This window comes from Aphidius gifuensis, linkage group LG2 (assembly GCF_014905175.1).
Source record: "Aphidius gifuensis isolate YNYX2018 linkage group LG2, ASM1490517v1, whole genome shotgun sequence".
Taxonomy (NCBI): domain Eukaryota; kingdom Metazoa; phylum Arthropoda; class Insecta; order Hymenoptera; family Braconidae; genus Aphidius; species Aphidius gifuensis.
In genome coordinates, this window is record NC_057789.1 from 20516659 (window position 1) to 20660837 (window position 144179).

General features: G+C 28.6%; 3 protein-coding genes across 7 annotated transcripts in view; 1 reads left to right on the forward strand and 2 right to left on the reverse strand.

The window, feature by feature from the left end:
* Positions 1–10013, reverse strand: part of LOC122849490 (cytosolic purine 5'-nucleotidase) — a 15308-nt gene extending 5295 nt beyond the window's left edge. Inside the window, exons 1-6 of the mRNA XM_044148201.1 lie at positions 9787–10013; positions 9270–9693; positions 9003–9159; positions 5097–5337; positions 4713–4950; positions 4514–4633 (exon numbers count right to left, since the gene is read on the reverse strand). Coding sequence (XP_044004136.1) covers positions 4514–4633; positions 4713–4950; positions 5097–5337; positions 9003–9159; positions 9270–9512 — 999 coding nt within the window. The 5' untranslated portion in view covers positions 9513–9693; positions 9787–10013. The remainder of the gene's footprint in view (positions 1–4513; positions 4634–4712; positions 4951–5096; positions 5338–9002; positions 9160–9269; positions 9694–9786) is intronic.
* A 4709-nt stretch (positions 10014–14722) lies between these two features.
* On the reverse strand, positions 14723–43876 carry LOC122849491 (probable serine/threonine-protein kinase kinX). Of its 3 annotated transcripts, XM_044148202.1 has the most exons (5): positions 43562–43876; positions 43370–43473; positions 42145–42325; positions 18362–18463; positions 14723–18252 (listed from the first exon to the last, which is right to left on the reverse strand). In XM_044148202.1, exon 5 carries the CDS (start codon positions 16765–16767, stop codon positions 15697–15699), a length of 1071 nt encoding a protein of 356 aa, XP_044004137.1. In that variant the 5' UTR covers positions 16768–18252; positions 18362–18463; positions 42145–42325; positions 43370–43473; positions 43562–43876; the 3' UTR covers positions 14723–15696. The 3 variants fall into 3 exon arrangements, 2 of the variants coding, with proteins under 2 accessions (XP_044004137.1, XP_044004138.1); XM_044148203.1 differs by lacking the exons at positions 42145–42325; positions 43370–43473; positions 43562–43876 and adding an exon at positions 18533–19544; XR_006373567.1 differs by lacking the exons at positions 14723–18252; positions 18362–18463; positions 42145–42325 and adding an exon at positions 23152–23510.
* Positions 43877–46617: 2741 nt separating this feature from the next.
* On the forward strand, positions 46618–105978 carry LOC122849489 (O-phosphoseryl-tRNA(Sec) selenium transferase). 3 transcript variants are annotated; one of them, XM_044148199.1, is made up of 6 exons: positions 46618–47066; positions 102813–103061; positions 103454–103727; positions 103834–104209; positions 104289–104785; positions 104851–105978. In XM_044148199.1, the coding sequence occupies exons 2-6, from the start codon at positions 102948–102950 to the stop codon at positions 105114–105116; spliced, it is 1527 nt and encodes a 508-aa protein (XP_044004134.1). In that variant the 5' UTR covers positions 46618–47066; positions 102813–102947; the 3' UTR covers positions 105117–105978. The 3 variants fall into 3 exon arrangements, with proteins under 3 accessions (XP_044004134.1, XP_044004133.1, XP_044004132.1); XM_044148198.1 differs by lacking the exon at positions 46618–47066 and adding an exon at positions 101715–102150; XM_044148197.1 differs by lacking the exon at positions 46618–47066 and adding an exon at positions 101715–102057.
* Positions 105979–144179: the final 38201 nt, after the last annotated feature.

A 144179-nucleotide genomic window follows, 5' to 3' on the forward strand; every position in this document is an offset into this window, starting at 1 on the left:
ATATCCCATTAACATTGAATTTTATTGTTTATTAAAAAAACGTTATTAACTATTGAGTATATACTGTCATGGGCACGAAAAACGAATTCCTCACGAAATTTCTTTGAAGAAAATGGTATTATATATGCGGAACATATTACTAGTATTGGTGTAATAATTGATTCAAGTGATAAGTATCATATGTTTGCCACTTGTATACAAACATCTCATCCATAAGAACCATGTCATGATATCGAAGGTCAATTTAAAAAAATTAATGGTGAAATATTATCAGTAATATGTTCATGCAAAGCTGATCTAAGAGAAAAATGTAAACATATCCTTGGTTTCCTTATTTACTGTTCTTTGTAAGTTTTATTTTTATAAATATGTATTATGTTTATACGAATGACAGGTTAAAGTGACAGGTTCACAACAACAATTTTTGTTCTCCTCATAAGTAGTTGGTAAATTACATGATGGGACAGCAATTTTCTAAAGAATGTGCATCGGTTCTGATGCATCGAGAGCTAATTATTTAAAACAAACAGAAACTTGTTACTTGTGATGTTGAAGTATTTAGAGTTTTGTTTACATATAGATAGGTATACTTACTCGTCGTATAATCATAGTAATTAAAATGAGGAGAGCATAACATTGCTTTTTTATTGACTGTTTTGATTTTTAATGCACGTTTTCAAGCATCACACCGATTTATTTTATTAATATCGCCGAAATAATTTTTTACTTTGACAGGTTGTTGTTTGTCTAACCTCGGAAATGCATGGAAACTCAGATCTTTATTTCTCCTGGAATTACTGTTGCACCCAGAAACGTAAAGTCTTGTTTTTTATTTTTTTAAATCAATTTTGCGGAAAATTTTGTACCAGACCTTTTAAACAATTTGTAAAAATATTATTTGTTCATTAATTTAGCATATATACTGTGTATACCACATATGAATGGGTGTATGAAATAGTTTCCAGAAATTTACCACCAGACGTGGTGAATTGTGCGTTTCCCAATATATTTAAACGATCTTGGCTGCGATTGGCTGGGACTGGTACAGTATTAGGCAAAAACTTAAAACTACAATATAGACTTTATTTGTTTCAATTATCACTACGCTGTGAACGAAACTTTCTATTCCGATTCTCGCGGAGGTACTCCCTTAAGTATTACTATTTTTTTTCAGGTTTAAGTTGACAGAGTTTCTATTTAGTTATTTCAAATCTGTCAAATAAATTGGCTAATGTCAAATTTGATCAGATTGTTTTCAAATGAAAAAAATCAGGTCTACCACAACAAAGGATCAAAATATTTCCGAACTCCGCCATTTTGAAGTTCTTTCCAGTTATCAAATACGCTTCGTTCGAGTCTAATACGAAATCTCTAGGTTCATTACCTCGTAAGTTATGACCATTTTTTTTTTTTCTGGTGACAAATCCAATACCCGTGTAAGAATCGCCAAGCATGGAAACACGGCCATACATTGACCGATTAATGGTGGCCCATGGTTGGCAGTCAAGCATCGGTCATTTATGGGATATACTTGGCAAACGACTGGTCCATTATTGTGCTGTCACGATTGGCAGCCTTGCATTGGCCAGTTCGCGGTAAATGCATGGCTGGCCAATAGTGATTACCATTCATCGCCCTGGCGGAAGACTTGATCGATTGAAATTGGCGCTCTTTCAATATCAGTCTGATCGCTGTTTAATAGCAAAAATAAAAGATAATTATAGCGCCTCTAATTTAAATATAAGTAAATGAATTATAAAAAAGTCCTTAAAATAAAATGAATTATACAATCCTAACGCGTTAAAAAATTCTAAAGTCGATTCTATTACGAGCAAATTGTTGATTTTTAATTCATTAAATAATTGTAATTGAATATCATTTATTTGAAAGAAAATATGTTAATAAATCAATTAATTAAATAGTAACAAGTTATTATTCGAAGAAAAAAATTAATATTTTTGTCAATTACAAAGTTCTTTATGTATCAGAAATAATTTTCGATTTCTATATTCAATCTCGCGGTCAATCGGATAACGCGCTTGCCTCCCGCCCCATAGGTTCTCGGTTCGATCCCCCGTCTTAGTTATTTAGTTTAGGAAAAAAAAAAAAAAAAATTCAATCACCTAGGAATTGATTGGAATATACAACAAAATAAATAAATAACTACGAAAAAAAAAAAAAATTTTCAGCATAATAGCGACTCATTTTTTTTTTACATAACAAAAATTTCGAGAAAAAAATTGTTTTTTTTTTTAAATTATGAATCATACATTCCGGGGTGTATGAAATAAATACAAATACAATTTAAGTTTAATTGTTTACATTCATGCATATTCTTTCTTGCATATAACTTGCATATAACTAATGAATATAAAAAATTAAATGTTATCGTATTATTTAGTTTTATCATTTTTTTTGACAAAAAAAAAATATTTCAACTGAGCCACACAAAAATAACAAGTAAACAAAAACACTATGTGACTTCGGATCTTATAGAGTGGGTATAAACTTATACCGACTCTAGGATCTTATTGCGACTAGCGCCGTCGCTGGCGATAATGTGTACTGACTTGCTCCATTCCGTGAGTTTCAGTAAAATTCGAGAGATTAACCTCTTGGTAGACCTGCCTGATCGTTTTAAATAAATGACGTTTTTTTTTTTACAAACAGCTACTGTTTAAATCCAAGACCATGTGGTATAACTTTAGAAGCTTATTCCTTGAAAAAATCTCTCTGCCGTTTGAAACGAGAAAGTCATAGAGTATAATAATCATAATAGTGCTTGTGTCAAGGAGTAGTGGAGTTTACGTTTAGAAGTTTTCTTCTTGACGTGAACCATCTATGACTCTACCTGAATATTATAAAAAAAATTAATATTCCAAACAAGAATTTTTTTTTTTCTTTAAACAAACCATTTTTGATTTAAAATAAATAATTTTTTTGTTATTATGAACCACTTTTTGCCAAGAAGTTTTCTTCTAAAATTAAGAACAATTCCATTCACTTTTAATCAAAAATTTTTCCAGTGCAGGTATTGTTTGTTTGGCTATAATTGAGACCAAGTAAAATTCAGCGGCTAAGTAAAAAATCAAGGAGTTCACACGGAGAAAAATTTTCACTCAATATTACTATGGTGCCACATTACCATAGAACCATATTTTGATTATTAAAAAATTTACTGTCATTTCAACGAAAAAAACACAATTGTAGTCTTGAAAAATTAAAATGTACCATAGCGATTTTGTCATGTTTTTTTTTTGCTATTCCCCGATGAAAAAATTACAACGCATAAAGAAATTTTTACAGAAACCAAATTTAAAATTTAAAATAATCCAGTCTAAAAATTACATTGCACCATAGCAAAAAATATTTTTTTTTTTTTACGCAGGTGGGACGCTTTGCGTCACCTACGTATTGAATTTGTCCGAGAAAAAAAAAAAAGTGTCGTAGCTCCTTAGCCAATAGACCTAGAGACTTCATATTATGATCAAAAGAAGCGTATTTTTAATACCTACAATTCGTATATTTTCGTTTTTTTTGAAAAAGTAATTATTAAAGCCGTAAATGCTAAAAATATCAAATTTGTCATTTTGTCTTTTTTTTAAAAAAATTAATAACTCTTAAACTATCCATCCGATTAACTTTCACCGACTAATTTAAAGTTTCATTTTATTTTTATCTACAATTTGCCGCAAATATGAACGCGGTATCGTAAAAATGGACAAAGATATTGATGATTAATTACAAAATTTTATTTTCGGAGTCATGGAACTGATTAACATTGGAATCTGTCAAAATTATATTGAGGCAGATTAGTCGCGCGAAGTTAGCAGCCCTGCTCAGTAAAACGCACTCACACAGATGAACATATGTTTATAATAATATTCCGTAGTAAACAAAACGACATAACCGATGAGCAATATGACATTTATTTAAAAAAAAAAAAAAATGAACCAATTAATAATTGCACATGACCCACCGGAGAATTGAAAATTTTAATTTTCGTCACAAGTGATTTTTTGCTTTGTTTATTTCTAAAATTTTACTTTGTTGTTATGGACAAAATTAAAATGATCCTCTGAAAATTTACAATGTACCATAGTAATTTTAATAACTTTCTTGGATTTCCTGTAGGTGTCACTAACAAATACAAAGCAACATATTTAAAATTACAATGGGCCATAGCAAAATTGATGAAGGACTCAGAATTGTCAACTGCCCCCACTTTTTAGTCGACTGCGCAGGCGTGACTTTGCTTATTTTCAACTTGTTAATGTAAAACAAATAATATTTCAATTACGCATACGTTGTTGTGGCGCAGCGGATAACTCGTACGATTTGTATATCGATGATATGGGGTTCAAATCCCGGGGTTTAAATATTTTTTTACAATATATTTTTACGAGCGTTTATAAACAAAATAAATTTTGCGTTTGCCAAACCAGTGGTATAACGTTTTAATATGTGATTCAAATTTCCTTAAAGCTTGATAGTCATTGAATTATCAACTTACAATTACATCTAGAGTTAGTTCCTCTTCGTCATCGGTAAGTTTAAATGTACGAGATCGACTAATCATTGGTGTTTCCATGACAAAACGTTGTTCATGTGCGACTGTACTTTCATGTGGCATCTAAATATTAAGGAAATTGAAAAAAAAATTGTTAATATGATTGATTAGTCAATTGAAAAAGAAAAAAAATTGGACATACCAACATTGCAGGTGCTCTAAACATGTATGAGAATGGATAATAAATAAGATTGAGAAATGTTGCAGCGTATAGATCTGCATACCTCACAACTTGACTACTAAAAAAAGTCTGTCTACTACCACTCCTAAATAATGATCCCATCATACCGTATGCCAAGTCCATTTTATGTGTGACATCTCTTATTGATGCTCGAAGTTTTGAAATATCTGGTTTCTCTTTTGTACTACTGTCTAAATTTCTAAGAAAAAAAAAAAAAAATACAATTTATTAGAATATAATTTACAATATAATTATAAATTACTATAAATATTGTACATTATTCAAAAACAAATTTGTTATTGTGGTTGCTATAATTCATTATTGTTATTTTTTAATATTACTTACTTATACATTTCACCAAGCATAACATCTAGATTTTGAAGTTCAGCAAACAACTGACATTTATCAGTCCAAACATGAAGCTCTTGAACTAATTCAGGAACAATTAAAAATGTTCTCCATCCACGTATTTTTTTACTTTTTAATATATCACCAAAAATATGATCTCCAATGTATAATACATCTTTACCTTTTGCTCCAATCATTTCAGTAAAAACATCACAAGACCCTCCTGAATAAACTTCGCCTAAAAAGAAAAATATATTCCTATATTTTAACGAACATTAAGCATATTTATTTATTTTAATATTCTCAAACTTTCATTCTCATTAAGGTTGATTCTGGATAATTAAATTTCTATGCAAATTTTTTTTTTTTTAGGTTTATTTTTTAAATGAAATAGTTATTTTTTAAATGAAATAGTTATCTACACTGTCAATTTTTTTTCCTTCGGACTTTACGAGATAACGAGTGTCAAAGTTGGCAACTTTTATACACAGGGCAAGAAGACTAGAGACCAGGAGAGTTAACTACAGTGGTGGGGGTGAGACTGTAGGCGTCGGTATCCAGCTAGAGCTATTTGACCGTACAGAACAGAAATTCGGCTAATTGATCGGTCTTTTCCGGACTTTCCGAACTTGTAATAATATGTATTTCTGTGTTTACATTTTGAAGTGATGTATTAATATGTTATGGTACATTTTTTTAAAAAATGTTTTAAATATAAACATTGATGGTACATACTGAATATTTTGTATTCAAGAATTATAATTTTTTTGTAGTATTTAATTAACGTGTTACTCTAGTAAACTCGAGACCTCTGGCGGATGGCATATGAAAACATAATATTTTCTATGAGTGCGAAAAGGATAGAAAAAAGAAAAAAATATTGTTTCTGACTTCCACCCATGTATTTAGACAAAGACAAAAATTTATTTTTCTATTTTATGAACAAAATATTTTAGGTCAGAAAATTATTATTTAACTAAAAAATTCGTCTTTTTTTCCTCTACAGACTGATAGTTTTTGAGAATTCTCCAACTTTTAGTTTTATATGAAAGTTTAAGTTGAACCCAAAAAAAAGTAAAATCTCCCTATCTTACCGTGTTTAACCTCGAAAAAAATAGCAACTTTAATAGTTTATTATAAACCAACAAAGTTATTCAGGACAAAAAAAAAGTTATGAATAGATGTATTTCTTTGCATAGAATCGTTTTTTATCAATTACATTGGTCTCTAACTATTTTGACTTTACTAGAGTAATACCTTAATAAATAATTAACTAATCCGCGAGCGACCACGAGAGAAAAATTGTTGATTGAGATTGTCATTTATTGTTGAGTTATGTCGTATTACTTTGAGACACACTGCTACAAAATCCACACTGAAAAAAAAATTCCTCCGGAGAAGAAATTTTGTTCTTGAAAAAAAAAGCATTTGAAATATGAAAGAAAAGTTTTGGTTTAAACAAAAAAGTTCTTCTTTCAAAAAATAAAAATTTCTTAAATTGTATAAACGTTATCTTGGATCATGACTGAATGTTTATAATGTAAAAAAAAAATTTCTTGGGTTATGAAAAACTATATTTTGGTTCATGAACAAATGTTCCTCTTTGTAGAAGTACGCTTGTTGGATTATGGCAAATATGTTATGGTTCAAGACCACGCATTCCTCTTTCAAGAACTTCGCTTCTATTGGATTATGGAAGAAATATCATAGTCCAAGACCACGTGTTCCCCTTTGTAGAAGTACGCTTCTTGGATTATAAAAAAATTATTAAAAATTAAATTGAATTGTAGAGTAATGCGGGGAAAATAATAGAGTGGTGGGGAGTTTTGTATCTTTCTTTTCTCTATAGTTTTCTTTTTCTAATATAAACTCCAAGCTGACTGCCAAACTCCCCACCACTCTATTATTCTCGTGCCACTCTGTAATCCCCATACCGCTCAGCCGCCGCATTACTCTACAATTTAAATTTTATAATTTAATTTTTAATAATTTTTTTAACCACTTTAACAATTATTTTTTTGGCAGCCAAGTTTTTTTTATATTTAAAATACATTGAAAAAAAATAACTTAGCTCGGCTGCCATTTATAACGTGTTTTAAAATTCATGTTTTTTTCAATTTTCAAAAATTACTATCTCGGCCGGATGGTAATTGATAAGGCAGCCATTTTAAAATTAATTTAATACAATAAAATTAAAAGTACTTGATAAAAAATTATGTGCGGAAGAGTTGTTTAAATTATCAAATTTTTACCTGGCTTACCTGTGGACGGCAGGTCATTAAAACGGAAGCCAACAATGCAACGTGTTCTGGGTCTCGAGGACTACCATTGAACGTATTTTTGTAATATATGGTTCTGTTCAGGTTTTTTGCAACCTACTCACGGACTATTAAGGCCGTCTTGTTCCGAACTTAATCAAGAATACTCATTCTGAATAAGGTGCCTGATCTAAACTTGATCAAGAACTGATCAATCAATATATATATTTTGGAACTTGAATTTTTTTTTAACCCTGTCAAGATAGCATCAATAAAACTTTATTTCATCTTAAATAAGGCCGGCTTGATCCAAACCTGATCAAGACTTGATCGATAAATAAATTCATCTTGGAAAAATTGATTTATTATCACCTTGATTGTCGTATAAATTTCTTAATTATAATAAAAATTATAATTTTACTTTCTAGAATGAAAAAATATTTTTGCTCATCACAAAATTTATTTTATATTATTTTTATTATTACGATTTTTTTTTTTTAAACATTGATAAAATATTTTTTATTGAAAAAAAAGAGGTCAAACGTGGGGTAATAATGTCTCAAGACTGGTCTAAATCGTCGGTTTGATTCTCGATCAGCGTGTTAGAAAAAAAAAAAACTCTTCTCTATGACAACACACATACCGTCATGACATTAGTACTCGGACACCCCCTAGTAGTCGGACACCTGGCTGTTATTCAGTAATTATGCCGATAATTTTTTTTTTAAAATGCAAACAATTTTTTAAAATATTTCTACTTCTTATATTCTTCAATTTAAACAGGCGGTTTTTGTTTTATAAATAGTAAAAAAATTTTTTAAAAAATATTAGAGGTAGAGTAAAATCAAACGGCTATCAGAGAGCACTGTGAAAAGTCGTAGTCGAGTGATTGCTACTAATTAAATCATCAATTCATGCGTCAATCAAGTATAATTAATTTTAGTGTTTGATATTAATTTCTGTAAAAATGTTTGAATTTTCCGATTAGATAAAAAAAAATTTTAGATGAAATTTTTATAAATATAAATAACAAAGTCCGACTACTGGGGTCCTTTAATTTTATTTGGGACCAGTATCCGGACACTTATAACAACTAGTAAAACTGACGACATCACCAAACATGACCTAAATTTGTTTGACGTCGATGTTTTTTCCCTGTTCATAAGGTGCCTAACTTGTGCAACAACTGGTTCTCATATATTTTAGATGTCCGGATACTAGGGAAATTGAAAAATTTTTTAATTAATTAAATTTTCATTGAATTTATAATTTATATGAATTTTTTTTTTTAAATGAAAGATATTATTTTAAAGAATTTGAAAAAGATGATGAATTTTTTGATTCAGATTTGATCAAAAATGGATTTGAAATCAATGTTGCCTGATTGAGTCTTGATCTCAATTTCCACTCGGGTAGCGCCACAAAATTTTCGGGGCCTGGGGACAAAATAGACGTATACACCCTTCCAAACCTCGAAATATTGATACGTGTATGCCGCTTGGAATCAACCTTAACAGAATAGAACAAAAAAATTGAAAAAAAAACCACATGACTTATTTCGAAGACTAGAAGGTACTCTCATGAATAATAGATTGATAAAGCTTCGCGAATGATGCTTTAATATTCATGGTTGTTGAAAAATTACCCCTATGTAAAGGCCCTTTGTGTGTTCCAAGTTTCAAAGCACCACTTTTTGTATCCACTTGACGTAAAATAGTTCCCTCACCAAAAAATAACGGCTTATTTGCATCAACCACGATTGTATCAAAATAAGTTTTCCAATTTCTATGTGACTCATCAGGCTAAAATAGTTAAATTCTTTGATTTATAATAATATATAATTAATAATAATAATAATAATAATAATAATAATAATAATAATAATAATAAATTAATAAATTAATAAACTTACTCTGGCACCGTGAGAAAAATCGAACAAATATGTCATTATTTTATCAGTAAAAACATAATCACTGTTTGTTAATAAAAATACTTTAGCTCCACTTTCTCGTATTCTTGTTAAAAACATTGGTAATCTTTCGTCTTTTTTAACAAATTCATCTAAATTTTGTATAGTTCTAGTTTTCAAATCACCATGTATATGTACCCAATCAACAGCGTTACGAACATCTTGGAATATACTTTTAAAACTCATTGTTAGTTCACCTTCTTTAACACCAGTTTTTTCACGTGTATATTGAGGTGAGTTTGTAAAAAAATCAATAAGACATGCAATTAAATAAGTCTCAGGTAAATTAAATAATGTGTTTAATACGTAAACTCGTGATTCATCAAGTTGAAGAAATTTATTTGGATAAAGTTCGTATACTTGGGAACTGTAAATATAAATCGATTAATAAATTCATGTTACAATATACATTTAATTGAAGTGTTGTTCCTTAATTAAGACAAAACTAATAATGACTTACTGTTTGAGAAACTCAAAACCATGAACACAAACAAGTATATTTCCATAAGCATCAACTTTTAACAAATTTCCATAGAGTGTATCAAACCATAAACCCCTTACTGGAAAACTTGGATCATACTCAAATCCTCGAATTCTATCTTCATCATTATTGTATTGTGGACTAAAAGTATTAAATGTGATTAGTTGATATTTCGAATACAAATTTTTACAAATATTTTTATATAATTAAAACTAAAAATTATTATTATTATTTAGTTGAGATTTTATTAACCGATGACTTGGTTTTATTTTATTGATATTATGACTCATCAATTCCCAATTTTTATTGTTGTATCTCATGTTACACATTTTCAATGATTCAGCTATAGCCTTATAGAGCCATATTTATCTTTATATCCTATTATTCAGAAAATTAATCCAAAAAAAGACCTGGTAACGTTTGTTGGGGCATGTGGCCCGCGTTACCCGTTGAAAATTAAAAATTTTCAATACTCCGGCTAGGGCCATGATTATTTCAACTTATTGCTGAAATATAATTTAATAGTTTATTACCAATAACATTACTCGAATCAAGGCTTTTTTTTGGAGCCTTATAAACATTTTATTTCAACTCTATTATGACATTTTTTGGTCCGTTTTTTTGATTTTTTTTTCGGCGAGTCATAACTTTTGTTATAATCAAGATAGGGAATTTGTATTAGGCTCAAATTATGCGCCTTAAAAAAATCTAGTGACGGCATTGGGTTTTTTTTTTCTCTCAATAACAGTTTTCAAGCAAAAAAATTAAATATCCGAATTTTTTGTCAAATTTTGAAGTTTTTTTTTTTTTTCTCAAAAACTATTATAGATAGGGGAAAAAACCCATTATGCGGGCGATAGAGTTTTTTGAGACGCATAATATAAGCCTTATACGAAGTCTCTCTTTTGATTTCGCGTTGAGTTATTCATTGCGCCGTTTTTCAGTTTTTTTTCGGCGAGCCATAACTTTTGTTATAATCAAGATAGGGAGTTCGTATTAGGCTCAAATTATGCGCCTCAAAAAAATCTAGTGACGGCATCAGGGGTTTTTTCTCTCTCAATAACGGTTTTCGAAAAAAAAAATTAAATATCGGATTTTTTTTTTCAATTTTATAGTTTTTTTTTTGTTTCCCAAAAAACTATTATAAATGGAAAGGAATTTTGCAAAGCGGGCGATAGAGTTCTTCGAGACACATAAATTGAGTCTAATATGAAGTCTCTACTATGATTTTGCGTCGAGTTATTTATTGCGCTGTTTTTACAACTTGTAAAATTTTCACATAAAAACGTATGTACTATTTTAAGTTACATAAATAATAATTTAAGAATAATGAAATATAAAACGAAAAAGATTTACGAACAAAAAACCTCTGGTGATAAATACTCTCTGATGGATAGTTTAGACACCACAAATTTTTAAGTAAGAAAAAAAAATTTTTTCAAAATTTACATTTTAGTTTTTTGATTAAAAACTATTATCAATACAGGAAAGAACCTATTACGCGGGCGATAGAGTTTTTCAATGCGCTTCTTTTGAGCCTAGTTTTCTTTCTCTCATTTTTGAATTACTCCGTTAAATCTATTATATAAGACTTAAAATACAACCCGAGAAAAACGAGTTATATATATATGTCCAATTGTTGCCCGGAAAAGTGCCGGAAAATTCGATTATTTTATTTTTTTGGACATATGACCAGATAACTGTCAGCCATCATTATTTTCATATATTACACATGTTTTTCAACTAATTATACTCACTGGCAGACTTCCTGCAATGACATAACTCAACTTATGTCATTTTGATTGAATTTTTACGGGTTTGGTCAGTTTTTCTATGATAATTTTTTTTTTTGACTATTTACTCGTCATCCAATATTCATTTCATATTGTATACACTGAGAAAAAAAAACCACAAAAATTGTTGTGAGAGCACAACAAACTAGAGGCGAAATCTAGGGAAGCCCTGGAGTGCCACCTATGTGTGTGATTGTTTTTCACACAAAACCTCCAATATTCCGTGTGTTGTGCACGCGCACACCACAAACTTGATTAATTTTTCAATTTTGTGCGCGAATTTTACACAAATGTTATAAATGTACGTCACAGCGTCCATTTTTATTTTTATTTATTTTTATTCACATGTCATATTGTCTTGTCCTGACATGGCTTATTATGTCCTAAATAATTTTATGCATAGGTATTAATTAATAAATTATAATAATTAATGTATTAAACAAGTGTGTAAAAAAAAACAATCAATAGATCTATAAAACTCAAGTTGATTGAATTTAAACAAATACAAATAAAAAATACATTGTCGTTTTTGGAGGTTAGTTGATAATTTGATTATACAATAATTTATATTCATATCTTTAATTAAAACAACAGTTCCATTATTATTTAATTTCTTCTAGTCATTGACAGTAAAATTTTTTTTTTTCCAATTTTTTTTAGACATCAGCTACCTGGAGCTTTTTGAAGTGTCTTTGAGAGCAAATACACTTATATAATAAAATATTTTGTTATTCTTAAATAATAATATTGAACAAAAGGTGACTATTTATTTTTTTAAATAATAATTGATTAAAAACAATTAATTTATTTTATATTTTTTCATGACAGCAATTATACTAATAAAATTACGAGTACTACGATAATTATGAGACATATTGAAGCAATACATGAATTAAAATATTTTGTTGAACTCAAGGTTAAAAAAAAACGAGTAAGGCTATATTTGTTATTGAAAAATAATATGATTTTAATTAAATATATTTTATTATATTTAATGTATGTAAATAAATTAACTAATAGTTTTTTGTTATGATTACACCACCAGTTATGATTACTTGGACATATTGAGGTTGTTTTCAAGAATACCTTTTACATCAGATAATAAATTATATCATCAATATTTAGTAAGATGGCAGATTCATTATCATCAACATCTTCTAGTAGTGATACTGGTAATTTTTTAAATTATTTAATAACGAAATCTCAAATTAATTTGTATATTGCAATGTCATTAACATTTAATATAATATTGTTACAGATAGTGACACTCATGATGGTGAAAATAGAACTTGTTTACGAAACAAAATTATTCAAAAGTATTTCTTCAAGAGTTATAAATATCAAGAAATTATTGATATCTTATCTCAGAAGCATGCTATCAACTTATCTTTAAGACAACTGAAACGAATTTTAATAAATTTAAATTTAAAAAGACGAAATAAACCAGAATCATCACTGGAAGATATTTTTGCTGCTGTTTTAAATGTGCTGGATGGAGGTGGAGGTTGTTGTCTTGGATATAAATCTATGTGGCTGAGATTAAAATCTCAATATAAATTGAATGTGAAGAGAGGTACTGTATTGGAAATATTAAGAATAGTTGATCCTGAAGGAATTAAGTCAAGATCCATACATAGGCTTCGTCGTCGAGTCTATTCAGTACCAGGTCCTAATTTTATTTGGCATTTAGATGGATATGAAAAATTAAAACCATTTAAATTTCCAATACACGGATGTATAGATGGATATTCCAAAAAAATTATATGGCTTCGCGTAGCTTCATCTAACAATGATCCAAATGTAGTTGCTTATCATTATCTAAACATAGTCAAAAAGTTAGGTTTCATTCCACGAGTAATACGTTCAGACTGTGGTACTGAGAACGTAACAATTGAAGTGTTGCAAAAAGCATTACGATATGATCATGATGATAAATTAGCTGGTATAAAAAGTTATATCAAAGGAAAAAGTACATCTAATCAACGCATTGAAAGTTATTGGAGCCAAATGCGTCGATCAGGTGTTGACTACTGGATTTCTTTATTCAAAGATATGCGTGATTTATTTATTTTTAATGATGCTGACCCAATGCATGTACAGTGTATTCGGTATTGTTTTGGTCCTTTGATTGAACATGAATTTAGAATAATTCGTCGAGAGTGGAATAATCATCTTATTCGTCGTCAAAAAAACGTCATATCACCATCTGGAAGACCAAACCATATTTTTTATTGTTCATCAAAATATAATGTTCGTGATTTTAAAAAAAAAATTGATCCTGATGTCATTGAATCTCTGATAAAAGAAAATACATCACGACCTGTACTTGTTGATCCATATTTTAATGAATTGGTTCAATTACTTATTCCAGGTGTTAAACCACCTACATCAGTTAAAGAAGCTTTGAAACTTTATAAATTAATTTTAAAAAAGATTGATTCTATTAATTAAAGAAGTATTTGTTGTTAGGCTAATATTCAATTAAAAACAAAAAAATTATATAAATAAAATAAATAATTTAATTTGATAATTTTTTAGTAATTTAAAGTCTGCTTGAAAATAAAAATGGCTAACAGAAAAACAAATTCACCATATGGTTGTCTCAATTCAGCAATTGAAGAATCAATAAAAATATTAATAAAACCAAAAAAAAACATTGATATAAATTCAACAAGGCAATTAGTCAAGATAATGGTTGATGAAAATCCAAGAAAAATACTATATTCAAATGATTTTCTAACTAACATTTCAATAGTTGTTTGGGATTTTATAAATTTATCAAATCTTTTAAAATAAACTGATGGAAAAACCTATTTAAATATTTAATTGACTAGTATTTTTTTTAGCCATAGTGCTTTTTAATAATCAAACAATGAATACTGTAATTAATGTTTCTATTTTTTTAAAATTATATTAATACCTTTTTAAAAATTAAATCAATACTTTTTTTATAAACTGTATCGTCATTTTTTTACAAACAAAATGCTTTAGTACAAGAAAGTCATAATTACTGGAAAAATTATATTGTCTTTTAACAATTAAAAAAAAGAAGTAATAACATTTTAATAATTACAATGAAATAATTGTTTTTTTTTTTTTTTTTAAGTAAGTTATTTCCAGATTTAACTTATGACTGACAACTTTTTTTATTTATAATTATCATTTCAATGATTAGTATCAATTTTGAGATGAAAATTCTAATTTAATTATTGATAACAATAGACAATAATGGGTATGAAAAAAAAAATATACACAAAGCACTGATATTGAGTGTTTTTTTTAAATGAAACTGATGCTTTTTAAAGTAATAATTTTGAAGATGTTTACTTGAGTGGTATACTAGTTGACTTTTGCTTGATATTGCTACTGTATTGCTACTGGTTGGTGATGCTGATGCCACACACGTGCACACCACTTGGTTTTTATATTTTTAATAATACGTAACTGTGTAAGAGTCAATGTTTTAATTTTTTTTTTAAATTATATGAATACCTTTTTAAAAATTAAATCAATACTTTTTTTATAAACTGTATCATCATTTTTTTACAAACAAAATGCTTTATAGTACAAGAGAGTCATAATTACTGGAAAAATTATATTGTCTTTTAACAATTAAAAAAAAGAAGTAATAACATTTTAATAATTACTATGAAATAATTGTTTTTTTTTTTTTTTTAAGTAAGTTATATCCAGATTTAACTTATGACTGAACTGTAATTTTGTGAGTAGTACTTTTCTTGTTTTTTTTTTGTTTTACTATTATATTAAATTATTATACTAAATTATATTCAAAATATTTTGTTATTTCATACTGACTATTTCCCATATTATTGCACTTATTAGTTTAATAATTACTATGATAAATAATATCATATGATATTATTATCTTTGGTTTTTAAACATATGGAAATGTTCAAAACATATCATGTTTTAATAATATCAAAAATACTTCATTTTTCACTGACTATGTCATACTTTAAATTATTACTTTAAAACAATAGTATGACAATAATATTACACTTAAAAACAATATTTTTTTTTCAGACTTTTAAATAAAAAATAAAAAATAATAATATTGCAACAAAATTGAATTTGTTTATAACAAACTTTCTCTGATAGCAATTTCTCGAATTTTTTCCTTTGATTTCCACTCATTTTTTTTTAAATCAAAAAAATTATATAATAATTCACATTTTGGTCGTTCTCCAGGTTCATGAGAAAAATAACTAATTACTGTTTCACGAATTGCTTTTGGTACTTTTGTAGCGTGAATAGCAATATCTTGTTGATGCATTTCCTCAATTGCATCTAAATCATTGGGAAATAGAATTTTTTCATTGTAAATTTCCAATACTGTACAACCAAATGCCCAAATGTCAGAAGCAACTGTAGGTTTTTTCTGTCTATGAGTAATCATTTCTGGAGGCATGTATGCATATGTACCACCAAGAGTATTTCCAACAACTGAATAACCAGTTACAGTTTCAGCATATTGGTAAAGTTTGCTCATCCCAAAATCACATAATTTTACTGTCAGGTTTGATGTTATTAAAATATTACCTGGTTTGATATCACCATGTACTATTTGTACATCACCATGGTGGATATATGACAGAGCCTGAGACAGTTGAATTACAATATTGTCCTTATCTTTTTCATTTAAATTGTATAATTTTTTATACTTATCCTTAAAAAGAATCAACTCTAATGAATGTCCTTGTACTATCTCCATGACAATGTAAATAATACGTTGATGATAACAAAACCCAAGGGTTTGCACAATGTTTGGATGATAAACTAATTTTAGGACATCAATCTCTCGTTCGATCGTATTAACATTATGTTGCATAACACGAATTTTCTTTATTGCCACTGGTTGACCAATCCATTCTCCTGACCAGACTTGTGCACCAGAACCCAATTTTTTATTATCAAATAATAATTCATCATATTTTATATTTCGAAGACCATGAATAATTTGTTTTTGAGTGTTTAATAGACGTGGTAATGTTGAAATTCGAGATGAAAATTGATCTTTGTTTTTAAGAGTAATTTTACTTGGTGCATTTGATTCATTATTTTCTAATGATAAACAATTTAATGAATTGTTGACACATTGATTTATTTTTAATATGTTCTTTTTTTTTAATTGTGATTTATCAGCCATTATTACTTGATCTTTTGACTGAATTGTTCAGTTGTAAAGGTGTTAACAATTTATCCAAGTTATTATTAATATTTGATTGAATTGATACATTTGAAATATTTGGTAATATTTGGTCAACGAAATTTGATTTAACATTATTTGGAGAACATGAACAATCAAGTATACATTCCCACTCAGCAGGATTTTCATTTGAATCACAATAGATCCAAAACAACAATTTACCTTGATATATTATTTTATCATTTTTTTTCCAAATATATTGAAATATACATGATTCATCATTACAATAATATATTGACCCCAAACCAAAATCTCCAGCACATTTTCCAACAAGTAATGGTTCTTTATGAACACGTTGGTGTTTTTTTAAAACACCACTTTCGTGGTAGACAAATTCTTGCTTCTTACCATTTTCATCAACTGTCATACGATATAGATCAGATCCATTTTTCATTATTCTACTAATTGGAAAGCCTTCAAGACATGGATTAATATTTTTATACTCTAACTTTTCATATTTTTTAAGTACCTTAATTTGGTCAAATAAATCTTTTTTTAGATATTCCAAATTGTAAACATCTTTTTTATCATTCATCTGTAGAGCATATAAAATAACAAATGAATCAAATAATTTCAATGATAATGTAATCAGAGATGACTTTTCAGTAATGTAATTAACTGAATTATTTAAATTTATTGAAACTTGTTTTGATGATTCAGTTGGGAAACGATAATTCTTATTTAAATCTTGAAAATCACCAGCTTTGTTGATATTTTGAAAAAATTTTCTTTTGCTTGTTGATAAATCATCACAAGTAACAATTATTATTTTTACCCTAGATGGTTGAACTCCAGTTATATAAGTCCAGAAATCATCAAAATTTGGTATATCAGAAGGTACCCCAGTTGTACTATTTTCAATTATTACAGGTTTACTAAAATATGGTGCTGTTTTATCAGTACAATACAAGTTTTTTATCATCGATGTAATTTGAACGTAATTATACTTGGTATCAATATCCAAAAATAATATTTTATTACTGGCCATAGTACTGTCAACTCCCAATACAGATTCATGTATCCAGTCTGTCTTTATTTTTTTTGGATTTTTTTTTCTTTTTTTTACTGATGAATTTTTTTTATTTAATAAATCATCGACTGATGATACCTTGGAATTTTTATCTTCAAAGATTTTTACTAACGCTTTGGTACGATTTATTTGATTCACAGCTACAAAATCTATTTTTTCATGTATATTATATTCATGGTCTACATTTGAATTGATCATATATTGGTTATTTTCAAATAAGACAGCACATTCATTATTTTTTTTATCTTTGTATAGAACACCATTTGCGTTTGGAAAATAACAAACTAATGTTGAGTAATCCAAGTTTCCAGATGAATTCAGAGGAAGTAAAATCTTACGTTCCTTATGAGAAAAAGTTGCAAACAATCGTGAGTGATTTAACGAATATGCCATACCTATTAATAAATGAAACAAACTATTAGTTAATTTATTTATATACATTAAATATAATAAAATATATTTAATTAAAATCATATTATTTTTCAATAACAAATATAGCCTTACTTGTTTTTTTTTTAACCTTGAAATTCAACAAAATATTTTAATTCATGTTGCTTCAATATGTCTCACAATGTCCAAGTATTCGTAATTTTATTAGTATAATTGCTGTCATAAAAAAATATAAAATAAATTAATTGTTTTTAATCAATTATTATTTAAAAAAAAAATAGTCACCTTTTGTTCAATATTATTATTTAAGAATAACAAAATATTTTATTATATCAGTGTATTTGCTCTCAAAGACACTTCAAAAAGCTTCAGGTAGCTTTCAATGACTGGAAGAAATTAAATAATAATGGAACTGTTGTTTTAATTAAAGATATGAATATAAATTATTGTATAATCAAATTATCAACTAACCTCCAAAAACGACAATGTATTTTATTTGTATTTGTTTAAATTCAATCGACTTGAATTTTATATATCTATTGATTGTTTTATTCTACATGTAGTGTGCACACTTGTTTAATAAATTAATTATTATAATTTATTAATTAATACCTGTGCATAAAATTATTTAGGACATAATAAGCCATGTCAAGACAAGACAATATGACATGTGAATAAAAATAAATAAAAATAAAAATTGACGCTGTGACGTACATTTATAACATTTGTGTAAAATTCGCGCACAAAATTGAAAAATTAATCAAGTTTGTGGTGTGCGCGTGCACAACACACGAAATATTGGAGGTTTTGTGTGAAAAACAATCACACACATCGGTGGCACTCCAGGGCTTCCCTAGAAATCCTATCCTGTCGCTTTTTGTTGTGCTGCAACAAAAATTGTTCTATCGTTAAACAAAATTTGTTGTGCTACAACAAATTTTATTGTATCGTTGAACAAATTTTATTTAGCTGCACAACAATTATTACCATCCAATAATATTTGTTGTGTTGCTTAATAATATTTGTTCGGCTGCTCAATAAATATTGTCCAGTTTCAAGGCAAATATTACAGTGCTGCACAACAATTTGATTTTCGGGTGTTATCGGTAAGACTCGGTCTTGTTCGTGTGCCTCGGTATATCTACATGGCATTGTGTGGAATTTTCTAAGTCAGTCTAAGTTGAGATCAGCTTTGGTGTGACTGACGTTTTGAAAATAAATTAATTAATCCCAAGATGTCAAGTTTTAATAACATTTTAATCATTGAATTATAAACTAAAATATTTGTGAGCAACTAGATAAATAACCAAACTTGATATTTAATAAATCACATCAACAATAAAGTATGAAATTATATGAAAATGACAAACATAACCTGCATCTGTCATTTTAATGCAGAGATTTTTTATTTTAATCTTTAATAATTATGAATATGAAAAATAAATCAAAGCATTAATTTGAATTAATTTGTTCCTTAATTGTTTTCCTTTTTCTTTTTAATTATCATAATGAAAATTTATTTCGTCATTTTGAATAAAAAAAAAATTTAATATGGTTTTAGAATTTTTGTTATGTGGAATAATAAAAATTATTAAACTAAATACAAAAATTGTTGTATGTTCAACAGTTTTTGTTTGGAGCATAACAAATTTTGTTGTATGTCTATTAATTTTTGTTTGGAGCATGACAAATTTTGTTAAACAGCACTGTAATTATTACTCTGCCAGATGAACGAAAACTGTACTACCGGCAGAACTAATATTATAGAGTTTCAACTTCGCCTCTACTTTGTTGTGCGGCACGACAATTTTTGTCCTGTTTTTTCAACAATATTTGTCGTTTTTTTTTCTCCGTGTATAGATGTTAAAGAATATTTTACGCATAATGCCAGACTTCCTGTGATGAAATTAGTTAACTTTTTTTTTCACCCCTTTTAACCAAATACCACCCCTAAACTCGACCATTTACGTGTCAGCCCGAAGGTTTGCTTATAGTACCCACCGAGACAAGTCTTCTCACATAAATTTGACCTTCCTGCGATGACATGACTTTTTCCGTGATGGGGGCTTGGACTATTATCAATTCTTATATTCGTTGACAAAGTCATACTATCAAAGTATTGTTTGAAGAATTGCTTGATATACATATATGAAGGAGTATATAACTTTTTTTCGATATATACTCAGATATGAATATACAGACTGTCCCATTTTAATCGGATAATGGATTTTTCTTAAAATATATGGCTTGAATTGAAAAATGATTCAAGTAAAAGTTGTAGGGTATGGAAAAGGACAAAAAAAAAAAATAAAAAATATTGAAAAAATTCAAAATGGCGGAGTTTCAGGTATGAACATAGTTTTTTTAAATGGGTACTGTATTTTTTTTTTTGCACCAAAATGTTTCTTACATCAAAACTAACACTTTTTATTCGAAAAATTTTTCGATAAAATCACTGTTTTTTCGGCCCGATTTTATCTGTTGATGGATTTTCCTCAAAAAAAAATGGCTTTGATTTGAAAATGATATTTGGAAAAGTTGTAGCGTTTACGAAGACAAACACAAAAAAAAAAAAAATTTGGTAAAAAATTCAAAATGGCGGAGTGAGAAGCATGGATAAAAAAAATGGACTTAGCCAAAAAATTTTATTAAGAAAAAGTGTTAATCTTGATACGAAAAATTTTTTAGTAAAAAAAAATTGCACCTAACCTCAAAAAAAAAGATGTTCATACTTTAAACTCCGCCATTTCGAACTTTTTAAAATTTTTTTTTTTTTTTTTCGTGTTTGTCTTCCTCAACGCTACAACTTTTCTATATATCATTTTTCAATTTGAGCCATATTTTTTGAGGAAAATCCATCAACAGACAAAATTGGACCGAAAAAATAAGTAATTTTATCGAAAAACGTTTCAAGTAAAAAGTGTTAGTTTTGATGTAAGAAACATTTTGGTACAAAAAAAAAATATAGTACCCATTTAAAAAAACTCAGTTCATACCCAAAACTCCGCCATTTTGAATTTTTTGATTTTTTTCTTTCCAAGTCCCCCGCCAAACCCTACAACTTTTACTTGAATCATTTTTCAATTTGAGCTCTATTTTTCAAGAAAAATCCATTATCCAATTAAAATGGGACAGTCTGTATATTTACAATTTTTTATTTCGTACAATCAAGAGAAAGTTGTTTTTTTCTTATTCCTAGTTATGTTTGACTCACTCATTTGGTGCAAATAGATGGGGACTAATAAACTTGGGACCAGATACCGAAAATTCACCAACGCAATCGTCCTTAACTCTCATGTTATCTCAAAAACTTTCCAGACATATAAGTTCAACTATTAAAGTTCTAGGAATAATTTGTTATTCTAGTAATTCGTGGTTGTATTAAATAATCAATATAAAATCAATGAAAGATAAAAAATTATAAGATTTTTAATCTTGAATGAATAAAAACCAGTTTTCATCGATTCAAACATAAACATAATTATAATATTAATAACAAAACTGTATTGGCTGTTTAATTCGCAAATTTTCCACTTTTAGATACATAATCACTTATATACAAACATGTTTCGATGAGTAAATTAAAAAAAAATATTTAAAGGAAAAAAAAATAAAATAAAGAAAAGAAAGGTAATTAATGTATAAAAAAAAATTATAACAACTATTCAAATTGTTGAATAGATACGGTTATTAATCTTTTAAATTTCAAATAGCTAAAAATTTTGTCAATGTATAAGGTATTATGTTCAAAGGCCAACTGAATCCGCTTGGTTTCCCTAAGTGAATCTTCGTATATTCAATGAAAGGCTGAGTCCGTGGGTAGGCCGTTGCTAATGATTTTACAGGAAATTGTCGTTTACTTGTAGAACTAAAGAAGTAATTGATATGACATTGAATGTAGGTACAACTACACACATACCCGACACATCATCATAATCATCAATTTTAACATATATAGTCAGACTAGCTGATTCATCCGGCTTCGCTCGGGATTATGCTTACGATTTGAGAGTTATTGCTATCCGATGTTATCATTTTTTTTTTTAAACTAAAGACTGGCTAGCCGCAGTTAATAGTTTCATTCGAAACTTAATTATTACATTTTTTTTGTAAATTTTTTTAACGATGAAATTTTTCCTTCAAATTTTTTGATTGAAGTATGATATATGAATGATACTACTTGATTAACCCGGCTTTGGTCGAGATTATTTTTACAATTATTATTATTATTTTTCTAAGAAAAATTAAAAATTCGCTAGCTCCAAATGAGGTTTTTATTGCAAACTTAATAATTTGAACCAAATTTTCTTTTTCAATTTTTTAAATGAAATAATAAGGTATAGTGATAATAATTATCATTAAATAATTTCGCGCGGCAACTTTCATTATCATCCCGACTAGAAATCCTCCCAACATGGCATTGGGACCCAGTCCGGTTTTTGTTGGGCAAACGAAAATTGGGTAACTGCATTGGGTCCCAATTGGGTTGTCGTTGGGTTGCATTTTTTCAAAAAAATGCAAAAGTATCTCTTTAGGGATTTGGTAGGGTAACGTTGGGGAGCATTTTTCGAGAAATGCAAAAATATCTTTTTAGGGATTTAGTAGGGTAACGTTGGGGAGCATTTTTTATATTATGTAAGAAACTAGGAAAAAGAAAATATATCAAGAAATAAATCGCGAAGTAACAGAGAGTACACAGTAAAAAATGGAATGGATCTGAAAAAATGTTACAATTAGAAAAAATGTAAATTTGACATTCAAAAAAATGTCAATTTATTTTACACATAAAATTAACACTTAAAAAAATGTTAAATTTTGTATTTATTTTGTATCTAGTCATTAAAGACAGGATTAATAGAAAATCTAAATTGAAAATATCCAACAAATAAATTATTGCGTTCTTACTGACTGAATTTTACTATTGTGAACTTTAATAACATTTTCATTATAATACACAATTTATTTTTTATTGTTAACACATTTTATTTAAACCAAATATTTACCAAAACTTTCAAGTTTGTAACTTTATTTCGACCTATACATTTATGTTCATTTATTTGCGTGATGATTCCTAAATTAGTTGACTCAAAACTATTATTGTTAATTTTTTTTTCAATTGTTTTATTACGTTACAATACAGATAGATAAATCTAATTCAAATTTATATATGAGCAGGTCTACCAATTCTGAACGTCGGTCTGGGCCTCGACCCTTCAGATCTTCTTGAAACTTTGTAGGTCGATAATCCTCTTCAAAAGAGTATCTGAAATTTTTTTTCAGATTATTTCAATAATTATTTTCGAAGTTATGATATGGGTAATTCCATGATATTTACGAAATTTTTTTTTTTAATAAATTTTGTCGGACTTTTATTTGGAATTCAAAATTAGTTTAAGAATACCTTTTAATGTAAAATTTTTTCAACTTTCCAAAAAGAATACTAGTTTATTTCTGAAATCCGAAAAAGACTTAAAAATTTCAATTATAAGTCTAAAAAGCTGTTTTTATGGAATTGCCCATACTTTGATATTTTATGTTACAAGGGCAGTAGGAATAATGTGTGAATTTCTAAAGCGTGAGAGGGGTAGTGCGCTTTTTGGAAATTCACCACATTTATTACCACTGTTCCTAGTAACATAAAATATAGTTCGTTACATGTGCCCAATCTCTGAGTGGGCACTTGTAACGAAATATACTATTTTGAAATATCATTTTCGAGAAGCAAACCCGGAGTAAGATCTCTGTAAGAACGGCCAAGACCAATGAATATGTAGTAAATACAATGTAAAAATTATTTTTAATTTTTTTTTTTTTTCACATAATAATTTTTACATTGAATTTACTACATTTTCATCGATTCCAGACGTTCTTACAGAGATCCCACTTACATAAAAATCATTATGTAAAAAAAAAAAAATTAAAAAAAAATCTTTACATTGAAATTACTACATTTTCATTGATCCTGGCCGTTCTTACAGAGATCTCACTTCGGATTTTGCACTTTTTGTTAATATGATATATTTTAATTATTAATTTTTGTTGAAATAAGATTGTATTTTGTTGTTAAACTGTCTCAAGCTGTCACTTATATTTAGACAGAATGTATACAAAGCCATGGTTATGTTTAGTTATGTTCAGCATAATTAGTCGTCAGAGGGCTGCACCAGTTTATAAAAAAAAAAAAAAATATCACACCGTCATAATTATTAAACAAAAATTACACTTGATTTAACGCAAGTTAAAATATTATACGGAACGGAATCTACTTCAAAACAAAGGTCCCACGCGTCGATAATTAAGAGAGAGTATAATCAAGCAAAATTACGGAGTCAGTGGTTAAAATTTTGAAGAAAACGACCCGTTGTTTTCATTTTACGTAACGCGGACAATAATCAACTAGATCGAGAAGCAATCTAGCTGTTGAATAAATGAACACTGACTCTACAAATACGTAATTATAACACTTGATTCTAGATAACAATCTACTTAAAATTACACTTATAAAAACGCGAACAAACACTTAATATTAAATTTTAAATGTACTTACAATAACTGCTAAAAAACGACGTGGACCTTGACCTTGACTTGGCTTCTAATTATTTGGTACTAGGATTATTTTATTTGCCAATAAAATAATCAGTGTATATAAATATAAATATATATGCAAATATATTTATATTTTTATGTAAACGGATTGATGATGAATTGTGGTGCTTGTTATGCAACGGTGCACTCGCCTTACACAGACTCTAGGTTTATTGTATAGAAATCGTAATTTGATTATCCCGAGAAATATCTGTTTATTTAATATTTTTTATTATAAAAAATTATTGAGCCAAGCGTTCAATTGATTTAAAGAAAATTGATGAAGCTATTGACCAAGAGATTTATAATTATTTCAACTGAATTAAAAATATACTTAAAATCGATTTAATCAACTGAATATATAGCTGAAGGCTATATTTATTTAAAATAATTAAATTATTGAAATATTAAATAAATGAACTTATCGATGAACCGAGGATAAAAATTTTCTAAGTTTTAATTATTCAGAAAGTTAAAAATATTCTAAGTTTTAATTCAGAAAAAATAAATTTTTCTAAGTCTTTATTAGAAGAATAAAGTTTCGATGATTAAATAGAACCTAGTGAGAGCTGGAAGAGCTAGTTATAGTGCAGAGACTGCGGACCAAGTGATCTGGAAAATCTCGATCGATCTAGTTTGGGACTCAATCATCCCTTAGAATAAGTAAGGATCTTTCGGGGACCTTCGGTTTTCTCCTAGTCCATTTCCTATTTTCCTCAGTCTACTTACTTCTTATTGGTCAGCCTCGAAAGCGTAATCTTCGATCATTAATTAAAAATATTTCTAATTAAAATTTTATAACATGAGTGGTATCGAAAGAATCCTTGTAATTTTATGACTCTGTCGATATCACTCATTGTACTAATTCATCGTTTAAATCAATTATTAAAATTGGCGGTATTGCCGCTTGGCATCAGTGCCGGCTCAAAAAAACCGTTGAGGGAGAAAGGTCTCTGGCTCCCCTCAATGTATTACTCTTATATTGCGTAAGATGGAGCTTAGGGTATCAAAATATACCCTGAATATATAATAAAGATTAAAAGATTTAAAATAAAAATAAAAAAATTGGTGCGCCTACCGCAGGATATTACAGTAGAAAAATCTTCCAGTGAAAAAAATATCAATAGGTAGTTAGACAACATTTCTTCTGTACTTAGACAACAGTTCTGTTTTACCGGTAAAGTCTGTATGCTTTTGTATACAAAAAAAACACTATTATTATCATTTTAATTTTTGCTTATATAAAACATATGAGTTTTACCGGTGAAACAGAACAACGTGGGTTTTATTCCAAATCAAGAGGCACGGGAGTGCCTCGCGTCAAGTATGAGAAAAAAAAAGTGGGGGAAACGAGATTAACTACCTTGCCTATATATTATCGGCATAGAGCTAACCCTAACCCTCCAATTCCTTGGGAATTTATTTTAAAATATGATTGATCAGATAAAAATATTTTATCTTCTGATCATCCTATTAAATCAATATCAAACTAAAGCTGTCATATTTTCAAACACTGTTTTTGACTTGTTCATCTTTTTGTGATGCACAACTATTTAGTAAGTTTGAGTAACAAATATTAATAATAATAAAATGTCAGATAAAGTGAATAATATTGAAAACAATGATGCGCAAGACATCATTATCAACGAATTTCTCGATGGTATAATTGATATATCACATGTTAATTTTGATGATGACAATGAAAGATGGTTGCTGTCAGTTAGTGACAGAACATCATTATCAAGTGTCGAAGATCTTCAAGCTTGGTTAAAAAAAAATTCAAGAGTAAGTTCACTTAATGATTTGTCGAATGATACAACAAAAACAATTGATATGAGAACTTTTACGAGACCGAAAAAAATGGAAGAATGAGTTTGGAATTAATAATGGAAATAACATCACCAACAAGTAATAATGTTTGGAAATTAAATGATCAACAACAATCATCAATAAAAATAAATAATGAAAATGATAATAAAAATCAAAAAGACAAAGAACATGTGTCAGCAATGTTGAGACCATCAGTGTCAGGTACGTTATTAATATTATCGTCATTATCAAACGGTTAAGAAAGTCTTGTTGCATTTTTAAATATGTCAGAATCGAGTGGGCATAATTCTTTTATCAATTTAACACCCGATTTTGAGGATGCAACAATTATGAACACATCAAGACCATTTTTTTTTTTAGATACAACAGATATTGATAAAATGAATGAAAACGAAATTAACAATAATAAATTTACATCGGATTGAAATATTCACAATGTAACGATGACATTGGTGATTGTTTAGCAATGGCTGTTTCACAAATTTTAACTGAAACCATTAACTGGTACCAAAAAAATTCAAAAATTAAATATATTTTTAATGCATATAATTAAGTCTTAACTGTTGACAAAATTTTGAAACTGACCCCACCTTTTTTTCCCAATTTGAATTTCATATTTGTATATAATAAAAAATGGCTCGACTCCTCAGGTAATATCAATAATGTTAATAATAAAGATTTCATTCTAGTCAAATCCTTGATTGATACAGCAATGAATAATAAGGCTATCACTGAACCACTAGACAAGTATTCCTTCATGCGTGTTCGTAAAATTGGTGTTAAGCCCAGGCCCATTTTGATTCAATTTAATAACAACACAATTGCATTGCTGATATTCCAGGAGTTGAAAAAATTATTAAAGCAAAAGAAAGTAGTGATGGTATCAGCAATATTTGTTGCAAAGGATCGTACAGTCTATCAAAGAAAGTTGTATCACAAGACTAAGGAAGAGCTTCGTCAGAGTGTGGCCTAAGGGGAAGCCAACCTTTACATCAAGGAGAGAAATGGGTGCTTCCTGATTCATCAGGGTGCAAGTCAGATGCATTAAATATTAATTCATCATTATCATCAACATCTTTAAAGCTGAAATTAAATAAATTTTGAAAAAAACCAGAAACTTAGAAAAAATAACGAAGTTCCCCCGCCGGGAATCGAACCCGGGTCTTTTGCTTTCCGGGCAAACACCTTGACCACTAGACCACGAGGCTTCTTATTTTTTCTAAGTTTCATCAAGTTACCTCCGACGTCCTTCTATGCGTCAATTCATTTTTTTGAAAAAAACCAGAAACTTAGAAAAAATAACGAAGTTCCCCCGCCGGGAATCGAACCCGGGTCTTTTGCTTTCCGGGCAAACGCCTTGACCACTAGACCACGAGGCTTCTTATTTTTTCTAAGTTTCATCAAGTTACCTCCGACGCCCTTCTATGCGTCAATTCATTTTTTTGAAAAAAACCAGAAACTTAGAAAAAACAACGAAGTTCCCCCACCGGGAATCGAATCCGGATCTTTTGCTTTCCAGGCAAACGCCTTGACCACTAGACCACGAGGCTTCTTATTTTTTCTAAGTTTCATCAAGTTACCTCCGACGTCCTTCTATGCGTCAATTCATTTTTTTATCAGAATGCTACTAGCATTTTAGGTAAAGCCAAGCTGTTATCAATCAATATTGTTCCAATGAATTATGAGTTGTATGTTCTAACTGAAACGTGACTAAATGATAACAGGTTATCTGCTGAATTTTTTGATTTGGATTATTTTGATGTATATAGGGCTGATAAAAGAGACAAAATTAGGGTTGTAGGTGGTGGCTGTTTAGTTGCTGTGAAGAAAGATAAAAGTATGCAAGTTATTGAGCTTACAAACTACTTACAATTTCCATATGATAATATTGATTTGCTTACTATTAAAATTATTTATAAAGGTCTCATACTGAATCTGTTGGTTGTTTATATTCCTCCATGCTACAATACTAATTTTGTCTCATATAAAACTATTCTAAATACGTTATCAGATATATTACTAAATGTCACAGGTGATATACTTCTTGTGGGTGATTTCAATCTCCCTATGTTTCGTGAACATACTTTGGGTAATGTTATTGATAAATTTTCAAATATATTTGTTGAGTTTATCAGCTATGTAGGTTTGAATCAATTTAATAATGTAATTAATAGGAAAGGGAGGTTGTTGGATTTAGTTTTGTGTTCACAACACTGCGAGGTTGAATATGCTCATGAGGAGTTAGTTGATTCAACATTGTATCATCCACCATTAACTATTAATATTGGATGGTTGAGTAAAGGTGAAATTATTAATATCGATCATGACATTCGAAATATACCATGTGGTATAAATTATATTTTTAATAAGGATCTTTTTGATCAAGTAAAAGACTTATTGTCATTCACGAACTGGTCTAGCCTTTTACAATGTAATGATCCAAATCATATGATTGATTTATTTTTTAATATACTTAATGTACAACTTGGTAAAGTATTTAAGTCAAAAATTAATAGAATTAAATATAAATATCCAAAATGGGTTACAAAGGAGACTAAACAAATGAATTCAGTTAAAAATAATTATAGGAAAAAATATAAAAAAAGTAAATCAAATGATGATTACAAAGCTTTTAGATTTTAGTCGAATTTAGTAAAGAATAAAATAAGTTTGGATAAAGAAAATTATTTCAAAAGTTTGGAAGATAAAATTAAAACCAAATCTAAATTATTCTGGAGTTATATTAAAAAACAAAAAAGTACTCGAGTTTCACAGTGGGTAATCAAATCAAATGACGATTATATTTGTAATTTAGATACAGTTGCACAGTTGTTTGCAGATTATTTTTGCACAGTATATGACCCAGTTAATGCTCAAGATGTTAATTTTTAGAGATTTTCAAGATATTTAATAGTTCAGCTACAGGTATAAATTGTTTATTTAGTGTTGAACTTATTCTTAAGTCATTAAAATCACTTAGAAGTAAGGCAGCTACTGGTCAAGATGGTCCACCAGCAAGTTTGTTAAAGTATTGCAGTGATGAATTTGTTTACCCACTAAAAATAATTTTTGATTCTTGTTTAAAATGCAAAATTTATCCAGAATATTTAAAAATAGCATGTGTTACTCCAATATTTAAAGGTATAGGTAGTAAAAATGATGTACATAATTACAGGCCAATTACTATTCTTTCTTCATTGTCAAAGGTCTTTGAAAAATGTTTATATGAAATTATATTATCTTACTTTAAGCCATTTGTTGCTTCTCAACAGCATGGTTTCCTTGATCAAATGATTATTAAAGCAATGAGAGTTTTAGGGTGTATTATTAGGCAATGGGATAGCTTTCATGACATTTCAACATTAAAACTGCTGTATAATAGTCTTGTTTTACCAATTACAGATTATGGTGGGGTTATTTGGAATCCAAGCACGAAGCAGCTGGTTTATAAAGTTGAAAAAATCCAAAGAAAATTTATTAGGCAGTTTTTTTGGTTGAAGTGTCATGAGAGTTTTCCTCAAGGTACTGACAATGTTCTAATGTGTAAAAAATTGGGTATGATTTCTTTAGAGAAAAGGAGAGAGTTGATTACTGCCTCATTATGTCTAAACTTAATTAATGGAGTCACTGATTGTGCTGACTTGCTTAGTCTTTTGAACATTTATGTACCACAGTTAAAACAAGGGCGGGCATTGGCCCAGCCTTTTCATCCTCATCTAGCCAGTTCTAATTATTTAGTTAGTAAGCCATCGTATGCACTAATGTCAGCTGTTAACAGCTTATCAAAAATAAATAATGAAATTAATTTCTTAACATTGAATAGATCTGTAAGGTTAGCTGCTCTAATGAGTTTGTTTATTGATAAATAACTGATATTTTTACTATTATTATTGTTAGTTTATGTAATGCAACATTTTCATTTTTTTTTTTTTTATTTAAAAATTATTCTTTTATTTAAAATTATTCTTGCTTAGTATTTCGTTGATTTATAATAATTAGTTCAATTAATTTAAATGTTTGATTATCTAACTCTGTATATCAATTAAATGTAATAATAAAACCCTGTAATTTGGTTGTATTACCAGTTCGGTGAAATAAAGGATCACTATTATTATTATTATTATTATTATAATATATATTGAACCAGGTGGGGTCAAGTTTAAAATTTTGTTAACAGTTAAGACTTAATCATATGCATTAAAAATATATTTAATTCTTGACTTTTTTTGGTACCACATCTTTTTGTATTAAAAAAATAAAATAGCTAAACGATTTCGAATACTTGACGCTTCTTTTAGTAAAAAAACTAGGTTTTTTTTTTGTTATGATAAACAATTCAGTGGGCGAGCTATTGAAATCCCATTTCATATGCTGGTGAAGTTTGGAATTAAAGATGAGATTTCAATAGCTCGCGCGCTACATTAATTAGTTAGAGAACAAGTCAATTTTTGAAAAAAAAAACGTTCAAAATTTCAAGAAATGTTGTTCAAGTACCTTTTGATTGTACCTATTTTCTTCACTGGAAATTTTTCTACTATAAAATTTATTCAAATTTTTTTAATGATGAAGTTAAAAAAAATTAATAAACAAACTGTATCACTAAAAAATATAAAAATTGATAAATTATGATTGCTTCAGAGGGTTTTTTACATTATAATTAATAGTTACTCAAATTTTCAAAAGATTTTTTCAATAAATGAAAAAGTTAGACCAATATATGTTTGTAAGAATGAAAGATTTCGATGAAAAAAACATTTGTTTATTATTTTTTTTAAACAATAATAATGATTAAAAAAAAAAAAGTCTAATTAAAGATAATTTTTATTTTTTATTTTTAAGATATGTATATTTTTTTATTTTTATTTAAGGCACTTTCATAGCTAGATTTTGGGGGCGTGTCCTAAATAAAATCCTATGCTTTTTACATTGTAGATTTTGTCATACCAACCCCAAAAAACCGTGAATATTTTTTTGGCGTAAACCATTCATTTTTTTCATTATTTATCAATTTTATGCAATATATTTCAATAAAAATCAATTATATATTAATAAAAAAAATTATCTTATATTTATTCATTTCAATATTGCACACTAAAATTTTTGTTTGTTAGTATGCATCACTGATTTGCACTGATATCAAGTTTTCTATTTATATTTAACTAATATTAATATTCATTATTAATATTAATTTTATATAGTTAATAAAAACATTTTTGATAATATTTTTATTAACACTTGCATTTATGATGCTCCATTATTTTCTAATTGAGTTTCTTTTGTGCAAGTTTAAATTTTCCCGCTATTTCAATATTGCCCATGGCTCCTCATTAGAAAATCAATAAAATCTGTGTTTTTGATAGATAATTTTAATAATTACTCAAAAAGCAGTATTAAAACCCCATGTGAACCAAACATTAAAAATTTCCTTATTATTTTTACTATTATTAATTAGTTTTTGAAAGAAAGTGATTGTTAGAAATGTAATTTAGTTATGTTCAAAGAAATTTCAAACATAGCCTCCCATAAGAGCCCATGTATAACCCCTCTAAAAGTAGTCAACTTTTATAAATTATTAAAAAAAAAAAAGGTTTATAATAAAAAAACTAATTTTAAAAAACGATGCATTAATATTTCAACTATCTTCTGTATAAATTTTAAGAAATTCTGATCGTTGGGACGTAGCTATGAATGTACCTTAACAAATTTAAAAATTTATATCACCCCTCAGCCGTTGGACTTCTACGGTTTTTTGAACGCGAAGCGGGTTGTTGCATTTATACCCTCAATTGTTTATAATAAGTAGTTCCCAGTATGTTCTAATAAAAAAAAAGCCATGAAGGATTGCATTTAAAGATGCATGCTTCTTGAACAAATCTAATAAAATCATCAATTACTCCAGTCGAAAGGTGGTTGAGTATGCTCGCTTGTAAGAAAACTTTAGAAAAAAATCATGGGTATAGATGAGAGGGTGGGTAATCGATTGGGATAGGGTGAAAATCGCGAAAGAATTTTTAAAAGGGGGAAAAAAAATAAAAAGTTTTTCTATTTCGGGAAATAGATGACGTAGAAAAGGTCACACTCGGTCTCCGTTTTGTTTTGTCGTTCGTCGTACAAGTTTGCGGGCTCAAATAAAATAATAATAACTTAAATATGAAATAATATGAAATAAAATAAAGATATATTTTAATTTCGGGAATTTTTAATTTACAGAATATTTTATAATTTAAATAATATATTGTTTATAATTATATTAATTGTTACTGGAAGAATTTATAAATAATCAATAATTTAATAATAATATTAACAATAAAAACGGAAAAAATTTTTTTTTTTTTTTTTATTTTGGGTATAAACAATTAAATTATAAATAAATAAATAGATAAAATATTAAAAGGATAACATTCTTTTATTATTTTATGATTGCATCAAACAATTTTTGTATAAGTTATATTTTTTTGAATTTTTTAAATAATTATTTTTTTTATTTTTTCCGAGTTCGAGTCATCGTAGGGGAAAACAAAGAGGTTAAATCGCGAAATCGACCTGGATTTGGAATCTACATGAAAAACTGAATCGACAGCCTATCATGAATTCTTTTTAGTGTTCCGTAGGACACTTATGTTTTCGCTTTTCTGTGACTTTTTGTTATTTCGAGATAAAACGTGAAGTCCTGAATCGAATTGGCTTGTGAGATGCTCAATTTCTTTATTTTTTTTTGGCCAAAAGCAATCGTCATATTTATTTCTAATTTTGGGGCCGTATTAGATTTAATATGCCCATTTTTGGACATGGCCCAATTCCAAATATTGACCAATCAATTCCGGCAATGTTTTAATCGACGACGCTTTATCTGTAGACTCTACGATATTTTTTTCAAATTTTTCGGTCGTTTATTTTTTTTTTTATTCAACGATATGTAGTGTCACAAACTGTTTTTTTACAATATTTTTGTAAGCAGCAAGAAAAAAAAATAAAAAATCCTACGGAACACTTAGGGTGCACCTTGGGGAACTTGACTATCTTTTTTAAACAATTATTATTAATTGTTAATTAATTTTAATTGTTAATTTTTGAAATTTTTAAATAAATATTTTTTTTATTTTTCTTCGAGTTCCAGTCATCGTAGGGGGAAAAAAGAGGTAAATCGCGAAAATGACCTAGATCAAATGGTCTACATTAAAAAACGAATCGACAGCCTATCATGAAATTTTTTTAAACCATTTTTGTAAAAGTTATTAATTTTCAAATTTTTTAAATGATTATTTTTTTTATTTTTCCGAGTTCTAGCCGTCGTAGAGAAAAAAAGGGTTAAATCGCGAAAATGACCATGACTTTTTTTCCAAGTACTTTTAAAGCTCTAATATATCTTTAACTCTTCTATAAAACTCGAAAATGACCAACAATAAATTTTAGCCAATTTTTTTCTCTACAACTTTCCCAAAAACTATTTTTCAATAAAACCTTTATCCTACCCGCTATTCAAAATAAAAAAACCTGTTTATTTTTAAAAAAACTTCAAAAATTCTTACGCGATTTTTACCTTATCCCAATCGATTACCCACTCTCCCATCTATAACTATGATTTTTTTCTAAAGTCCTCTCACAAGTGAGCAAACTCAACCAACCATCGACTGGACTAAATATAATATAACCTCAAATGTTTCTTGTTTATATTTTATTTTACGTACATAATTTCACAAGGCACGTCAGGACGAAAAAATAATAAAAATGTACTGAATTTTTAATTATCATAATACTATCAACAGATATAATTGGTGTATGAAAAATATATATATATATATATGTGTGTCAAGTAAAAGCATGATGAACAATATTGCATCACATAGAGAGAGGAACCACAAAGGCTTCTGCCAGAGTTTTAAAAATTTTCAACTTTCAATATAGAATGAATCCGTGACTAACATTTTCAAATATATATCTTCAATGTTTAATGTTATATATAAAAATCTCGCGTTTTGTCGTGGTGTTTGTCCGTAAACTCCTCCGAAACCGCTCAACCGATTTCCTTCAAATTTTGCATGGATGTTCCTCAGGTCTGAGAATATGTAGCGAGATAGAATATTTGATGTCTCCCACCACACTGACATGTCATGACATGAGGTTGGTTGGCATGGCTGGTTCACTAATCCTCCCAGCCAGCATGTGTCGAACTACTGTTGCGCACACTACCAATAATTCTCTTGTATGTAATAAATTTGTTTTATGTTTCATTTTTTAATGGACCTCAAATGGAATAAATTAAATTATTAAGGAATCCACACCTCACAAATAGAAAGTTTTTTATTTTTCGACCCTCTAAATTATAAGAGATTTAATTTTAAAGTTCCACCTATACTACACTATTCCACCATACTACACCCGACGGTCGGTAACATCGAATCCGTTTTTCTCATAAGTTCATATGACTCAAACAGAAATTATTATTAATATTATTATTTTTATATTATTATTATTATAAAAAAATCGAGTAATTTATCCCAAGTTATAAGAAACTACAATGAAAATTCAGGAAAATTTTTAGAACGTTGAGGAAAATCAAAAAGGGTTAAAAATGGGTGTTTTTTTGTGAATATTGCGAAAACTAAAGAGTTTGGGAGAGAATAGTTTCAATAATAGTTATAGGGCAAAACATGGGTTTCAATTGAGTTGTCGGGGTTTTTTTGCGTATGTCAAAGGGGAAACCGCGATTGAAAATTTCGATAAAATTATCTTGGGTCGATTGGGGAAGGGGACGCGTATTCCCTTACTCCTCTTATTTGTAGCGCATCCGTGGCCAAAATTTTGAGAAATTTACATAAAATAATATTATAAAATAAAAGTAAATATTGCAATTGGGCTTTAATTATTTTATGAAAAATTTCGTTTATAACTGTATCGTTAATTTAAAATATTCTTCTAGAACATTTAGAGAAAATAAAAATGTTTCCCGTAAAAAATAATAAAAATTTTTTTTCCAGATAAATTATTTAATCGATAGCAGTTTTTAGTCTTAACCCTGGTGAAAATATTTCTCCGCGATTTCTCCTGAATTTCTCCGCAATTACTCCGAATTTCTCCGCATTTACTCAGAATTTCTCCGTGATTACTCCGAATTTCTCCCAAATTGACCCATGCGGAGAAATGAGTGGAGAAAGGTATCAAAATTTTTTTCCGAATTTTCTCCGAATCGACTTGGGTGGAGAAACGTTCGGAAGTATTTTTCCACGATGAGAATACGCGGAGAAATTTTCTACGAATTTTCTCCGAATCGATTTGGGCGGAGAAACGTTCGGAAATATTTTTCCGCGATAAGAGTACGCGGAGAAACGTGTGAAAAAAAAAAATTATCACAGAGAAATTCTTCCGAAATCAACGACGAGGAGAAATTTCCACTTATTTTCCCACATTCATCAATTTGATGAAACGATCACGGGAGTTTTGTAGACCGGTATACCTCAGGTATATCAACTTTTTTGAAAAAAAGTGTCTTCAAATTTTCATTTTTTTCAAAAAAAATAAACATCATTATGCTTTGCGTTATGTAACAATTAATAATTAGTCATTCTTTTTTTAAATAATTGAAAATTGAAAAAGTTGGAAAAAAATTGAACAAATAGTGGAGAAAGTTGGAGAAAGGGTGGAGAGATTCGTCCGCCATTTCTCCAACCGTGTGAAAAAATAATTTTACTGCTGAGAAATTTTTTCTAAAATCAACGAAGAGGAGAAATTTTTCTTTCGTTTCTCCGAATCAACTTGGGTAAGGGAACATTCGGAAATATTTCTCCGCGAAAAAAAAACACACGCGGAGAAACATGTGAAAAAAATAAATTTACCGCGGGGAAATTCTTCCGAAATCAACGACGAGGAGAAAATTTTTCCACTCCTCTCTCCGCATGGGTCAATTTGAGAGAAATTCGGAGTAATCGCGGAGAAATTCGGAAAAATTCGGAGAAATATTTTCACCAGGGAAAATATCAAAACATTCTATATTTTAGATAGAACCGAAGGAAATTATTAAACGAAAAATTGAAAGAAAGCATTTTTGCAATTAGAGCTACTATTTCTTACCACCAACGCGTCACGAAAAAATAAAAAATTTTTTTGTTCAGTATAATTTTTTTTTGGTTTTTTTTTAAATAAAATATTTAAACAAAAAATTTTCATATAGCATGCTATCGAGATTCGGATTCTTTATAGAAAATTTTGTTTATAACAATATCGATCATTAATTTAGCTTTTTACTTGATTGAATGTAAAGTATATATATTTTGAATACAATATATACATGGCAAAACAACGTTTGCCGGGTCAGCTAGTCTCTCCTATTATAAAAAGAAGAAAAGTAACGGCGGTTCTTTCTTCTGTGATTGGTTGTTTTGTTTCCCTATATTGATATCCTTTTTTTCTCTCTCTTTATTTTATTTAAGGTTGTTTTTAAATCGCATGACCGGGCGACGTTTTGGGTTCACAAGGGTACTTACAAACGTATGTTAAATAAAAAAATTATAGCACCCCTTCATGCCTAAAATCTTTTCACTTTACTGATGCGTCATAAGTAGTGTGAGTGTTGCCGGCTTATATTTACAAACACTAATACTACTCTAGCAATAAACATTCGGGGGAAGTTCCAAAACCGTACATTTCTTGTAAGAGAAGGATAGAAGAAGAGATGGAAGATTGAGCCAGAAGAGATAGAGAGAAGGATAGAGCTAGAAGAATAAAACCGAACGGCGGTATTGGAACGTATCCCAAATTTTCAATGTAATTCAGCCGGCTAAAACCCGTAAATTTAAAAAGTAATTAGCCAATATCTTTTAAACGGCACTGAGGAAATGGATAATTTTTTTTTCATTGATTTCGTATTTGTAAAGTGTACAAATCTGTAGAAAAAAATCAAAATTTAAATTAAGAGTTTTAAAAATACAAGCGCAAACGTACGTATTCTCCCTATGCTTGCGTGTTAAAGTTGTCAACTTTGACACTTATTATCTGGATTTTGACGCAGAGGAAAATTACGAAAAAATTCCACCAAATAGATAATTATTTCATTTAAACATTAAAAAAAAAATTCGAAAATTAAATTACGGGAATTTCATTTGAAAACAACCTTAATAAAATAAATTTATTATTCTGTTTCTTCGTCTTTTTTTTTAAAATTTTTTTTTTTTTTTTGTTAATTTTATAATATTGTGGTTAGCAACGGTTGCTGTGGGGTCAAACATTCTATCTCTGTTTTTTGAATAATAAAATAAACTTATTATCCTGTTTTTTTGTCTTTTTTTTAGGTGCATAAACTAACCATGCGTAAGTTCTAAAAAAATTTTCTAGGATACTTATTAGAAGCGTCTTAATTTGTACTATTTTGTACCGTAAATGTTTTAATTTGTATCTTAAAATTAAGGAGGTTATGCAGCTATCACTCTTTTTTTTTTTAAATATAATGAGAGTGTTCTGAAATTTTGTACACAGCTAGATCTTTTCATTCTGAGTACAACGGTATAATTATTTTCTTATGTTGATCGGTTGAATTTTTTGTAATTAATTATTGAAAATATTATTTAACATTGGCTCTTATGGAGATTTCAACAATTTTTTTCAGATAGAAAAAATGATGGAAAAGTCTTGAAAAAAATCACACATATACTAGAAACCAAGTTTTATTAATTGCGCGAAAAATGTTCATATGTTGATCGGTCAATTAATGAGAAATTAATTATAAACTTTACAAAAATTAGATGTGGCAACGTATGGCATGTTCAAACACACACACATACCCGCAGTCCCATATATTGTATACGGGGCGCAGGCGCTTTTCACTTTATTTTTTTACAGTGTAGCCAGATTTCAGTTTTGTCTGTGACGTCAGAAGCGCCCCGCAACACCCGCAATGAATTTGTGCATAACCTCCTTAAAGGTTGGAGAGAGGGTTAAAAATCTACTTTTTTTTATTTTTTCGATGAATTAGGGGGAAAAAAAAATTAATACAAACGAATAATAATTTGTACCTGAAAAATAACAACAAAAAAAAAAATTATTTAATCCAAAATGTTGATTGACAATTGCATATCTGCTTTAGTAATCAACATATTTTTATGTTTTTTTTTTCAAAAATAAAGAGTAAGTTGTGCTTTAATTTGTACCATTGAATTTATAATGAAAAAATAAATTATCTAAAAATATTTATTTTTGGAAGCAGTATAGAAACATTTTGGAGTAAATATTTTTTTTTTGTTGTTATTTTTCAGATACAAATTTCGGGCTTGGTGGTACAAATCAGTACGAATTTTTTTGTGTTTGTATTAATTTTTTTTCCTCCTAAGCCATCTAAAAAAAAAGTAGATTTTCAACCCTTTCTCCACTATTTAATTTTGAGATAAAAATTAAAACAATTACAGTACAAAATAGTACTAATTAAGACGCTTCTCATGAGTATCCTAGAAAATTTTTCTAGGACTTATGCAGGCTAGGTTCACGCACTTCTGTCTTTTCTCTTTTTTTTTTTTTTAAACCTAAAGAGGCAGAGAGACGCGCCGCAGGCGCGTCATGTTGACTTTATATAAAACAAGAGCGACCCCGCGCCTCCGGCGCGTAGTTGTATATATAATAATTCTTATTAATCACGTAAAGTATTTTTCTTATTTTTCATTTCCATGAATTACTATATTTGTTTCAAGTTATATAATTATCAATATTATAATTATCGTAATGAACAAAAATATCATTTGATCTAATGATAAACAATTATTAAATGTTTTAGTTGTGTCGTTGCTCAATCAAAGTATTAAAGTCATATTACAGCTTTTTATAAAGTCAATTGTATTAAAAAATGTAATTAGCAATCATACGTAGCAACCACACACTAACTTTTTCTATTTGTTTACTTATTTATATAAATATTTATACTTTATACAATATTTAAATATTAATTTACATAAATATAAATAAATATAACAATACTTTTTTTATCAAATTCGAATATATAGAACTTAATATAGAAAGCGGTAATATGACTTTTGATCTAGGAACGACACAACTCAAATAAATTAATTGCCGAAAATAAACAAACATAGCAACCATACAACAACACGTAGCAACGTGTTAATATGAGAGAGAAAATAATAAAATATTAGTTATAAACAAATGCTAAAAAATTTCGACCAATCACATCACGAATAAAAAGCGGTCAAGTGTACTTTTTATAATAGGATAATTCGAAAATAGTAGAATATATATTTTTTTTTCTTTTGTAGTAATGATAAAACGAATAGAATATTTAAAAATGTCGAAAAAATCAACTATCGATTAATGAACAGGGTTAACTTTTCTCTCTCATGTAAATAATCTAAATAATAAAAAAAATGGTAGAAACAATAAATCTCAGTCAACATTACAAAGTCAAATACATGTGTCAAAAATACATTTTCTTCATGACTTTCTGGTATCATATCTTGATTAATATACTCACAATAAGTGACGACTTCGAATATTTGACACTTTTTTTGTTAAAAAAATTGTTTTTTCTTGTTGTCACGATCTACTATTTATTGAAAGTCAATTGTTAGATAAACTGATTTTTTCTACCGAATAAATTTATCAATCCGACGATGATAGGAAAACTGAACGACAACAACATACAAATTAAAATTCGCTTTTATTATTTAAATTAAATATAGTATAATTATAGAGGAATTGTAACACTACTAATGTATGTAGTATCATCAAAGTAATAGATTTTTTTATAGGAATATAAAAATTATGAATTTGCAGATAACTGGGAAAATAAAATGAATAAATATTAAGAAAACGGTAAATTGCAAATGGATGAATCGAGTATACTTTCAACAAGAAACATTATTTTCCTTGATCGAGAAATGATATATTCTAAAAAAAAATGGTATTTTCAAAATATGTTCAATTTCTTTACTCGTGCGCAATCAACAAAGAATTAGTATTATTGTTTTATTTTAGAAATAATCTAAAGACTTCACAAAACTCTTGGAGAATAATTTGAAAATTCTTTAAAAAACCCGGGATAAAATTTTTGAGCCTTTTTGACCCTTTATGAGTCTTTATTTATCGATTTAGAGTATTTCACAGCCTTTCAGAGTGTTTCAGAGCCTTTATGAGTCTTTTTTTTAAATACTCGTCATATATTGAATCGTGGACGCGAGTATTTCAGAGCCTTTTTTTTGGGACTCACTTTTAGTTTCAACACTTAGAATTTTTTTGGCTTCAACGAGGACTTAAATTATTTTCGAGTTTAGGAACTTAGAATAATTTCTAATTTGTATTCAAACTTAGGTATTTTCTAGCTATTTAATAAACCAATTAATTACTACGGAAGTTTAATAAATAAATTTATTATTTAAAGACATACGTTTTTTTTTGTTTAATTTTCCATATTTAGGATAGAATCAAGTATCTTTACCACATTTCGAATAATAATAGGACAACCCGGTCAAACCTCGGCCAAAATTTTCTAAGTCTCATCAAATTTCCCAATGTCGATAATTATATTTCTTTTATTTCAAAATGTATCCAGTCTGTTATTATTTTAACTTTAACAAATAAATACAAAGAAACTATTTCGTATTTTATTAATTATATATATTAATTAATAAATATGCATATGATTATTGAGTGTATAATACAATATTGCAAAATAATTTTTTTTTGATGTTAATAATTTCGTTTGTGTCTCTCGCGACTGAACGTAAAATATTAAAGTAAAAAAATTAATTTTTGCATCGATGGTCCAGTGGTCGAGCGGGCTAAAGCGTTTCTTTATACATTTAGAATTGTGTTCATCCTTTCGAATCCTGGTAGTTACGCGCACGTTTTTCATTCAACCATTTAATATAAAATAAAAAAACAAAATTTCCCTAATATTTCAAAGCCTTTATTTTAAATACTCTGAAAGATGCGAAGTCAGACCCTTTATGAGTATTTAAAAAAAAGGCTCATATTTTTTTTCTTCGCATGCAGAGTATTTCAGAGCCTTTTTTTTAAAGACTCAACCACTGTGGGTCAGAGTATTTATGAGTCCCGCTAGTGGCACATAGAAAGGGTCAAATAAAGGCTCATCTTTATTTTAAAGACTCATAAAGGCTCCAAAAATTTTATCTCGGGAATTAATTCAAAAAAAAAATACGTTTGACCTTGAAATGCGGTGAAATTTTGCTGAGTCGTTGATCGACAAAGCAAAAGATTTCAATTAATAATATCTGGTTTACTGTATTTTATCAGTCGACAGAAAGATAAAATTAAAGCAATCAAAATGTTTGTCTCTACATATTCCCATTAAAATACTAAAAATGAATAAAAAGAAATCTGAAGAATAGAAGCGCTATCAATTAGCAGCTTATCTCCTCAAAATGTTTTGCCAAGTTGATAATAATAAAAAAAATACGGGTACGTAGACTATTAATAATATTTAATAAATTAATTGTATTATTTAAAAAGTTCTTTCAGTTTTTTTTTACCTGTGAGCAAGTTCACGTTTGTATTGTTTGTATAGCATTCCCGCTCCCTGTCCACCCTCCGTGTAATTAACAATATCATTTTCACCTTTTTCATTTCTTTCAGTTGCCCTACTTGTCTCAAGTAAACCATACATCATTTGGATTTTTTCATGCGTGGAAACATTATTCTGCACACAGCTTGCTGAATTTTAAATAAACCAAAATTAGATTTCTTAGCATGAATTTTATGATATAAAGAAAAATTAAAGAAAGAAAATATGTTGAAATTAAACTAAAAATAAAATTCCAAGAACAAAAAATATTAATAAATACACATCAAAAAAAAATTTTTTTTACATAATTGCAACAAATTTCATGTTTCAATGTAAAATTCAAGAACAAAATGTGAATAATAATAATAATAATAATAATAATATTTGAGTAATAAATTTAAAAAATTACCAGGTATAGTAATTACATCCTTATTTGCTCGACTCATATTTTCAGATTGTTTATAATATTTTTTCTATTAGTTCGTTTGTGTAAAAAAAAAACATTAAAAAACAATCAAATGGTTGAACTTATTGCGTGTTATAATTTTAAGAATGTTCACTTGATGAAAAATACTTCAGAACGTAAGTATTTTTGTGTATTCTACAAAGGCTTGAAGAAATAAGTGTTGTGTGACCGACTTGCTGGCACGCCAACACTGGAATGACGTGAGTCGTATTTCGTTGGCAGTATATACGTTCATTTTTTCGGCATAATATTATTTAAAATGTGAGTAACTTCTTTTTTCTGTTAAATCACGCAATGTAACACCAGCGATAAGAAAATGAACGTTCACAATATAGGAAAAGGTCATTCACGCAACATCATATTAATATTGCATAAACAGCGAAATTGAACATATTTATCACTGCATATTTTTTTCTTGAAAATTATTAAATAAATCGAACTCATGTTAAATAAAACTAAAAAATAAATTGTATGCGCATCTTATTATTAACTCAATAATTATTTTTGTCAAGTTATCCACTCACGATAAAATAATTTCGAACTCTAACTAATATTAGAAAATTAAATAAATTAATAAATTAATAACTGGTGGGAAATCGTAATAATTGAAAATAAGAGTATAAATTATGTTATTGTTATCACTACAACTTGGAAAAATATTCAACAAATAAATAATAAAGAAGAGACTATGATTTTTAACAAATACAAGAAAGAAGAAAATATTTACCTTTGACTTGCTTGACGATACCATTTTTTATGTCCAGAAGGATCTTCGTGATGTCTTGATGAATTTTCATCATGCGACCGACAATTCTCCAAATCCATAATCAGCTGTTGAGTAAAATTTAATGATAACAAATTGTAACATTCTTATTTATTTACTTTTATTCAGAATGATTATTAAGAAGCTATATATTACTGTTAATTAAAAATTATTGTTTTGAATATTATGTCAGTCATGTACTTATTTTAGTGAAGCCACATTTTTATTAAAAAATAAGATCATAGCTATTTGAATGTTGTACACGTTTTCTCAATTTAGATTTTAGAGTGAAGTACGATTCAGCGTCAATTTAAGGGACCGTTCATTATGGTGCCGGAGTGCAGTGTTGAGTAAGAATGGGCAGACGGTGAGTTTTCAGGTATTTAACAATTATCCATGAGAAAAAGGTAAGGAACGTATAAAACATAAAACAGGATAAAGCCTAAAATATATAATAAAACCAAGAAGACTAGAGACCTAGTATTACAGAATAAAACTGGATGGTGAACTCTCGCGTCGAAACTCGAAGGTGTCACCGTCAGTGATGGGTAATTGGACGATTTTTGGGGTATCATACAATCATACGTATGATACTACATAAAGTGTATGATATTTGAAAGTGCCCTCTTTTTCTGTGCATTTTTGCAAGTTAATCAAACTATCTTTTTCTGGCATTTCATGATGTTTCTTAAAATCTGTCAAAACCTTCCTTCCCCACATATCATGTCTACTATCTCGTTTTTTTTTATTATTATTTTTTAAGATTATTCAAATAAAATATACATAATCATTATTCTTTGGTTGTGACCAATAAATATTAATAAATTCGTGAGATTACATATTATATTGACATATTGCTTTTGGGCGCTAAATATGACGGATATATAGGCAAAATTCATATATGTATAACTATATATAAATATATACAATTGTATATGTCCATATATGTTTGTATACAACTATATATTATTGTATACAAGATTAATAAACTAAGCTATCAAGTTGCATGGTTGTATATGATTGTATATGGTTGTATATGGTTGTATACAAACCGTTTTTCCCGGGGTCAATAAAATAGTTCGAAAAGTAGATGTAGAGGCGCTTTCAATGTATGAACATTAGAGTGGGTATAAGCAGAGTGAAGCCACCGAGGTCCCATTAGTCCGACATTTTGTGCTCGCCGTACGGAGTGGGTATAAGAGGTTTTCGTCACTTCCGAGCTCACCGTATGGAGTGGGTATAAGGGGGTTCCGTCACTTCCGAGGTAAAAATCATCTATGGCTCCACTCTACTTATACCCACTCTAATGAACATAGAGTCCCAGGAAAAAATTGCGTAGATCTAAGTATATCAAATTAGATCTAACTGCTTTAGATATAATTAGATCCGCAAAGTGGCGCTAGATATACTAGATAGTCAGATCTAATTAGGTCTAATAATATATGCTTTATATAATTCGATCCCGCAGCATTTTTGATATGATTAGATCTGATTATATCTACTTAGATCTAATGAGATCTAGTTAGATCTCAATAGATCTAATTATATTAAGCATAAACCTGCCGAATTTTCGATATGATTAGATCTGATTATATCTACTTAGATCTAATGAGATCTAGTTACATATAATTAGATCTCAATAGATCTAATTACAATAAGCATATATAAGTATAGATCCTGCTACTTTCAGATCTAATTATATCTAATTTGATCTACGCGATTTTTTCCTGGTGTGGGTATAATCAGCTGATACCCACTCTAATGATACATGCAAGAAGACTAGAGACCAGGAGAGTAAACTTCGATGGTGGGGGTAGCTTTTGATAGGACCATATACGTCGGGATCCAGGTGGAGCCACTCTATTGTACCAGACAGAAATTTGGCTAATTGTTCAGTCGTTTCCGGGCTTTTCGAACATGGATACATGGCGTATGATAATGAAGATGTATGATATTGTATGATACAGTGTATGATACTGCTGTATGGTACGCTAGTATCATACCTACCCAACACTGCACCCACACCCGTATTCATAGGGAATTAGAATTTAGGGCTCTTTTCTTCCACTGGCGGCGCTTGTGAAGCTTTTGTATATAAAATCTATATAAAAAAAATTTTTTGACACTCTGTTTGTAAATGACTCCATTACGCACGAAGTCGTGCGTAAAAGTATCTCCTTTCGCACTATATTGGCGCAAAATGGCGTCTATACTACAAACCTCGTGTCAAAAAGTATTGTATATAACTCGTACGTGAAGAAGGTGATCCTCCACGACTTTGAAAGTGTCATACTTCGGCTCGTTCTCAACTCCTGGTGACTCGTATTGACACCTTCAAAATCATGCAAGAATCACCTACTTCACGTACTAGCTATATAATATACTATTACAAGCGCCATCAACGGCAAAAAAGCCCTAAATTGTAATGCCCTGTGAATACGGGTGCTGGTCAGAGAAAAACGAATTGGTAAGATATATATATATATATATATTAGGGTGGTCCAAAAAAAACGAATTTTTTTTTTTCGCGTTCTTCCACTAAAATTTATGTTTCCTATGAAAAGATGGGATTCTGTGAATTTTTTCAAAATTTTAAAATGATTTCTAGAGGTCGCGGTTGACGTTTCTCGAAGAAAAATTCTAAAAGAAATTGTTTTCTTTTTTTAACTCATTTAAATTTACAAAAAAAAAAAATTTTTCCCTTCGGAATGTTGAAGATCATGTATTGAAGTGAAATCAATTTCTGGCTTTTTTTTAAGGCAGTATGTAAATCCCAAAGTAGGACGACTCTTTGGGTTGCTTTGGGTGCAAAGGGGCACTCTAATAACCATAGTTCAAAAAAATAATGAGCACCCCCTAATGTCTAAAATTTTTATACTTGACTGCCGCGTCTTTAGAAGTATGAGTGTGGGCGGCCCGTATTTACACACACTAATCTACTTCAGCAGATTTTCAATGCTTCGCCCGGTACTTTTTGACTCCAAACTTTTGTCTTACATAATTGATAACTTTCAAAATCCGTGGTAGAAATCAATGATTTTTTTTTATTATTTTCGTAATTTAATGAAGTATGAGCTGTAGTAAAGGCGTGTGGCCACTAGCATAGTTTTTCCAACAAGTTCTATGCCATAGTCCATTTATTACCAGAAACATCTAGATTATTCCCAGTTATCACTGAAAAAGTCAGTTTTTTCTGGTAATAAATGGACTATGGCATAGAACTTGTTCGAAAAACTATGCTAGTGGCCACACGCCTTAAAATGAAGGTTTTCTGTGAGAGCGTTTTTTCAATAGAAGGGAAAACGTGACAATGCTTCCTATGCGTGTGTAAAAAGTGCTAATTGTTGTCAACTTTGACCCTAATTATCTCACTTAAATCGTGGTAGAAAATTACAAAAAAAATTTGATAAAATAGATCTTTATTTCAATTAAAAAATAAGCCTTCTTTGATCAAAATCTGTGAGAGTGAATTTTTTTTCAATATTTTGACATACCGCCTTAATAAAACATTTAAACGTAAAAAAGTTGAATATTATTATACAGACTGTCCCCTTTCAATCTGATAATGGATTTTTCTGGAAATATATGGCTTGAATCGAAAAATGATTCAAGTAAAAGACAGAACAAAAAAATAAAAAAATTAAAAATGGCGGAGTTTCAGGTATGAACATAGTTTTTTTGCATAGATACTATATTTTTTTTTCGTACCAAAAAGTTCGTTACATTAAAACTAACACTTTTTATTTAAAAGATTTTTCGGTAAAATCACTTTTTTTTCGGCCCGATTTTCTACACGTGAGATAGGTTTTTTTTTTCTATAGGGAACCATACAGCGATCTATCGCGATCAGGTCTTACACATACGTTGCCGTTGCAATAATAATATATCTCAATATTATTATTATTGTTATTATTTACAGCGATCCATTCGTGAACTCACACATACACATTTATGTGTGATGATAGTCTAACCATCGCATACACATTGCGTAGTGAGAATATAATAATAATTATTATATTAATAAGAGAGCCATATAGCGTGATCATTACCCTGGTGAAAAAAAACTGGCAGAATCTGGCAGTTGTTCCAAAAACCGGTCTAAATCTGTAAGAATCTGGCAGAATCTGCAAGAATCTGTAAGAATCTGACAGAATCTGTCAGTTGTTCCAAAAACCGGTCTAAATCTGTAAGAATCTGGCAGAATCTGCAAGAATCTGACAGAATCTGGCAGTTGTTCCAAAAACCGGTCTAAATATGTAAGAATCTGACAGAATCTGCCATAATCTGTAAGAATCTGCCATAATCTGCCAGAATCTGTCATAATCTGCCAGAATCTGCCATAATCTGTAAGAATCTGCCATAATCTGACAGAATCTGCCATAATCTGTAAGAATCTGCCATAATCTGCCAGAATCTGTCATAATCTGCCAGAATCTGCCATAATCTGTAAGAATCTGCCATAATCTGTCATAATCTGCCAGAATCTGTGTGAATCTGCCAGACTATTGTTACGAAAAAATTCTAAAAAAAAAAAAAAATTCTGGACGAATTATTGTGGTTATTACAAACATCACGGTAAGGTATCAAGAAACTTCAATCTCGAAGCGTTGCATTTTTTTTTTTAAACTTGAATATGTTTTTATAAATTTTTATAAGTATCATAATCTCAGTTCCTATATATGTGAATTAACTCTGACCTGAGCACATGTGAGAATCGTTGAATAACAACTAACGTAAAATAATGATAAATGAGCTATAAAAGAATAAATTATAACATACTAATAGTTCGATGACGACTTGATGTCTCCTAATCAGTTGTATTAATTCAAAAAAATCAATTCATTGAAAAAAAAAACAATATTTATCAATTGAACTGGCAGACTGTTTAATAGTCAAATATGTGGCTGACAGAATGACATGTGGCATGCTGTTGAAAGTCGAATATGTGGCTGGCAAAATCTGACAGAATCTGGCAGACTGTTGAAAGTCGAGTATTTGACTGGCAATACCTGACAGAATCTGGCAGACTGTTGAAAGCCGAATATTTGGCTGGCAGAATCTGCCAGATTTTTTCATTTTTTGTCGAATCTTGCAGAATCTGCCAGATTTTTTTCACCAAGGTAGTATTAGTCTGTCATTGGAAATTCGGACAGAGTTTCACCAGGACTTAACTTCTGATACCTAGAGAGCCTTTACGAGATATCCAAACGATGTCGAGAGAACCATGGTAGTTCTGCATGTAGTTCATAGCACTCACTGCAGTAGTGAACCATAGAGAGCCAGTCAAGAGAAGGTAGTGATCGGTTCGAGAGCCAGACAACAGGTTTAGCGTTTAAATGCAGTTGCATTACCGGATCAAAAGTCAAAGCATAACCACACTTGTCAAAAAATATATTTAATGTGAATATAAATAATGAAGAAATTAAATAATTACATAGTAATCAAGATAAAAAAGAATCATATGTTTTAATAATTGTTAGAGCTAGTGGATGAAAATGCTCATCGAGTTTTTATTTTGCTAGAGCTGGAGTTTAGTATTTGTAGTATCTTCATAGACAATTGGTGTTTACAATAAGTAATATTAAAAGTTTGAAAGTTGATGCTGCAGCCAGGTAAACTGTATACCAATCAAATTCAACAATCAATATTACCTATAATAATAAATTACATTAATATTTCAGACATAACGCAAGTGTCCAAATATAATACCATACAAAATTTAATCAAACAATAGGAATGGTATTGGACATCATTAAATACTATAATGTTGTCTTGGATGCAACAAACAATGTTCTACCAAGATTTTTATATGAATGCTTGCGCTTTTTCTGGGAAATTTTGATACTAGTAACATTAAATATGGAAGGACAATTGGATGTTTAGAAAAATGATGGACCATGTTACAGATTTATTTATTTAAAACAACCACCACTAGAAACTGTGACAAATTGTGGTGACGGTGGAGTACTTGGTGCAGGTACAAATAAAAAATCTACAATTAACATTGTTAATTAAAATGAACGTAATATTAATTTTATTTTATTTTACAATAACAGTTTTTGGAACAATTAGAGTACAGGTTCTACTCTAATACAGGCTCTAGAATCTTTGAAAATGATTTTAAATGTGCCACGAGTTTTATCAAAGAGATTGATTCTTTTTGATGGTACAAAATCAATATTTAAAAATATTTATATACATTCTAAAAATAATAACTGTCAATTGTATAGTTCAAATCCTACAATAACAAAAATACAAGACTGTAAATAATTTGGTGGGTGCAAAACAAACGATGAAGATCCAAATTCAAAACTCGATGATAATGATATAATAACAGTTAAAAAATATAATGAATTAATCGATTCATCTGTTAAATATATACTTATTCACATGGGGTCAGTTTAAGTACTTATTCATGATGACTTAAAATTTGGAGAGTACATAAGAGAAAGATGCAATCAACATTTTTGATATGAAATAATTATGGAATAAAAATCAACTGTAAAATAACACATGATTTTATACCAAAAATATTGGAGCTTGGTAATAAACCAAATGGTAAAAAATATTTTTTTTTAATTGAGCAGAATAACTTGCTCTGTTGCTGGAGCAAGAAATTATCAGTTTTGTATATTTTTTTATATTTCAGTATATCTAATATGTCGACAAGGAAATAATAAGTTTGACTAAACACAAGATTTCCATTGATATCAGTTGGTAAATTGGTATTACATAGAAATCTTATTATTTGGTTGATCTGAAATAAGTTGATTTTTATCTACCTCCTACAGTACCAGGCATTAGTCAAGTCCAGAAAAAATACTTCATGGACATTATTTACTCACATATTGTGATATAGATCGTCAACGTTTTGGAGCGAATCATCGTGAACTTTCTGTTAATAGTTCTCACTAAGTATTTTATTATTATCAAATATTTATTTCCGTAACTTGTGATGATAATGTGAATATATTTTTTTTTTTTAGGCAATGTCAGTGATAAATGATTTCTTGTGGCCAATAAATGTGTCAATTTTCTGTCACAATTTCTAAGTAATTGACAAATCATTGAAAAATGTAAGCAGTAAATGTAAAGCTTTACAGCATGTTGTAAAGCATATGCTTTATAATATTACTCTCAATTTTTCAAGATATTAAGTTTTATTGAGTGAGATATTTTTTAGCTTAAATAGTTAAAAAAGTTGATATTATATTTTAATTTTTACTAATGCATCAATTTTCATGTCAACGAGTCAATGTTTTTATAATCTTTAAATTGAAACGTTATAAATTTGAAATATTATAAATGTATTTATACGAAATTTTTATGACGTTAATATGTATTTAATGAAATATTTAATTGATAATTACATTAATGTTAGTCATAACATTATTATTGAATTGTTAACTTATTATATTTAAGAAAAAAAAATCAAACTCAAGTGTAAAAACAAGCAACTAGAATATTATATCTAAGGAAAGAGTAATAAAAATTAATATATTGTCTTGAATTTTCGATTAACAATAAATAAATACAATTAAACGAAAAGACCTGGTAACATTTGTTGGGGCGTGTTGCCCGCGTTACCCGTTGAAAATTAAAAATTTTCAATACTCCGGTTAAGGCCATGGTTATCTTAATTTTTCAGATATAATAGAATTATGGTTTTCAAATAATTTTATAGTTTATTGATAATAAAATTATTCAAAAATAAATTTTTATGTTTATTTTTTTTTTTTCTCAAAAAATATTGGCGATAGCAGAAAAAACCTACAATGCGGGCGATAGAGTTTTTTGAGACGCAAAATAAGAGCCGATTACGAAGTTTTTAATCCAATTCTACGTTGAATTATTTATTACCTAATTTTTTAAAATTGTTAAAAAATTGATTAAAAATGCTATAACTTTCAGGATACTGAAGATAGAAACATTGTATTAGGCTCAATTGAAAGTTATTACTGCTGGCGAATGTCTAAGGAATCGATGTGTTTTACCTGTTAATTTCTGAGCAATTAATGTAGCCAAAGAAATTAACAGGTCAGTCACATATTTTTTTCAGCCATTGGTCGTATATATATCTTTTATTATATATCTTTCATTTATCTTTTTTTTTTTCAAATTCCAAGGTTTTTATTTTCTGCTACAAAAACTATTGTTCAGAGTAGAAAATGTCCATGTTGCGGGCGATAGAGTTTGCAAAAACGCATTTTTTAAGCCTAAAACGAAGTCTCTAGCTTGATTTTTTTACGAGTTATTGATGGCACTATTTTGTCATTTTTTCGGACCGCCATATTTAAAGTTGTTATCAACATGGAGACTTCGTATTAGGCTTAAAAGAAGCATCATTAAAAGGTCTAGTGCTTTTTAAAAAATTTTTGTTCTATGATGCATACTTTTTAAGAAAAAAAAAAAAATGTCTTTTTTTTTTTTTAAATTTTAAGGTTTTTTTTTTTTGGTTCAAAAACTATTGGTCGGAGCAGAAAAAGTCCACGATGCGGGCGATAAAGTTTTCAAAAACGCATTTTTTAAGCCTAACAGGAAGTCTCTTTTTTGATTCTTTAACGAGTTATTGTTGACGCCGTTTTTCGTTTTTTGTCGGACCACCATATTTGGAGTTCTTATCATCATAGAGACTTTGTATTAGGCTCAAAAGTAGCTCCTTCGAAAGATCTAGTGCTTTTCAAAAAATGTTTGCTCTATGATGCATACTTTTTGAGAAAAAAAAAAAATGTCTTTTTTTTTTTTTTAATTTCAAGGTTTTTTTTTTTTGGTTCAAAAACTATTGCTTGTAGCAGAAAAAGTCCATGATGCGGGCGATAGAGTTTTTGTAGACGCATTATTTGAGCCTCAAACGAAGTCTCTATTTTGATTTTTTTACGAGTTATTGTTAGCGCCGTTTTTCGTTTTTTTTCGGACCACCATATTTGGAGTTATTATCATCATAGAGACTTTGTATTAGGCTCAAAAGTAGCTCCTTCGAAAGATCTAGTGCTTTTCAAAAAATTTCTGCTCTATGTTGCATACTTTTTGAGAAAAAAAAAAAAATGTCTTTTTTTTTTTTTTTTAATTTCAAGGTTTTTTTTTTTTGGTTCGAAAACTATCGCTCATGGCGGAAAAAGTCTATAATGCGGGATCTAGAGTTTTTGTAGACGCATTTTTTGAGCCTAAAACGAAGTTTCTATCTTGATTTTTTTTATAAGTTATTGCTGGCGCCATTTTTTGCACCATTAAAAAAATTTTTGTATAAACGTCTGTCTTTTTTTTATTTGAATGCTTATCCATTTTTAAGAAATAAAACATGATAGAGAAATATCTAAAGATCATATCAACCCTCGTAACTTATGCTCTCAGATTCATAGTTTAGATGGCATTTAATTTAGAACAAAGAACAAACATTTTCCAAAAATCGATTTTTCCATTTTTTTTTCTGAAACTTTTAGTCACAGGGAAAAATTTTATGATGGTTTTCGAAGAGTTTTTTGAGGCGCTTCTTTTGAGCTACGAACGAACTTTTTAAGTTCAGTTGTTCAAAAGTTATAGACTTTTTTTTTTTTTCGTTGATAAATCCAATACTGCGGCTGAGCCTATGGCTCCTAGCCTCCGTAAAAATAGAAAATATATCAAGTAAATATTATAAAATTTATTTTTGAAGGTAGAAGTCGATAATTTTACAATCGGTAAAGTCATTTTTCGTTTAAAATGTCGGTTGTAACTAGTTTTCACCAGGCACATAAACATTAAATTAAAAGTATCAATAACCAATTTTTAAACTATTCAATAGATAAAACAAAAAATTCTAAACATCCTAACAATAACTTTCGATTTTTTAGACCCCATTTTCAATTAGATATTCAATTTCAAAGTTAGAAAAATTGACATTTTGTCATGTTGGCGGTCCTGCCAAACCGAGCCCCCGGCTGCCAAATACCGGGGGCTTGATCGCATTGAGTGTCACCTCCCTGCAGACAAGTTGTGTCGTCTCGCGATGACGTTGAGTGCAGCCCCACGACACTCAATGTTAATTTTTTGGACAAAATTTGGAGGGACATACCTACATGTAGATCGGTGACATTATCAACTTTTTGCAGTTTTCACTTGAATGACCTCTCTGAGTAGTTTTATCAACTATATTTTTCCATAAATTCATGATGGTAATAAACTACTTTACCTTAAATGATAAAATTTGTAGAAAATTTAACAATTCATCTCTTTGAGTAAAGATAAAAACAATTATTAATAATTAAAAATGAAAATAGCCATGTAAAGCTGTAAATAAATTACAAAAAAATTGAAAACAATAATTTTTTATGAAAGATATATATTTTAATTAATTAATTTTATGATATCAAAGTATTGGCACATTTTTCACTATTGAAGAAGAAACATATTAAATGCTTATTAATATAATAATTTTGCTGAACTTTTTATTCTAAGTCCCAGTTGAAGTTTCAACACAATCAAATATATATCATTGACAAGTTTTATTGTATCAGTGTTTTTTTTTGCTGTAAAATTTTTCTGCTGTTTGATGCTGCTGCTGATGCTTCTATATTTGGACGATTTAGCAAAATACATTGACGTTCAATTAAAAGGAGTGCTAGACGTTGAAAGACATATTTTTTAATATCATATTTGTGTTCATAACATGTTAGCCAAGACATGTCAATGGCATTTTCTAATTCAATGCATGTATTCAAATGAATATTTTTCATTCTAATATTAAGTGCAATCTTGTTATTAAACATCTCTACTGCTAAACGAATCGCTTGTTTTAATTTATTTGATGGTTCTTCATAACCAGGCTCACCACAAACAAAATTATTTCTACATTGACAACACTTTAAATTAATAGTTCTCAAAATACCTCTTGCAAATTCTAATCCAATTAATGCATTGTCAGTGCTCACTATCTCAATTAATTCATCATCATCATCATATTCTGGTATATGAAAACATGGAGGTGATTTTGGTGATGTTGGTGATTCCAATTGATTTTTTTCTTTTTCTTCACTCATATAATAAATATCAATTTTTGATTATTATTATTTTTATATATTGCTATTAGTTTTCGCTGGTCAACTAGCATAGGTATTTTATTATTTTCACAGTTAGCTTCTGGAATATTTTCTGATGAATGGTTTGTAATTAATAGTGAACCAAGACCATCGATAAACCCAATACATGTTGGATGATCATTATCACCACCAGTTTGTCTTATTTGGCCAAACCAATTTTCAAGGCAATCTTGATTTAGACGTCTTAAATTTAGACTGTTAAAATTTCCATGATTATGTAAGTATGGCCATAGCTGTAAAAGAGCTTTTATCGTCCAAATATAGCTGTCAACAGAGTGTTCGTTACTTTTTTTATTGTCATGCCAATGAATAAATACTGTTGTTTTCAGCTTTTCAAGTAACTCATGCCAAACTTCCATGTGAGGTGAATTTTCATCAACTAAAATTTTTGATTTTTTATGTGTTTTATTTTTTAATTCATATGAAGACGGGCCATTCGTGTAATCTCCAAGACGATCAACAAATTCAACAATATCTGCTGTATCTTCAGATTCTTTTATATCAATTTCTTGAAATTTTTTTTGTTTTTTTAATTCAGCATGAAATTCTTTACTACGTAACTTGAGAGCAGTAGTTGCACTTAATAATTGTATAGCATATTTCACACGCATTTTATCACGTGATTTTGGAAACATCAGAATACTGGTACTTCTTTTTGATCCATTTCTTTCTAATAAAGATAAAAGTAGAATGATGTATTTATATTTTCCAGTAATATTATCAACTTTTACAATATTCCCTGGATATTCATATTTATGTTATCCATTTGAACATTCATTGAACCATTTTGTATAATTACCCAGCCAATTATTACGAAAACACTTTAGCATATGTGGTACATCAAACAATGTGAATATTTTCTGACCATTAAATAAAAAATAAGGGTGTTCTTCTGTATCATCATTTGAATATTCTTTTCTTAACAAACTTACAGCTGTCTTCTTAACACTAGCTGAATCACAAACAGTTGAAACTATTTTATATCCAGCTTTTGTTGCATGTTCCATTACTTTTAAAATTAATGTATGTAATTCAGCACCTGTTAATTTACCATTTGTAAAATAATAACCTATTGGAACTTTCCATGACTTATTTAATCCTTCAAGCATAAAAACAAGTGCTTTTGAAGCAGCTACATCTTCTTTAGGTTCACGTAAATCACCAGCGTAATCAACAAATCCAATTATTTTATCTTTACTTCTATTAAAAAAAAAACGTTGCTTAATAGACATTTCATCCCAACACAATTTACAAACTCGATCAATGTCTTCTAAACCATGTAATTTTTCAATTGATGCTTCAATAACAGAATGCAATACACCAGTTCCAAGATCAATAATAGCTGATATTCTTTCAATAGTACGTATGCTTGATAAACAATAATTGAATGTTGTTTTTATTTTTTTATATAATTTTGGTCCACATCGATACCAGGACAAATATCTTAATTTTTGTAAGATTGTCTATCTATAACCATGCTCTTTTGTCTTTGCATTAAATTGATCAGTTTGAATCCACTCATTTAATAAGGGTGTATTAATTTTAAGTTTTGGCTTTTTTAATTGATCTTTCAGTGTATTTATTTGGGATTTGTATAAATTTGATTTTTTTTGAAGATGTAAAATATGTTTTATGGCTTTTGATACTAGCTGACGCTTTGGATTTTGTAGAGAATACAATAAACCCTTGAGGTTTGATATTATATTTGATTGTGCTGGTTGTTTGTGAGATTTTTTTTTTACTATAAAAAAAAAGTAGAATAAAATATTAATTGTTGTTGAGTTTGAATTGGAAATTCAATATATAATTGTATTCAACAATACCTTTAGAAACTGGTGTTGAGTACGATAAAGATGAAGATGGTCCATCATTTGAATTGTCGGAATCCAGTAATAATACTGGTGAAATATCATCTGAAAGTATTGAAAGATCATTTATAGTTTATAAAAAAATATATCTGGAAAAAAAACACTAACATACGAAAAAAAAATTAATTTTTTTTATAGCAATATAAAAATTTGCTCACCAATATGGTGTGACGAGGGAACTAATCATGATCTTGATTACGGAAATTAATATTCATAATACAAATAATAATACTAATTTGAATTTTAGGTTTATGTACATAAATAAACCAGCTTATTTCTCTGTTTATCTCATTAACAGGGAAAATATGTTTTTTTAAACACAACATAACATGTAAGACTTATTACACGTATAAATTAATTTTTTTTTAAATTTATTTTAAAACGTCATTATTAATCAAATTTTATTGTTTTATTTTTCAAGATAAAAATAACTCACTTCAGAAAATATCAAAATAATATAATCTCATGCATCCATTGAACATCTATTGACCATCATTTATTTATTTGAATAATATTATTAACATTACAGAACAATTCAATTGTAGTATACTTATTACTAATGCTTCTTTACAAGAAATAATTTATATTTTCACTTTACGAGGGATTGCGTATATTAAAAAAAAAAAATTATCCATGAAAATCATAAAAAAATTCAAATAATTAAGTACTTATTTGTTTTTTTACAAAATGTTTTTTAGCAAAAAATAATGGTGGAACAATTTACTTAGACTTTTTTAATTTATATGAAAAAATAAAAAAATTGAACCACATAATATAAGAAAATAAAAAATTCCAGCAAGTACAAATTTAATTTTATTTAAAATTTATAAATTTTTAGTTGCTTCATTATTTTACCTTTTGTTCTTGATTTACTGCTAAATAAAGGATTTTGCATATTTTATTTATTACATCGTCAGCAGCTTTTGCATTTAACAAGCCAAGTTGTACAGCTGTGAACTCTCCAAACATATGATTGCGTATACTCATGTTTAATGAGCAATTTTCATAACAATCCATGTTGTGCATTGTTTTTTCAGCATACATGGCTGATAAAAAAAAAAGCTTATAATTTATATTGAACTTTAGTTTAAAGTACAGAAAATGAATGAATTTATAATCATGACATTGAATTTACGATAAAAAAATTAAAAATAACATCACGTACTTGTGCTATCTACATATAAAGATACCAAATGAAAATGTTATATGATGATGATGATAATCAGGTGATTATAGAAAAAAAAAACCAATTTAAAAAGTATAGAAAAAAAAAAAAAACTACCCAAATTTTTAAATAATATAAAATAAAAGTGCGTCAGAATTATTACCTAAAGTAAAAATGTGATGGATGAACCGAAACCAATTTATTTACGAAGTGATATGAATACGATGATCAGGACGTTTTAAATAAAAGCAACCAATTTAAAAAGTATAGAAAAAAACCGATGACAATTTTCTGACTGATAGAAATATATATTATTTGTGTATAATAAATGTGAAAGATTAAATACCTCGTTTTTCAATTGCTGATGCTGCTGATGATAATGATGATGATGTTGAAATATCCTGGGAAACAGACGAAGGTATATCAAGGCAACTTTGAGAACATGATACATCACTGAGGCAAGTATCCAATGAAGTATCTGGTACAATATGCATTTCATTATCAGAATTTTGTGAACACAAAAAGACTGATTGGTTATTAGCAGGTCCAACATTAGTTGCCATTAATGTTGGGCTTTGAAAATTTTCAATTTTAGGATTTTCATGTACTTCTACTTCTGCTTGGATTTCATAAACTGATAAATCAGAAATACTTGCAACTATATTTAATACAAAATAAATAATGTTAGTATTATTAAAATAAATAAAGCTTAATTAGCAACTAATTTTTTTTTTTTTTTTTAATGAATAATTATTTTAAAAAAACCATAAAAAATTAAAAATCTTACCATTTGAATGATTTTTCTCTTTTAAAATACTATCAGTTGATTGAAGCTGCTTTAATAAATCAATTGGTATTGGTTTCTCTGGAATTTTAAGTAATGGATACTCTCCTGGAGTCAAAGATTTTTTTATTTTTCCACGAAGTTGATGTTCTTTGAAATGACAATGACAAATACCAATATTTGAATGTATATTTTTTATATTCATTTTTACCAATTCGATGTTTCCAGTGAGACGGACAAATTCTAAAAAACTGGGTTAAAATAAATGAGTAAATAATTAATATCATATTTTAAATTAATAAATATACATCGTTTATTAGAAACGTACTCTTCTGTACTTTTATAAGGAATTGCAGATACACAACAATTTATGTGCTTTTTCATGGTTAAATTTGTCCTAAGTGGTGTTGGAGATTTGTTTTCTTGTCTACTTTTTCTCTCCATGTAGTGACCACAATTTAAAACACCACAACGTCTCCCCATAGTGAATACTAAAAAAAAAAATGACTTATATTAATTACTGGTTACGAGATGCACGGGTATTTAATTTTTTGATAATTATTATAGTTACAAAGGTAATTTTGAGATTATTTAGTAATGAATAATTTTATTTTTTATCTTTGTAGTTACTAATGTTGTATTTTGTTTAAAGAAAAAAAAAATATATATACGACATTGATAAAATTTAAATTAATTATTAATTGTTGAATTGATTTTTTTAAACAAATATATTTTTAATTTATTTAAAATAGTGTCGTTACAGCACATTCTAGTATTGCCAATGGTTTTGGAGATTTATAATCTAAAGCTGTGTACATACTATGATATTTTTTTTTCATAATATAAAATCAATTTAATGGTAGAATGTTGAATTATCAACATTAAATTATCAACTATGCTAACAATTAATTTCATGTATCACCGTTTGACCCAGCGAGATGATGCCTATATCGGTGATAATAATAATAATAATTATTATTAATTATATCAATTAATATTACATATATATCATAACAATTTTTTATATAACAAAATTTTATGCACAAAAAATAAATTGACAAAAAATAAAATAAAAAAAAATAGTCGTCGGAATGAATTTGAATGAGGAAACATTTACACCAGGAAAAAAAAATTATGAACGAGTACGTAGCTGCCTTGAAAATAATCTAAAACAAAAATTTGATGTTGTGTTATCATGGGATCCACCAGATAATATTTTAGCTATTTATATTTTTTTATTATCATTGGAAAAATTGAGTAATATTTATTTTTCTAAATGTTTTATTAGATGACAAGATTATTGAGTATCAAATGTCAAAAGTATATTTATTTTTTTTTTTATTTTTTACTTGACCATTTGACCTGGTTATTAAATCAAATTAATATAATATTTTGTCATGTTAAAATTTAGTTGAGTCATGAAAAAAAAAAAATAAATTGAAATGAAAATAATTATTTAAAATTTTTTTTCATTTTATTTTTATTCTTTTGAAATTTATTTCAAGTCAGAATAACAATATGAAAATTTATATATAGAAAATTTATATCTTCAAGATAAATCCGGGTTTTTTTTCGAATTAATTATTTAACTTCCTATTCACATTAGATACAGTTGATCAACGATATTTCTTCATTCTATCAGTGTAAAAAAATAAAAATAAAAAACTAATTCAAAAAGTGCATCAAAGTTTTATCTCGTGTTTTTCAACAAATGTCGTAATGACCGTATGTTCTTGTACCCAAGCTTTTCTCTCGTTCCGCAAATAATTTCATTTGATATATTGAACTTGTCGCTGTTTTTATAAATTTATTTTTTACTTTATTTTTTTATAAAATAGATTGCGTAGTCATGATGCTTTATACTAAAATACATTTTTTATTTGAAGAAAAGTTTTAACTAGCTGTTTTTTTTGCCTCTTGTCCATATGATAAAATTTCATACTGCAACTTGTGACATTTTAAAAAAAATTGCACAAAATAAAATGGAATAAAATAAACAAAAAAAATATATTAAGTACTCATCCGTGCAGACGACCTGTGCATAAATGACTTTTACAATATTCTCAACGACTCTTCTTATTATACTGTGATCTTTTTTCTTTTTTTTTTATTTAATAAATAAAAGTACGTAAGAAAAAAGAAAAAAATATTATTTTATTTACTGACTAATTTAAATTGCATATTACAATGAATTATAAATAATAAAAATAATTTATAATATTTAATTTGTCTTTTTAAAAACACAAGAAATATAATAGAAAAAAATTTATTTTACATAAAATAATAAAATGATGATAGTAAAAATTGAAACAATGGAAAATAGAACAATGTGATAATAAAAAAAAAACAATAGATATATAAAAGAGAATTTTAAATGACATTTTTATAGGTGATATATGATATAATTGAGAGAATTTAATAGTGACATATGATATATAAAGATCTTTAATTTAAAAATCTAATTTTCGACATTTTACTTTTAGAACAAATGGCTTTGACATTTTGTTCTATCTATAGTTAAATATATACTTTATAATGCATATGCAAGATAGTTTTGTTCCTTTTGTAAATTTACTTCTTGTTAGCTTTCATCTAAATCTAAAATGTCATTTACATTTTAAAGGTTGTAACACATGACGTTGGTTTTTCATATAGAATGATTTTTTATTTATTTATTTTTATTTTATTTAATTATACTTGGTAAATTATTTTTGCTTTTAGTTTTATTTTTGTTAATTAAAAAAAAACTCATACCTAAATTTTATTTTTTGCATATTAAGTAATTTCATATGGGTTATTATTTGCTGGGTTTAAAATTGTTTTCATTTTTTTTTTTTTAACGTGTGCGTTCAATTTCAGGGTACTTATAAATACCAGTATTGATTTAATTTAATATTTGCATATTTATCATTGAGCGTCGATGTTAATGATACTTTTCAATTGTCTCTGGTTTATTTGTTCTGGTTTTATTATTTACTTGTAATAAAGTAAATACAATAATATTATTTCTACAAAATTTATAACATTTTTTAATTATTTGCTTTAAACAATTAATTTTACTAATCGATTTATTTATAATTAGAAAATTAAATACAAAACAATATTGAAAATCTCTAGATTTATAAAGTTTTTATTTTTATCTTTTAAAATTGAATTTTTTTTTTTTTTCGTTATACGAGATGTAAAATTTTTAATCGAAATGTAAAGAAAATAAGATAAAAATAAATTGACGTCAATGAAATACGACAAGTAAGACACAAACAGTATAAAAAAAAAGTTGACAAAAAATAAAAGTGACTAGTTTTTTAATTTTAGAACGAAAAAAAAAAAAAAAAAGTGTTCAGTTTATTATGGATTTTCTGCACTTTGCTAAAAGGAAATAAGTTTTGAAAATATTCTTGTTAATGTTCACTTGAAATTTAATATAATCCAAGATTAAAAAAGAAAAAAAAAAAAAAAATGTTTTTGTCAACACAGTTCGTAAATACGTATTTTTGTTAATCTCTCTTCAATGTATGAATTTTGCATGTTTTTTAATTTTTAATTAAAAAAAATTAATGAAAAAAAAAAAAAAAGGAATTTGTTTACTTTGCTTAGTATACAAATTAAACTATATAATTGAATTTAAAATTATCACATTAATTATCTAAAAGTTGAGTAAATTTCTGCAAGGGTTAATTGGCTTTACATGTGCAAATTATAAAATATCAGTGACTATGAATAATGTGTCATCAATACAATAACCACAATTGAATAAATTATTTTAATTACATTCTCATGACCTCATTTCAATAATTCAAATTATAAAAATTACATTAATCATAAAAGAAGAAAAAAATATGAAAAAAATTGATTTAACAATTTTTTTTCAATATTATCACGAGTTTCTACGTAATCCTACTGTTTTTTTTTTCAAATTTTATCAGGATATAATATTCCCTTGATATACGAAAAAAGTTTAACTTCAAGTGAAAATTGCAAGATGGAAAGTTTCAACAAGATGAAAAATCTGCGAGCAAACTTAAAATCCAATGATTACATTCGTTGTATTTTTTTTTTATTTTATGATTCTATATTATCTAGATTAAAATAAAAATACAACATTAACTATATTGTTTTAAAATATACTATTACTATAAATAAACTTGAAATAAATTGAAAATTCGAAATAAAAATAAAAAATATATTCAACATGAAATTTTTCAAGTAAATATTAATTTTTTATGAAGGTTTGAATTAAGATTTTATCTGATTATTGAACCTGTTGCTTAATTGACATTTATAATATTGCAATAATCATTATAAATATCAAAAATTTATATAAGATTTACATGCTTATTATCTTGGTTCACATTTATCACAAGCATTTAAAAAAAACTAAATACATTTCTAAATTCACTTGAGATTTGTGTTGGGTAAATTTTGCATTTGTGAATATACAGACTCAGTTTGAAGCAAACATCCCTCGAGGAGGTGAATCTAGACAAGGGTCGAGTGTATAATATAAAGCTCATGAGACATGAGTAGTGTCCACCTTGTTTTACCTACAACTTTTTATCTTAAAAAATTTTTTCTTATTTTTATAAATTTTCTCAAAGTTTTTTCAAACATAATACATTAATTTTATATTTTTTTGCTCACACAAATAAATGATAACGAATTTTAAATTATATCAAAAGTTTATAACTAATACAAAAAAAAAAAGGATATATATTTTTCGATTTTAATGTAATAAATTTACTCTAATCAAATTATAATTAACTAAAAACTTTATAAATATATTATTAGTTAAAAGTACATATACTTTTTGTATTAATTTTTTTTTTTTTACTTTAGACATTAATGAAACTTGGGGGGGGGGGATAAATTTATACATCTCATGAATATAAATGAGTAAAATTTTGTTGGATGTAATATCGAGGTTAGTTATATTTGTGTTATGAACATGTTAAATAATGAAAATAACCAATAACCCATGAAGTGTATTTATTGCAAATAGAAACACTTTATCATATATATATATATTTATTGATATTAATTAGATTATTATGTTGTTATTTTGTGTACATTGTTGGTGGTAGTAACAAGACACAAAGTGAGATAAAACTTGATGATTATACTTGGACAGAATCTAAACTATTATCTCAGACAAGACTTTATTATATACAAAGGTTGTATACCACGAAACAAGTATACTTAGCAAAATTATTACAACGCCCAAAACTGTATATAAATTTGATCCTTTATTGTGTGAAAATTGACAATGAAAATACAAATTTCATTTAACATTTAATAGATAAATTGATAAAGTTTTTATTTATATTTGTTTATCAATTTTATATACATGGTAATTTTATTTTCATATATATTAACTATTTAAAATAATAATGTTATGAAATTTTCAATTTAAAAAAATATCTAAAGCTTGTATTTATTATCAAGTATTTTTTGAACAATCTAACGTATTAATTATTCAAAAAGTATTAATTTTTTTCATGCTGATAAGGTGACTTGTAGATTATTCATAAAAAAAAATGATTCTAAAATCACCTTGTCAATTCTGGGATTATAAAAATCAACTGTTTCAAATCAACATAAATATTTAATAAAATTAATTTCTATATTGAATTTTAAAATATCAAATTTAATTTAACACCCCGGAGAAATGTCACAGTCAATAATTTTTATATAGGATTAGGGAAGGTTAAATAACACAGGAAATAATAATTTATCACAAGAATTAATTAGTTTAAATTCACTCGAAAAATGTTATTTATTTAAAACGTAAAAGTTCAATTGATTTTATTTAATTTTTATCAGATGTAATTGATTTAATTTTAATTTTAATTTTAAATTTTTAATTTAGTTTCAATGATTTAAATAGACTGAAAGTTGTCGCAAGAGTGACGCTCCTTAAAATTAAAAATAAAATTATTCCATGGTGTACTTTAATTATTAGGTAGACAAAAAGTGAAAACACAAGTTGAACCAATCGGATAAACAATGGTTCCCATAAAAAGTATTGTGCATCATGATTAAAATTGTTTAAAATTATTTAATAAAAATAATTTAGCAACTCTGCAAAACGGCAGCGAATAGATCGTTGTGACTTAAAATTTAAATATTAAATCCCCAAAAAATTAAATCAATCCAAAAAAACTTTATTCATTGGCGATGAGCGAAAATTTGTCGATAATTAATTAAATTTATTGTTTTTTTTTGTTTATTGTTTAAAAAAGTATTGTTTTTATTTTTTATTTTATTTATTGAAAATTTATTGATTGTTTATATTTTTTTATTTCTAAGGTTTTTCAGCGATGTAGAATGAAATTTTTTATTATATTTTTTTTTGATATCATTTTTTTGTTTATATTTTGATTATTATTATTATTATTTTTTATTATTTTGATTTGAAATTGAATTAATGATTGGTCAATCAGCCGCCCACACGGAATTAATTAACCACCGACGCGTGCAGTAAAAAAAATCCCTTACAAATTACTAAACTAGAAATTTTATTATTATATTTTGTTTGTTTTTTTTTTTGTAATTTTTTGTAAATTTTTTTGTAAAATTTTATATTAATTTTTATTATTTTTTTTATATTTTTGTTTATTATTTTTTTATTAGAATATTTAAGCAACATTTTTTTTAAAATTTTTAAATTGATTGAAATATTATTTTTTTGGTAATTATTGAATATTCCCTTTTTTAATATATTAAAAGTTGTAATTTAAAACTCAAAGGAAAATTTAATTTTTTTGTTTTTGTTTTTACGAATTTTTTTATTATTTTTTTGTATTTTTTTTTGAAAATTTTTTAAAAATATTTTAGTAAAATTCTACTATTCGTTTTAGTAAATTTAATATTTTTTTGCAGTAAATTTATTTTTTTTATAGTAAAATGTAATGATGAAATCCAATTTAATTTAAATATTATCATTTTTCCCTCAAAAGTAAAAAAAAGTTTCATTTAATTTTCCCAACACTAAGTTCAATAATTAATTAATTTTTCCATAAAAAAAAATTATATTCTTTGAAAAATAAAAAATTAAAAAATGTAAAAGAGTTTAGAATAATTATAAAATAAAACTTATTTTATTCCTCTTCTTCGATGTATTCCACGATGTCCTTGAATTGTAATCTGTTACCTCTGCTTGCATTGTCTCTCCTCTCCGGCTTCCATCGTCGCAGCTTGCCTGATGAACTCCCCTCAATTTCTTTTCTGATGCATGTTGATGACTTGATATTGTTTTCTTCTTTCACTGCTCTCTTTTTAATTTACTGACCGCTACCATTAAGTTAGACGCAATATTGCGGCGTTGCCATTTATATCACAATAAAATCTTCCGGTCCCCATGAACTGCACTTTATTTATTTATTTTAGGATTTAGGAAGATAAGGATCAGGATTGTTACCCTTCTAAAATATTATTTTTTTTCTATATAAAAAATTTCAATATAAAATTTAAATTTATAAAATTAGCTTTCGATTTCAATTTATTTTACTTTAACCATAATTAAAAAATTTTATTATTCAAAACAAAATTTGATTTATCTTTTGGTTTTTCATTTTAGTATTTCCAAAAAAATATTTTGTTTATGTTCAATGTATTTATTTTCATGTATTATTTGTGTATTTGTTTTGTGTAAAAAAAAATATCAATTCGTATATATATGTATAAAATTTATTTTCAATTTTTTTAGGAATATTTTTCCCGATTATTAGTAATTTTTTTGTTTATAAAATTTTTTGGTAATTATTTTTTTTTTTTTTTTTTTTTTTTTCAGATTATTTTTTTTTTATCTATATTTTTTTTCGTGTATTAATTATTAGCAATTTTTCCTTCAACAAATTTTTACCAGGTTTATAATATTTTAGATTCGATATTAATCTCGCCCGATCCGGTCTACGTTCCCCCTTAAATTTTTCTACAATATTAATTTCTAATTTACCTTTGTCAAATACTTTATTTTTAAACTTCATCATATCCGACTTTAATTTTTCATCATATGTTTTCATTAGGTCATCTTGGGACTCATTCGTTTTAATATCTAATTTCTTCAGACTCATATTATTTTTCATTTTATTCTTTTTATTATTTTCATTAATTTTATTTAAATCAATTTCATTTAATACATCATCGGTTTTTCCATACGGTTTAATTATTACACTCTCAATATTATTATTATCTTCGCAATTTATTTTTTTATCATTAACTTCAAAATTATTTTTATCATTATAAGAACTTTTCTTATAAACGTAATCATTATTAACATTTTTCTCGATTTTATTCGCGTGTACGCATATATTTTTATTATTTTTGACAGTCACTTCGTCATTTATTTCATTATTACTTAAAATACTAGTTTCCTTATTCTTCAACTCAATATCTTCATTAAAATTATCATCAATAAAATCTTTGTCAATATCAGACTCATTATTATATTCATCATTTAAATCATCATTATTTTTATTATCACTTAAATTATTGAACAAAAATATTTCGTCATTATCGCGGAAAATCTTTGTTTGATTACGTTCATTATTAGTTTCTTCAATAAATTTAATTTTTTCGTTAACTTCTTTTGCAATAGTGATATTTATATTTCGCGTAGCAATATTTAAATCTTTATTTTCATTTATTTCAATTTTATTATTATTATTCGATGAGTCTTCCGATATAGATATTTCATCCATAAAATTTACCCTTTTTATTTAATTAATATTATCATTTTTATTTCCATTATTATCAAGTTTAGTATTAAATTTTACTTTTTCAGTTCGCACGATAGGTTCATAATTACTATCAACAGTATCTTTCGACGTTGATGGAATTGGATTAATTATATTATTATTATTTTCAAATTTATTTAATTTATTTTCAGTTTCAGTAATAGAATTATATATTTCATTTATGTCTGATTTTAAAATTAATTTGACTGTATTATTTGTTCTGATTGAGGTATTGGCCATTTTTGTTTTCCTCCCTCTAGGTCCACCGGCGTATCCCCGTTTTTTTGAGCTTGGCGTTCAAGACATTTTCTCTGAGCATTTTGTAATTTAAAACAATGATTCATATCATGATTTGGTCTTTGGCAAAAACCACAAACTAAATTATTATTTGTTTTATTATAATCTTTTTCATCTTGATTAATATCATATGACATAAAGCCATTATCATTATAAACATTTTTATTTAAATTTTTATTATTAATTGGATCATTTATTTGCGCATAAGAATTATGAGAATTATAAAAATCATAATTATTGTTGTAAGATTTTTGTAAATAATCATTTGTTGAATTTTCATATGAATTATAGTATGGCATATTATTAATATTATTATTATTGTTCTCGACTGGATTCGAACTAAAGATCTCGGGTGGATTTACATTTGAATTTTTTTGCGTATTTAAATCAATATTTTGACTTGAAACGATGGGTTCGTTTACTTCATAATTACTTAAATTGTTATTAAAATTATTATTATTATTTCTTGAAAAATTATTATGGTATCTTTGATTTGAAAAATTACACGAAAAATTATTATTTGATTCAACGACTACTTCCGACGGGTTCTCGATTTTATTTGTTTGCACGGTTTTAATTTCTTTTAATTTTCTAAACTTTAAACTGTCAATATATTCATTATAAATTTTTTTAGTAATATTCCACACTTTCAAAAAATCTGTAGTGTCTATATTTTTACATTTAACTCTCAAACATACCTCAGGCAATAACCCTTTAATAAATTGACGTATAGTTTTTTCCTCAATTTTAGATTTACTCATTGTTCCAAAACCATCATTATTACCCTCATTACAATCAATTAAATCATTATATAATTTTAGTACTCTACTTGCATACTCATCCACATTCTCATTGTCATTCATTAATACGATAGATAATTCATTCCAAACTGACTCGAAACTTTTTCCCGTGTACGTAACTGTACGGAGCAATATTTCTAGCTCATCAAGAGACGAAAATTCTGTGTTAGCAATTAGACTAATTTTAGGATCTGTAATTTTATTTTTAATAGAAAGCATAAAAGCTTGTGTCCATTGTGGATCTAGAAGTTTCAAAGCTGATCGACAACTATTAATAAATCCGCGAATAGAATTTGTTTTTCCGTCATAATTAGGAATTACGTCTAGAGCGTCTCGTAAGGAACATTTACCGACCGTACTTGTTTCAACTGGCTCTAATATTTTTACTGTTTGATTGTTATGATTTATTACAGAGTGTATTGGTCCATTTAATTGTGAATTTGGGCGTTCAATTTTTAAATTAGAATTTACACGATTATTATTAATAAAATCTGAAATAAAACTGTCTCCACTTTTTTGATTAAAATTTTCCGTAAATGAAATAAGACAGTCATTTTTAATTTGCAATTCTTTTTTCAAGGTCTCGTTCTCACGTTGCAGCTGATTAATTGTCTCACTCAAAACATTCTCTCTCTCACTTGACATATAAAAATTAAATGTTTCACGGTCATTCTCTAATCTCTCAAGTTGCTGACGACACTCATTCTTTTCCTGATTTACCTTCTCAAGGTTTTTATTTGCATGCATGACTCCCTCGCTCAAAGTATTATTTCTATCTCTTAAAATTTTTACTTCCTGGTTCAAACCATTCACTCTTCTTTTCTCACCACTTAAACGTTTTGTTGAATTTAAAATTTCATTTGACATTTGTTCATTATCAGTAATAACAAGATCAGCAGCGACTTTTATTTTATCAACCGTATTAACCATATTATCTCCCCATTCAGCATGTTGCTTTATTTTTTTAATAGTTTCTCTAATATTAGTATATTCAATTCCATCTGCATTTTTTTCTACATCAAATATTTCTAAAGTAGAAATTATTCCTAAAAATTCGCTAGCGCATGACCGTATTTCGGTAAGCAAAGTTCTTAAATTTTCCCCGTCAATTTTTCTCCCCCGCATTGCTTCAGCGTGTAGGTCTATTTCTTCGTAAATATGAGAGAAAGGCGATCCCGCCCCCGACCGATATGATGACATTTTCGCTAAGAATTATTTTCGACGGACAAAAGAAATGATAGAAAAAAAAATTTCAATGCAATAAAATATTTAAAAAAAATTAATGCATATAAAATTTAACGCAATTAAATATAAAATTCAAGTTTGTTTGTTCATGTAAAAAGTAAAAATATAAAAGATCCATATTTATATTGATAAAAAAAAATAGTGACTCCTGCGACGAAGTAAAAAAATTCAATAAAATTTATAGATATATATATGAATATTTTTATTTTCTTTATGTAAAAAAAAAATTATGTAAGTGTATAGTGTACCCCAAAATATTATATAGCATAAAAAAAAAATTTTAATCCGCACTGAGTTTAAAAATCTACGTTACACATTACAAATATCCCACTTCTGACACCAATTTTGTTACGTACCAAGTTGAAAAATTAAAATTTAACTATGAAATAACAAGAAAAAGAAAGAATATGTAAAATCAAAATTAAATAACCAAATAATCATAGAATAATGAAAATAAATCAACTTGGTATTTCACGTTAAAATTAAAAATCCTCTTATTTTGTTATTCCCTACAGGGTAACGGGTTAGAAGGGAATGTGTATGATTGTAGATGTACCTTGATGTAAGAATAATCCGAAACAATTGTTGAGAGCGTGTCAATCTGGATGGTCGCCTGTTGATGTTTGTAGTCTCGAATAATCCAAACGGTAAAATAAAAACACAGAACAACACAGAAACAATAGGATTAGGGAAGGTTAAATGTCACAGTCAGCGGATTTTATAAGTGGGGATTTAGAAGGTTAAATAACACAGGAAATAAAATTATTCACAAAAATTAATTATGCTACCATAGTTGAACCGAAAATGTTAATTGATAATAAAATTTGTTAGGTGACTGACTGAATTTATATTAAAAGAAAAAAATAAATTGTTTTATAAAAATGCAAAATTTGAATTTAATTCCATGTGAAAATAAAAATAAAAAAAGAAAAATTTTATTGCTTGTTCTGCATCTATTGAATTTATTAAATTATTATTTATTATTGATTATTAATTGAAAATATACCAAGACGTAACAACGTACTCATTAGTTTTTCTTCTTTTGTTCTTGCGTTACTAGAACAAAACTATTGTGCAAGAAATATTTTTTTATTTTTTTGTTTTATAAATTCAAACGAGTAAATGCGATGGGATAAAATGACTGACTGTCTTTGTACCATTGTAAATGCATTACGGTCTTGCATAACGATCTATATTTTCTTCACAAATAACATGAAAAAAAATTTTTATAAAAACATAAAAATAATTATAAGCCGTATGTAAAATTATTAAAAAAAAAAAAAAAAAAACAAATTAAAAATGATGTTATGTGTATTTTTCAAATTTAAATTCATAAAAAAAATTTGTAATTTTAATCGTTTTTCTTTTCTATCGTTAATTATCCCAATTTTTAAGATTTTTAATTTCAACAAAATTTATTGACAACTGTAATTACAATTTTTCATATGAAATTTTTTTTTTTTTAAATGATATTTTATGGTTCAATGAATAGGATAATTATATATATATTCTAAAAAATTTTTTTTATATTTTAATCTTGAAATTTTCATTCAAATATAAAATCTCATTTCTGAATATCATTTTTATTTTTCATTGTATTTCTTAAATCTTTTGTCAGGTTTTTTAAGAAAAACATATATATTTTCTTAAAAATTTTAATTGATAGTTTGACCTCATTTAGCCAAATGAATCATTAATTTTTTTAATTTGATTTTTTATCATCATCAAATGGTCTAATTGCATATTCTTTGTTATTCATGACTTTTCATTCATAACAATTGGAACTTTTAATAAGAATTTTCTTTACCTTTTTTTTTGTTTTATCGATTTATCAAAGAAAATGAAATGTCATAAAAATTGACATGAAACAGATATATCTTAAATAAATCCTTAAAAAATGTGATAATATTTTTAAAGTGACAAATTTAATGCACTCTAAAGCTTTTGAGCTAAACCATAAATTTTTTTCATTTTTAATAATAATGTTCTTCGTCATTTTGAAATTTCTGATTTGAAGATTTTCAGTAAGTTCATACTTGAAGTGAACTCGCTTTTATGTATATACCAAGTTCAAGTAAGTCTGGAGTTTTCCCATCATCAGACCTATTCTCTTCAAGCTCTTATGTTCATATACTCATCTTACATAAAATTTACTCATAACACGAAAAAAAGAAATCATGTAGCTATTTTTCATAAAACCGTAGGTATATATATATAATCTTGCTTGATTTTTTTTAATTTTATTTTCTTTTTTCAAAGAAAAATACAAGTTTTATTTACCAAGCCACCACATGATAACATCAAACTTAATTTCTTTTTCTATCGCATGCTTTATCTCAATTATTTAAATGGTTCAAATGGTTGAGTGCTAAGCTACTGAGGGCTCTCTTCTCCCACTCGCGCACTCTTCCATCTATCGTCCCGGACATGCGCAGCACGCTTTCCTAGCCCACAACACGAATAGGTATACAATCAGCACCCGTATTCACGGGGCAAAATTGTTCTCATTAGGGCTTTTTTTTCCGCTGATGGCGCTTGACAAAATTTTTTTTATATGGATTTCATATAGAAAAGCTTCACAAACGCCACCTCCGGAAAAAAAACGCCCTAATGAGAACATCCTCTGAATACGGGTGCCGCAGTCCAATTCACAGGGCATTACAATTTAGGGCTTTTTTCCTCTACTGGCGGCGCTTGTAGAGCTTTTGTATGTGAAATCTATATAAAAAAAATTTGACAAGCGCCATCACCGGCAAAAAAAAGCCCTAAATTGAAAAAAATTTGCCCTGTGAATTGGACCGCTGGCCCATAGCCTTCGGAGAGTTCGTCTTCTCGACGGATAGAGGGGAGACTTTTACCATGATGAGGTTTAAAGTATCAAGCCTGCTACGGGACCTCGAATATATACGAAACATGTGCCACACTGACACCACTCGTAGCAGACTTGACCCTCCACAGAGCTATAGCAGTGACACTTGGAATTATTAATAATCAACTCCCAATAGTTATTAACAATGCGCACAACAGCAAATAAATAATCAGAACTCATTATTCGTTAACAAGCTCTTTCTGTTGATTATTAATTTCAAGAACCAGCAAAATGATAAATTTCGTTACAATATATATAAGAAGATCTTCTCATTTTATCCCGAAAATTCACAGCATGAACATTCTTATGTTTTCATATCTCTAGATATATACTCATATTTGTGTATATATCAAGAGATATTTGGACATTACATCATATATCATGATATATATGGCTAATTCCACGTGTTATTCAAATATGAAAAATAGATTCGTCCAAAATTTTTTTAAATTATTTTTCAGCCAAAAATGAGTAATACGATTTTTTTTTTTATTCCAAAAATTTTGACTTGTGATTTTTATAGTTTTGAGTTTAGAAGATTTCTTAAGAAATATATCAGCTTTTGCATGCTTTTTACTAAAAAACTATTAACCTAATTGAAAAAATTATGGAGACAAAAAAGTTTAACTTTTATTTATAGTTTACAAAAAAAACTTTGAACAATTGAAATCGATTTTTTTCAAACTTGGCCCCATTTTTTTTTTTTTTTTTTTTATCAATAAATAATCCTAAAGATATAAGAAATTTTTGAGCAAATTATGGGTTTAGCATTTTCATAACTTTTTGAGATACGAATAAATAAAGAGTGAAAAACACGGTCCTGCGTGCCGCTCAATTATATATACTGTAACGAGATTTGGCAGATCTCAGCTCCCGAAAATAATTAGAGGTCTGGTCTGAGGGGTTTATCGACTAAGACGCTAAACCTATTGATACCACCGGTTTGTGAGTGGCCTCGGTAGTGACATCTATTTTCGCCTGAATGTTGATTTGGTAGACATCCGCCACGAGCGGTTAATCCGGATTCCTACCCTAGCTACGACAGATTCGTATCCCTTATTTCGACACTCCCACCGGAGAGTCGCATCGAGGTGTGTGCACAGATGATTGTATGGAGTGGGTCAAACGGGAGTGGGGATAGAGAGTCCATAAAACTGGTGATCGCTGGCATCTCACTGCCAGTCGTCGGCCGGCTTTCGGAGCTGGCTGATGGCACCGGGACTGAAGCCAGCTGACTTCTTGGTGGAGTTGGCTGGTGACTTGGTGATGTCGACATGCTCCTATGGAGGAGCTAGTTGATATCATTGGTGAAGCTGGCATGATTCCTTGGTAGGGTTAGCCGATTTAGACGATGACGTCGACTGGGTCCTAGGTTGGAACTAGTTGATGTCACTGATGAGTCCAACCAAGCTCCCGATGCGTGGTGCATGCTCCCGGGGGTGATTTACGATGTCCCTACGCTGTATAGGTAGGACGTTGTATATCACTCGCTCTCTCGCTCTAGTGTGGTTACTTATTGTCAGGGTAACCTATCATCGAGTAGTCAGATGCATAGAGTGGTCCGGCGTAAGACCAGCGTGGCTGCGGATGGACTTTGTCTTCGACTACTTGGTGCACTAGAATGAGTAGGCAATAGGGGGATATTTGGTAAAGCCTGTGAGATACAAATACCCTCGTTCTCGTATCGACTTAGGTTGTGCGAGTTATTTAAACCAAAGTTAATGTTCACGGCGAGATAAATATGGTAAATATCAGTAAATATGAAAGAAAAATCGCTGAATATAAAGAAAAATACGATATATATTGAAAAATATCGGTAAATATAAAGAAAAAATCGCTGAATATGAGGAAAACTCCGATAATTATGGGAAAATATAAGGTAAATATGTAGGAAAAATCACGATACATATGGGAAAAAATCAGTAAATATAAAGGAAAATGTAGAAAAAAATAGGAAAATATCAAAGAAAAATCAGTGAATATAGGAAAGAATAACGAATAATATAGGAACATATCAATTAAGTTCTCCCCCCCCCCTCCAGCCATAGTAGATTCCTGGAATAGTCCCTTAATTAATCTAAACACGATGAAATGGGAAAATATTGGGGAAACATCAGTAAATATTTAAATAAAGAATCTAAATCTTTTGGACCTTTAATTTTTTTTATTGATTCTGCCATTATTTCCTACTAATCTGTTAGCCTTTGAATTTGTAATGATTCCAATAATATTTGTCGCATTAATGTGAGAAGGGCATAAGTGCCAATTTTGAAAAATTTTTTTTATCAAAAGAAAAAGGGCGTCAGTGCAAATTTATTAATTTTTAAGTTGTTTATGTAATTTTGAGGATAAAAAAAAATAGGAAAAAGGGCGTAAAAACCTCTGATAAAGGATAAAGGGCGTATGTCCAAAGATTTACACCTTTTTTTAATAATGATAATAACAATAATAGTAATATCAATAATAATAATATTTATAATGATAATATCAATGATATTGATAATGGTAATAATAATAATATTATTATTATTATTCTTATTATTAATATCATATCGTCAGCTGGGCAAATGAATGAACGAACGCACACTCACACACATTCATTCCAAGCACATCACCTCTTCTTTAACTTACTCATATTCCCCTACTCACTCTAATAAATTATACTGGCACATGCTTGGTTGTACGCCCGAGCGATCGTACAGCCCGAGCAGTCATACACCCGAGCGTCACTCGGCCGACACACTTCCTTTTTCTACTACCCTGCAAAAAGAAGTTTTACTTAAAAAATTATTAAATATTAAATTGAATCGCGGAGCAATGCGGGGGCTGAGCGGTATGGGGATTACAGAAGGACGCGAAAATACTAAAGTGGTGAGGAGTTTGGCAGTCAGCTTGGAGTTTATATTAGAAAAGGAAAACTACATAGAGAAAAAAAGTCCAATATTGAATACAATTTAATTTAATATTTAATAATGTTTACAACCCCTTTAATGATTTTTTTTTTGATTGAGATTTTTTTTCAATATTTAAAATACATTAAAGAAAAATAACCTAGGTCGCCAATCAGTCTAGACGTACTTTATAATTGATGTTTTTTTCAATTTTCAAAAACTAATATCTCGGTTGGATAATAATTAATTTGATTGAGATTTTCGAATCAACTCAATATAATAAAATTCAAAGTATTTAACAAAACACAATCAATTCAGAGTTATTTAAATTATTAATTTTTTACCTGGCTTACCTGTGGACGGCAGACAAAAAAAATAATTCGAAATAGGTGCAACGTGTTCTGGATCTTAAGGACTACCATTTAAAAGGTAGGTTTGTTCAATTCGGTTTCGTGCACCTTTTTTGCCCCCGTCTTATGGACTATACTCCCTTAAGGGATTTGGACGATTTTTTAAAACGAAGAGTGAGACAACATTTTCCTTCTGTTTTTTTGTCTTTTTCGCACTCATAGAAATATTGTGTTTCTCAAAGTCATCTGCAAAAGGTCTCTAGTGATTTTTAAATAATTCCTTATATAAATCATTTTTTTCATACTTTAACTATTAATTGTAAAAAAACTAAGCTGCAAATCTTTTTCATTTTTTTTCCATATGTTTTGTTTTGTCTCATTTTATAACCCGATAGTTTTTTTTTCATGATGTCATATTGTCGATTGGAGATATTGGTATTTTAATGGATTTTTTTTTGACAAAAATCGCATTCTCCATAAGAGCCAATGTTAAAAGTTGTCAACTTTAAAAATCAATAAAAAAAAAACGAGCTTCCAAACAATTACCAAAAAATCACATAAAATGTATTAGTATTTCAAGAATATACTGTATAAATTTCATATCTTTCTCATATTCGGAAAAAAATCGTCCAAATCTCTTTATGAGTTTTTTATCTTCATTTCGGGGCTGGGCCAAAAGTGTCGCCGAGAGAGAAACAAAATTTAAGCCCTTAATTTGAGGGTCCAAATGCAATAACACGTTGAGAATAACTATCGTTATTTTAGATTACGACTTGATTTATCAACATTTGCCATAATTAATTATAGTTAAATAGCTATTTGCAAATGTATCTGAGGAAAAGATGTGGTGTCTCCAGCATGATTACTAGAATAAATTGTAAATGTTAGAAAAAATTACTAAATAATTATAAATTAATTCATAAATAAATTATTAAACTCTAAAAATAATCAGAGTTTACTGTATAATATGGTGCTATGATACTGAAATTTTTCTAAGTCCAAAAACTGGAGTATCAGAATACTTTTCAGAGACTTTGAAAATACTCAAACATTTAAAATACCTGTCAGGGATAATTGTATCCGAGAACCAGTCTTCGAGCTCTTCATTTATTCTTTTCCTAATACCCCCAAAATATCGAAAATACTTACAAGTATTCTCACAATACATCATAAATATCGCCGGATATAATCCAAACACTATAAAATATCAATAATACTTTTCGATTACTTGATTTTTTCATCTCGGGAGATGAACAACTCCCTTTTCTTAAACCTTTTTTTTTATAGCTTTTTGTTTATTTAAAAAAATAAACAGCTATGGGAAAAATATCTAAGGAAAGGATGTCGCCACATGTTAATTTATAAAGAATTAATTTAGCCAAAGCAATTAAAATGTAGGCAACATTCTTTCCTTAGCGACCATTTTTCTTAGGACTTTTTGATTATTTAAATTGATAAAAAGCGATGGGAAAAATATTAGCTAGGGGAAGGAAGTTGCCTAAATGTTAATTTCTTTGGCTAAATTAATTCTTTATAAATTAACATCCAGGATATATCCTAAAAATGCCGAAAAGAATAAAAGACTAACGCGCTCTTGAAGCAGTTTTTCTAAATATTATATGTCAAATGATAAATGGACGACAATATTAATGCTTCTTTACACCAAGTAATGTCTACAGTAGTAATAATATTGACAACTCAAATATTAGAACATAATATTTTATTATATATACTTCAATTTATTTTTTAATTTTTTTCTTTATTCAATGTTACATTATAAAACGTAAATTTATAATTTATGATGAACCTATATCTGTGACAGTTTGCCATATATGTAATACTCCTATATTGCTGACAAGGCTCGATTCTTTCTCCATGGGCAGACTCCATCGTCTTCCTTGTCGTGTGCCTACCAAAACGACGCGCGCATGTGACACTCGGAGAACGTCGGAAACTCACTCACACTATTATATCTAATTGTTAAATTGATTTGTATTGGTGTAAACAAAATCATTTACATCAAAAATTCTCAGTGGAGTAAAGATTGAGTTGAAAAATTATTTTGTCGTTCTGCTGAAAACGAGAATAAATATTTATTAAATTGTATAAAATTATAAAATTGTAATTGTGCACACAGAGAAAAATATCCTGCGACTTTTACACAGAAAATAATGTAAAATTTGAGACCGTAATGAAATATTGTAAGAATTCATTTTTTTTTTGGTAATCCAGTGTTTCACGTATTTATGTGTATAGTTTACATTCTTCTTGTAGAAGTGTTGTTTTACAAAGTTAAACTGCGAGAATTACATTTTTTTTGTAGAAATGTTGTTTTATAAAGTTAAACTGTAGAAATTACCTTTATTTTGTAGAAATGGTGTTTTACCGACAAATCATGTAAAATTTACATTTTTTTTTGTTTTTGAATGATATATAACGATTGTCAATTTTCAGAATATTAACGGATTTGTTTGTTATATTTTTGTTTTTGCTTGTCATGACCGGCAGTCCAATTCACAGGGCATTACAATTTAGAGCTTTTTTCCTCTACTGGTGGCGCTTGTAGAGGTTTTGTATGTGAAATCTATATAAAAAAAATTTGACAAGCGCCATTACCGGCAAAAAAAAGCCCTAAATTGTAAAAAATTTGCCCTGTGAATTGGACTGCGGGATTTGAAGCTACATCTACCTAAACCTATATAAACCTATAATCCTAAAGCCAGTGCGTTATCCCCTAAGCCATCGCGCGTAAACTTAAAAGTCGGTAAATTTTCGTCCATATCAAGAATGACATTTGACAAATACAAAATAATACATATAAATAATAAAGAAATAAACATATAAAAAAAAAAATTTAAACATTAATAAAGTATAAAAATTAAAAACAAATAAATAAATTAGAATTATTGTGTCAAATAACTGTGATATAAATCTAGAGTACGAATCAATTTATTTGGACACATCGTTCCCTTTTTTGTTTTTGCAATAGTTAATAAATAAAAAAGCTATTGGCAAATATTGGCTGAGGAAAGGATGTGGCCAAATGAATTAATTCGTAGTCCAGTCTAATTTAACAGCCATTTGATACAATAATTTTATTTTAATATAGAGAGTAATGCTGTAATATTAATCTAGACAACGAATTGATTTATTTGGATGTATCCTTTCCTTAGCGGTATTTGCCAATAGCTTTTTGATTAATTAACTGTGGCAAAAATAGCTAAGAAAAGGATGTTGCCAGATAAATCAATCAATTTTACAGCATTATTTTCCATAAAACATAATTTCTTTGGCGACATTAATTTCTTGGCTACATCTTTTCCTTAGCTACTGCTTTTCCTTGGATATTTGATAGATAAAAGACATGTAATTTTAGTTGTAAAAGATAAAAATATCCAAGGAAAAGCAGTAGCTAAAGAAAGAATGTAGGTAAGGAATTGAGGTTGCCAAAAAATCATATTTCAAGCGACATTATTTTCTTTAAACATAATTTTTCGGCAACCTCAATTCTTTAGCTACATCTTTTCCTTAGCTACTGCTTTTCCTTGGACATTTTTATTTTTTGAAAACAAAATTACATGTATATTATTTCTTTTATAAATAAAAATGTCTAAGGAAAAGCAGTAGCTAAGGAAAAGATGGAGCTGAGGAATAACAGTTGCCTAAAAAATAATGTTTTAAGCAACATTATTTCCTTAAAACATAATTCTTGGGCAACTGTAATTCCTTAGCTACATCTTTTCTTTAGCTACTGCTTAGCTACTGCTAAGGAATTACAGGTGCCAAAAAAAATTATGTTTCAGGCAATTCTTATTTCTTAGCTACATCTTTTCCTTTTCTACTGCTTTTCCTTGGACATTTTTATTTTTCAAAAATAAAATTACATGTCTTTTATCTACTACGTAATGGCTGTAAAATTAATCTAGTCGTCATTACGGCTCAATTTATTTCGCAACATTCTTTCCTTAGAAACATTTGCCTATAGCTTTTTTATTAATTAATTATGGGAAAAATAGCTAAGGAATCGATATTGCTAAATAAATTAATTTGTAGTCTAGTTTAATTTTACATCATTTTTATTTATTTTAAAATATAATTATTGTGTCATATGGCTGTAAAAGTAATTCAAACTACGTATTAATTTATTTGGCAAAAAAACATTTCGACAAAAAAGCAAGAGTGGGAGCAATGTGTACGTCACAACATTTCTACGGAAAAAGTGTAAATTGTACGTTCCAATAAAAATCAAAAAGATCACTGAATAAATGTTTTTTTTTTATGTTCTTTCGGTAAATTTTAAAATAAATAAGACGAATTCTATTAAATTATTCTGGCGTTTCATTTTCTCGGAATAATCGGTATTTCTCTTAAAAAAATGTATAATTTCATTTAAAAATAATAAATCTTACAATAAAGTCAATGAAAATTTTATGGGATTTATCAGATAACGTAGAATCATTTTTTATTTATGTAAAAATTACACAAAATTATGGTGTATTTCGCAGATGTCGACCACGGTCCCAAATTTTACAATAATCGGGATATTTTTCTCAGTGTAGGGTTACAATATTTATCTGCCATCAATGATATATGATTACTTGTTACAGATTTTGGCAGATTCTCACAGATTCTTACCGATTCTGGCAGATTCTTACAGATTTAGACCGGGTTTTGGAACAACTGCCAGATTATTCTGCCAGACCCTAACGCTACGGTCCAACCCCTTATGAACCGTTATTAAACGGTCGTCTCGAGGTTGGAATGTGCGCAAAAAAAAACAAAAACAAACCCTTTTTAAACCTAAAAATAACCAAATTAGAACTAACCATTAGTTGACCGTTGATACCTTGTTCAAACCACTCGAATATAATAAAACTAGAAGCTGAACTACAAACCTCAAACTAACCTGATTCCAACTTACGAGGGCGATTAGGTCATATCGTTGGGGAAACCTCAAAGTAACCGAAATCCAACCAAAGTTATTGAACGGCTAAATAACGGTTACAGAAAACTGGTTTTCAGTTTATATAACCTTAGAATAACCATTATGTAACGCGGTTAGCGCACTGAAATATAATAAAACTGGAAGGTGAACTCCTATGCTTAGCCAATGCACGGAGTGTCGCCAGAGATAGCAATATATTGGTTGGCTTTCCCTCTCACTCACGCATGCGCACATTAAATCTTGTACAGTCAACGTCAAAACAAACAAGTACTACACGGTATAAAAGTTACATTATATTTCAGTAGTCTCAACCAATTATAGTTGACGTGACTGTACCGACAAGGACAACAGGCCAACCATTGAGTTTCTCTCTCGGTGACACGAAGTTCGGCTTCCAGTTTTATTATATTTCAGTGGGTTAGCGACAGTTGTTTTTGCGCACATTGCAACCGTCAGGTAACGGTTACCCAACCACGAAGAAACCTTATAAAAACTTAACCCCAAAATAACCTGATTCCAACCCACGAAACGGGTTGGGTCATACCGTTAGGAGATTCTGCCAGTTTATTCTGCCAGATTCTGCTAGTTTTTTTCTTACTAGAGTTGCGAGATTGATTTTTATGTCGATTAATTTATAAATAGCAGGTATATGTGCTCGAATTCATTTTATTTCAATAAACTTTTGTTTATTTTAAATAAACGAAAATGCAAAAGTGTGGAAAGTATAGAATTTATTTTAAGGGGTATGCATTTATGATGGTTTTTTTGATTATCGACATTACTGACTGCTAAAATCCGTTCTCTGTCAAATAATCATATGGCATCCCGAAACTGGGGCTTATTAAATTTTAAATATTTAATTCTAGAGCTTTTATACGATTATAACTCATCCCGTGAAGGAGAAAACAACATGGCCAAGCATTGGGCCAAACCTGGCAAAATGTTGCCAAGTCTTGGCTGCCAGTCTTGGTCAGTGGTGCACCAGGCTTGGGGATTGACACCAAGTTAAGCTTAGCTACCAATACTGGGCCAAGCATTGGCTGCCAATACTCGGCCAAGACTTCCAAAAATTTAATAATTTTATTAAAAAAAAAAAATTTTCAATTGTTTAAACTATTTAATTTTTTTATTTATACATATAATTGATAATTTATTTGACTGAAAAAACTACACCATAAATACTTGACATCACCAGGACTTGAACACGGTATCTTCTATTTGAAACTCCAGAGCTTTACTTACTTAACTATAGCAGCAACAATTAGAGATAAGGAAAATTTGTTCTACTTGAATTTACATTATAATCATGGCAATCCATGAATCAACCGACACTCGGCCGATATATAAATTTTATTTGTTTCATTAACCCCGGAATATATTTTAATAATTCATAAAAAAAAAAAAATTTTTTCTTGAAATTTTCTTTATGTAAGAAAAAAATGAGCAGCTGTTATACAGTATACACTGAAAAAAAAAAATTTTAAAACTAATACAAAAACTTCTTAATAATCGAACTTTTGTTCTTGCAAAAAAAGTTCTTGGATTATGGAAATATTGTCTTGAATTATAACAAATACGTCTTGAATTATAAAAAAAAATTCTTAAATAATAACAAAAATTTCTTGAATCATGGCAAAATGTTCTAATTTTTAGAAGTAAGATTCTTGGATTATAACCAAGTAGGTTTTGGATTATAACAAAATGTACGCGATTTTAGAAGTAAGCTTCTTGGTTTATGAAGTATTTGTTATAATCCAAGAAAAATATTGAACAAATCAAGAAAAAAAATTCTTTTACATAAATAAATATAAGAGAAAAAAAAAATTATGTTAACAATCATTTTTTTAATTGGTTTTTTTTACTAGTCGAACTTTGTTGGTCGAATTTTTTTTTTTTTTGTATCAGAAAATTTTGACTGAAAAGTGACTTGAACTCCTGACACTAACAACGCTACCTAAATCTACCTATTCTAATTCCGACGCTTTACCGACTTAAGGAGGTTATGCACAAATTCATAGCGGGTGTTGCGGGGCGCTTCTGACGTCACAGACAAAACTGAAATCTGGCTACACTGTAAAAAAATAAAGTGAAAAGCGCCTGCGCCCCGTATACAATATATGGGACTGCGGGTATGTGTGTGTTTTTGAACATGCCATACGTTGCCACATCTAATTTTTGTAAAGTTTATAATTAATTTCTCATTAATTGACCGATCAACATATGAAAATTTTTCGCGCAATTAATAAAACTCGGTTTCTAGTATATAGGTAATTTTTTTCAAGACTTTTTCATCATTTTTTCTATCCGAAAAAAATGGTTGAAATCTCCATAAGAGCCAATGTTAAATATTATTTTCAATAATTGATTACAAAAAATTTAACCGATCAACATAAGAAAATAATTATACCGTTGTATTCAGAATGAAAAGATTTCAGAACATTCTCATTATATTTTTAAAAAAAGAGTAATTTCTGCATAACCTCCTTAACCACGACGCGATTATATGTATATACGAGTACGATTTTATTCTCCTTATGATACCAAATTTTTTTATTTAAAAATTAATGACTTGATCTAATGAAATTTATGTACTGAAATATTAATAAACACGAATGTGTTTAAATTATTACAAATAAATAGAATGAAAATAAAAAAATTAGTTTATTCATTTATTAAAATATTTATATCAAAGAAAATTTAGGAGACATTTATTTTAATCATTTATTGTATGAATAATATTAATGCATATGATACACAATATTTTTTTTTTTTCAAATTTTATATACTCTTGTTTTAAATACTGAATTACGACACGTTGAGTCCTCGAAGACATGGAAACGCGACGTTGTTCCGGTGGAAAATTAAAATTGAAAAATTAAAAAAAAAAAAAATACAGTGATCTATAAAATTAAAAAATATACATTTACATTCAAATAAATTTTTTTTCATAATAATTAGTTAATGCAATAGAAAATAAAAACAAAATTTTTTTTTGAAAAAAATACTTTTTTTTTAACATAATAACTCGTGATAACTCTTTTAAAAATTTATAAATCGACTTGAAAATTTGACTGTAGCTTTATCATAGGCTAGCAATGGCAATAGTTATATTAAAAAATTTATTTATTTATATTGTTTAACTTTTTTTATTTATTGTATTGTGCCGATGGAAAATTCAATTTGTTTAACTTCGAATGAAAGAAGAGTCGGAGAAATTTCAAAATCGAGTAACTTGTCAATGGCAATATTGTTGAGCAGTATATCAAGAAGTTTTATGCAAATTTTTGGATATTTTTTATTAATTATTTATTGAGTTATTTATTTAATATAAGAAAATTTTTCCATAATCCAAGAACTTTTTTTGCAAGAACAAAAGTTCTGTATTTTAGAAGTTTTTTTTCTCAGTGTATAATTGAATAAAAAATTTTCAATATTAAATACATAACAGCGGCTCTTAATATATATTCATATATCTCGAAAGAATAAAAAATAATCAATTTTGGTGACCCAAAAAACAATCGACACTTGGCCGACAAATGGCAAGTCAAGTTCACCAATCATTAATGTGCCGCCCAATAATTAACCAAGACTTGGCCAGTGAACGGTCGATCAATGGCTGGCCAGCCCTCAATGAGCCAAGCCTTGGCTTAAGGAGGTTATGCACAAATTACTCTTTTTTAAAAAAATATAATGAGAATGTTCTGAAATTTTGTACACAAGTAGATCTTTTCATTCTGAATACAACGGTATAATTATTTTCTTATGTTGATCGGTTAAATTTTTTGTAATTAATTATTGAAAATAATATTTAACATTGGCTCTTATGGAGATTTCAACCATTTTTTTCGGATAGAAAAAATGATGAAAAAGTCTTGAAAAAAATCACACATATACTAGAAACCGAGTTTTATTAATTGCGCGAAAAATTTTCATATGTTGATCGGTCAATTAATGAGTAATTAATTATAAACTTTACAAAAATTAGATGTGGCAACGTATGGCATGTTCAAACACACACACATACCCGCAATCCCATATATTGTATATGGGGCGCAGGCGCTTTTCACTTTATTTTTTTACAGTGTAGTCGGATTTCAGTTTTGTCTGTGACGTCAGAAGCGCCCCGCAACACCCGCAATGAATTTGTGCATAACCTCCTTAATCATTTGTTTCCAGTCTTGGCCGCCCAATAATGAACCAAGACTTGGCCGATGAACGGTCGATCAATAGCTGGCCAGCCCTTAATGAGCCAAGCCTTCCCTAACGGTACGACCCAACCCGCTTCGTCAGTTGGAATCGGGTTATTTTGGGGTTAAGTTTTTCTAAGGTTTGTTCGTGGTTGGATAACTGTTATCTGACGGTTGTAATGTGCGCAAAAACAACCGTCTCTAACCGCGTTGTATAATGGTTATTTTAAGGTTATATGAACCGAAGACCAGTTTGCTGTAACCGTTATTTAACCGTTTAAAAACAACCGTCTCTAACCGCGTTGTATAATGGTTATTCTAAGGTTATATGAACCGAAGACCAGTTTGCTGTAACCGTTCAAAAACAACCGTCTCTAACCGCGTTGTATCATGGTTATTCTATTGGCCACCCAATAATTTACCAAGACTCGGCCGATAAATGGCTTGATAAGTGCTGACCACCTCTTCTTCAACCAATGGTCGGCCAAGCATTGGAATACAAGCCTTGTCAAGCAAATAACCAGCCATGAGTCAGCCAAGCCTTGGCCCATGGATGACGCACGATTGGGCTGCCTGGGCCTCGGCCATCAGAATGAAAACTTTATAAATTGAAAACTTTCTATTAAAATGACCTGATTCAAGGATACAAGTTTTTTTTTTTACTGGTCGATTTTATTGTTATTCATTGTTATTCTTGGACCACATGAATAAAAAAAAAATTACAAGCTTATCGAATACTAAATAATATTATTACAAAAATGAAAAATAATTTTTTTTGTGACCCACTATTTATTAAATCATGTTGATGGCAATGTTATTATCAAAAATTGATATTTATCTTTTATATAAAAAATAATAACAAACATTGTTATATATCATCTTTATCTCAGACTGTTAAACTTAAAGCAGTATGAAAATCCCAAGGTAGGATAATTTTTTGGGTTCAAAGAGGCACCCTTGTAACCATAGCTTAAAAAAATAATAAGTGCCCTCTAATGTCTAAAATTTGTATACTTTACTGACGCGTCTTTAGAAGTATGAGTGAGGGCGCCTCGTATTTACACACACTAATACTACTTCAGCAGATTTTCAATGCTTTGCCTGGTACTTTTTGACTGTTTTTGACTCTAAATTTTCGTCTTAAATAATTAATAACTTTTACAATTCGTGGTAGAAATCGATGATTTTTTTTAAATTATTTTTGTTATTAAAAGAAGTATAAGCTGTAGTAAAATAAAGGTTTTCTGTGAGAGCGTTTTTTCAATAGAAGTAAAAACGTGCCGATGCTTCCTATGCTTGTGTGTTAAAGTGTTAAATTGTTGTCAACTTTGACCCTAATTATCTCGGTCAAATCGTGGTAGAAAATTACAAAAAAAATTTAATAAAATAGATCTTTATTTCACTTAAAAAATAAGCCTTCTTTGATCAAAATCTGTGAGAGGGAATTTTTTTTCAAAATTTTGACATACTGCCTTAAGACTGAGTGGTATAAAATATTAAAGATAATATTGTTGTAGTAAGTATAAGGCAGGTATTATTATGTCTAATACATTTGATATTTTTGACTGAGCCGACTGAGTTTCCTGCACTCTGCAGTCCGATTCACAGGGCATTACAATTTCGGGCTTTTTTTCACCACTCACGGCGCTTGTGAAGCTTTTGTACGTAAAATCTATATAAAAAAAATTTTTACAAACGCCATCAGCGGCAAAAAAAAGCCCTAAATTGTAAAAAATTTGCCCTGTGAATTGGACTGCTGAGTTTCCGTTGGCTTGCCACACCCGAATACCAGACTGCCAGAAGGCAATGCGCATGGTCGTTCATAAGTGGCGTGGTCGTTGATGCTTGATTATATAAAATTTTACATATTATCAAGATAGTTTGATTTATTGTTATTGCGTATGATTGAAAATATTTATTGAAACAGATAATATATAATTTTAAAAAAATGAAATTTTGTAGACGAGTTTGATAATAAGATAGACCCTGATGATTCAGAAGTGACTGTAACTGTTTGTCAATGGATTAAGTGTAATCATGTTTCATTGGCTTGGTTTATATCTTTGTTCAAAAAATAAATATTATACAATAAATAAAAAGACTCATTACAGCAATAAATAAATGAATTAAATCTGCAATTATATACAATGTTATAATAAAATCTATACGGGACTATTCTATAGAGTTTATATAATATTTCTATGAAAACTATTCTATAGGAAAAATTTTGTAAAACATTCCGTTTCGGATATTTTATAAAAATCATTCGAAATTCTATAGAAAAATATTTCTATAGAAAATCCTATTATTATGATTATGATATATAAAATCATTTTTTTTATAAAAATAATCCTACACTGAGAGAAATTTTAACTAAAAATTACAAACGTATCAGAAAAAATTACAAAGCGGATAGTAAAAACTGCGTTCCTCCGATTATTTGTAAGAATTATTCGTATATTGATAAATAATTTTTACAATAAAGTTATGTAAAAAATTTGGCCATTGACTATATACAGCACTAAGCCATAAAAATTACATAATTTTATTGTAATTTCTCTTTAAAAAAAATGACTAAATTCACGATACTCACAAGTAAATTCTAGCAGACTAAGAATTTATCCACTACCGGTTTTAGAATTTACTATATTTTATTATAAATTTTATTTAAAAGTTGGACATTTTTTGTGCTAACTTCGGCAGTTTGTGCTAGATTCACGGAGAACGGCAATCAATTCTCGGCAATCAATTCTCGGCAACATTATTTCTTTTCTGTTTACACGCTCAAAACTCGAAAAATAATTGATAAATAGAAAAAATTTATTCTTGATAAATTGTTCAGAAATAAATTACCAACAATAAACCTCGCTTAACCCCATACCTAGCTTCAACAGATAACTGAAATGCTTGAAATTACATGACAATTCAATCATTTGTTCAATCAGTCGGCCATCTTTGTATTATTTCTCCCCACAACCAGAATTTTTACAAAGCGATATAGTAAAAAATATTTAAGTCTATGCTAACTTTTATATGTGTACATGATAAATTTTATTATATGTATTAGAATATTTATTAAATTGTTCAGTATTTTTTATTTGAACTTATAATATTTTGTATCGTTTCCTCAAAACATGTATGTGCTTTGTTTTAATTAACTCATAACTCATTATCTAAGACATTAATCAAAAAAAGTAATTCTTTATAAATTGTTTAGAATTAAATTCTCAATAATTAACTCCACTCAACCCCATGTCTATCTGCAATAGATAACGATGTACAGAGACTTGAAGTAACATAACAATTTTTTGACATTGTGTGACATTTTACATAATTTTATTGTAGAATATCATCTCTTGCGGCCAATCCCAGAAATAAAACAAAAATTACAAAGCAGTATAGTAATTTCTATTCAACATGGGTTTTAATATTTAGTTAAAATTTCTCTCAGTGTATAAACCAAATTCTATAAAAAATTAATAAATTCATTCTATAAAAATCAACCACAAATTTTATAGATTTATTCTATAAAAAAAGCGCCGAATCTACACTGAGAAAAAAAATGTTTGCATTTAAGAAAAAAGTTGCTTAAATATAGCAAAATTTTGCTTGAAAGTTTTAGGCTTTGATTTAAAAAAAAAATGTATTAAATTGAGCATAATATTTTTTAATTAAAGCAATTCATTTGCTTTAATTTAAGACAGTTTTTTTTTTATTTAAGAGGAAAGAGAATTGATTTAAGAGAAACTTTGCTAAAAAGGAAGCAAAAATATCCTTTAAAAGATGTATTAATAAAAATTTAAACATAAAATTTACATGTAAACAAAATTTACATGTAAAAAAAATAAAACCAACCAGCCTATCGGGATGTGACGAAACTTTTGATTCAAGGGCCTCATAATTTTGTCTCTGATACGTTAACGCGCGATGGTTCAGGGGGTAACGCACTGGCTTTTAAAAGTATAGGTTTAGATAGGTTTAGATTAGGCAGAGGTTCGAGGCTCGGTTAAGACAAAAAAAAAAAAAAAACAATTGAATCTTCAAGTGTAAAATAAAAATAAGTCCTGAAAAAAAAGAAAAAATAAAAAAATAATTTTTTTTTTTATTTTCATTTCTTTCAATCAAAAATAAAAATAATTTTCTACACTGAGAGAAATTTTAACTAAAAATTACAAACGTATAAGAAAAAATTACAAAGCGAATAGTAAAAACTGCGTTCCTCCGATTATTTGTAAGAATTATTCGTATATTGATAAATAATTTTTACAATAAAGTTATGTAAAAAATTTGGCCATTGACTATATACAACACTGAGCCATAAAAATCACATAATTTCATTGTAGTTTTTCTTTAAAAAAAATGACTAAATTCACGAAACTCACAAGTAAATTCTAGCAGATTGAGAATTTACTATATTTTATTATAAATTTTATTTAAAAGTTGGACATTTTTTGTGATAAGTTCGGCAGTTTGTGCTAGATTCACGGAGAACGGCAATCAATTCCCGGCAACATTTTTTCTTTTCTGTTTACACGCTCAAAACTCGAAAACTAATTGATAAATAGAAAAAATTCATTCTTGATAAATTGTTTAGAAATAAATTACCAACAATAAACCTCGCTTAACCCCATACCTAGCTTCAACAGATAAGGCTGTAGAAATGCTTGAAATTACATGACAATTCAATCATTTGTTCAATCAGTCGGCCATCTTTGTATTATTTCGCCCCACAACCAGAATTTTTACAAAGCGATATAGTAAAAAATATTTAAGTCTATGCTAACTTTTATTTGTGTACATGATAAATTTTATTATATGTATTAGAATATTTATTAAATTGTTCAGTATTTTTTATTTGAACTTATAATATTTTTTATCGTTTCCTCAAAACATGTATGTGCTTTATTTTAATTAACTCATAACTCATTATCTAAGACATTAATCAAAAAAAGTAATTCTTTATAAATTGTTTAGAATTGAATTCTCAATAATTAACTCCACTCAACCCCATGTCTATCTGCAATAGATAACGATGTACAGAGACTTAAAGTAACATAACAATTTTTTGACATAGTGTGACATTTTACATAATTTTATTGTAGAATATCATCTCTCGCGGCCAATTCCAGAAATAAAACAAAAATTACAAAGCAGTATAGTAATTTCTATTCAACATGGGTTTTAAATTTTAGTTAAAATTTCTCTCAGTGTATTAATTTAATCTATAACTTCCTTAAATTAAACGACTTAACCATTAAATTAAATGAAATGTCGCTCAATTTTAGCAACTTCTGTCTTGATTAGCTTCTTTTCTGCTGAATTTTTTTAAATTAATCGATAATTTCCTCTAGTTAAACGACTTACCCATTGAATTAAATCAAATGTTGCTAAATTTTAGCAACTTGTGTCTTAACTAGATCGCTTTTTGTTTTAAATCGATTCATAATTTTTTTGAATTAATTCATTTTTTTTTTTGTATAAAAACAATTTTCTATTAACTTAATCAATATTATCCTCAAATTAAACGACTTAACCATTATATTAAAAGAAATATCGCTCAATTTTAGCAACTTTCGTCTTGATTAGAACGCTTTTCTGCTTTAAATTGATTCATAATTTTTTCAAATTAATCGATAATTTCCTCAAGTTAAACGATTAAATTAAATTAAATGTCGCTTAATTTTAGCAACTTGTGTCTTAACTAGATCGCTTTTTGTCTTGAATTGATTCATAATTTTTTTAAATTAATTTATTTATCATTTGTATAAAAACAATTTTCTATTAATTCAATCAATATTATCCTTAAATTAAACGATTTACCCATTAAATAAAATCAAATGTCATTTAATTTTAGCAACTTTTGTTTTAACTAGACCGCTTATTCGCTTGATTTAAAGGATATTTTTGCTTCTTTTTTAGCAAAGTTTCTCTTAAATCAATTCTCTCATCTCTTAAATAAAAAAAAAACTGTCTTAAATTATATATATTATATTTTAGCAACTTTTTCTTTCAGTGTATATAAGAATTTGTATAAAAATTTGTATAAAAATTTTAATAAAAACGTTTTATAGAAATGTTTATAAAACTTTTTGCTACGTGTAACCTATCATTATTAATATGGACCTAGGTGAATTCAGTTCCGTGGTACCCCATGGTTACCCCCTGGGCCATTGTTTTCCGACCGTTTATATACATTAGAATGTGTACCTGGTCACATCTGGTGGAACTGAATTCACTGTTTCCCATTAATATATTTATCGATTTTTTTCTTTTATAGAAAGACAATTTATAATTTGTTTCATTACATTATTTTGAAAATTGTAAGTTCTCTAAAATAATTTATAAAAAGTTCTGTCATGTAACGTATCAAATGGATTGGATACTTTACTAATCATATTATTTCTTATCATATTATAAAGATGTAATATTCTATGTTTATCTTCTTCTTCTTATTCTTCTACATTATTTAAGTAGGCTCCAACAGGGAAACGGTAAATTCAGATTCTTGGCACCCAGCGGTGGGGGTCACGGCTCATCTCAGTTTATGCTATTCTACTGTTCTCAGGTAGATTCAGTTTTAACTTTCTAGTTTTAGTTAGTTTTGCCAAGTCAAAAAAAAGTAAAAAATGGGACTTAAAATAATTTTTACTTTTTAATTAATAATAAGCTAGATTTTTTCCTTAGCTAGATTTTTTACTTAGCTACATTTTTTCCTTAGCTACATCTTTTCCTTTTCTACATCTTTTCCTTAGCTACAATTATAGCCAAACACACAATATCTACATAATTTTACCAGCTTAATTTTTTCTTTAGCCACATCTTTTTCTTAGCTAGATTTTTTACTTAGCTACATCTTTTACTTAGCTTTAATTATAGCCAAACACACAATATCTACATAATTTTACCAGCTCAATTTCTCCTTCAGCTACATCTTTTCTACTTAGCTAGATTTTTTACTTATAGCTGTAATTGTAACCAAACAATCAATATCTAGCTCATTTTACTATCCGAATTCTTGGGTAAATTGCGAATAAGGAAAATATCTAAAATTAACTAAATAAATTAAAAATTTTCAAAACTCCGGCTAGGGCCATGTTAAATTTTATTTGTTAAGGGATTTGGACGATTTTTTTCCGAATATGAGAAAGATATGAAATTTATACAGTATATTCTTGAAATACTAATACATTTTATGTGATTTTTTGGTAATTGTTTGAAAGCTCGTTTTTTTTTTATTAATTTGTAAAGTTGACAACTTTTAACATTGGCTCTTACGGAGAATGCGATTTTCGTCAAAAAAAAATCCATTAAAATACCAATATCTCCAATCGACAATATGACATCATGAAAAAAAAACTATCGGGTTATAAAATGGGACGAAAGAAAACGTATAGAAAAAAAATAAAAGAGGTTTGGAGCATAGTTTTTTTACAATTAATAATTAAAGTATGAAAAAATGGATTTTTATGAGGAATTATTGAAAAATCACTAGAGACCTCTTGCGGATGACTTCTAGAAACACAATATTTCTATGAGTGCGAAAAAGAAAAAAAATAGAGAAAAAAAAAAATATAGTCAAGTCCCCCAAGGTGCATCTTAAGTGTTCCGTAGGATTTTTTATTTTTTTTTTTGTTGTTTGTTTTTTCATTTTGTTGTAAAATAAATGACTATTTTTTTTGTTTTGTTTTATTTTCTAATGTTGTTTATTTCTGTTGTTTAATAAAAAAAAAAATAAACGACCGAAAAATTTCAAAAAAATATCGTAGAGTCTACAGATGAAGCGTCGTCGATTGAATCATTGCCGGATCCAATCCGTCAATTTTTGAAATTGGGCCCTGTAGAAAAATGGCACTATCACAACTGATAAGGGCCGAAAATTGAAAATAAATATGATGATTGCTTTTGGGAAAAAAAAAAAACATAAATTTTATTTAACATCAACTAATTCGGTTCGGCGGTTCAAAAAATATCTTGCAAAAACAAATTCTGACACTACATTTTGTTTAATAAAAAAAAAAATAAACGACTAAAAAATTTCAAAAAAATATCGGAGAGTCTACAGATGAAGCGTCGTCGATTGAATCATAGCCGGATCCGATCCGTCAATATTTGAAATTGGACCCTGTAGAAAAATGGCAATATCACAACTGATAAGGGCCAAAAATTGAAAATAAATACGATGATTGCTTTTGGGAAAAAAAATGGAACCTAACGGGCTTCATAGAAGCCAATTCGATTCATAACTTTTATTTTTATCGCGAAATAACAAAAAGTCACACGAAAAGTGAAAACATAAGTGTCCTACGGAACACTAAAAATGTTGTCTCACTCTTCGTTTTAAAAAATCGTCCAAATCCCTTGAATGATTTTTGAAAGTAACAATACAATAATAGTACATTTTTTTTTAATTTTCTCAAAATCAGTTTTTTTTTTTTTTTTTTTTTCGCTCAAATTACGTAGAGTTAAGGCAAGCTATAACTTTTGTTAGAATCAACTGAATGACTTCAAATGAGGCTCAAAAAACGTGGTTTTCAAAACTCTATCGCCCCTCAAGGAGTTTATCCTGATTCCAATGGTCAATTTTTTTCTATTTTTGAAAAAAAAATTAAGAAAATATTTCAAAAATTCTATTTTTTACAATTTTATAAAAACTATAATTTTTTTTGAAAAAAGTTTCGAGTAAAAGTTGTAGGATTTTACCACACATGCTTTTTAAGTCTTATACAAAGTATCTAGGACGATTTTGTCGAAAGTTAGAGCGTTTTTCAGAAATTACTCGAAAACTAGGAAAGCAATAACTTTCGATAAAATTGTATAGTAGAGACTTCGTATTAGGTTCAAACAACGCGTCTTCTGGAACTCCATTGCCCCTCATGAGAAAGAGCATTATGTGTTCAGTCACTTTTTTTTTTTTTTTAAAAAACTAAATTAAAAAAAAAAAAAAATCGATTTTTTAAAATTTTTTATGAAAAATGTGATTCATAGATCAAGATTTTCTCGGAGAGGCGATAGATTTTTCGAGTACGCATGTTTTACGCTTATATTAATATGAAGTCTCTAACACCATTTCATCACGAGTTATTGCTTGCCTAAAAAATGAAAACGGCACAAGCTATAACTCAAAATGGAGTAGTCGCAGAGGTTCCATATTAGACTTAAAATAATCGTTTTTCAAAATTCTTTAACTTTTTTAAATAAATTTTTCCCGTACGAATAGTATTTTTCGTGAAAAAAAAAAAAAACACCATTTTTTTTTTTTTTTTCATTTTTTGGAACAAAAAAAAAATGGCCGAATAGATAATGTTTTTTATTATTAGAGGCGATAGAATTTTCAAATCCGCGTCTTTTAAGCCAAATCCGAAGTCTTTACGACAATTAGTTTAAAAGTTATAAACGTTATTTTTTTTTGAGGGATAAATCCAATACTGCGGCTGAGCCTTTCGGCTCCTAGTCTCCGTAATAAAAAAAAAATTCTAAGTCCCTTATTTTACATTTATTTGACTTGGCAAAACTAGCTAACACTGAAAGCTACAACTGAAAACCGAAGAGCCGTAGAATGGCATAAACCGTGACCCCCACGGGAGGGGGGGGGGGCAGGAGGTTCAATCTGAATTTCATATATTTAATACTACTATATTGCGCATCGCCTATGCTTTCCCATAAGTGGAACGCTGGTTCCTCAAACGGTGCAGACAATCTCTCTGTCGCAGTCCTTGGAAGTGCTTGGAAGATTTAGGCAATGGCAAGAGTGGGGATTCGGCTTCCATACATGCGCAATGAATTTGTGTGCGTATTATTTCTGTATATGTGTTGAGCTATTCCGAGTTCTGCCGAATCCCCACTCTTGTCATTGCCTAAATCTTCCAAGGACTGCGACAGAGAGATTGTCTGCACCGTTTGAGGAACCAGCAAAATCGAGCCCCATGCGCAATATAGTAGTATTAAATATATGCTGAATTTACCTACGTCCCTCCAACAATAGCAAACACATGCTAACCAAGTGCAATGACAGATTAAGCACACGTTTGTTGTTTATAAATGGTCGTGTATGGTGTATAACCATATATGTAATACTACATATATGTGTAGTATTACATATATGTGTATATTGTATAATAGTGGTCTTCGACAGCGTTGCCAACTCTAAAAACAGCAATATGGTATGAAGTAGGGGAAAATATGGTAAAATGGATACCATTATGGTAAAAAAGGAAATTTTGAATTTTTTATTGAAATAAATTAAATGAAACCATGCAATTAATTTTTTTTTTTTATTATTTATTTATTTAGTCATATTTACTTATTTTTATTAATATAATTATTTATTAATAATGACATTTTTCATATTAATTTTTTTTATCTTTTATCATATGAATTTTAGTACTTTTTAATGTAAAATATATTTTTAATTAAAAAACAATATATATTGTTTAATTTTTTTTTTAATTAAAATATTTAGTTTGTATCAAATGAAACTCCCGATAACTCATCATCATCATCATTAATATAATTTTCTTTTTCTTTAACATTTGGTTTATCATATAAAGTACTTGTAGTCATACGTGAAAGCATTTCTTTGGATTGCTTAAATTTAATGCAATTTCAATTGGAAATAACATGTTGACTAGCTAATAATATTCCACGCATTGTTGGTACAGCTAATTTATTTCTTATTTTCGTTTTAGCCAAGTTAATTTTACTGAAAGTTCTCTCACTATCAGCATTACAACTAAATTATGGTATATGGTAAAGTCGTTATGGTATATGGTACGGAAGATCAAAATATGGAAAACATACCATAATTATGGTATGGTTGGCAACGCTGGATAGCTATTCTCGACATAATTATCCCCTCAGTTATCCCCGGCGACAGGGATAACTATTTTGTGGGAATTCACCTTAATTTATGGCTTTATTTGTATCTTTTTCAATGGTTTCCATCAAACGACTATATCGCTTTTGAGCGTTTTCATGTTATCCCCGGTACAGGGGATAATTATGTCGAGAATAGCTATCCTGGTCTTCGATACTGAGCGATATACTGGAGACACAAGTATCTACTCTGTATACCGAGTACCAAACTATTCGGTATTTTTTCCCGCCGATATATCGATACTCGGTATTTCTTTGGCCAATATCGGACACGAGTACTTTGACTGGTGGCGACCCCAAAGTGAACTTAGAAAATTTTTTTTTTCGGTTTTTTTTTATAATGATGCCCAGTGTTGGGCTCAAGAAGACTAGAAATACAGGAGGACGAACTTGCCTCAAAAAACCGTTCCGCTATGTGGTCGCCGCATAATTGAGGGGCGCTAGTAGTACCCGGGTAACGTGCGCGACTTGTATCGCTTTTTTTTTACAATGCGCACAATACAAACATACTCTGACAAACATCATGTGTATATGCTCTATTAGTGTTTGTCAGAGCCATGTTTCTTATTAATGCTGACCAATAAAAGCGATACAAAATTATAGTAAGTCCTCCTGTATTTCTAGTCTTCTTGGTTGGGCTTTTTTGGTTTTTGAAATATTATACGCATTTTGTATAATACGCGTATTATACGGATTAAACCGGATAAAACGTATAATATGGTGGTGCTGCATATATACATATAATTTATTTTTAAAAAATGAAAATGTATTCGTTTTTTTTATTTATTTAATAAAATACATGTAATTTTATTTATTAAATAAATAAAAATACCAAGAACAAGCAATAGCTAAGGAATTAATGTAGCCAAAAAAATTATGTGGTAAGCAACATTAATTCCTTAGCTACATATTTTTCTTAGCTACTGCTTTTCTTCGGACATTTTTTTTTATCCAATAAATAAATTACCCAGATAACCACAACTGGTAGGACGATATGCTGCCGGTAATCTACTGGTAGCTTACCGGTAACTACTACTGGTAGATAACTGGTAGCTCTTACCAGTAATTTCAAACCAGTATATTACTGGAATTCTACTGGTAGATACTACCGGTAGGAACTACCAGTAATCTACCAGTAGAAATCCAGGAGAAAATTACTGGTAGGAAGTACCAGTAATCTACCAGTAAATTTCCGGTAAAAATTACTGGTAGCAACTACCAGTAGTCTACTGGTAGATTACTAGTAAATCATTTTGATAAACCCGAAAGCCTCAGCATTAGAGTATTTGCCGTAATAAATAACACGCTTGCTCGTAATTATATTATTGAATAAATTAATATTTTACGGCATACAGCTAAAGTATAAATGCAGCTAAGAAAATTTATTTTTTTTAAAACAAAAATGTCCCAGAAAAAGATGTAGCTAAGGAATTAATAGTGCTTAAAACATAATTTTTCTAGCCACATTGATTCTTAAACTACATTTTCTCCTTAGCTATACTGCTTGTCCTATATATATATTCATTTATTTAATAAATAAAATACAAGTAATTGAATTTTTAAAAAATGAAAATGTCTAACGAAATGTAGTAGCTCAGAAAAGAATTTGGCTAAGGAATTAGTGTTGCGTGAAACATAATTTGTCTGGACACATCAATTCCTTAGCTACTGTTTTTCTTTGGAATTTTTTTTTATTTAATGAATAAAATACATGTAATTTTATTTTTAAAAAATAAAAATGTCCAAGGAAAAGCAGTAGCCACCCTGGTAGAAAATTTCTCCGCCATTACTCAGGCTTTCTCAGGCATTACTCTTTTTTTAGCCCATTTCGGAAAAAATACTCCGGCATAAGATTGGTAGCAAATTAATTTTTCCGACATTAATCTCATGCCGGAGTATTGACTCCGCCACCAACCTCATCCCGGAGTATTGACACTGCCACCAACCTCATGCCGGAGTAATTTCTCCGGAAATAAGCGAAAAACGGAGAAATGCCAAAGTACTGCCGAAGTGATATTTCCACCAGGGCAAGAAGAGGATGTGGTAAAGAAACTATTTTTTTGGCAACATTAATTGCTACATTTTTTTTCCTTAGCTACTGCTTGTCCTATATATATTTATAGTTATTTAATAAATGAAATACATGTAATTTAATTTTTAAAGGATAAAAATGTCTAAGGAAAAGTAGTAGCTATTTTCAGCAACATTATTTTCTACAAAGATAATTTTTTGGCAACCTCAATTTCTTAGCTACATCTTTTCCTTAGCTACTGCATTTCCTTCGACATTTTTATTGATTTTATGAATAAAATACATTTAAATTTATTTTTTAAAAATATAAATGTCGAAGGAAAAGCAGTCGCTAAGGAAAAAATGTATCTAAGGATTTGAGGTTGCTAAAGAATTATATTTTGAGCAACATTATTTTCTTCAAAGATAATTTTTTGGCAACCTCAATTCCTTAGCTACTACTTTTCCTTGGACATTTTTATTTATTTTATGAATGAAATACATGTAAATTTATTTTTTAAAAATATAAATGTCGAAGAAATAGCAGTAGCTAAGGGAAAAATGAAGCTAAGGAATTGAGGTTGCCAAAGAATTATTTTCTTCAAAGATAATTTTTTGGCAACCTCAATTCTTCAGCTACATCTCTTCCTTAGCTACTGCTTTTCCTTGAGATTTTTATTTATTTCACTTAAAATGAAAAGCAGTAGCCAAGGGAAAGATGTAGTTAAGAAATTGATGTGGCCACAAAACTTATTGTGTAAGCAACTTTAATTCCTTTGCTACATTTTTTCCTCAGCAACTGCTTGTCCTATATATATTTATTTATTTAATAAATAAAATACATGTCATTCAATTTTCAAAAGATAAAAATGTCTGAGGAAAAGATGTAGCTAAGGAAAGAATGTGGCTAAGGAATTAATGTTGCCTAAAACATAATTTTTCTGGCCAGATCAATTCTGTAGCTACTTTTTTTACTTAGCTTTTTTTTTCTAATTTTCTTTCTTAAAATAAATTGCATTAATTTTATTTGTATAAAATCTGAATTCTAAAAAAAAATCAATGGATTTAGTTCTGGTAATATAAAAGTAATATAACAATTATTGATACATTTAATAGCAACTTATTATTTTTCGAACTGTGTATTAATTGACTGCCAAAAACTACCAGTAAACTACCGGTAGATTATTGGTAAGTCTTTCCGGTATGTCCTACCAGTAATCTACCGGTAGATTACCGGTAGGACATACCGGAAAGACTTACCAGTAATCTACCAGTAAGACCTACCAGTAGATTACTGGTAGGTTACTCGCATGGTAGAAGTACTACAGGTATGGCAGTAGTCCATGTTTTTTTCGTCGCGTTTTGCGCAGCCTTATTTTTTCAACCAATCAAGAACGCGCCATCGAGCTGTTTTGCTTTTCTTTCTAACACGCAATCTCTATTATAAGATCCTCTCTCTCTAACATACTTTTGACAACTATTTTTTATATTGTTGTAAATACTAATAAATATATGTGGAGCATGTTTATAAAAAATCAAAAAAATAAAAAAACCAAGACAGTTTAACAAATAAATTATAATATTTTCATTGTTGTTGTTTTTTTTGATGCCATAAACAATAGAGGTTGTGTTGTATTTATTATACTTGGATTCATTTATTTAATATAAATAATTAGTTTTTATTATTGATGTATGTGAATCATTATAAAATATACCAAATCTAGTTGAATAAATATGATAACTTTTGAAAAATTTAAAAAAAAAATTGAAAATTTGCTTAACAAATTTGTATCGCGCGCGCATAAAGTCTTCCATTTTTGTGGCGAGAAGGCAACCTTTTGATTAGTCGATTCACAGCGGCCAAACCAGGCTGCGCACTGCCATACCTGTAGTATTTCTACCATGGGTTACTCGTAGGAATTACCGGTAGTTCCTACCAGTTATCTACCAGTAGACTACTGGTAGGTCTTACTGGTAGATTTCCAACGAAAATTACCGATAGCTACCAGTAGATTACTGGTAAGTGGTTATCTGTATATATACATATTTTATTTTTACATTTTTACCAATTTTTTTTATATCGATCTGCGGATAAAACGTATAATACAACGCCAAAAATAAGAGCCGTATAATACGGCATATATACGGCGTATAATACGGCCGGATAAAATGAGCCCAACACTGTATTTCAGCATATATGTAATACTCCTATATTGCTAGCGTCCTATCTTTACAATAAGTGGATTTTTCTCCAGAGGCAACGGTGCAGACACTATTGGCTTCCTTGTCGTGTATTAACCAAAACAACGCGCGCATGTGACACGAGTGGGGCACTCGGGAAACGTCGGAAGCTCACCATATATGTAATACTACATATATTACATATATGAAGTATTACATATATGTAATATTACATATATGAAGCTCACTCACACTACTACATTTGATGTAAAAATTTTTGTTTGCACCAACGCAAATAAATTTAACAATTAGATATAATAGTGTGAGTGAGTTTCCGACGTTCTCCGAGTGTCACATGCGCGCGTCGTTTTGGTTAATACACGACAAGGAAGACGATAGAAGGTGTGTTCGTTGAATTTGTTCAGTGATGTGCAAATACCGGTATTTTATTTTTGATACCAAATACGGTACAAAATACGGTATTGATACGGTAATTTACCATTCAATACCGTATCAATAATCTGTATGTAAAAATACGGTATCAGTGAAATTTTCGATACCAATACCGTATTTACAACTATAGAGATGTTACTCATGGTATTGAAAAATAAAAAATATATGAACATAATTTGATTTTATTGTATAAATAAAAATAAATACATACGAAGTTATAGATAATAAATAAATTCAGTAAATAAATTATATAGCAAAATTAAAATATAAAAAAAAAAAAATATTTGTCCTTAAAAAAATAAGGTTTTTTTAAATAAAAATTATTGGAAGAAGTATTTATATTAATAAATTTTCATTACACTTAAAAAGTTTCTTTGTTATTATATCGGCCTTTAAAATAATAATGTCAATGTGGAATGTGCAATATAATAAAATAAAAACAGCTGAGCAATTGACATTTGACATTATAAAACAAAATATCAAATATAGCCGCTATTAATGACCAGTGCCATGGTTGATAATCTAGAAATTATATGAAATATTATATGAAAAAAAAAAAAAAAAAAAAAAAAATTTTTTTTTGCTGGTACCAAAAACAGAAAATACCGTATTTTCACCTATATAGTTGTAAAAATACCGTATCGAAAATTTTACTCGTATTTTACGGTATTTACATGGAAAAATCGGTAAAGGCATATTGGTATGGTATTTCAATTTGATACCAAATACCGTATTTTACCGTATTTAATACCGGTAAAATACCAAATACCGTATCAGTCGACATCACTAGTTCGTTCACTATTCACACCGAGCGTATGCACGGAGCGTATGCAAGGAAGCGCTAGAGTTTTGCGGTCATTTGAAGAAACTTTAGTAACTAAAATTTACTAAAACATTCGTTATTTTCAGTCATTGTGTTTATTTTGTTAATTTAATAATTTTTTCTCAGACGCAAGAACAAATTACCAATTAATAATAATGAAAGAAAGCGAAAGAACTGGAAAAAACGAATAGCAATAAATAAATAGTAAATTTTAGTTGCTAAAGTTTCTTCAAATGACCGCAAAACGCTAGCGCTTCCTTGCATACGCTCCGTGCATACGCTCGTTGTGAAAAGTGAACGAACACACCTAGAGTCTGCACCGTTGCCTCTGGAGAAAAAATCGAGCCTTGCTAGCAATATAGGAGTATTACATATATGGTTTCATCGTGGTCCGTGGGTGCATTCCTTTAATAAAAAATTTTTTTTTCGTTTTGCAATTTCGTCCTGTAATACCGACTAAAAACTAGAAACAGAAACAACGACAAAAGTGATAAATTTCTCTATGCAATATTCCAGGCTTTACAGTTTACGATAATGTGTGGTACGAGCTATGTGACAATAACAAACAATCACAACAAGTCAATTTTCTATTTATTTCAGTTTGATATAAACATTGAACAGTAATCCATTTAATAATTGGAAGCCAGAAAAAATAAAGTCATGTGCCAGTACTGCCACTACAAGAAACAGCTTTTTCCTATAAAATTTTGGCCGGTATTACAGGGCGAAATTGCAAAACGAAAAAAAATTTTTTATTAAAGGAATGCACCCCTAGACTTGTTGTACTTGCTTTTTATTGTCACAGGTCGAACTAGACATTAGTAAAATCTAGGATGTTACATAGAGAACTTTATCATTTTTGTCGTTGTTTCTGTTTCTACCTATTTGTCGGTATTATAGGGCGAAATTGCAGAGCGAAAAAAAATTTTTTATTAAAAGCAATTAAAAGAATGCACCCCTTCACACTTTCTCACTTTCTCCGTTGACTTTAATTGTGAACTGTAAATTGCAATACTGTAATACTGTGTCGCGAACAGTTGGTGTCAGTTGGTGTTATAGAGTATGAGAAATTAATCCGCTTCAGGTGACATTTGTATGGAAGGTATATAACCTTAAAAAAAAATACTTATTTCTAGTTTTTATTGTACGCTTTGCTCAATACTTTTCAACTCGCAATTTTCTGCAATTGTTAATGGTAATAAAAAACAAAATTATTCGGAAAATTTTTATCAATAATGATGACTTCATAAATTAGTATGATTATTTTCATTGTAACCACCGAAAAGTATTGTCTGTTGAACGATAGTTATTGAAATTTTCATATAGGCCAAACGTTAAAATTTATATGTTGGCCCACTTTTTATTACTTATATTCGTTTTCCTTGAACAATTTTTATCCAATTTTATTTCTATTCTTAGATAAGTTTTTTTTTGTAATAAAGATTTCATTTTGGATATAAATATGATAATTTTGGAAAATAAATAAATGCGGCAAAAATTAGGGACAAACGTTTTGCACACGTAAATGAACATAACCTATGGAAAAAAGCACTAATTACATACATATTTTATTACGAAATATACATCTTTATTGATAATTTACTTTTCACATAGCTGAATTATAAAGTTAGAAATTATTTTTAAACTTATCGATATAATACACATTGTTTATTTATTACAAGGGATTATGTAAAAATAGACTATCACTGTTTTAATTTTTTAATAAATGTTTTTTACACTATGCAATTGTATTGGTTTTTAATTTTTATTTCCATCATTTTTATTCAATTATCAACAAATTATACTATTTTTTATTTTTCATTCAACCAATGTATATATATTAAAATTTTCATGCAGAAATACTGAGGAACATGTGCAGACAAAGACAGTATACAGATATTATGGAGCATTGAATGGCAGTTGGAAGAAAGAAATATAATAATTCCATAAAAAAAAAAAAAATAAAACCAGATCTACCATTAAAAAATTGAGATGAATCCACAATCTTTTATTCATGCTGAAAGGTTGATACCTTCAACATATGTTCAACAAGGACTCAATGCAAAAAAAACTAGAGAAAATCTTATTCGGCATTTTATTGAACACGTGAGAATAAACTGACTTCAAAATATAAATATATTAAAATAATAAAATTTTTTGTAGATTTATTCTTAAGGTAACAACACCAGTTTTCAAACACGCATTAGCAGTGTGACTAAACATATTACATTTTTTTAATTTTAAAATGGCACTTGATTATCTTTAGATGAAGTAATCTATTAAAAAAATTAGTATCTATGATTTTTTATTATATATATATATGAACTTCTACTTGAAAATTATTAATGTTAACATAACGGTGTTGTCATCATCAGATTAATTTATACATTTTTTTTAGCATTAAATATTGAAACAGAAACCGTTTTTGGTCAATCATAAAAAAAAAGCTAAATGTTTTCTTATCTTGTTATATTGGTGTTCATGCATTTCTTAAACAGCGTAAATGGCCCGAAGAGGGATGGGACGAAATCACAATCGAATCATTTCTCATGGATTTATCACAAATGGACAGCAATAATTTTCCTTTAAACTGCAGTGTCGGTGAAAGAGAATCAAGAATAATATCAAATATCGTCGCAAGACGTCACTTTAGAATGGGACATGGAATTGGAAGATCTGGTGATCTTGAGGAAGTACAGCCAAAAGCTGCGGGCAGTAGTCTTATGTACAGATTGACGAATGCATTAGTTGTAGAAGTCATTCGGTACATGGGTAAGCTTATTAGTTCATCATAATAATAGAAATAATTCAATTTTAAAAATTAATTGACAAATATCTACAACATTGATGATGGTATTTTTAATTTTTGTTTTTACAGGTGTTAAAAGTATTGCAGGATGTTTTTTATCACCTATGGCAACAGGAATGAGTCTTGTTCTTTGTATGTTGACACTGAAACAAGATAGACCTAGAGCAAAGTATGTATTGTGGCCAAGAATTGATCAAAAATCATGTTTTAAGTCAATAATAACAGCTGGGTTAGAACCAATTGTTATTGAAATGCAAATAATTGGTGATGAATTAAAAACAGACTTACAAAAACTGGAATCACAAATGGCAGCTCTTGGAGAAAGTATTGCATGTGTACTTACAACAACAAGTTGTTTTGCGCCACGATCAACCGATTCTGTTGATTTAATTGCTGTTCTTTGTACACAATATAACATTCCACATGTTGTTAACAATGCATACGGGTAACTATTATTTCTATTACTAATCATAAAAGTATATCATAAAAGTATTTGATCATTCATTATATTCATATTTACATAGATTACAAAGTACAAGATGTATGCATTTGATACAAGAAGCATCAAGAAAAGGTCGAGTTGATGCATTTGTACAAAGTACGGATAAAAATTTCTTAGTACCAGTTGGGGGTGCAATAATTGGTTCATTTGATAAAAATACACTTGATAAGATATCAAAAATGTATCCGGGTCGTGCGAATGCAAGTACAACAATGGATGTATTAATTACATTATTAAGTCTTGGTATGGCAGGTTATAAACAATTAATTGCTCAAAGAAAAGAAATGTATGCTTATTTAAAAGAAGAACTTGGTAAATTAGCGACAAGACATGGTGAAAGATTACTCGATACAAAAGGCAATCCAATATCAATGGGAATGACATTACAGTGTTTGAGTCATCAGCATGATCACGGAAAAATAACTATGTTAGGATCAGTGTTATTTTTGAGAAATGTTAGAGGTGCAAGAGTCATCACCACAACAGATGTAAAACATATTGTATCTCACAAATTTGAAGGTACTGTTTACTTAAAAAATACATAAATAATACTATATGATGATGAAATAATATAATTTTTTCAGGATGGGGAGCACACAATAGCAATTATCCAATACCATATTTAACAGCAGCAGCAGCACTTGGAATGAAAAAAAGTGATGTTGATACATTTGTACAACGTTTGGATAAGGCATTAGTAAAAGTACGTCGGCATTCAACATCAGTAACACCAACTGCATCAGTAGCTGGTTCAAGTATAAATGGTGATACCGGTAATCCAGGTGGACCTGGTGAATCAACAACAGCATCAACAAGTCGTGCTAGTAGTAAAGATAGTCTACGGAAATGAACCGTAATCAACGCAACTGGTCACTCAAATCAGCACATGAATATTCACTTATAATATCAATAATAATAACGATTTATAAAAATGATCGTGAAATATTTAGTATTATTGTACTGATCTTTTTAGACAATTTGCGTTGCTAAATAGTTGAATATTTATTGAAACTCATTTTTCAATAAACTTTCATTTGGCAAACTTTTAAGAAAAAAAATAGGTTTATAGAATGTTGAGATTATACTTCAAACTTTGTGTTTTGCATAAAAAACAAGTATTGAGCGCTGGTCGCTTTTTATAATTCATTGAATTTAGATAAGAACTTCATAAAGTATTGATTCATTTGTTTTAAGTTTGAACTTTATTTAAGAACTATACATGTTTTTTTTTTTTTTATTGTTAATGTTTTTAGAAATTATTAATTATCAAATCGCATGCAAATAAGGAATAAAAAAAAACTAAATAAAATTCGTAAGAATAGTATGAGTAAAACAAATATGATAATTCAATACATAATTTCATTGAGAGACATAATGAGTGAAACGGATAATAATGATTTAATTATTCAATTCACCAGGTTTTCATTTTCCCCTGGTTGTGTTAATTTAAACGAAAAACCTATATTGTCCTTGGTGAAACTAATTTCTTTGGTTATCTCCGGAATCGTCCTGGATTTCATCGTAATTGAGGCTTCAGGAAATCGAGTTTTCTAATAAAAAAATTAACGAAGATATTTGCGGAGCAATTTCCATATCGTTTTCATAATCTCCGGATTTTTACCGGAATTTTTGCATCAAGAAGAGTCTGAAAAACCGCAGAAAATCCGAAAAAACTCCGGAAAAAGTCTGGAGGTCTCAATTATGTAAAAATAGAAAAAATCAAAATGTAGATGTGTGTGTGTGTGTGTGTGTTTCTGTGTATGCGTAGTTTAATGCGCAGTCAGCAAAAAGTCAGTTTGAAACAGCGTAGTACATAGGTGCTTTCCAAGAAGACTAGAAATACAGCACCCGCACCCGTATTCACAGGGCATTACAATTTAGGGCTTTTTTCATCCACCGGTGACGCTCGTGGAGCTTTTATATGTAAAATCTATATAAAAAAAAATTTATAAGCGCCATCAGTGGCAAAAAAAAGCTCTAAATTGTATGTGAAATTTAGATTAGGGCTTTTTTTTTCCGATGGTGGCGCTTGTGAACTTTTTATATAGATTTTACATGGAAAAGCTTCACAAGCGCCACCATCGGAAAAAAAACGCCCTAATGAGAACATCCTCTGAATACGGGTGCAGGAGGACGAATAATTAAACTGTTCGCCATGTAATGACTTGTATCGTTTTAATGCGCACATTAAACATACTCTGACAAACATCATGTGTATATGCTCTATTAGTGTTTGTCAGAGTATGTTTGTATTGTGCGCATTGTAAAAAAAAAGCGATACAAGTCGCGCACGTTACCCGGGTACTACTAGCGCCCCTCAATTATGGGGCGACCATATAGCGGAACGGTTTTTATATACAGGCGAGATAGGGAGTAAGTCCTCCTGTATTTCTAGTCTTCTTGGTGCTTTCTTTTGTGTATTTATTTCTTTTCCTGTTTATTTTCGCGCATGCGCAGTTAAATGCTGGATCAGCCATGTTTTAATTTTTATTTTTTTAAGAATTATTTGTTTGACGCCACTGTTCTCTCCTCAAGTTTGCATAATATGAGCATGTGCATGATCATGCGTATTGAAGTGAAAAAAAATAAATACACAAAAGAAAGCACCTCATGAGGGGCTTGAGGACGTTCCAAAAATCACTCGGAAACCCAGAAGCGGCGCAGTAGACGAAAAACTATAGTGATAAAATAGAGGTTACTGTAGATATTGTAAACAACAAAAACAGCCATATTGCATATGCCATTCACTTTTGTTACTTATTACAATTGTGAAAAGTATTTTTATAATTATTATTAATAATTAAACAATAATTATTTATTGTTTTGTGCCTATAAAACACTATAAAAATACATGAACAAAATATCATGTCTACCAAAACAAAATATCAAAAATTTTCTAATATCACAATTTTGAACTTCCGGGTTTCCGAGTAATTTTTGGAACGTCCCCCTAGACTAGTTATGTTTTAATTCTTATGTTCACTCATTTTTTAAGAATTACCTACTCGACGCTACTGTTCTCTTCTTGAGTTTTTAGGTGCTTTTTTTTGTGCATTTATTTTTTTTCACTTTAATAGCTGCTTTCTTTTATGAACTCAGTGTTCAGAACACTGATGTGATCTCCATCAGCACACGCGTAGGAGCAGATGCGCAGAGTTATTTATTTTTTCAAAAATGGCTGTGCATTGGCGCCGGTATTATATTTCTATTTTTCTTGACATTCGTGTAGTAGCCTAAAAATATTGAAATCGTTGGTTTTGTAAACATACGTTTTTGTAAACATACGTTTTTTTTGGGTAACACCAATTTATTTTAAATAAATTGTTCATGTTTTTCAGTTACAATTGGTTGTTACAACAAAATGCTGTATTCTAAATGACATGAAATATATCACACGAATGTTAAGATAAATCTATTGCCGGTGGTTGCCGGCGCCAATGCACAGTCATTTAAAAAAAAATAATAATTCTGCGCATCTGCGCCTACGCTGATGGAGATCACATCAGGTGCTTTCTTTTGTGTTTTAATTTTTTTTCACTTTAATGCGCATGATCATGCACATGCGCATATTATGCAAACATGAGAAGAGAACAGTGGCGTCGAACAAATGATTCTTAAAAAATAAAAAATTAAAACATGGCTGATCAAGCCCCTTATGTCCTACGCTGTTGCAAAGTGACTTTTTGCTGACTGCGCATTCAACTGCGCATGCGTGGAAATAAACAGGAAAAAAAATAAACACCCAAAAGAAAGCACCTATCAATGTTCTGAACACTGAGTTCATAAATGAAAGCACCCAATGCGGATGATGGGTATGTCATGGAAAATGGGTATGTCATGCAAAATTGAGGAGAGAACAATGGTGTCGCACAAATAATTCTTAAAAAATAAGAATTAAAACACGGCTGATCCAGCCCCTCATGAGCTACGCTGTTACAAACAGACTTTTTGCTGACTGCGCATTCAACTGCACATGCGCGAAAATAAACAAGAAAAAAAATAAATACACAAAAGAAAGCATCTTGCATAATATGCGCATGTGTATGAACTGAGTGAAAAAAATAAAACACAAACGCATCGAAAGAAAGCACCATATAGGTGTGTTCGTTCACTTTTCACACCAAGCGTACGCACGGAGCACATGCACGGAAGCGCTTCAGATCTTCGGTCCTTTGAGCAACTTTTAGTAACCCAAATTTACTATTCATTTATTATTTGTTTTTTCCAGTTCTTTCGCTCTCTTTCGTTATTATTAATTGGTAATTTGTTCTTGAAAAAAAGTAGAAAATAAGGTCTTCGAAAAAAATATTTAATTAACAAAATAAACACGATGACTGAATATAACGAATACGTTAGTAGATTTTGGTTACTAAAGTTTTTTTAAATGACCGCATGACTGAAGCACTTAGTAGTACATGAGGGGATGGATCGGTTACAAGTGCTTTCTTTTGGGTGTTTATTTTTTTATCATTTCAATGTGCATGATCATACACATGTGCATATAATGCAAACATGAGGAGAGAACAGTGGTGTCTAACAAATAATTCTTAAAAAAGAAGAATTAAAACATAGGTGATCCAGCCCTTCATGTTGCAAACTGACTTTTTGCTGACTGCGCATTCAACTACGCATGCGCAAAAATAAATAGGAAAAAAAAACACCCAAAAGAAAGCACCTTATGTTTTATTTCTTATTTTTCAAGAATTATGTGTTCGATGCCAAAAGATGCTTTCTTTCGGGTGTTTATTTTTTTTCTTGTTTATTTTCGCGCATGTGCAGTTGAATGCGCAGTCAGCAAAAAGACAGTTTGCAACAGCGTAGGACATAAAGGGCTGGATCAGTCATGTTTTAATTTTTAGTTTTTGAGAATTAATCGTTCGACGCCGCTGTTCTCTCCTCAAGTTTGCATCATATGCGCATGTGCATGATCATGCGCATGAAAGTGAAAAAAAATAAATACACAAAAGAAAGCACCTATTGTTCTCTCCACAAGTTTGCAAAATATGCGCATATGTATGATCATGCGCATCGGAGTAAAAAAATATAAATCACCGGAAGAAAGCACCTTATATATTGAAACCAAATAAATTAGTTATTAATCTAAATTGATTTCTCAGCCATTTGCTACAATCATCTTGATTTATTTTGCCCAATATAGCTAAGGAATCGGTTGATATTACTTATTAATTTATTCGGTTATATCCTTTCCTTAGCTACATTTTCCATAATAAATTAAAGAGCTATTGGCAAATGGCTAAGGAAAGGATGTACCTTACAATATAATTTTTTTGGTTACATCAATTTATTAGCTTCATCTTTTCTTCAGTTACTGTTTGTTCTTAGTCATTTATTTATTTAAAAAATGAAATATATGCAATTTATTTTGATAAGATAAAAAACTAAGGACAATCAGTAGCTGAGGAAAAGATGTGACTGAGAAATTAATGTAGCTTCTCACACAAATTCTTTGGCGACAATTTCTTAGCTACATCTTTTCCTCAGCTACTGCTTGTTTTTAGTCATTTCTTTATTGAACAAATAAAATACATCCAATTTATTTCAATAAATTTAATAAATAAATTGAAAGACGCCCACACGGAAAAAAAATATATAATTTATATATAAAATTATATATGATAATTATATATAACAATTATTATAAACAATTTATATAAAATTTATATATAACGATTATATATAATAGTTAATATAAAATTATATATATTTTTTATATAAATTTTATTACATCCCCCCCCCCTCTCATGAAAAAAAAATGAATTGTTTAACGTGCTATACTTCTTATTAGGAAGTTTCTTGCACGGTGCCTCTCCTTCTTTAAACATTTTCCAACCGTCAATTCCTACAACTCATTTTTGCAACAGGCATGGATGTTGACTTTGTAATGCGTTCAAACTGTACCCGATTCCTATTATAGCCCAGGGAAACCATGAAAAACCTGGGCAGTACAGCCGGCTTGCGCCTACCACTCGATATATGGCGTCGGTGGTCGGGATCGAACTCGAGACCTCCTGTCTCAAAGTCCGAACCGTTACCGCAGTGTCATATCGTTGGTCCCCTCCTCTCATGAATCGTTCTTATTTAAAAATCTTCTTAAATTTTAATAAACAAAAATCAAAAACAAATCTTCCATCAGGCTTTGAACCCGGACCCTTCTGTTTGGGAGGCAAGTACTTTACCTTGAAGCCACAAATCCTATGATAGATATTGATTAAAATATACATAAGAATATGACTATTCGATATTCTTCTACTTAGCTGTTTAATCACAATTCTATTATTGACTTTCATTCAAATATAAAAAATTTTAATCATATCAACTCTTTGTTCATATTTGTATGAGTAAAAAAGATAAAATCGGGAATAAAACAGCAAAGTGAAAGAATTTAGTACAGTCACATTCTTATGTATATTTTAGAAAAAAATATCCATCATAAGATTTCTGGCTTCGAGATGAAGAACTTGCCTCACAAGCAGAAAGACCCGGTTTTAAATCCCGACGAAAGATTTTTTTTTTTTTTATTACTTTAAAATTTGAGTCAATTTTTCAAGAATCAATTCACGGGAGGAGGGGGGGGGATGTCATAAAAATTCGAAAATTTTTATAATATTTTTATATGATTAAAATAAAAATTTTTACGAAAATTTTATAAAAACTTCTTAACAAGTTTGCTCATTTTTTATAAAATATTTTCGTGGGGGAAAGAAGTCCTTTGTGATGCTTGATTCAAGATGGACGCTTGTCAGAGAGAGACAAAGAGACAATGCTGAAAGGCCCATGAGAGACGAAGACCCGATGAGTTTTTACCCGTTAAACTTTACCCCAGTTTTTAATTTAATTTCTTCTAAATTAACGATTCAAAAAAAATTTGACATATTTTATCAAATCTTTCCGAAATTAATCAAAAAAAAAAACTTATCGAAATTGACAGTTTGACAAATATTGACAAAATTTGTTGAGAAAAAAATTGACAAAATTTGACGAAATTCGTCCAATTTTGACAAATTTTGTCGAATGGTTGCAAAATTTATCAAAAAAAAATTTGGAAAAATTTGCCAAAATTTTGTTAATAAATGTCAATGTTTGCCAAAAATCGGGGATTTTGGCAAATTTTAACTGATTTTGGCAAATTTCGTCAAAATTAATTTTACCAGAGAAATCAAATAACTATGTACAAATTGATTTTAGCTGATAGGATAAAAGAATGCCACGGAAACAGGTTGTGCCAGGTTTATTATTTTATTCAACATCGTGAGTGTCCAGCAGGGTCTTATGGAATTGCTATCAAAATTAATTTTTACAACAATTAATGACTCAAGGAATTTTAATAACACGATCAATTTTACAATATAAAATAATGGCAAAGCGCTAAGAAGGGCCTGATTTTATTAGTTTATTTGACCTCGTGAGTGTCCACGAGATTACACGAAACTAACAATTAAAAAATATAATTACCTCCGTCTTTTTACTACACTAGGAAAATTAAAACGTTGAATATTAATGAAAATCCATTTATAATCACGGGGTAACATCGCCGAATATCACTATAACGTCTACCACTTAATATTCACATGGAAGTATGTCAACTTCACAGGAAAACAACGAAAAATTCACGGGAAAAGATAAGTTTATTTCTTGAGTACAATGTGGTTACTTCACTGAGTACCCCGTAAAAATTTCTACATGTCACGTTAAATTAAAGAACAAATTTTGTTTTTACCCTATAAACACAGTGACTTTCACAGCATGCAACGTTAATTATTCTACTTCATTCTACTTCTAAGTTCATTTTTATTTCTAGAAATTTGTGAAATTTTCACGGATTATCCCGTAAAAATTTCTACATGTCACGTTGAATCAAAATACAAAAAAAAAAAAAATTCAACAAGATGGTATTCCATATTGATAATTGTATATAACATAGAAACAAAAATTGTTAATTTTTATATAAAAAAGTAACTCATTTTTTCCCTTTTGAATAAACAAAATATGTGAAATATAAATATAAATAAAAAAAAATTAGGTGGTTATATCTTACGATAGTTTGTAAATTTGATTTTGTGATTTTAAAAGAATAACCTAATTTTTTTTATTTATACTTTTATTTCACATATTTTGTTTATTTAAAAGGGAAAAAATGATTTACTTTTTTATATAAAAATTAACGATTTTTGTTTTGATGTTATTTCACTACCTTTGTTTAATTTTTAAAAGAATAAAATTATAAAAAATTATTTAAAAGAAACGAATACGCGCTGAACTATCCCGGCTAATACGCATGCGCGTTTAGTAGTGAATATGCGAGCCCGGGGGTCCGCGAATTAATTAAACCCTTTAATCGAGACAGGGGGTCATCCAATTTATTAATTAGGTCAATTAATTAATTAGGTCAAATCGCCATGGGGGTCTGATTTTTTATTGGTTTTTTCTGTAAGTCGCCATATTGGATTTTGTTGACGCCATATTGGTTTTTTCGTAAGACGCCATATATTAAATACGCGGATATTTTTTTGATGTCATCTTTGGTTTTTGAAAGACGCCATCTTGTGTTATTATTATTAATGGAAAAAAAAAATATTTTCCTAACCAAGATTTGAACCCGGAACTTTGGCATGAGAGTTTGGTACGCTATCCTCTGGAACAAACAAGAGATTATGATATATCCTATCGGTAAAAGAATATTCCTTCGAATATTATATAATGACAAACTAAATTGCCTTCGATAGCTCAGTTGGTAGAAGCAATGGACTGTAATTGGTTTAATTAAAATATGAGAGATATCCGCAGGTCACTGTTTCGAACCCGGCTCGGAGGAATATTTTTTTTTTATTTCAATATAAAACAATGTTGATGGAATTAAAAGAAAAAAAATTTGTCTCGATGATGGTTCGAACTGAGGACCAATCGTTTTATAGGTTCGAACCTTAGCTCTTGCATCATCAAGACAAATTACAGAAAGTATTGTAAATAATTTCATTATTTCATCATTTATTTGATGTTTGTAAAATAGGTTGTGGAGGGGGTAAAAATGGTAGGGGTAAATAGAAAGTGGAAGGGATGGAAAAAGAGGGGAGTGGTTATTCAGAGGTATAAAATAAATATCATCAGTTTGGAACTGATCACTATACAGTTGAGTTGAGTTGAGTTGAGTTGATATATATTAAAACAAAATGTCAGCATTCATTGATTTTCAAGGGTTTCAAGAACCTCAAGGTTTATTTGTTGTAAAAGAGTTGGTTATCCAACCTATTAATTCAAGATCTTCACCAACTATAAAAATATTCAAACCACCTTGTGAAAAATCACATCTAACAGAAGAATATATAAAAACTGTGAATAATTGTGAAAAAAATTATCATGGGATATCTTGGGAAGCTGGTCATGATCAATATAATAACGTATTAACAATAATCATTGAAGAATTAGTTGGAAAGTTTAATTATTTATTTGTCAAAGGTGAAGATAGAAAAAAATGGTTAACATTTATTTTACGTTTTAATCCGATGACAATTTTTAATTTGGAAGACCTGGGTTGTCCAGATATAAAAATATTACAAATGGAAATTCCAACAATACGACATTTGAATTCACATCCCTTATGCAGTTCTTACAAATGTGCATATGAAAATGCACAAAGATGCAAATATTAGTATATTGAAAAATTTTCAACAAGAGCCAACATGAAAAAATCTATTTTACATTTTTGTGCAGTCGAAAATATAACTGAATTGACACAAAAAGATATTGCTGCACTTCCAGTGATGGCTATCATAAAATTTGCATCACATCAAATTGATGAAATTTGGGAAAAACTATCTGTAGAACAACGTTCGAATCCAACAATTTCAAAATTAAAACAATGTAAAAAACATCCAATACAAAATGATTGTGAAGATGGAGTTGGAATATCTTATTATGTACTAGAAAGATTGTTTAAAATGTAAAGAAGGAACTGACGATGGAGAATTGAATTTTATTATTGAATAAACGATGCAAAACCAAATTTTTAAGTTGTTAATTTTTTAGAATTATCGTTACTTCCTTCCTTCAAATATAAGATATATAAAAAAATAAAGATTTAGTTTGTATAATAAAATAATAGAAACAAGTTTCAACAAGTTTTAACATGTTTAAACAGGAAAAAATAAAAAAAAATACCGTCTAGATTTTATTGTTATAAAAATTGATGAATCATCTTACAACAATGGATTAAATTATAGAAAATATACTAAAACATGTTCAAACAAGAATTATTAGGTTTTCTCAAAAGAATATTTTTCACATCTATTGTTATAAATTCCAGAAAGAAAATTACAGTATTAAAAGATTAAAAGATTAGAATAATAGAAAGTAAAAACTATTCTCTAAGAAGAAAAATATTTTCGTTGAGATAAGCATCACCTGATTTTTCTTCTCCCACAAAATATCAGCCAATCACGAAGTTCCCTCACTCCTAAAAAAATTTATAGTAGGGATAAGTAAAACCTGATGTTCCTTCTCCCACAAAACAGTGACCAATCAAAACGTTCCCCCACTCTTAGTGAAGAGAGGAAAGGGAACTTTTTCGTTGGTGGGGGATCTGAGATTTAGTATATATTCTCGTGCACAGAGACTAAACATCACTCATCGTTCAGTCCATCAGCTGTAGTGCGCTCAGTCTTAGAAACCAACAAGTAAGTTTTATTATATATTTATAAATTTTTATTAACTTATTGATATTATCATTGTTTTTTTTTTCAATTACTTTGTTAACTGAAAAATAAATTTTCCATTTACAGCTATTAAAAATGGGTTTTGCAAAAACAAAAAAACTTCAAAAAGCTAACCAACGCAAATCATTGAAAAATTTGAAGAGGAAAGTAGTTCATAAAATTACTAAAGTAGCGAAATTTCCAACATCAAAGTATGGCCCAGCGCTAACAGTCGAAATCGAGAATGAAAATTATGCATATCTACCAAAAAGATTTGCTACACATTTCAATCAAGATGATGAAGAATTTAAGGAGCTAGAAAATGCTGTCAAGAAAGGAACACTAACCATGGTTCTCGATGGCGAAAATAATCAAGATGTAATATTAGATGATAATACATATAATCTACGTGATTTCGATAATGATGATAAGGAAATGTGAATAAATTAAATGAACAAAAACACTAAAACCAAATTATTTTCAATTGTTTTTTTATTTAATTGAAACCATTAGTTACAATTAATTTATGTTAACTTATGTACTATTCTACTTATTGGTCTATATTCAATTATTTTATCATGTAAAATTAAGCAATATGCTGTCGTTCCTTGAAGAAAGTTTTCTTTCGATTCAAATTCTAAACGTACATCTACAGCACCAGTCTTTAAAAACTCATTTCGTTTACTACAATCAATAACAATTAATGGAGATTTTTTAATAAAATTATCTTTTGTCACTAAATCCTCTTCGTGAGCAAGAACTAGTTGCTGAAACAAAATTTTTAAGTGAAATTGAAAAAGTACAAGACGTTATTCGTAAAAAATATCAATTGATAAGATTAAGGAAAGAAAATATATCAGAAGTTGCGAATGAATATCTTAAACCTGTTGTCACACCGCTCAACGAATTAGCTGCACAACTGCCAACGACAACAACAACAACAACGATCAACAAAAAATCATTAATTGATGATAAATCATTTCCGGATGAAAAAAATACGAATGATAAAAAAAATAATTCAACACATGAGGACAATTATAGTAATTCTGATATTGAAGAATCAATTTATGAACGAGAAGGTGAATATGATACTGCTGATGAAGGTGAAGAAACATTTGTGGAAGAATCAAATAAAAATTTAATAAATGATTACTTAGAAAAAATCAATAGTATACAATGGGATAAAGATTATGGTGTGAAAAAAGTAAAATCTGACTACAAAATTGGAAATGCGAAAATTTTCTTTAACGATGATGAATTAAATATTTTTGATACATCATACAAAATAACACCTGGATTAATGGAATTATTATTTATGAAATCACCAGATAGAAGAACTATCACTGATATTGATGGAAAAATTTACGGTGAAATTATTAATAATACAAACGCGGTTCATCAATACCATAGATCTAATATGCCAATAAAAAATTCAGCATCTCGAAAATACATTGATTTTATTGCATCCCATAAGAATAATAATAATGAGCATTATGGTACTGGATTATTACCAACGGTTATGACTCTTTGAAAAAATAATCCAACTAGAGTCAATTATATCTATTGGGATGATCCGAATGAACTTGTTGATCGATTACGATTATTAGCAGCATCGAGAGCAGCTGGTAATCCGAATCATGATAATGAGATCATGTCAATTATTGAAGAGTTGAGAGAAAGTGGATTAATAAAATATAAAAAAAAAAAAAAAAAAAATCAGTCTGTATACATCCGTCAGTGAACTATGACTGATTATAAAAGAGACGTTGTGCGTGAGTTACATACTCCAGCAAGAAAAAATTTTGTACGACGTAAAGTTGACATTCGTGATAAGGATGAAACATGGCAAGCTGATCTTGTAGAAATGATTGAACATTCAAAGTTTAATTCTGGTTACAATTATATTTTAACAATCATTGATATTTTTTCAAAATTCAGCTGGGCTGTTGGACTTAAAAATAAAACTGGAAAAGAGGTATCAGCAGCAATGGAATCAATATTTAAAAAAGGTCGAATATGCAAAAATCTTCATGTGGATCAAAGAACAGAATTTTATAATTCAATATTCAAAACAATGTTAAAAAAATATAATGTCCATATGTATTCAACATTTACTCATTTTTTTTTACTTAATTTTTTTTGTTTAAATTTTTACAAGTTTTTTTATATATTCTATGAATGTTTTTATTTAATTTTCATCAAATTAAATTCATCATTAATACAGTCTTTCATAATGTTAAAACAATTAAAATCAATGAAAAATGAATAAATTAAACACCTCTCAAATCAGTGTCGAAAGCCTGTCGATTTAGTGACAAAATATCTTGGTAATAAGGACCGAGTCAATTACCGATGAATGGTCTGAGGCTCGACAGCTTTCCGACTCCAGTAGATATGCGAATCATGTCAATCCAACCTCTCTGCATTGTATAATTCAAACTCTTATTTAATATTAAATACATGTACTAGTCAAGGTTCTATTCAGTTTAAGTTATTGTCATTATAACCTTTTATTTATTTCATATTTTTCCAACTCATTTTGAGTATCCGGTGCTCGTGAATTACGTTTTATATATTGTGTCGAAAGGCTGTCAAATCGCTGTCGACTGAATGCTACATTGGAGAGTCAAATCCCTATCGAATAGGTGTCGACGCATCCGCTAGGGCCGCTATAACATATGAGTATAATTTACTTCGTAAACCAATGAACTCCTTCATTATTTTCCCATTATTTTTATCTTTTATAATACCAATAATTTTTTTATTTTTTGAAGGAATTCCATATTGATTATTTTCTGGATAATCAGATGTATCAAATTAATTAGGATTTTTACGTATCAAATCATATGGATTATGACTAAATATGGGGTAAACAGCAGAATCAGTATCCCCACATAAATATTCGACTTTATCTCCATATTCTGGTTTTATAAAATTATAATGAAAATCATACATATACATGTATATGTTTTTGACATTTCCAAAATAGAAAATCCAAGATAAATTGGTTTATCGAAAAGTTTACTTGTTGGTTTCATCTCAATTATAACAAGATCATCAATAAATAAATGACTATGAAAGTTTGGCTTTGAGATATAAAATCTTGCTCCACCTTTACCACCATATTTTTGTACAAGTTTTATTGATTTACGAGTTCTTACAGACTCTAGAGTTTTACCATAAATTGCATTGATGAATAATTTTCTAAGATCTTTTTCAAATGCACTCCGAGCTTGTTTCCATAACTCAGTATTAAAATCAATATATGGTTTAAGCCATGAACTTTGTTTGTTTTAGTAATAATCATCCCTTATGAACAATATTGTTTCAGATGCCTGTAATGAATAACATAATTTTTCTTATTGTCTAGAGTTGCCAATAATTTTGGAGTTTTACTGGTTTCTAGAGGTGGTTTTTCGCGTACTGGTGCTAACGGAAAATCTTTATGATTATGATGCAAACTTGCAGGATAATCTAAATCAACTTCAAGAATGCACCCACATTTTGATTTATCAGCAATTAAATTCAATGTTGATATATCAAAGTTATCAATCCATTGAAATTTACATGTTGGAAGATATTCCCTCATTGCAGCTCCATACACTGAGAGAAATATTAACTAAGAATTACAAACGTAAAAGAAAAAAATACAAAATAAATAGTAAAAACTGCGTTCCCCCGTCATTTATAAGAATTATTCGTATATTGATAGATAATTTTTACAATAAAATTATGTAAAAAATCTGGCCATTGACTATATACACTACTAAGCCATAAAATTTACACAATTTTATTGTAATTTCTGTTTAAAAAAATGACTAAATTCACGACACTCACAAGTAAAATCTAGCAGACTGAGAATTTACCCACTACCGGTTTTAGAATTTACTAAATTTTATTACAAATTTTATTTAAAAGTTGGACATTTTTTGTGTTAAGTTGGGCAGTTTGTGCTAGATTCACGGAGAATAGCACAAACAATCAATTCCCGGCAACATTTTTTCTTTTCTGTTTACACGCTCAAAACTCGAAAACTAATTGTTAAATAGAAAAAAGTTATTCTTGATAAATTGTTTAGAAATAAATAACCAACAATAAACCTCGCTTAACCCCATACCTAGCTTCAACAGATAAGGCTGTATAAATGCTTGAAATTACATGACAGTTCAATCATTTGTTCAATCGGTCGGCCATCTTTGTGTTATTTCGTCCCACAAACAGAATTTTTAAAAAGCTATATAGTAAAAAATATTTAAGTCTATGCTAACTTTTATATGTCTACATGATAATTTTTATTATATATATAAGAATATTTATTAAATTGTGCAGTATTTTTTATTCAACCATATAATAATTTTTATTGTTTTCACAAAACATGTATGTCTTAATTTTAATTAACTCATAACTCATTATCTAAGAGATTAATCAAAAAAAGTAATTCTTTATAAATTGTTTAGAATTGAATTTTCAATAATAAACTTCACTCAACCCCATGTCCATCTGCAATAGATAACGATGTATAGAGGCTTGAAGTAACCCAACAATTTTTTGACATTTTACACATTTTACATAATTTTATTGTAGAATTCCGACTCTCGCGGCCAGTCCCAGAATTAAAACAAAAATTACAAAGTACTATAGTAATTTCTATTCAACCATGATTTTAATTTTTAGTTAAAATTTCTCTCAGTGTACATATTGTTTAAATCAAAATACATTAAAAATGACTCTTCTTCTTCAATATTATATTCACTCCCCATATATTGATTATTAGCTCTTCCATATCGATTTGCGACTTGCGATAAACCACCTCTTATGCCTTGCTCAATAAGCAAGATCATTTCACCCTGGTGAAAAAAATCTGGCAGATTCTGTAAGATTCGACAAAAAATGAAAAAATCTGGCAGATTCTGTCAGTTTTTGCCAGCCAAATACTCGATCTTAACAGTCTGCTAGATTCTGTCAGCCGAATATTCGGCTTCCAACAGTCTGCCAGATTCTTACAGATTCAGCCAGATTCTTACAGATTCAGCCAGATTCTGTCAGCCACATATTCGACTTCCAACAGCATGCCAGATTCTGTCAGCCACATATTTGATTTCCAACAGTCTGCCAGATTCTGCCAGATTCTGCCAGCCACATATTTGACTATCAACAGCCTGCCAGATTCTGCCAGTTCAATTTATAAATGTTGTTTTTTTTTCAATAAATTGATTTTTTTGAATTAATACAACTGATTAGGAGACATCAAGTCGTCATCGAATTATTAGTATGTTATAATTCATTCTTTTAAAGCTCATTTATCATTATTTTACGTTAGTTGTTATTCAACGATTCTCACATGTGCTCACGTCAGAGTTAATTCACCTATATAGGAACTAAGATTATGACACTTATAAAAATTTAAAAAACATATTCAAGTTTGAAAAAAAAAATGCAACGCTTCGAGATCGAAGTTTCTTGATACCTTACCGTGATGTTTATAATAACCACAATAATTCGTCCAGAATTTTTTTTTTTTTTTTTAGAATTTTTTGGTAAAAATAGTCTGGCAGATTCTGGCAGATTATGACAGATTTTGCCAAATTCTGCCAGATTATGGCAGATTCTTACAGATTCTGGCAGATTCTCACAGATTCTTACAGATTCTGTCAGGTTCTTACAGATTTAGACCGGTTTTTGGAACAACTGCCAGATTCTGGCAGATTCTGTTGGATTTTACAGATTCTGTCAGATTCTTACAGATTTAGACCGGTTTTTGGAACAATTGCCAGATTCTTCCAGATTCTGTCAGTTTATTCTGCCAGATTCTGCCAGTTTTTTTTCACCAGGGCAGGATCTGTTAACAATTCGAATTCAATCTGAGTATATCTCAACATTGCACTAAAACTAAGTCCAGGGAGTGTATAATAATGTGCTGGATCTAACTTATATGTATTCAAACAATCAGCTCTGAAGCTTCCAAAAACATCAGCTAAAAGAGCAACATCAGTCTGTAAATATAAATCAGAATATTCTCCCAAGGTTTTTGTATTAAACTTTTGCCAAACATTTAGAGCATGTGCATATGCTTCACCTGAAATATTTTCTTTATTCAATTTTGAATAAAATTGATCTTTCAATGAAGGGTTGTATCATCAAATTTTTCCCATTTATCAAGATAATCATATAAAAAAAATCCCTCCTTTGTAATTAAATTGAATTCATCATCTCTTTTACATAGACTTTTTGTTATTGTTTTTTCATTATCATCTAGATTATTCGATAATGAATCTATGGAACTTGCCATAAATCTATATGAATCGATGAATCTCAATCTTATTCTGGTATCCTCAACACGTTTTGTAAATGAAATATATCTTTCTTTATTTGTTCCAAGTATATCAATTTTACCTTCGAACTGGTTTTTCAATTTTTTGATGATAAAATGTGCATCATAGCCTGTGAGATTATGAAATACTACAGGGATGATACATGATTCTTGGTAATTTATGTTGCATATTTGATGCGCGGCACCTCGGTACTCTGAGGTCCAATGAGAATGATTACGTACCTTAACGTCATTTTTCGTGAAATTTTTGTCACAAATATAACATTTTTTAGCATTCAAAAATCGTAATTCTTCATCTCGTGTAAGAGACATTGGTCTAATATCATCTATTGCTTTGTTAACTTGGTGAGCTATTTGTTCAAGCTCTATGAAGATTGAACTTAGAAAGTGAATTGTCATAACTACACTTCAAATAATATGCTGCACTACTTGGAACATGTTTTTGATAAATTCGTTTTTTTTTTCAAGTTCTTCACTCTGCACTTTTTCCAATGAAAATTCTAAATCCCCATAAATTATAAACGGTACCGTTAATTGATGTTTATAGTTTATAAATTTTAAAATATTATTTTTCGCAGTCAGTAATATCATTGCACTTTTACATTTTTCAATTCATTGTTTTTCATGATTATCGCGTGATTGTTGAGAATGAAAATAACATAAGCAACGATTACAAATTATTTTTCTTCCATTATGTTTAGAAATTTGTGAGCTTACTAATCTCGATAAGTTTTTGATCCATGCAAAATGATATTGTGATAAATTTTTTTGTGAATCAAACTCATTATCATCATCATCGTTTTCTTCTGATTCTTCTTCTTCTTCTCTTTTGATCATTAAAAGATGAATTGTTTCATGAATAAATACATTTTTGTTGTTTTGATCATCATCATCATTATTATTCTCTATCTCATAAATATTGATTTTTAACTCATTTTGTTTTTTAAAATTTTTGATTTTTTCCCATGTTATTGGAAAAGTTATTCCGCTGCAATTTAGTTTATCGAGATATTTTATATAATGACTTACACGCTCACCATTATTCGACACCTTGTATAAAAATGCCAAAACTGAGCATATGAAATAAAAACTATCAGAATTTTTAACATTCACAACTGAATGAGTTTTAATTAACCATGATGGCATTTCAACGAAAGTTGAATTACCACCTTGCAGTGGTATGTAATCATTTATTTGGATTTCAAGATAAAGAATTTCATGCAGTTTCCAAACAGATCCATTTAATTCAGCTTCCTCAACATCTTCTATAAAATGTTCGAACCTTTTCTTAAATAGTTAAATTAGATCTGATGATTGCGAAACCTCAAAACTGCCTTCACTGAAATATTTTGTTTTAACTTCTGCACTACTATTCGAAGGTTTTTTGATTTCATACTTCAGAGCTAATACAGTATTGACTTTGAGTGCATTTTTATCTTGTAAAATAAGAGCAACATTTCTATAGCGTCAGAAAGAAAGTCTTTTACATCTTTATGTTTTAAATCAATTATAATGCTAGTCTTCATTCTGTTTCTGAATACATTTTCTAAATCTTGCCATTCAATGTTATTTTCAGTAGTATCGTTTGATACATCAACTGTTGAAGATGCACCTGCACCTCGTACTTGCAAACCTTGTAATCTCATTAAATAACATGTCATTCCCACTGTTGCCTGAGTGCATTTTTTATTAGCACTTGTCAGACTTGCACATGATCTATTATAATTTGCTCATTGAATATTTCCAGCATATTGCAGGAGTAGCATCCACCATAAGATCATTTGGCGTTGAGCGTTTCCACATGGCATATATTCGAATGCGCCATTGAAGCTCACATATACATACAGTGGTTATCATCTCACCTGGTCCTTGGCACGAGGCAAATGACAATAGCCAACTTGATTTCCCATCTCCATTACTTAATTGACAATCCAAGACATATATATCACACATGTCCCATTGACCATAATATTTTTTCCTACCTCCAAATTTACCATCATGTTCGGAAGTATTGGAGTACTCATTATTATTATTTATTAAATGCAAACAAGTTAATTTTATTTTGCATTTAATTTTATTATCACTTATCATTTTATTATTTACCAATTTGGATTTTATTTTATTTTTGTGTTTATTTCTGGCACAATCTATTTTGTATTGTTGACCAGTATTTATTTTTTCAATATTATTATTCATGACCTTGAAATGAATTTTCTTTTCACTGACATTTAAATTGTTATTATTAATATTATTTTTACACATATTATTATCACAAATTACTTGGTGATAATTATTTATTTTATCAACACAATTGTTGTGATTTTCATGCACAATATTTAATTCATTTCCATGGTAATTATTTGTTTTTTCAGTGTATTCATTGTGATTATTATTTACAACATTTATTAATTCATTTTTATTATCAGCAATCTGTGCTGGATTTTGTTGATCACAAATTATTATTTCACCATGACTGTTGTGATTTTCATGCATAACCATGATTTTATCTTTATTTTGATTATCAACAACTATTGATTGATTTTGTTGATCACAAATCATTTTATCACTATGGTCAGCATCTTTTAAAGAGTCACCCCCCTGCTGATCATTTATTTTAATCATAATTTTTTCTTTTACTTCTTTCTCTACTTCTTGTATAATATTATCAACTAATTTTTTAAGTTCTATACCATCATTTGTCCGGTGATATTCTTCATCATATACCTCTTGATTCATGTTGCATCGCATGAATTTTGATATATCAACATGTGCTCCATGCAACCACAACATGATCTCTGAACATATTTTGTGAATTAATTCCAGTCCATTTATAGAAACTGTGACACATTTTACTTGTTTTATGAATTCAACTATTGTTTCATTGAATCTTTCAATATTTATTGTTCTATCCATTATCTCAATTAATTCTTCAATGACCTCAATTTTTTTAAATATTGTATATAGACTTTGAACATCAGCCTTTCCAATTATTATTGGCTTCCATTTTGGCCACATGTTCACTACCAATGATATTAATTTTTCCATTTTATGTTATTTTTTATATTTTACACGAACAATTATTTCAATATTTCAATTATTATATTATCAATTATTTTAAATCACATATTATTTGAATGAAAATATTTTGTTTAATTTTCATGTATTATTTTATCATACAGTACATTTATTATTATTATTTTCTGATGAAATCAGGCGTGCCCAACGCTTGGTTGCCACTTGTATCCAGATTTTATTATTATTTTTATTTTCCTGATGAAATTTTCACAAATATGGCGTGTTCAACACTTCGTTGCCACATATATACAAATTATTATTATTTTTATTTACTCACAAGATTTGTTGATTTTTCTCCAATTTATATGCAAAAATTTTTCTCAACAATTTTTATCTTTAATTTAATGTAATGTATTTTATGCTTTTTATAACTTTGCACATCAATACTTCTCTTCTCACACTCGTGATTGAGATTATAATTTTGAGCCAATTATATGTACTCACGACTGAATTTTCACAATTTTATCAATTTCTTTCTTTTATCAAATATTTATCTTTCTTTTTCTTTCTTTTTCTCACCTCGTGGTTTGAGCTGTTAGTTGGAAAACCAATTATGAAATTTGGTCACAACTAAAATTTATAGTTATTAATTTATATAGATTATTACTCTTTTTTTCACCGCGTGGTTTGTGCCGCTAGTTGGGAGCCAATTGTGAGGTGTGGATTCCTCACTTTACTTATTTTATAATTTAATTCAATTTTAAACAATAATTTAAAAGATAGACACGAGATTTATATTTAATATTAATAATGATGAAACAATTTATTTAACAATTACACTATAATAATTTAACGAGACAAAATATATATATTACTGGTTGTGAGGTGCCATAGCCACATCACCAATACAAATCTATAAGTATAGTTCCGACGCACCGTTTGGCTTGGTGGCCGGACTAGAAGCGAAGAGAGCAGAGTCTCAAGCAACAAGACAGAGTAAGGGTTCTCGTACCCACACATAGATACATAGCTAACACCTCACTGACTATGTCACATGACATGCCAGTGTGGTGGGAGACATCAAATATTCTATCTCGCTACAATATTTTACTTATTTGACAAATAAAATTTAAAATACTCAACTTTTAATAAATAAAAATACAAAAGAACAGCAGAAGCTAAGGAAAAGATGTAGCTAAGGAATTAATGTTGCTCAAAACATAATTTTTTTGGCTACATTCATTCCTCAGCTCCATCTTTTCCTTAACTAATGCTTGTCTTTGGGATTTTTATTTGATAAATGAAATACATGTAATTTTATTTTCAACATATAAAAATGTCCAAGGAAAAGCAGTAGCTAACGAAAAGATGTAGCTAAAGAATTAATGTTGCTTAAAACATAATTTTTTTGGCTACATCAATTTCTGCTTGTCCTTGGAATTTTTATTTATTCATTCAACAATTACAATTGATGCTTTTTTTTTGAATAAATTAAAATGTCTGAGGTCAAGTACTTGCTTCACAACCAGAAAGACCCGGGTTCAAAACCCGACGAAAGATTTATTTTTGATTTTTTATTTCATTGAAATTTGGGTTAATTTTTCAAAAAAATCAATTCACGGGGGGGGGGGGGATTCTTAACAAGTTTGCCCAAAATTTATAAAAATTTTATAAAATGATTTTATAAAAATTTTATAAAATATTTCCGTGAGGGACATAGCCCAACAATCAATATCTCCATTATTTTACCAGCCAAATTTTTTATACTTAGCCAGTAGATTTTTCACTGAGCCTTAATTATATTTGAAATTCATCATAAAACAATATAAGAATTTAAATTAAAAAAAAATTAGGACAAAAACTACCACCATATCTTGATATGCCTCTACCCACCGGAAATAACCATTATTATCTAAATTATCCGAATTATCACTGACATATACATTTATTTTTATATTGTTATTTTTGTTCAATTTTACGCCAACTCATTGGAAATGTTATTCCATTTAGATTCAAATCATTTTCGTATCTCTCAGCTAACATACTCGAAATCATGCAATAATTATCATTCTAATTCGAAACGTTTACAACTGTTTTTGTTTTTATAATCCAATGAGGCATTTCGATATAAATTGATAAAACCACCACTTAAAGGTACATAATCATTCATATTCATTCCTAAACGTAAAATTTCATGCAAGGTCCAGCCTTAACTACGCATTTCTCTCTACGCGCTTCTCTTCCAGATCAGTCTTAAGTATCTCAAAGTTTTTTGATAAAATATTATCAAGATTTGATGACTGTAATATTTCCATGCATCCACCGCTGAAATATTTTGTCCCAATTTCTGTTTCTTTTTGTTCAATGATTCGGAAATTACGAGCCAAAATAGCATTGATTTTGATAGCACTTTTTTTGGTTGAATCTTCTTCTAAACTATCAATCAACATCGTTTTTGCATGCATAATTTTTTTCATTAATTTGAGTGACTTCGGGTTTTTTTTGGAGATTTCCTGAATAATTCGAGGAGTCCTTGTGTTATTTTATATGTTTCATGAGCAATATTCATATGATTATTTTTAAATAATATTTCCGATTTTATATTTTCCACTGTTTTATCTTTTTAACCCATATAATCTTTATCCCATTGTGAAGTATCTATTTCATTTAAATATTGAATTGTTAAATCATTTTTCAAACCTGTTCGATCTGCCTCTTGCTCTATCATTTGTAGATTTTCAATAGTATCATGGAAAGCCTCTGTTTCCTCATTAGGACTGAGATTGTGTTCTGTGTTTATATTTCTAAAACTACTTGAATGCGTTCTATCAGACATGATACTGTCTTCTTTTCTGTCAGAATCATATGTGTTATCTTTACTAATTTTGCTTTTTTCATTATTTATTGTTGGCGTTATTTTAGCAGCTATATTCTCAAGTGGTCCGATGACAGTTTTAAGTACCCAGGGAAAAATCATCAGATCAAATCAGATCAAATTTGATCTGGCATATTCCAGATCAAGCCAGATAAGGATTATTGGACTATTTCAGATCTGACTTGATCTGGCTTGATCTGGCTTGATCTGACTTGATCTGAATAAAAATTTATTAATTTAATAAAAATAATTTCAAATTAGTCAATGCTCGATTAGAAAATTTGGTTTTTCTTCTTATAGTTTTAATGGAATACAATTAAGAATTCTATGTTTTTACGATAAATAATTGACATCACTCGGACTTGAACTCAATGCTTCTGGTGTGAAATTTCAGAGCCTTCCCTACTTAACCACGGCAGTGATTATAAAACGTAAGAAAAATTTGTCTTCTTAAACATTCATTAGCCTAGTTTGATCTAAGTGCAGATCAAGTTTTATCAAACTAGATCTAGTCCGATCAAATTTGATCTAGTCAGATCTAAACAGATAAAGTTTGATCTGGGCGCAGATCAAATTAGATCCTATTTGATCTGATTTGATCTGATGATTTTTCCCTGGGCAATCGTTAGAAGTTTCAGATATGCTTTCTTTACTTAATTTTAATAATTGATGTTTCTTCTTTATCACATCTCTAACTTTCTCTATTTTTTCAAAACATAAATAAGTACAAGCTGTCGAAGAAGCAAGTAAGGGATCCGATGTTCCATCTATAGCAATTGAAGCAGCATGGAAAGGGGCAAGAGGAGCTATCAAAAATTTTAATGGTAAATCTGCTGTCTTGATGCCAAGAGTTGTACCAGTTGCTAAAAGTATGAGTGGTGGTGCATTACCACTTTCAATTCCAATTCCTTTAGTCATCACGGCATTAAGTGGACTAATTGATAAAGCATCAGGTGTGGTTAAGGCAATTAACGCAGTAAAATTAAGTAAAAATCGACTGCAAGAAACTGTAAGACATAATAAACAAATGGAATCGATTGCTGTTGGAAAAGGACTTCATTCAGCACCATTTAAACGCGGAATGGAGTTCTATTTTACTTCAAAAAATTAGATGTGATGCTACCACAGAGAGCCTTGGCTGACGGTGACATTATAAAATTTGCTAATCACTTGTAAACAAAAAATTTATTCTTTCTTTTTTAACATTTGATTCAATACCGAATATTGATACTCATAATAATCGAATTAAATATATATCGCTAATGGTCTTTCTGGATTAATAACAATACCAACTGGCATCTACGAAATAGATGATCTTATGCAGAGCTTGATAATACATTCTACCAAGATAAGCCTCAACAAAAATACTCTGCATACATATATTAAAAGCGATAAAAAAATTAATTTCACTGGACCAAGATCACTAGGACCTTTACTTGGATATAGATCAAAATAATTAGAGGCTGGTAAAACATATGAGTCAGATCTACCAGTAAATATAATTTAAGTTAATAGTTTGCGTATAGGGTGTAATATAACAACTGGGGCTTATTGTAACAATCAAAAACTACATACAATACACAGTTTTTTTCCTGCTGTACCACCTGGTTTTAAAATAATAGAAGTACCAACTTCTATTTATTTACCAGTTACTGTGAAGTCAATAGATTACATACAATTGAAAATTGTTGATCACGCAGGTCAAGCTATTTATTTTCGTGGTGGAACAATTACAATCGCTCTACATGTTAAATCATAGTGATGGGGATTGAATTTGATTCTTGCACAATAAAGAAAGGATTTTCAAATAAAAACACCAAAAAATGGACATCACCAACCAGTCTTAATCGAGCAGTGAAGAGATTAACGACTCAGAATATCACATACTTAAAAAGTCTGGGGTTAAAAACAAAAAATTCTAGACTTGGAACTTTAATTGAGTAAGTATAACTTGTCTCAATTGTTTTCACCATTGAATTTTCAAATATATCACCCAATTTTTCATAATTCAATTCAACACTTTCCTTCCTTTTATAACATCTCTGGTGTAAAAACTTTATCCAAATTCAAGCCTATACCAGGAGGCCCCGATCTAGATCTATCAGCAGCTCCAACCAAATAACGACCAATAAAATCAACGCTTATTTTATAACTGACTTAGAAACTTAAAAATCAGTTGCTCATATAATAAAAAAGGAAAAAAAATTGGGTAAATAAATAAAAAACTATTATTTTAAAGAAATTTTCTATTTTCCAGCAAATTTTCGTATTTTCCAGTATCATTCACCTTTTACTGCCAACATCCAATAAGATTGAGCCGTGTTCTTGAGGATAGCGCGCTCGATTTACAATTAGAAGTCCGAAAGCTCAAATCTCCTTCGAAACACTTTTTTTTTTTTTTTCACAAATTTCGCTACGAAATTCAAAAATATTTCCCTCTCTTTTTTTTTCTTTCATTCCTCTCTTTTCCTTTCGCCCCAAAAATTTATTTAAATACCCATTCCATCCACAATCTCACGGTTTTGCGTAGTCTAGAACTCCTATAAGTACCCTACTCACTAAAATATTTAGTTTCCACTTCTACGCTATTATCTGATTGTTTTTGAATTTCATTGTTTAAAATATTTATCTTGCAAAATATTGGTTGTGTATTCAATTAACATTTTTTTGGCATCAGAAAAAAAAAAATTTCAAATTTTTATGTTTTAGATTCACTATCACCCCAGTTTTCATCCTGTTTTTGAATGCATTTTTCATGTCTTGTCATTCAATGTAATTTTCAGTGGAATTGTTTGGTAAATATTTATCAACTTTTGAAGATGCACCTGCACTTCGTACTTGAAACTTTTCCGATTTTAATAACAAACCTGTCAGTATTGCTATTTTTGTCTGCGTCATTCTTCTATGAGCAACTGACAAACTTCTTATTGATATATTGTACTCTGTATTATCCCTACGTATTGTAATGAGAGCTGAATAGAGTTGATCTTGATTTGTGTTCAGTTGTAGAAGTTGAACTGTTTTTTGATACTCTTCTCGAATCATTTGATGCTGTTTGTTTAAATTCATTATGTTTTATTGATTGATTTAATAACCTAAAAATTCAAAAAATGATTATATAGAATGTTATCTACTGAAAATCTGAATATAATTAGCTAGAAAACATGATGAAATATGTGAGGATTGTTAAGTTATTGATGGATTTTTATTATGATATAGGTTATACACGTTTTTAAAAAAAATAATTCTAGCAATTACTACTTTCCGATACTCCATCCAGCTTTTCTGAAACTAGGATTACTGTATCAGCCAAAGGAAAATTTTATTTTGAATTAAAAAAAAAGTGGATATTATATTTTATTCTTTTACACGTTCATTGCGTGAAGAAATTGAATTATAAAATTTATCTTCTTCAAATTTAGAAAAAAATATTATTTTATTTTAGTTAACATTATTTTTCCTACGCTTTGTGCTGTCATTCGTAGCTGAGATTCGGAAAATTTTAGAAAATAATGATAACTTGAATGAAAAAAATTTTATTCTGAATGCAGAAAAAAATTAATATTATATTTTAATATTCACCGCAATAAACAAATTTTATAATTCATTGTTCATAGCGAAAAGTTCTAACTTCGTTTATGAATAACGAGATATTTTTATATGAATAAAGTCATAAATTTTAAAAGAATTTATTAATTTACAATTTGACAAGATGCTGATAAATATTATTAAATTGAATTTAAAATATCTGATTACATTACATAAATCGTGATCGTATATGCGAGCACGTCACAATGTATAATACATGTGAATTATATGAAGTGCAAGAAACAAAACTGTTGGTGGTAAGGAAGAGGAGATTAATTATTAATTCTTCAAAATTTATCTATTAACTGGAAGATATCGTCAAATTGTTATCATCATTGCCACTGATGATATTAATCAAACAGAAGAAACTAAAAAATAATATATTAATAAATGTTTCTCGCATGCAGGCATGTAATGTATTAAAATGTATAAAAATTGTTTTTTTTTTTTCAGTCAAATTTCTCAGAAATTCGAGAAATCTCGGTCGTATTTTTGTTTTAATCCTAATAATTGATTATAATACAAACGAGAAAATTGTCTTTCATTAAATTTTTTGTCCACTAATTCTGTTATCTTATCAGTTTGTTTTAATTCAGTGGCCGACAGGTTTTCTATTACTACTTGAGCTTTACCCCTCAATGATGATGCTAATTGAGCTGTCTTTTCACTTTCATTCCAATTATTATTTTCTGCGACAATATTAAAATGAATTTGATGGCGATTCCATGAGTAATTATTGAGTTATTGCGTGTAATGTTTGTTGTTAAGACATAATTTTTATTAGTGTTATATGTGTTAGAATTAGAAGTTGAAGCCCCAATGTTTATTTCTCATAAGGATTTAAATTGACTTATCTGAATATGAGGTGGATTTCTTGAGAAAACATGTTTCGATCTTATTGTTGGTTTATTTATATTTTCTCAGTTCTCACAATCTTTTTGAGGTCTTATTCGAGGCTCACTGGTATTTCTAGAGCTTTTAATTTCCCTGAATAATTTAATTGTTTCTTTCCTTGCTATTTTCCGTGATTCTGCTAATTCCCTTCCTAACGATTCTCTATACACTAATATTTTTCCATCGAACTCTTTTTTCAAAGCTTCTAAATCTGATTTAGACATTTTTTTTTTTTTTTTTTTTTCTGTCAAACTTAAATATTAATCACTTTTTATTCTGTTTCATATAATGTTATTTTATTTTCTTTTTTTTTTAGATATTTTTTCTGTGAGCGTTTCGCTTTTTAAAAAATAAAATAGAATTCAATTCAAATAAATTAATGACTTTATATTTTTTATTTTATTATCTAATATTTTCCTTCCATTTTATTTTTAACTTTACTCCTGACACCAATGTTACGATTTAGGGTTAAAATAAAAGATATTTCTCTTTTCTATTTAAATTAATAGGTCTTTGCTATTATATTGCAACTGTTAACTTAACTTTTTTCTCTTATCTCTTTTCCGTTACTAAGGCCGTCATTTGTTTTTCACTTATTCTATTGTCTGTCTTCGCCTATTATATTGGAGGAGGGAGTGATTAACTCCACATTCGGAACAGTATATAAAGTATAGAAAGAAAAGTATATAAAGAAAATCATATAACCATTATTCATATAGTTATATTGAACAGATAGACAGACTTCTTTAGATTGAGAAGATAGAAACATTTTCAGCAAAATTTGGCAAAACTTGATGAAATTTGAAATAATTGAGAATTGAAAATATTGTTAAGTTTTGTCAAAATTTGACAAAGTTAGTTTGTCCGTAATTGTCATAAATTGACGAGTCCTAATTTTCTTTCAAAATTTGACAAAGTTTAATAAAATTTCTCATAATTATTTGACAAATAATTTTTGTCAAAATTATTTTTACCACCCGGGAAAAACGGTTCGTATACAACCATATACAATCATATATGGTTGTATACAAACTCATGCAGTTCTACACTGAGAGAAATTTTAACTAAAAATTACAAACGTATAAGAAAAAATTACAAAGCGAATAGTAAAAACTGCGTTCCTCCGATTATTTGTAAGAATTATTCGTATTTTGATAAATAATTTTTACAATAAATTTATGTAAAAAATTTGGCCATTGACTATATACAACACTAAGCCATAAAAATTACATAATTTTATTGTAATTTTTCTTTAAAAAAAATGACTAAATTCACGAAAATCACAAGTAAATTCTAGCAGATTGAGAATTTACGCACTACCGGTTTTAGAATTTACTATATTTTATTATAAATTTTATTTAAAAGTTGGACATTTTTTGTGCTAAGTTCGGCAGTTTGTGCTAGATTCACGGAGAACGGCAATCAATTCCCGGCAACATTTTTTCTTTTCTGTTTACACACTCAAAACTCGAAAACTAATTGATAAATAGAAAAAATTCATTCTTGATAAATTGTTTAGAAATAAATTACCAACAATAAACCTCGCTTAACCCCATACCTAGCTTCAACAAATAAGGCTGTAGAAATGCTTGAAATTACATGACAATTCAATCATTTGTTCAATCAGTCGGCCATCTTCGTGTTATTTCGCCCTACAACCAGAATTTTTACAAAGCGATATAGTAAAAAATATTTAAGTCTATGCTAACTTTTATATGTGTACATGATAAATTTTATTATATATATTAGAATATTTATTAAATTGTTCAGTATTTTTTATTCGAACTTATAATATTTTTTATCGTTTCCACAAAACATGTATGTGCTTTATTTTAATTAACTCATAACTCATTATCTAAGACATTAATCAAAAAAAGTAATTCTTTATAAATTGTTTAGAATTAAATTCTCAATAATTAACTCCACTCAACCCCATGCCTATCTGCAATAGATAACGATGTACAGAGACTTGAAGTAACCTAGCAATTTTTTGACATTTTACACATTTTACATAATTTTATTGTAGAATATCATCTCTCGCGGCCAATCCCAGAAATAAAACAAAAATTACAAAGCAGTATAGTAATTTCTATTCAACATGGGTTTTAATTTTTAGTTAAAATTTCTCTCAGTGTATATCGCCATTTTCAGTATACAAATTTACAAAGTTGTATACAGTTGTATACAACCATATATGGAATTTATAGATCAAATTCAAAAATGGTTGTATACAAACAAAGATAGTTATATACAAACATAGATAGTTGTATACAAGTTTATATGCAGTGACTTCCAAAATTTCTTAATATTATAAAAAAAAAAAATCGATAAGTATTTAAACAATTTAATCTTTTTGTTTATACATTTGATGGTTTATTTGACCGAAAAAATTACACCATAAATACTTGACATTACCAGGACTTGAACACGGTATCTTCTAGTTGAAACTCCAGAGCCTTACTTACCTGACCACGGCAGCTACAATTGAAAACTAGGAAAATTTGTTTTACTTAAATATTCATTATAATCATAGCAATCCAAGGATCAACTAACACTCGGCCGATATATGAATTTCATTTGTTTCGTATACCCCGGAATGTATTGTCATAATTTATGAAAAAAATTTTTTATCCCTGAAATTTTCGTTTCGTAAAAAAAAATAAGTAGCTGTTATATATTATTAAACAAACACCCTTTCAATATTAAATACATAATAGCGGTTCTTAATATATTTTTATATATATACATGGGAAGAATGAAAAACAATCAGTCTCAGTGACCCGAATAAAAATCGATGAATGGCAAGTCATAGGTTGGTCAGTCTTCAATGTGCCACTGAGTTGTAAAATTGTATATAATTTTATAAATGTCCATATATGTTTGTATATAACCATATATAATTGTATACAAGATAAATAAAGTAAGCTACCAAGTTGTATAGTTGTATATGATTTTATAAATTCATATATAAACATATATAAATATATACAGTTGTATATGTCCATATGTATGTGTAGACGTCCTTTTGAGGTCCATTTCAGTCATTTATCCAAGACTTCGAGGACATTTCTGCATTTTGAGGACGGTCCCCGTTATTTTTTAGGTGACGACGTTAGTTTAAGGACCGTCCTCAAAAAAAATATTTTATTCTGGAATTATTTAAGACCCTCAATTTTTTTCAATCATTTTCAGGGACGGTCCTCAAAATGCAGAAATGTCCTTAAAATGAACTATTGATAAAGGCATAGACTTTGAGGACAGTCCCCAAAAAACGTATTTAGTTTAAGAGCGATTTTGGGGACATTATTTGATCAGTCAGGATTTCAAACTTGTAAATTTCCGAAATCTAGTTCTATTTAATAATAATGATTATTCTGGTATTACTTTTTATTTTTGATACAAATAATAGTTTTAAAATTATACTGGATTTTTCTCTGAAGTATTAGTTAAGAATATTATTTTAATATTGAAAAATTGAGTACAGATGTTATTCACTAATACCTGTATAAGTATATTAATTATTCGAGTCAATTAATGAGAATAGTAAATAATACTTCTAGCAGTTTTATTTGAAATATTCATGTACGGATATAAAAGAAACTAAATTTTTTTTTTTTTTTTAAATTAAGTATTGAACATTAAGGACGAAAAAATGGAATGGATAGAAATGTCAAATAATAATCATAATAACTTGCTGCTTAGATTTTGGATAAAAATCTAATCAATCCATTCTCTCATTCCATTTTTTTGTACTCAATGATCAAGACTTTTAAATGGTGTTTAACTCGAAAATTGTTTGAAGACAGTTTTGCCAGAATACATGCTATTTTAGCATTATCAGTTTGTCACTATCTCAAACTGACAAAATTATTGTTGGATATAAGTTCTGTCAAAAATAATGAATATGATACAAGTAAGGGATGCAAAATAAAATTTATAATAACTTGCTGCTTAGATTTTCATTGTAAAAATAATTTTATAACATCAAAATAATTGAAATCGCAAATTAGTACTAAGTGTATATCTAAATATATACAAAATCAGTATTTTAAGGACAGTCCCTGAATTCAATGTTATATCAATAGACTAGTGCTCAAACTACGATATGCACAAATTCATATATTATACGTATAAGTATATGAATCCGTGCATATCGTAGTTTGAGGACTAGTCCATTAATACAACAGCGAATTTAGGGACTGTCCTTGAACTACTGGTTTTGCATATTTTCAGATATACACTTAGTACTCATTTGCAATTAAATTAATTTTATTTAATAAAATGACTTTTACAATGGAAATTTTATAGCAGAACTGCTTCAACAATAATTCTGCCACTTTGGGATATTGACAAATCCATGATGTTGAAATAGCACGGATTCTGGAAAAAAGTCGTTAAACAATGTTTGAGTGGAGCTCTACTAAAAAATTAAGTCTTGATGATTAAGTACGAAATAATAAGAGAAATATTTAATAATAATTTCTCAAAGATGCATGTACATGCAACACAGTCACGGCATGAGTTTGTCATTATTTCATACTGACTAAATTGTTGTTGGATGCATATTGTTACAGAGACAAGCTCAATGTTTAACCTGTTTATGGTATTGAATACAATTTATAATAACTTGCTGCTTAGATTTTCATTGTAATAATCATTTTATTTTATTAATTTAATTAAATTGCGAATTCGTACTAAGTGTATATCTGGAAATGTATGAGATCAGTATTGTAAGGACAGTCCCTGAATTCGCTGTTATATTAATGGACTAGTCCTCAAACTAAGATATGCACGAATACATATATTATACGTATGAACTGATGAATTTGTGCATATTGTAGTTTGAGGACTAGTCCATTGATATAACAGCGAATTCAGGGACTGTCCTCAAACTACTGATTTTGTATATTTTTAGATATACACTTAGTATACTAATACGCAATCTAATTAATTCAATAGAATAAATTAATTTTTACAATGAAAATCAAAGCAGCAAGTTATTATAAATTGTATTTTATATCATAAACGGGTTGATTATTAAGTTGTTTTTTTAAAACAATATGTATCCAACATCAATTTAGTGAGTTTGAAATAATTAGATTTTCATTGTAAAAATAATTTTATTACATCAAAATAATTAAAATCGCAAATTAGTACTAAGTGTATATCTAAATATATACAAAATCAGTATTTTGAGGACAGTCCCTGAATTCAATGTTATATCAATGGACTGCCATGGTAGAAATATATCTCCGCCATTATTCCGGCTTTCTCCGGCATTTCTCCGGCATAACACCGTTTTTGGCCCATTTCTGGAGAAATTATTCCGGCATGAAATTAGTGGTGGAGGAATTACTCCAGGATGAGATTGATGGTAGCAAAATTACTCCGGCATGAGATCAGTGAAGGAGAAAAACTCCGGCATGAAAGTAGTGCCGGAGGAATTATTTTGGCATGGGATTAGTGCCGGAGAATTTATTCCGGCATAAGATCAGTGAAGACGAAATCATTCCGGCATGGGATCGATTTCGGAGATTTTATTCCGGCATGGGATTAGTGCCGGAAAAATTATTCTGGCATGAAATCAGTGAAGGAGAAATGATTCTGGCATGTAATTGTTGGCGGAAAAATTTTTCCGGCATGAAAGGAGTGCTGGAGAAATTTTTTTGACATTGAAGGAGTGCCGGAGAAATTATTTCGGCTTGGGATCAGTGGAGAAGAAAAAACTCCGGCATCAAACTAGTGGCGGATTAGTTTTTCCGACATTAATCTTATGCCGGAGTCATTACTCCAACATGATATTGATGGTTGAGTAATCACTCTGGCATGAGATTAATGTCGGAAAAATTAATCCACAACTAGTTTTATGTCGGAGTTACTTCCTCCACTGATCCCATGCCGGAATAAATTCTCCGGCACTCCTTCCATGCCGAAATAATTTCCCGACCATCAATCCCATGCCCGAATAATTCCTCCTTTACTGATCTCATGTCAAAATAATTTCTGCGGCACTAATCCTATGCCGGAATAATTTCTTCGCAATCGATCCCATGCCGGAATAATTTCTCCGGCACGACTCCCATGCCGGAATAATTACTCCGGCACGACTTTCATGCCGAAGTTTCTTCTTCTTCACCGATCTTATGCCGGAATAATTTGTCCGCCTTCAATTCCATACCGGAATAATTTCTCCACCATTAATTTCATGCTGGAGTCATTCCTCCGCCATTAACCTCATCCCAGAGTAATTTCTCCACCACCAACCTTACGCCGGAGTAATTTCTCCGGATATCAGCCAAAAACGGAGAAATGCCGGAGTAATATTTCCACCAGGGTAGTCCTCAAACTACGAATTGCACAAATTCATAGTTCCATATTATACGTATGAGTATATGAATTTGTGTATTTCATAGTTTGAGGACTAGTCCATTAATAAAACAGCGAATTTAGGGACTGTTCTTGAACTACTGATTTGGTATATTTTCAGATATACACTTAGTACTAATTCGCAATTTAATATTAATTTGATATAATAAAATGATTTTTACAATAGAAATCCACGCAGCAAGTTATTATAATTTTTTCTTACATCTCTTCCTAGTGTCATATTCATTATTTTCAGGATAGAACTTATCAATAAATAAATCTATAGAAAAGATATTTTGGGGACGTTTCGATATATATAAATTGAAGTTTCAGTGTACTCGATCTTTCAGCAATAGTAAATGTTCAATCAACAATTACATGATATCTCTGAAGAAAAATTTGTTCAAAAAATTATTTTCTATGTGAATAAGATAGACGTGGTCTTATTTGTACAGATGGAAACAAAATTTGTAGAAATAGAAATGACGTAGAAATGGCATGGATTCTGGAAGAATGTCTTCAAACAATGTTTGAGTGCAGGTCCACTAAAAAATTAAGTCTTGATGATTAAGTACAAAATAATAAAAAAAAAAATTAACGATGATTTTTCATGTAAATGAAACACATGACGTTTTCACGTCATAAGTTTGTCATTATTCCACACTGACTAGATTGTTGTTGGATGCATATTGTGACAAGAAAAAACTCAATGTTCAACTTGTTTATGGTATAAAATACAATCTATAATAACTTACTGCTTGGATTTTCATTGTAAAAATAATTTTACTTCATTAAATTAATTTAAAAAAAAAACCACTTATTATACACTTAGTACTAATTTGCGATTATAATTATTTTGATGTAATAAAATTATTTTTACAATGAAAATCTAAGCTTCAAGTTATTATAAATTTTATTTTACATCTCTCACTTGTATCATATTCATTATTTTTATGACAGAACCCATCCATCACTAATTCTGCCAGAATGATGTTGAAATAGTATGGATACTGGAAAAATGTCTTCAAACAAAGTTTAAGTGTAAGTCCACTAAAAAATGATGTTGAAATAGTATGGATACTGGAAAAATGTCTTCAAACAAAGTTTAAGTGTAAGTCCACTAAAAAATTAGGTGTTGATGATCAAGTACGCAATAATAAAAAAAAGTATAAACAATAATTTCTCAGAGATGCATGTTCATACAACACATGACGTTTTCACGTCATGAGTTTGTCATTATTTCAAACTCACTAAATTGATGTTGGATACATATTGTTACAAAAAAAAAACCCAATAATCAACCCGTTTATGATATAAAATACAATTTATAATAACTTGCTGCTTTGATTTTCATTGTGAAAATTAATTAGATTGCGTATTAGTACTAAGTGTATATCTGAAAATATACAAAATCAGTAGTTTGAGGACAGTCCCTGAATTCGCTGTTATATCAATGGACTAGTCCTCGAACTGCAATATGCACAAATTCATCAGTTCATACGTATAATATATAAATTTGTGCATATCTTAGTTTGAGGACTAGTCCATTAATATAACAGCGAATTCAGGGACTGTCCTTAGATACTGATCTCGTACATTTTTAGATATACACTCACTACGAATTTGCAATTTAATTAATTTAATAAAATATAATGATTATTACAATGAAAATCTAAGCAGCAAGTTATTATAAATTGTATTCAATACCATAAACAGGTTAAACATTGAGTTTTTCCTTGTAACAATATGCATCTAACAACAATTTGGTCAGTATATAATAATGACAAACTCATGCCGTGACTGTGTTGCATAAACATGCATCTTTGAGAAATTATTATTAAATATTTCTTTTATTATTTCGTACTTAATCATCACGACTTAATTTTTTAGTGAACCTCCACTTAAACATTGTTTAAAGACTTTTTTCCAGAATCCGTGCTATTTCAACATCATGGATTTGTCAATATCCCAAAGTGGCAGAACTATTGTTGAATAAGTTCTGTTATAAAAGTACTGAATATGCAACGAGATAGTGATGTAAAATGAAATTTATAAAACTTGCTGCTTGAATTTCCATTGTAAAAGTCATTTTATTATATTAAATTAATTTAATTGCGAATTAGTACTAAGTGTATATCTGAAAATATACAAAATTAGTAGTTCAAGGACAGTCCCTAAATTCGCTGTTATGGATTCTAGTCTCAACTACGATATGCACAAATTTATATACTCATACGTATAATATATGAATTTGTGCATATCGTAGTTTGAGGACTAGTCTATTGATATAACATTGAATTCAGGGACTGTCCTCAAAATACTGATTTTGTATATATTTAGATATACACTTAGTACTAATTAGCGATTTCAATTATTTTGATGTAATAAAATTATTTGTACAATGAAAATCTAAGCAGCAAGTTATTATAAATTTTATTTTACATCCCTTACTTGTATCATATTCATTATTTTTATGACTGAACTCATCCAACACTAATTCTGCCAGAATGATGTTGAAATAGTATGGATACTGGAAAATCGTCTTCAAACAAAGTTTAAGTGTAAGTCTACTAAAAAATAAAGTGTCGATGATTAATCATGTCATGCACATATGTTTGTATACCTATCCATATATACATATATATATATATATATATAATATTTATAAAATAATAATATAAATAAATAAATATAAATATAATAATTAATTGGAAAACCACATGCATTAGTACATGTAACTACTTTATTATCAAACCGTATTTATATATGTATTGTGTACGTTCCGCACCTTTTACAGGTATTGTTTTCATCTCCCTGAAATTCGTGTTTTATCTGCCTACATCTCTATAGTTTCTTCAGTGTTCTGGGTAAATTGACTCAATTAATTATATATCAGGCAGGGCTATTTTATAGGACAATAAATATATGCTTAGTAATTAACCTAGCTACGATATTTCAATAACGTTGTATTTTTTAGAACAATATATATATATATATTATATAAAAAGTTCATTTTAATTTTGTTAGGAATATTTACTCCGGTAATTAGTATTTTTTTGTTTTCAAATTTTTTTGTTAATTACTTTTTTTTTCTATTTTTTTTATCTATATATTTTTTTTTCGTGTATTAATTATTAGCAATTTTTCTTTCAACGAATTTTTACCAGGTTTATAATATTTTAGATTCAATTTTAATCTCGCCCTATCCGGTCTACGCTCTCCATTAAATTTTTCTACGCAATATTAATTTTCGATTCACCTTTGTCAATAACTTTATTTTTAAACTTCATTATAACCGACTGTAATTTTCCATCATATGTTTTTATTAGGTCATCTTGGGACTCATTCGCTATAATATCTAATTTCTCCGGACTCATATTATTTTTCATTTTATTCTTTTTATTATTTTTATTAATTTTATTAAAATCAGTTTCATTTAACACGTCATTGGTTTTTCCATACGATTCAATTATTTTTGTTACACAATCAATATTATTATTACTATCTTTGCAATTTATTTCTTTATTATTAACTTCAAAATTATTTTTTTCATTATTCAAACTTCTTTTATCAACGTAATCATTATTAACATTTTTCTCGATTTTATTCACGTATACGCATATATTATTATTATTTTTGACAGTTACTTCGTCGATTATTTCATTGTTACTTAAAATACTATATTCTTGGTTCCTTAAACATCTAGTTTCATCTTTATTCTTGAACTCAATATCTTCATTAATATTTTCGTCAGTATCAGACTCATAATCATTTTCATTATTTAGATCATCTTTTTTATCATCACTTAAATTATACATTTTATTGTCGATATTTTTTCTAGTTTTCTCGAGTATTCTTCCCGATTTTCCTAGCATTTTTTTATTAAACAAAAATATTTCGTCATTATCGCGGAAAATCTTTGTTTGATTACGTTCATTATTAGTTTCTTCAATAAATTTAATTTTTTCATTAACATCTTTTGCAATAGTAATATTTATATTTCACGTAGCAATATTTATATCTTTATTTTCATTTATTTCAATATTATTATTATTATTATTCGACGAGTCTTCCGATACAGATATTTTAGCAATAACATTTACTCTTTTTATTTCATTTATATTATCATTTTTATTTTCTTTATTATCAAGTTTAGAATTAAAGCTTAATTTTTTTGGTCGCACGATAGGTTCATAATAATTATCAACGGTATCTTTCGACGTTGATGGTATTGGGTTAATTATTATATCATTTATATTTTTAAATTTGTTATTTTTATTTTCAATTTCAGCAATAGAATTTAATGTTTCATTTATTTCTGATTTTAAGATTGATTTGACTGTATTAGTTGATTTGACTGAGGTATTGGCCATTTTTGTGTTCAACCTTCTTGGTCCACCGGCCCATCCCCGTTTTTTTGAGCTTGACGTTCAAGACATTTTCTCTGAGCATTTTGTAATGCAAAACAATTATTCATATCATGCCTCGGTTTTTGGCAATAACCACAAACTAAATTATTATTTGTTTTATTATAATCTTTATCATCTCGACTAATATCATATGACGTAAAGCCATTATAATTATAAACATTATTATTTGAATTTTTATCATTAACCGGATCATTTATTAGCGCATAAGAATTATTAAAATTATAAAAATCATAATTATTTTTGTAAGAACTTTTGTAAATAATCATTTGTTGAATTTTTATAAGAATTATAGTATGGCATATTACTAATATTATTATTATTGTTCTCGACTGGATTCGAACCAAAGATTTCGAGTGAATTTACATTTGAATTTTTTTGAGTATTTAAATTAATATTTTAACTTGAAACGTTGGGTTCGTTTAGTTCATAATTTCTAAAATTGTTATTAAAATTATGATTATTATTTCTTGATAAATTATAATTATATATTTGATTTGAAAAATTCCGAGAAAAATTATTATTTGATTCAGTGATTACTTCCGACGGGTTCTCGATTTTATTTGCTTGCTCGGTTTTAACTTCTTTTAATTTTCTAAGCTTTCTAAGCTTTAAACTGTCAATATATTCATTATAAATTTTTTTAGTATTATACCACACTTTCAGAAAATCTGTAGTATCCATATTTTTACATTCAACTCTTGAACATACCTCAGGCAATAATTCTTTAATAAATTGACGTATCGTTCTTTCTTCAATAATAGATTTACTCATTGTTCCAAAACCATCATTGTTACCCTCATTGCAATTGATACGTCTTGGTATAAATAATAATTAATAATCAATAATAAATAATAATTTAATAAATTCAATAGATGCAGAACAAGCAATAAAATTTTTCTTTTTTTTATTTTTATTTTCACACGGAATTAAATTCAAATTTTGCATTTTTATAAAACAATTTATTTTTTTTCTTTTTTTTATATAAATTTTGGTAAGCAGTTTTCAAAGTCACCTCTGCAACGCGAGACGCCACATCCGTTGAAGTTGCTAAACTATTATTTATTAAATTGTTTAAACAAATTGAATATGCTGACTACTATGGGAACCACTGTATCTGATTGGTTCAAGAAATGGCACCACTTTTCATCCCTACCTAATAATTAAATTTTTATGGGAATAATTTTATTTTTAATATTAAGGAGCGTTACTCTTGCGACAACTTTCGTTCTATTCAAATCATTGAAACTAAATTAAAAATTTAAAATTAAAATTAAAATTAAATCAATTACATCTGATAAAAATTAAATAAAATCAATTGAACTTTTACGTTTTAAATAAATAACATTTTTCGAGTGAATTTAAACTAATTAATTCTTGTGATAAATTATTATTTCCTGTGTTATTTAACCTTCCCTAATCCTATATAAAAATTATTGACTGTGACATTTCTCCGGGGTGTTGTTTTCTGTGCTTCGAGTTTATTTTACCGTTTGGATTATTCGAGACTACAAACATCAACAGGCGACTATCCAGATTGACACGCTCTCAACAATTGTTTCGGATTATTCTTACATCAAGGTACATCTACAATCATACACATTCCCTCCTAACCCGTTACCCTGTAGGGAATAACAAAATAAGAGGATTTTTAATTTTAACGTGAAATACCAAGTTGATTTATTTTAATTATTCTATGATTATTTGG

Excerpts from the sequence above, each read along its gene's own strand:
- LOC122849491 (XM_044148202.1), bottom strand. The coding sequence starts at position 16,767 with ATGGCTGATAAATCACAATTAAAAAAAAAGAACATATTAAAAATAAAT.
- LOC122849489 (XM_044148199.1), top strand. The coding sequence starts at position 102,948 with ATGAATCCACAATCTTTTATTCATGCTGAAAGGTTGATACCTTCAACA. Across the intron at positions 104,210-104,288 it reads GTTGTTAACAATGCATACGG|ATTACAAAGTACAAGATGTA; the intron begins GTAACTATTATT and ends ATATTTACATAG. Across the intron at positions 104,786-104,850 it reads TGTATCTCACAAATTTGAAG|GATGGGGAGCACACAATAGC; the intron begins GTACTGTTTACT and ends TAATTTTTTCAG.